This window comes from Lathamus discolor, chromosome 5 (assembly GCF_037157495.1).
Source record: "Lathamus discolor isolate bLatDis1 chromosome 5, bLatDis1.hap1, whole genome shotgun sequence".
NCBI classification, from domain to species: Eukaryota; Metazoa; Chordata; class Aves; order Psittaciformes; family Psittacidae; genus Lathamus; species Lathamus discolor.
The window spans coordinates 51763374-51901214 of record NC_088888.1 but is presented as its reverse complement, the minus strand read 5'-3'; the positions used below and the strand labels follow the sequence as shown (position 1 = coordinate 51901214).

Genomic DNA, 137841 nt, shown 5'->3' with positions numbered 1-137841 from the left:
TGCGCGCCGGTCCCACGGGAGCGTTAACTCCAGTGGATGAAGTCCGCTAGAGGAAGCCCGGAGGCAAAGGAGCGCTTTCCAGCTCTCAGCTGCACCTTCCCGTAGTGTGAGAGCACGGTGCCGCGGCAGGGCGGCCAAGCAGGAGATCCCCGTCGGGGAGAGTTATTTTTGATCCGTCCGTAAGTGGAGACTGAGGAGCTCCAGAGCGATTTACACTGAGAGGGCTCCAAAAGCACGTCCCAAACCTCCACCCCGGTCCCTGATCCCCGCACCTGTCCCCACACGGCTGACGGGGCCACGCTTCCATAAGAGGAGGTGCATCCCCTTCCCCTCCCGCGTACCCCCAACTCTACCGCCATTCGGTGGCAAGGTAAGGATAAGAAAGGTGGGTTTGGAGGAATGCTCCCCATCCCCCTGCAAATTAGGACGAAAAGAAAACGATGCATAGCGCCCACAACGGGAAAATCACGGGCCGCAAGAAGTCGTATTGGCCTTTGAAAGCTCCATGCAATGCAAAATCAGTTTTAAAATGAAGGTGTGCTGTCTGAATTGTGTTTTGCTCATGATTAAACAAAAGAGAAAGAGCCTGGCAATCAACCGAAATGAAACATTAATTCTATGAAAACCAATCAAACTAGTACATGAGGGAGATTTGTAATGCTTCCTTTTTAAGTTTTTGCATGAAAATACTTCACAAATATCACTGGGGCTTCCAGAATATCACCACCTACTGTGCTGTAAGGAATGCATCAAACTACTAAACAACCCATGTAAAAGCAAATGCTTAAAAAATGATAAGCACCAAAAATTACTTTCACCTAAATCATCATAAGAAATAAGAATATAATTATTAGGAACCGGTGACATGAAAATGGTTTTTAAATGGAACAGATTGGCGTGATCCTTCTTCCAATTACAGCAGTAACTTCAAAGGTACAAACTTAGATGACTGACAAAATAGGAAATGGTGAGATGCTGAGTGTTCAGATTCTCTTCTAGAAAAAGTGCTAACCCCTACAAGTACATGTGGATTAATATAAGGAGAAATTGCAATGTGCAGTACCTCTCAAGGCCAAAAGTGTGTCCTCAGCACCCAGCTGGGGGATCACATCCTTTGCAAAACTTTGTGTTAAAGGAGGAATGAATACTCAGAACAGTTACAAAAAGGTATGTTTATGTCTTCTGGGGGCAGGGACAAAGAAAGAAGGAAGGATGGTTCTTAAAATCAGCTTTTTTCATAATTTCCTTATCAGCTTGTATGCTTGTTTTTACATAACAGAAGCCCTGGATAAAGTTTCACTCATGGACACGACAAGCTCATACAACAGCGTCACTCTCAGAAAGAACAATTGAATTACACGTCTTGTAGGAGAATTGCTACCCTGCAACTACAGCAGTGGTCACTGAAGTCTAACTAGTGTTTCCTGTTGCATGCACTGTAGAAGCATTTGAACAAAATAAAGCAAAATACTCACTGTAAAGTACTCCATCATGTCTCAGTTTGATAAGGATGGAACTGATGACATTTTAGAAGCCTGTACACAACATGGAGTATTGTTATATAGGGAAGGATGATGGAATAACCCATACAGCACGCTGTGCTGTACAGCATGACAAGCAGAAACAGCGTTCTTTCCCCAGCCAGCCTGCATGTGGGTGCCATGAAGGAAGCAGAGCTGTAGGTAGGTGTGCACTGTTTTCAGTAAGAGCTGCGCACCTCCCCTTATGAAAGATTGGCCTCCACCCCTTGCACTTCCATCCGGATCCCTGCTCCTCTTACAGCAGACAGACACAGACAAAAGTGAAAAACAGGCTCCGATGAACTCAAACTTGGGGTCAGCTGAGATCATTCATCTCGTTCAGCCAAAAGCCAATGCAGCAGGATCAGTTAGTAACTTGGACAAACTGCGGTTTCTCAGCCAAGCCAAACCAGAGGTTTGTTATAGTGGGTCTGGTAAAAGAGGTTTCACTCACAGGAAACAGTCTGCTGTTTCTGGTGAGCTGCAGAGCCCTTGGTGGTGGACAGCCCCTGCACAGCCTGGCATGCCAGTGTCCTGTGCTGGCAAAGCCTGTGACCAGGGTGTCTCTGTTCTGTGGCTCTGGCTCTAACCCCAGATTGCTTCCAAGCTTTATTTCCTTTGTGGTGAAAAATGTCATTTTGAAGGCTGAGAGCTGGAATGGAAACAATACTCATGTTCTTGAAATCTCCTGTGGGATCGAATGATCGTCTCTTCACACAGCTCAAGGGTCAGTCTGCTGCTTCTCGGCAGCTCTTATTCCCAAAAGCCCTTATTCCCAAAGCCCTGTAACCTTCTTGCCAAAACTGGGGGGTGCTGATGAGATGTCTTCAATAGGGGAACCACACTCAGCGACACAGTTCACCCCATCATGCTGGCCATGTGCAGACTAGTAGAAGTGCAGGAATAGCAGCCCTGTTCCTTTCCAGACTCCAGCAGATATTTTTCCATTAAAGCAAACCATCCAAATAGTTTTACAGAGCTGCACACTTGACCTACAAATATTGTGACAAAACCAACCTTTTAGAACTTGCTGCTATTTATAATCCCAAGAACAATACTCATGTAATAAAACTTTCCTAGTAGAGCTAGAAGAGGCACTTTGTGGGCAGAGAAGCACAATTCCCAAAACTCACATTAAGTGACTTTCGTGACTTCACCAAAAATCTTTTGCATCATTAGGAAACCAAACATATGAAGAAAACATAGTCTAAATCTGAGCCTTGGCCTAAAAGTAATGCTGCTGGCAGGAGCACAGGGCGACATCAGATGACCACCTTCTCCTGGCTGAACTCCTTCCCACCACTTCTCTTCTTGAGTAAGGCAGTCACCTAACCAAGCTCAGCAAGTGCTTTTCTTTGTAAAATCTCTTACTACTGTTGCTGATGATGATCTTGCCAATTGCTCCCTCACATGAACAGCATGGTTCATGTACTAAATTACTGATTAAAATATGGCACCTTCTTGTTCACATCACAAGTACTTGAGGAAAAAAAGCACAAGATCTATAAAGCGTTAAAACTTACTAATAAAGTAGACATCTTTTGATATAAAACAGTGCAGTTTGCTGTAGGAGTCACTCCCCTTACCAGTTCCCAAAAGTGTAAAAGAACATGGCACAGCTGAAACAACAACCTGTGACTATCCAGAAGAGTGGCCCTCAGCTAGAGTGCTAATTCAGTTGCACAAGAAACAAATCTTGAGAATCACTTGGTGCCAGCAGTGACAGTGGGTTTCATCAGGAGCAACAACATGACTGTCTTCCCCAAACACACCGCTTACCTGAGAAACAATCCTTCACCAGACCCCCCTTGCCTGATTAGTATGGAATCATTTGAAACACCCCACTTAAGCACCTTCCAGTGCATGCAAATACTTCACTTACAAGCATGGCACCGAGTACCTGTAATGCTGTGAAGAACAGTACATAGCACCTAGTGTAAAAAAAAAAAATCTGCTATGAAACCTATGGAAACATTTAAACTGTGCATGCCTTGTGTGACAGGCAGATGGACAAACAGATAGAATTGCAATTACATGTGTATTATCTTAATAAAAATAGATATGAAGCATAAGTAACCATTTTAAAATGCTGCTTAGACTTAAAGGTACATATGTTAAAAGGTATTCCTCTTCAGGGAACACCAGTGCCAGAACAGACAGATGCAGTGAAAAGTAAAAAAAACTGAGATTGGGTTAAATTCAAATGAAAAGGAATCAATTCTTCCCCATACCTGAGGAGATACAGCCATGCAGAAATGCCACTTCTAAGGTATCTCACTTGCTGTGAATCAGCTCCCAGCACCACACTGCATGACTGACTGCAGCTAAGTGCCTCCTTTCGCAGAATTGCTCGTAAAAGAGGGGAAAAGACAACAACCACAACCAAGAGAAATGAGAGACTCTTTGCTGTAAAGCCTGTCAGCTTTCCCAACTGGTCTAATAAAACTCTTGCCCTCCAATTTTCTCTCCCAAGAGAAGCAAGAAGTTTTTATGAACTTGAGTCAAAGTATTTGGAAATTTGGCAACGTCTGCAGAAGCCAGCCTGCCAGTGAGGAAAGGAAAGGCTAAATCATTCTGCAGCGCCCCGAGCACAGGATTGGGAAAATAATTTTTCTCTAACAGTGATTTTATTTTTCTGTCCTCGGGCAAGTCATTTAAGACATCAACTGACATGAGCCCAAACTCATCATAGGGATAGCTGAAAGCACATTAGTCTTTATTTATACTAGTTTAACAGAGCGTTTAAAATGTGGGTTGTAGGTAGCATGGCCCAAAAACTATCCTAACTTGAGCCAAATCAGACTGCTTTGAGGACAGAAGGGTAGAAATTGCCCACCTCTGTGCTCACTAGTCCCAAGCATTGATCCCAGCTCCAGTGGTTAATGTATATTGTTTCATAAAATTAATTTGTATGCCAACCTGAAAGTAAACCCAACTGTGTCTTCTCTACTAGCCGCAGCAAAAGAAAAGAAAAAAGCAGAACAAGTATAAAAAATGCATAGAGAGTTAAAAAGACTTCCAAAAGCCTTCATGCAACTATGCTGTTTGCAGCAATTAAATTGGAGGCATTTTCTACTTTAAAATAGTTATTAAGAACATAATGCTATAATAAATATATATGATAAAAAATAATTTTCAAGTATTGGTGAAATAGGGTGCAAGAAGGATAAGGAGAAAAAATACAAACTTTAAAGACCAAAAGATGAAATAATAGAGCAAATTCCAGGAAAATGTATACTGAAATGATGGAGAGCTTGTATCCCCACTTTGACTGATATATGAGGCTTCCATTTCAGAAGGCTTCCATTTTCAGAAGATATAATGGGTCCATATACTACCCCTCTTAGATCTAGTCAATGCTTATGATATCTTTTCAGAAAAAACACAGGAATGCATAGGAACAGTAAATACACAACTTCTGGTGTATTCACATGTGCATGTTGCTGTTCTCCAAAGTGCAGCTTCAATAAACATGAATAAAATAAGCACGATGCTCTGTTCTCCCACCTTAATTGAGTAGGGTAAGACAAAACAGTTCTTTCCAACTTGAAGGCTTGTTTTCTGGAAGTTAAATACTTTAAACAAATGTTTAAGAGCAGCCAGATCAACGTGTGTGCCTGAGGAAATGTTTGGCACTGGCGGAGGCACAGGTGGAACATTTCCACCTTCTTCTTGAAGCAGTCTTGGCCTTGGATCAAGACAGAAGAGTTTTCCAGCTCCTCTTGTGCTGGTAGCAATGTTCCCTGGGAGCCCATCCTGCTGGGTCAGCATTTCAGAGACTATATTAGGTTCAACCCACACAGCTTCTTGCTCTCCATCCCCCATCTGCATTGAACACAGGATTGCCAGTGAAGCTGGGTTTATTCTGCGCAGGTATTATCCCACCGTAACAAGCTTCCAGCTGAATCTGCAAGCTACTTCTCTATCCTTCTTGCATCATGTTGATGTCAAACCCTGGATTTATGTAGGTCATTCCAATAGGGAACTAGAAATCATTGAATTAAAAGAATAAACAAAAAGTACTTCATGTTCACAGGTAAGAACAGATTCCCTGTTGCCCTCTTTTAGCAAGGTGGTGTTGCTATTGGCTAAGTAGTTTATAAAACATTTAGAAAAGTCTTTGCATTAATTATAAATTAATAATCAATGCTCAACATTTGTCAATTTCCTGAATGTAAGCGAAATTGCATAAGAGAAGAGCCAGAAGGCATCTAACCCATAAAAGTGCACCACAGAGAACAAAAGACATTAGAAACAGGCTTAAACAAAATGTTTGTGTGTCTCTGGGATATCCCGTTGCCTGCAAATGGCCAGAACAGGCAGCTCTTGCTAGGCTGCTTTCTCAAGAATCCCCCAGTGCCACTGCACACCAGCACAGGTAAATTAGGTGTTAGGTCACTACCCATGATCAGGTTAAGTCTTCATAATTAATTAACTCCTTAAGGCATCACCTCTCTGTCCTTTGCTCTGCAGCTCCTATCAACACCTAGGAGCATCTTCAACAGGGTAGCTAGCACCGGCAGGCAAAGTACATCTCTTATTTCCCAGAACTCACTATCATCTGATAAATGTGGGTGTTCTACACAGTACTAAAACCTGCCGTGTTTAATTTACCTGTGGGTGTTATGGTTGTAACATAACAGTTGTAACATAGGTCTGAAGATTATATATATATTTTATACATATGGATATAGATATAAAAGAGAAAATCATTATATACGAGTATGAAAACAATATATTTTTGAGAGAAATCTCTCTAAACACACACAAACCGTTGATGAAAAATGAAAACAAACAAACCAACACACCCCCCAAAATTAGAGTTGTATACATTAATTATGGTTTATGGTACACTTCTAAAATGGTTTCTTGTAGTTCCATGAAAAATTCCACCCCAAGTGTTTTGGTGATTACACAAAACATCTGGCAGGATTAAGCATATGCTTCTTTTTCAGCTATTCCTTTATCTAAAAAGTACCTCCTATAATCTTCCTCTCATACGGCAGGAAGCCAGCCATTCCCAGGAAGAACAACTCGCGCCAGGTGGACTTCCACCACGGTGACACCAGTGAAAAAAACACAGAGTCAGACTGCTTCTCTCTGTCGAGTCTTTGTAATTTCAAACATGAGTAGAAATCCAGAAAACCAAGGTTATTCAACTGACTTTTTTACTGGTCATAACAAAATTGTAGAGAGATTATCACGGATTTTATTGGTTAATTAAGTATTGTCTGTTGCTGTCTCCACATAATACTAAATTTCTGAGACAGAGTGACAGAGTAGATGCTAATGGGTTAATAATTATTTAATACTAACATCTCTTTTACTAAAAATAAAAAAAAAATAAATAACGCAGGTTATCAAATAATTGTCAGCTTGAGAATAGACTTGGTGGTTGTTGGTTTTGTGTGGTGTTTTCTTTTTCCATAAAACAGACTGGATAAAATCAAAATAAAAGTCTTTATCAAAGTAATGCACTTCCCAGGTGAGAATTACCTTCCTGAGACCACCTAAGCTAAACCCTGACTCTAAGGCAGGATCACCTTTTACCTGTGTCAGACCTATCTGTCTACTCTCCCCTTTATGTTGTCCATCAGTGCAGACTTCTTTCTTTTCTCCTCTGTCTCCCTTTGAATAGATTCGACTCCAGTCCACCTCTATTCCTCATCCGCTAGAAAGATGTTAGGTGGTTAATTTTGGAAACAGCAGTTTAAGCCCATAACCACCGTTCTGCACCTCACAAATTTATTTCACTGTGTGGAAGCCAAATAACAAAATAACAAACAGCTGCTCTTGGAGGCGAGGGACCCCTCACTGCCTTGTTCTCTGTCTTGATATAGTTCAGAAACCAACTGGTGGATATAGGTTTTCAACCTGTATGACTTCTGTAAGAAGCTGAAGATATCCCTCCTGTGCAGCCTTCACAAAGCCTCCAGGTTTCTAAATCTAAATGAATAATCTCTACTTTTATCCTAATTGGACAGATGGATTCAGAGGGCATAGCTTACTTCTGGGTTTAATATCCCTCTCTTATTTATAATGCAAAATTAGCAGAACAAATGCAAACCAGGAGAGCAGGAGGTGGGACTTGGTGCCTTTGGGGGAATGTGTTACTCTGCAGAAGTGGAGAGCATCCCTGTGCCCTGCCCTCTGTTCAAACAGCCTGCATAGCCAGTCAAAGATATAAATACACACAAGAAACAAAAACACAGCAGAAAGAGGGTGCCAAATGTACTGCATCCTTTGGACAAGAACAGTAGCATCTGTCTTCCCAACAAATTATGAAGATTAGCTTGCAGTTACTTCATCACATCAAAGTTTCCAGAATTTTTCAACACAGCAAACTATTGAACTCAATCCTGTTTCACTGAAGTCAGTGGTAAATTCCCAATGCAAACAGGAAAAGTAACCTTGCTTTTGAGAAGGAAAACATTCCTTGGTGGAAAAAAAAATACCCATCTTTAAAACTTTCAAGCACTTGGCTGACTTTTTTTGCTTCGAACTGATGCAATACACTTTGCTCCTGTATATATAACCGCCCCCCCCCGCCCCCTCCCGCAAACACTTACACAAGATGGTTTGTATTAAAGCAAAGAAGAAAGTTTTGTTGAAATGTGGAGTTTACAAATACAGTGTATGCATATAAAGAGTACACAGGTTCAAGAATGAGATTCTTGCCTGCGGATCTGAAGGTAGGCTTACTGTAAGATTTGGAAAAGATGGTGTTCAACCTGGTCATCATTAAAATATCTGGATTTTCCTCCTGGATTTGCTGAGTTGCTTGTCATGGACATAAATGCTTTTGTCAACTTTCAAACCTAAAATGACAAGCACTGTTAATATTAAAGTGAAAGGAAAATGGCAATAAGTAATGAAATTAAAATCCTTACAATTAACAAATGCTATTACATCCTGACATTAGTGGTTAGCCTGGAGCTGTGGTGCGGGAATTTCTGGGTGCAGAAATTTCAGGGCAACATTTGATGGTGATCAGACATCAGAGCCACATCACAGTAGCTGTTCTGGCTTTTACATCAGCAGTAGATAGCAGGATATAGATTTTAACTAAAAATCTTCAAAAAGAAATAAAAGCTAAAATCTGGTGCTTCATTACAAGTTATCTTTGTAAGAGATTTTCATCGATTTAATACAATCTGCAACACATTTGGGCTGCCACACATATCCTGTTCTTACTGCATCTGGGTTGGGTAAAAGTATTGCTCTTCAAACCAAATCCCAAATATTCGTCAGCAGCATTTTTCCCGCATCTCTCCCTTCCTTCCCTACATTATGTCTGCTCCTCCACCTACTCCCCCTAACTACTCCCTAATTCAATACTTTCCAAATGAGTGGATCCAAAATCATGCATTCAAAGGTTTAAACTAACCTAGCTCTTTTGACAAGAAACTGCCTTTTTTTACTTCCAGGTTTGTTATACGGCCCTGTCCCGCATTTGTATGAGGAAGTCTAGTCCCTTTGCAACATTCCCATTCACCTTCTCAGTAGCTGGCTGTGCAGAGAAGGGTCTGCACAGGTGGTTTATGATCATACGTGAATGGCATTATCTGTCAAAATATTCTCCCATGCTCAGTTTTGTCATTCAAGAGTTACTCCAATACAACTTCTTATACTTTTGCATTCCTATTGTTTTCTGACACAGCTACGTTGAGGATACAGTGTCATCAGTACATGTTTTATGAATCGCTGACATTCTTTCAAAGACCTTACGCAAGTGTTGCAGAGGAAACGATAAGGATAATGGAGAGATTTAAGTCCAGACCACAGCAGATCGCAGGTGTTTCTTCCAAACATCAGGAGACAAGCAGCTGTCAGAGGTTCCCATATGAGCACTCCTGCACAGATTTGCAGCTGTCTTAACATTCATAGGCACAAACATTTTCAAATGAGGGCTCACTTCACCAAAGTTGGAGTCTTCCAAGCAAAACTCAATAAATCAGGAACTGTTTGGAGGACACAATACCAATCCAAAGCATGAACGCGTCTTACTTCAATTTTTGGCAACAACAGGTTTATTAATGTACCCATGAGACTGAAGCCTGAAACCCATACTTATACAAGAAACCTTTCTACATGTGATTCTGCCAGCTGAGCTCAATAACCACAGACTATTTGTGGAGACTTCTGTGTGAAGCTGTATTTAGCGTTTTCTGCTGGTGATATGAATTTGGGTCCTCTGTTGTATAAGCCATCAGATGACTCCAGGTACACTAAGCTGTGTGGGTGCAGGGGGAGAACAAAGATCACACAGAATCTGCCTAGTTGCTGGCTTGTGTTTTAACTGAGGCTTTAATTCCTTTAGTCGCAGGTCATGACATTACCAAAATACATAGATAATCCCATTTTGACAAAACATTGCTGGGCTGCGGGGAAGAAGAAGCTGCCTCTTCCCGTAACTCAGTTTGCTTGGAACTTCCAGGAGCTGCAGTTCTTTAATATGAAAATCTGACAAACAAAAAGAAATATCTTAAATATTTATTTTGATTTAGGAAAACATTTTCTTTTCAGTACAAGGATCAAGACCGGTTACTTGATTCCTGAATTTACTTCAGGCCAGGTTTTGCTGTCAGCTCTTGGCTGGGGTGAAGGAGAGCAAGGAATAAATTGCATGAGAAGACAGGATCCCCAACCCCTCCCCACTCTTACTCTCCTGCAGAAGTGTCAAAGCAGGGGCTGTCCTTTCCCCACTCCCAAAGAGAAAATATTTATATGAGGAAGAGGCATAAAGACAGGAAAACAGCACTGTCCCCATTCCTGCAATCTTGGGGTTACAGCTGGCCAGTCTACAAGCTGTAAATCAACAAGCTTTGCTCCTTTCACAAAGCCAGTGCTTCAGGGACATGCTGGGGTCCAGGCAAGCAAGATTTCTGCTGCAGTTGCCGAAACAAACTATCAACAGTGCGAATACAAAAGCAGTGGCTTTTGTGCAATCTATACATGGGAATACGCGTTCACAAAACAATCTTCTCAAACCTTCCCCCCAGTGGTGGTCAGAAGCATGCCCAAACTGCACTTTTGCCTTATATGCCCCATGCTGGTGCTGAGATTTCAGGCAGCTGACTTGGGTAATGCTGTGTGATGATGCGGCCTGTGAAGCACCTTGCAAACAGAAAATTCTCACACAGTCCATGGTTTCTTTATGATACAGCATTTTGAAGACAAGGAATGTTTTCATAAACTACTCTAGCTCAGAGCACAAAAGAAGCCTTTGTTGGTTGTTTGTTTGTTCCCCCCACCACCACCCCTTTTCCTTCCTCCAGTAAAAGAAATATCCCCCCACTGAGACCAACCAGAATCAGAAATTGCTCACCAGGGAAAACTACAGGGAATTACAACCTCTTCTGGGAAGGGCAATACCATTAGAGAGGCTCTCCATTTCTCTTTTGGGAAGTGATATAGGATAAAGTAAGACAGGCCACTGAGACAGCAGTGCTGGGGAATCACTCTGGGCACAGAGAAGTTGTCCTTCTTCAGGGACCATTCCCAGCAGCTCTGCCTGGGGAACCTGCACTTCTGCTTTGCCACATCTTCCTTTCCCAGCTGACACACTACTAGCACTTATCAGCATAACTTACCAACAGCTTTTGCTTTCTGATGGCCCCTTGCCCTGTTAGTGTTTTACACACCCTCTTTAAAATACCAATATCACTGCTGCCAGCAGATAGTTATCTGTTCTGCCAGCATAATGCTCTGGAACTCACATACCCCATAATAGTTCTGCTTTTGAAGCAGAGCTCCCCAAGGAGGCAATGAATTCAGCGCTCTTCCCCAAACCCTCTGTGCAGCCTGGACAAGGCGGTCACAGTACACATCCATCTGTGATCACACCCTCAGAAGACTCATGTGATACCAATGCTATTGTTGACTGCTTCTTTCCAATCCAGTTGCACGATGTGTCATTTTCAGGAAGTAGCAGCATTTCATCGACTTTAAGTCATGTCTTTTCTTTTTAGCTTCATTCATCTCTCTCTGTTCTTACAAACCTGATTTTGCAACAGGCAAACTCTCAGGTTTCCATTAAATAGATGGTCTACAAGTAATGAACTTTTGTGGGTTGGTGATGTACTGTAATTTGACAGTGCTAAGTACAGCTTAAAGTCTGACTTGGAATTTTTCAGGAGAGACTGTATTATTCGAACACCATATTCTTGTTATCCTGTTAGGATGAGAGGTTGCCATCCAAACCCAAACCTCCCTGAAAACTGCTAGTTTACATGCTCACAGCCTCTTGTCAGAGGTTTCTCTTTGAAGTACATCACCACTAGCTCAAGAGACACCCACAGTCACTTGTTTTTCTTCTAGCAAATATTCACCTGGACTGATAACGTAAGAAACATCCTTTTTTCCAGACAGCAGCTGCAGATCTTGGGTTGCTCATCACCAAACTGTGATTTGGTGATAATCAGCTGTGCTCTTTCAGCTGGTGGAAAAATGTCACCAAGAGTTTGACTGGTGTGCAGGTTGTCCAGGTTGCTCTGATCCGATTTGAGGGAAAAGACCGACTAAGTAGAAATGCTACAACTTCTCAGTCTTCTGACTCTGCCACTGGGCTGTTGCCTGAGTTTCAAGCAGATTGTTAGGTTTTGTTGGTGGTTTTTTTTGTTTGGTTTGTTCTTTTTAATAAACGGTTTCCCTATCACTACCTTAGAAGCAGCATGGTTTTGAGGTGCAGTTGTCACCTACATGTATGTTGTCATCCAAGATGACATGCAGACACAAGCCCAGACTAGTCCCAGTCTTGTACCACTCTGTTAAATCTACTTCATCTCCTTCCCACAGCATCTTCAACAAAGTAAACACTCAAGGTACTTTGGAACCCATTAAAAGCGAATCAGTACTGTTAGCACCATAATAACTATTAGTCATTAAGCACTACTCAGCACAGTGGGAAGTATTCTGTAATGCATATCCTTGGACAATTTTACAACCCTGGCTAAGTAGAAAAGACACCAAAACAACAAACAGCTCTTAAAAATAGCTTGCATTAGAGGCTGGGTTAAACCAAGGTAAATCTGCATTCTCCTTTCTCACTTTGATTTATAAATTCCATGTTTTTTTTCATTAGTGATCAGGGTTTCCCAATAAAGCATTTGATAATGTTGTACTTTTTGCCTTTCTTAAATGCTTCTGGGCTGCTTTTGTTAAGGACCTCACCAAAAGATCCTCTCTGTATCTACGTTGCAAAGCCTAATCAGGAAAGACTGAGGACCAAGCTGAGGAAAACACGTCCCTTCTCCCTTCAGGAACAACAACTGAAGGCCAGCCCAAATTTAGGGCTCCAAAAAAAAACGGTTGATTGCCAGATGAAAATATTTAAGGTGTTCGTGGCACCAAAGAGCAGCATGTCAGATAAACAGAAGATTTTACTACATCTTCAGTACATGCCATGGTATTTTGAACACACCTTTCAGCAAATCCGTCTTGATCAGTCTTGCCCTTGCGTTCCTTTGGGGATCAGAGTTTCAACATCCAAGAGGAGAATGCAGCTTGGGGCAGGGTTCTTACTAGAAACATCCCAATAAAATAGCACAGGAGTGTTGTACATATAATTTTGGTGCAAAGGTATCGTGGTGAAAAGCACAAACATACAAACATGAATCGAGAACGGCCCATTTCCTTCACCAGCACCTTCCAAACAGAGCAGCAGAGATGAGAAGGCACAAAAGTAATTAAGAAACAAAAGTAATTAAAATACCAACACTCTTGAACTCTTTGCAACATTGGGGATGCTGTCAAGGCAAATATACTTATGCCTTCCTGAAATTTTTAATATGATTTAATGAAATATTTGTCTTGCCAATCATCCAAGGTTTTTGAGACTATTATATATTTTGTCTTATAACAACTCACGCGTAGCCAATCTGAATTATGCCTGTATATCTTGATATTACTCTGATGTCATTGCTTTGCTCTTAATCCTTTCACAAGCCTTCCTAACATATCCTGTCTCTGCTCCAGTCCTCCTTACATTTTCAATCCAACCACACTCCTCCCAGAAAACAAGAACATAACTGAATTCAAGAAAAGCTCAGGGATCTGAGCACTTCCCTAGACTCATAATAAAAATTAGTTCACCAGACTACTCAGGACACAAATGAAACACAACATGCAGAAAATCTCTTGCTTTTTCCCTCCCAAAGCTGTAGAACAACAACAGCAAATACGGATTTTCTGGCTGTAGAGAAGGCCAGCTTTAGGAGGCTATTCATAGAAGAGCAATTTCCAAAATTTGAGTCATCCATACTGCATAACAGTCAGCCACCATTTATTGCCCAGAACAATGTTGCATAGTGTTATGCAGTACAGGCTTCTGCAGTCAGGTCCAGTTTCTCAGACCTACAGTTGTTGTGTTTGTTTTTGCCCTTCTCTATAGCACAAGCTATAGAAAGATCCTTTTCTTTCTCTCCCTACCTCATCCTGTCCCTTCAGATGTTTTTCTTAATTTCATTTAGTCTTGTGGTCTTCATGTAATATTTCTGGGTTTTCAGAGCTCTTCTAGTCTATGTGCATGGTTTACAAAATATCCCTTTAGCCTTTTTATGCAGAGCTGTGTTTGCAAATGGATGAATCACAAACCTCATGCTTCTTTTTTTTTTTCCTCTTTAGAAGTAATTTCTACTGGAAATCCAGAGTTGCAGTTTAGCCACAGAGTTATGGATATCTTGTGTCTGGGGGAAATGAGAAACCTGAGGTCGAACTTCCACTGTCCTGGCAAATGCTTGGCTCACAGGGCACTTGCCTGTTTTCAGGTGCCGTTCCATCATAAAATTAGAACTGTAGGGATTAAAAATAAAAATAATCTCACTCCAGTGTCTGCCAGAAGAAACAAACTGGATTTTCCACTTTACTGGGAAAAGCCACACTGAGATCAAGGCTACAACTGGTTGAGAAGTTCATGGAAGTTACTGAATTGATGATGTCAAATTGCTCCATCACAGAATGCCTTTGACACCAAGTGAATAAAACGTTTGTTCCCAGCCTAGAACTACTGACTTGCATAGCAATCATGTAGCCAACCTAAATGACCTTATTTGCAGAATGAAAGTCGACACAATGGGGTAGGCAGAACTTAAAGCAGAGCTCGTTCTGCCTGTACGGACTGCCAGTGAAGGCTGGAGCAGGGGAAAAGGTGCCAGTAGGAAAAGCAAGACCTGAATAAATTGCGCAAAGAGCTGCTTTGAAAAACCCTGCCTCCTGTCTGGGTGAGTTCACGTGGGGAGGGCAGGGAAGATGCTGAAGGGGGCGAGCCTGAGTCCTGGAAAGGGACCTGGGTTTCTTTGCCACTCCACGGGTGGTAATGCCTGGGAGGTGGATTGTGGTGCTGGTTGCCTCCTCTGTGCTGGTTTGTGCACTTCCCATACCTGTGGATCAGATAACACACCCCCTTGCAAAAACAGCGTTTGCCCCTCCTGTTAAGTTACTGCAAAGAAAAACTGAGCAGTGCTTTCCAGGTACAGCATCAAATGGACAGGGATACTACGTGGTTAAGCAGAACCACCCAGCAGCAGCTGACAGGGACTCGGTCTGTATGGAGAGTCTGCTCCAAACAAAGCTTATGGAAATCCTATTGAAACAGCCGATCTCTCCAGGTATCTGCTCAGTTTAGCGTAATGAACAACCATGAAAATATCTTACACATCCTACAGAATCAGAATAATGTTTTTCCTGAATAAATCCCAAATAGCATATAATTCACTGCCCTTGCTTCATACAGCACTGAAAGCAAATCCATCTATTTCAAAATATATTTTATACTTCAAATATTTTTAACAAAATCCATACTCCCTAAAGCAGATTAGGAGAAGGTGTTTTCTACCCTTCATTGAAACATCCAGATACCAAAACTATAGAAGCTTCCACAAAAGGCATGCCAAAGAAATCCTTCACTCATCTCAAGGCATCAAAGAATTTAAGAAGAGCCAGTGCAACACTCATCTGCAAAACAGCTATGAAGAGATACCCAAATGTCTCTCTCCAATAATCCAGCTGCATTTTCTCAATGTAGTTTCAAATTGTTCAGGTGTTCACACACTTGACTCTATTTCCTACTTCCAACCAAATGAGCTTAAACAGCTACCACATCCCACCCCAGCACATGATGGCTGACCAGGCTGCCAGAGAGCCCTTTCGCTGGCTCTAAAACACAGGCATCAAAGAGAGAGGCATGCAACAGATTGTATTTAAGAGTATAATCTTTTAATGCTTCTGCCATAAGACTTGAAAGTTAACGATATCTTGTGCTTCTGTCTGCTCAGGTGCAGGGACTGCAGTAGGAGGAGAGTGGCTCATTGCTGCAGACCTCTTCCCCTACAGCTTCAAGGCTTCCAGTTCCCTGCTTGGGAATTTACAAACTCGTTTATAAAGTAACCTAACAATGCAGATCAGGGACAAATTCTTCATGTTGCTTCCTCATTTGAAGTCCTCTCTTTATTATATTAAATAATGATTAGCTGAAGACATCAGAACTAAGGATGACACAGGGTAAGAAGGCCTCAACTTGGTTTTGTCATCTTACAAAACCAGTTTAAAACTACTTTTTAATAAGTATTTATAATCCTCCAAGCTTCTTCAGCCTAATTCTCCTTGACAACACAGTGGCTAGTCTCCAAGATTGTATTTGTTCTTTTGTCTGGTTGAAGAAGAGCTGTCAGGAACAGCATGTCAGACAATGATGTTTCTCCTTATTCCAGTGATACTCTCTGGCAGAGAGGTACTTGAAGAGCATGAGACATGAAGGTCTAACTCCTCCCTTGTGCTGAGCCATGGGAACCCAATTTTGGGGTTTCAGTTCTCTCTACAAAGAGAGTATCTGGGCGTTATGTGAGGGAGTTGAGGGTGGGTGGGAGGGAGGAAACATGGCAAAGATGGCAGGGGATATTTTTATTTACCTTCCCTGCAAGATTCTGGCTGATGTTCTCCTTTAGAGCAGAAAAGATCCTCTCCCTGTTCCTGCTTACCTCCTCTAGATGAAGGTCCATCCAGTGGGCAGGGCTCAGAAGCAGCTGAAGCTCAGTCACTATGGAACTTGCTGTGGGTCTTCAGCATAGCTAAGCCCTCCCTCCGAAGCTGCAAGCTTGGCAGTTACTGTCATAGCTTCAGCAGCTATTTCCCTTTTTGAGTAAAGGTGAGAAAGTTTATTATCATTTATACTGGATTTCTCTGGATTATGCAGTGTGCCTGCTCCTTCCACCCTTACTACCCTCTCCAGATTTCACTATGCATTGCCAAAGACCAAATATATTCTGAATAAACAGTAAATAAAGAAAAAAACATGATCATAACTCAGTCCAGGATGAATCTTGAAGAACTTGGCAGGGGGTGGGGAGTCATGAACAACTGTGCTGGCAACTTCCAATTTTTCTATTTTTACTTCTTCCCCCCCCCCCCCCCCTTTTGCAGTTTTAAAAAGTTATACTAATAAATTAAATGCAATCTGATTAAGTTTATTGTGCAAACAAGCCTTTTAATCTAGGTAATTTTTTGTCTTATACCAGAAAATCTATTTTATCAACTGTAGCAAAGAAGTGCTGTGGTCATGGACAGAAATATGATTATTAAAGGGCAGATACTTATTGTGAATATTTCTTCTTTAGAATATTCCTGCAAATATAAAATTATAGAATAGTTTGGTTTGGAAGGGGCCTCTAAAGGTCATCCAGTCTAACCTCCCTGTAATGAGCAGGGACATCTTAACTAGACCAGGTTACTCAGAGCCCTGTCCAACCTGACCTTCAATGTTTCCAGGGGCATCTACAACCTCTCCAGGTAACCTATCCCAGCGTTTCACCACCCTCACTGTACCTAATTTCTTCCGTATATGTAGTATAAATCTATCTTCTTTTAGTTTAAAACTATTGCACCTTGTCCTACCACAACAGGCCCTGCTAAAAAGCCTGTCCCCATGTTTCCTATAGGCCTCCTTTAGGTACTAGAAGGCTGCTCTAAGGTCTCACCAGAGCCTTCTCTTCAACAACTCCAACTCTCTCAGCCTGTCCCATAGAAGAGGTGCTCCAGCCCTTTATCTTTGTGGCCCTCCTCTGGATGTGCTCCATATCAAGAAGTGTGATACATTCCCTTACCCCAAGTACCTTTTTGATATTTGGAATAGTTTCTGATACTCAGAATAGGAGCAAACCAGATCACTGCGGCTGTGTTCAAGCCTAGACTTTCAAAATAACCAACAGAAAAATGGAAAAATAAGTAGTATAAATAACAAATTATTACACGTTTGGTGTTTTTGCTAATTGAGGGAATATAGCATGCCTTTTGAAAATGAACATTTTGTTATTTTTTCTGGTTATTTCTGAGTTTGTAGAGTTCCCTATTGCTGTACAAAACACTTGGCTTCCTTTATCATTGAGTATGTTCAGGACTTACAAAGAACTAAATAAATGTCTTGTTATCTGCATGCTTAAGCTACAGAAACATCTGCAGATTCAGGGGCGCCATTGGAGACACGTACAAGGACAAAGATGTCTGAAAGCTGATTGCTTTCAGATATTTATTCTCTCAATTCTTGTTGCAACAGCATACAGGCTGCAAAAGCATAACAGCTCTGCAGGTGGGCACCTCATCAGAGAGTAATTACTCCTCACTCCACAACAACTTTGGGTGAGAGATTTGGACTTAATTGCAAATTGAAAAGGAAACCTGCATGGTATGTACTTGAGCACCACTTTGATCCGTAGGTATCATAAGGAACAGAAAGCCATCAACTCTTGATACCCAGCAGCAAAGAGATCTGTGTTGTTTCCTGTCTCACTAACCTTCTGCTCCTGAAAGCATCCAATGGGTTCAACCAAAACTAAACAAAAGCAGAGCAAGTAATCTCTTCCAAACATGATACCCAGCAACACAAACAGTCATCAAAACATCCCAAAACAGTCATCAACTATAGTGGTAACTTGATCTTTCAAACTTTGCTAACAGATTATGACATTATCTCCCTCCCCTCAGCTTTTGACCCCTTACTTCCCAAGATTAGTATTTTTTCATGGTTTCAAAATTCTTTTGATGCCCCAAATCTAGCCCATACCTCTGACATCAAACGTATTTGCCGACTACATGCACACAGTGTATGTGTATGACTCCAGGCAGCTCTTGGGTATGAGATTAGTTTGGGGATATTGTACACCCTGCTGATTATCAAGAGCAATTTCCAAAGAGGGGAGATGCAAGGAGGGGGAGGACAAGGGGAGACTTTAAAAAGCTGTCTGCCCCTGTGATTTTCAGCTCTTTGAAAAAGCAGGAAAGAATAGAAAAGCACCCCTGATGTGTGGTTAAGATAACTACAAAGGAACTATTCTTACCAGGTTCCTTCAGTAAAATGAAGGGTGCTTTGACTGCATTTTCTGGCCTTGCTAATCTGACAGACATTGATGGATAATTTGGAACAGCCAAAATCTTTGTTCCAAAAATACTGACTCATACATGTTACATCCAGATGTTTTACTTGGTTTTTAATAGATATCAAAACTGTCTTTAAATACTTCAAAATTGCATTTTATATGTTCAAGACTGCATGCATGCAGGGGAGGGAAAAGATAGAGGAACTCCATAAAAGCAGCTTAAAAAGAATAATTTATGCCCTCCAACATGGACACTTTAAATACCCCACCCACCCCCCTACCCCCGAAACAATTTGTTTTTGCCTAATCAAGTTAGAAAATTAACAGTACCATAATTCTTAATAAGCAATTAGGGCACTGAAGTCTACAGGTAAGGGAGCTTGTGTGTGTCAACACTGCTATGCTGACTGCCCCCACCCCCGCCTCATGGAGGGGACAGGAGCAGCCCAACCTGCTGTACCCGGCCAGTCCCCCACTGGTTGCCCAAGAAGGGATAGCCCCAAGACTTCTAACAGCTGGCCCATCATCTCTTCCAGGGGAAAAGGGCTCCAAAAATCCTCCCCTGGGATTCAAGAAAGGAAGAAATCTTTCATCTGAGAGCACACAGGGGAGGCACCCCTATGCCATAAGCAGTAGATCATGAATGAAAGCAAGCAATGAATGCGCCACGGCTCTTGGCAGTGCTCTTCTCCCCAACAGTGCCCAAGCCACTACCATCAGAGAGCAGTTGAACAGGTACATGACTCTGAAAATAAAGAGCCAACTCATGTGGGAAGTAAAGACAAGCAGAGAAATCAGACACACAAGAACAAGAACAGAGGCAGCAGGTTTCATCAAGATTTGGGAAATGCAGTGCTGTGCAACTTGCAGAATTTCTGAGTTATTCAAAACGGTTGCCTCAGCCTCATTCTCACCAGCCAGCTCCTGATGGAGGGAGCTTTATGTACTGGCTGTTCTGCTTTGCAGTCATTGCAGGATAAACTCCGTAAGGAGGGTATTCATCCCTTTCTAAGGTAAATAAGCAATCAGTAAATACACCATTTCATCCCAAGATGAGCAATATTCTTCAAATTGGTAAGCCTTTTAGTAGGGAACCCTCCCAGTAGAAAACCAACCAAACAGACAAATTGCAATGCATACAAAATGTGACAAGTAGTGTCTGTGCCTAGCCAGAATTTCCGATCTGCCAGGAGTCAGAGCTGAAGACCTGATGTTGAAGTGCTGCTTTTCCTTCCCCAGCAGGTCAGTGTAATCAGTCACTGACAGAAGCAGGTATGAGATAGTGCAACAGTTAAAAGTATCATCTGAGCAAATAGGATCAGGCCATTCCCTTGTGCCTGTTTACAATATTGTGAAGAGTTTGTTAAACATTAAAGCTGGGAAACTCCCAAAGACAGTTTTAGGCAGTTCACTGATGAGAAAGCTACTCAGCCAAAACAACTGACTGCTCTTCTAGATTAGACTAGCATAGTCTGGAAACACAAAAAGGCATTAGCATCAGTAGCGCTAGCCATACTGGGCTGGCAGTGGCCCAAAGCATATCTTACGGTTATTCATCAAGTAAGGGTATAGAGAGTCCCAGCCTCACTCTCAGCACAAAGGCAGACACAGGAACAGTAGTCACTGGGATCTCAACACACAGGAGTCCATACGGCAACTTCAATTCCCCTTTTAATCTCAGACACTTTTTCCACATTACATAGAACATGATCATGCAGCTTCACAGGACTTATTTTCCTCCATTGCTTTTGGAATCCAAATGCAGCACAAGCCTCCTTCCTGCACCATGAATTCCCATCCCTCAAAAGTTTCATGCTATGCTAAAGAAGAGCTAGAAACAGTCTATCTTCAGCAACCATGCAGAGCAGAGCAGTCTTTCCTCCTGACACTGGGCTCAGGTGGGAATGCAAGAACCAGGAACATTTTCATTAACCATGAGAAGTGCAGCAGAGGGACAGAGGTCCCTCTGGGCTGATCAGCCAGCAGAACTGAAGTTCTCTGGAGTTGTCTGGAGAAGTTTCAGTCATTTACATAAAGGCAAAGACAACAGCTGTGCTTGTAAAGACATCCCCAAAAAAAGAAACTACTAGAAAACATACTCTTTAAAAGACCTTTATTTTGGCTTCATGGTTACAATTCTGAAGTCCATTTATGCTTACAGTTAGATTGTTCCCAAATAATATTTCATATCTCACCATGTAAACAGTGCATTCGCTAATAGTCTGGTGTACAAGAACTTTATAAAATACAGATGAAGTAACTTTTCCTTCTGTACACTTTTCAGATTAGTTCATCAAGATCACTTAAAAAGGCAAATAGGTTAATTGGCAAAAAAGTGTTGTTACATTTTTTAATATATCAGTACAAAATGGCACAAAAGGAAAAAGGTCATTTTAAAGGCTGTACACATCAAATGTCTTAAACAGTTTGAATCAGTTCAATTGATTTCAACTTCATTTCAAATACCACTCTTGAACTTGTAATTGAACTCGTCATCTTCTTTTCTTCAGCTGTATGAAAGACTTCACATACTACTTTGGATCTGTTCACAGAAACCGAATCACAGCAGTGTCAGAGCAGTGACATTCAAGTGCAGTTAGGAAGTTGGGAACTTCTATTCTTCCCAGTAAGCCTAAAAATTCACAGAGCTTATTTTCATGTAGCCAAGCTCATCGATGCACACTTCAGATGCAAAGATACCAAATGTGTGCACATAAAACACAGTATTTCTTAATGCAAGAACTGAAACAAAAAAATCCACGTAATTACATCATCCACCCTACCTACCTTTGCAGGAGGCTTCCAGGCATAAACATGCTCAATGCCAGGTACAGAGATAAATGAAGCATCTAAAAGATTTCAGGCAAACTGAATGCTTAATTCAAAGGCTTCAGTTATAAAACTGATATCACACCAACTTCAGCAACCTACATCTTATTTTTGAATGACCCATATCAAATGGGCAGATGAGTGGGATGAAAAGTGAGCTAGAAAGACATTTCTAACTTAAAAATAAATTCTGAGATGTGAATTTGTTGCCTCAAGCAACAGTTCTGGAGTCTGTTTTGGCAGCAACATTTAGCAATATCCCAAAAGATAATTGCCTGCCCCATCAAAGCAAAGTATCAGGATTTTGATTAGCCCCCTAAACCTTAAGAGGTTTTTACATTTAAGTTAATAGAACAGTTTATGACTGGTTTTTTTTTTTTCTGGTAAGAGAGCACCCACGTCCAAGAGGGCAGGCAGTTATACTGATGGTAGTACTGAGAACGTTACTTCTCAGGTTAAAACAAAAAGTCATAAAAAAAGTAAGCATGATGAAGTACAGGACTATTATTTTATTCAGCTTCATGATGAACAAACCATGACTAGGAATTTCCTTTCATAATTTAAATACCAATTACAACACTTTCTCCAGAGGCTTATCTTGAAGCTAACCATATGATGATTCCAAGAAGCAATACTCCAACAGCAAGTACAATGATGAGGATGCACATCTTCTTTCGGGATCTTTGCTGCCAATAGAGCAAAAAAACCCAACAAATCCAAGTTGATTGAAAACTGCATCACCACATCAGAAGACTATTCAAATGCTTTTAAGGTCCTACTGCTTGTGCAACTTAACTGAATTTTGTCCTTACTAACGAGTCATATAAAGTTGCTTAAGAAAAAAAGAGCAAAGTTACCCACAAGTTACTTTTATGGCTGTATCATTCAGGAGAATGATTTCAGTGGTATTTTCTGCATACATTCTCTTTCATTAGTTTATGATGTAAGTAACATAATAAATGGATATAACTAGAACGCTGATGGAAAGAAAACATGAGAGAGCAGGTGACCACATCTAGAGGAAAACAGACAATCTGCACAGTAGAAGAGGCAGAAATGGTCTGTTAGGAAGAAAAGACTATTAATGTATATATGCAGAAAGGGACCACAGACTGCAATTTTAGACTTGTGAAGACTGGCTTTGCACCTACTGACAGGGTTATTGTAAAATTGTTTTTGTCAAGTTTAAGTGCAACATGCCCTTAAAAAAAAAACAAAACCAAAACCCAACACACACACATAAAAAAAAAAAAAAAAAAAGAGAGAGAGAAACCTGACTAGAGACTCAGAATTTTCACATTTTCCATACAGGTCTGTAAGTTGAGATACCAGAGCATCCAAGACTTGCAGCAGTATGTCATCATTTATCTAAAGGTTATGGAATCTAAAGGTTTCCTTCACAGCAGGAGAGGAAATTACAAGTGGTTTCACAAACTTGTGCTGATAGCCAAGTGGTAACAACACTCAGATCTTGGGATTCCAGGCCACAGCTGCAGAAGCAAAGCCAGGCTTTGCTCTACTTGGCCGAGGTTCTTCTGCCTGGGTATCGTGATAGGAGCCAACCACCATACTTAATGTGCCAGTTACTGCCACTTAAAATACAGTTCAAGGATGCATTCCCTCCTTTCCCTCTCTCACTTCTGAAATCAGCAGGCAATCCTTCTGACATTTTGTCATTGATTTACTGCGCTGGTGTTGCTAATACATTAGAGGATTAAAAAAAAAAAAAAAAAAGTCCCAGGACTAACTCTGACTTAAGAGGGAAGATTTATTACTAATAAGATTATTTCTAACGAGTTTCAAAAATGTTCAATAGAAATGGCATTTAAGGGTATTTAAAAGGCTTTTTAAAAAAAATTGGAGATTTTGAAATAGGTTTTTAACATCAGGGTAGCAATTAACAGAAGCTGGATATATACAGCTTTGAGAAGATTTTAGGCAGCAAAAATCAGTGCTAACTGGCAGCATCTTCAGAAGACTTCCCTGCCTATCTTCCCTAGTCTTCCAGTTATCTTTAGAGGCTTGCTCTCCATATATAGGAACTTTTTACTTCTTGAGCTGTAAAAGAAGAGGTTGGTTTGTTTGGGGGTTCTGTTTGTTTAGGTGGTTTTGATTTGTTTTTTAAACAAAACTCCAGGTGCTCTGAAACAGCCTGGCTAATTTTACAGGAAACCCACAGCTTTCAGAGGTCACCGACTTTTGTTTTCTAGTGACCCAGGAGTACCATGGTAGTCTAACATAAACCTTTAAGGAAGTCTCCAAGCCTTGAGGAAATCTAAACTGCAGAAGAAAGTGGAAGTCAAGACTACTGAGAAAGGACACGCAACTGGCAGTCGGCACTGACATTACCTGGTAGTCTGCTGCTCTTGACAGCTGCTGGTTTGCTTGCTGCACATGTACATCTGCATTCTCCACATTGGCTTCTATGCTGTCTTTATTTTAAATGGGAAGAGTAAAAAATTTTGGTCAGTCATAACCTAGCCAAAGGTTTGGAATGCTGAAATACACTTGAGAGCATATGTAATAGTTGTCCCCCAACTGTTTTGTCTTCTCTTCATCAGTACACAAAGTTTTGTACCTTGATTTATGGAAGTTTGGTCCACGCTATACTTATGAGTTAGAAACTTTCACTACTCCTACTTTTTTCTTTTTATTTTAACCCCCCTCCCCATTTTTACTAGTCCTCCAACTTCGTACTGACTACCCTCAGATTAAAAAAGTCTTAAAGTGTAAGAAATCAGAGGAAACAGACACACAGAACAGCCCAAGAGCCATGATTAATTTGGTATTCTATCATGCTGACAAAGATATTTATTTTTTTATTTTTCGCTGGAAAAATATGAACAGGTTATGGACTAAAGTGACAGAAAAAGATTTGAAAATGTATGCTGGCCAGAGACAACAGCATGACTTAGCAGCAGACTCAAAAAATACATTTTCCAATCACATTTCTTTAAAAGAATAAACCTGCTTGCATGGGGCTCAAAGCAGGAACCTTTGCTGAATCTGCACACTTATATCATCAGTTAATAGAGTAAAACTGCCGACATTGACTCCAATTTTAGGTACAAACAGTTCAAAAATCTGCTCTTAAGGACACTTTATACACATAAAAAACTACATAATTATTTAAACAACATTTTAACCACACCTCCTTAGCGTATTCCCAGTCACCTCAGTCAGTCTACTCATTACTAGCTTGCATATGAATTGCTTTAGCGTTGATATTCTCATTAGAGGAATTTTTCCAGCAAAAGGAAGTTCTACACTGCTGCTCTCCAGAGAAACAGAATAAAAAGATTTTCAGAATGTTTCAATTGGACTTACCTATCACATCACCTTGCTCATGGATCATCATTCCTAGATCTTTAAAAATTTCATTGATGTCCATAATATCTGCCTGCATGGAAACAATCATTGCATTAATTGACATAACACATTCTAATATCTCTGTACATTTAAATACAAATACAGATCCTCCTCCTCGTCAGTATACATCCATGACTTTCTACACTAAAGGATAAAAAAAAGTTTACTTAGAAGTCTTTTGGTACTAGGAGATCAAGTTTACCATAATCAAAATACCTGAGGGTAAGTACACGCACAAAGTACACTTCACATCTAAAACGGGACCTCTCATTGCTGAGGGCTTGGCTACACATATACTTGTATTAATTTAACTGAAGGGAAAGGCTCAAGACAACTTTGCTTAAAAGCTACTCACTTAAGCCAAACTAATAAACGTATGTGCAGAAAGTATTTTGTGTTAGTTTTAGTGCACCTATTGAACTAAAAACACACAAATTTCATAAGCACCACAATTTACAGAAATTATATGGCCAGGCTCTTGCACCTATATTACACTATCCTATTACCATCTGTTTATAATAAAGTGATAGATGCCATGTTACTGTCCATATGATCTCTTCTTAACTAATGACTGATAGACGTTTAGCTCAATTTACTGTAAATTAATGTATGGGTGGCAAGGAAGAGATTACTGAAAAATTTATAGATAGAATGAATTTTGCTGCATGCATGAACAAAAATTCCTGACAAACTCTAGCTCCAGCATCCTTCTTATTGATGGCAGAGATGGATTTTTCCAGAATGGCTGAAAAAATTCATTTTGCCTTCACAGAAGCCTCTTGCTGTCAGTATTTCATCACGACAGGTTTTTTGTGTAGCTTACGTCTAATTTTTAAGTGTTTTTAACTTTTTGACAAGCCCTAAATTACAGAAGTCTGAATGAAACAGAGTATCTCTGTATTTCCAGGAATGCTCAGAAAAGCTCCTTACAAAATGAAGATGTTGAACAATACGTTGGGAATGCCTGAGAGGAAAGGTATAATTTTGCTACATTTATATTCACTGTTTAAAAAGGTTATGTGATAGCACCACTATGCTGAGAAAAAAATAAATATGTGGGTTCTTTTGGGTTTGGGTTTTTTTTTCAATCACATGATCACTCCCTTATTCCATAACTGAACCACTGAAGTTAAACAGCATTGAAACATAGCTTTTATACGGAAGAGCTCTAATGCGCATTTCACATAAAGGCAATTATTTGTAGTTTTGAAGGAAAAACACACATCCTCAAACAAATACTAACTTCACAAGATTTATGTCTGTAATTAATGTTCATGCCACTTTAAAATGTTTTTTGCTTTGAAAACATTAAAAGCATATTCTGCTGTAAAAGGACTTGTACTTACCTCAAGCTGCCTAATGGAAGATTCCCTCTCCTGAATAAGACGGAGATCATCTTCTGTAATTTCTTCATCTTGTACTTGTTGTGCCTGTGGTTGACTATCAAATGAAAAAATCCCCACCCAGAACAGAACAGGCACGGTGAAAAAACACTCGGAAGAATTAAACAACAGGTAAGTACATAGCACACACTTTACATATCGGTTAACAAAATGTACATTTTTACCCCTGCCTGTCTAGCTAACTAGGGAAAAAAAATGGTCTAAGTCACCACTTTGGTATAGGAAGCTGCCGCTGTAGCAATGATGTACATAGCATTCAGGTAGCTATCTGGAAATTCCAAGGATAAATACAAAGGCAAAGTTTACATCCATCTGAGGCAAAAGGAAACTAGCCAACAAAAAAGAATCTGAGATTGAGAAGCAGTTCTCAGAGACTATGAAAGCAACATGAGTTCCCAGTTAACACTGAACCCTTACCACAACAGTTCTGCTCTGTCTGCAGGGTGGACTCTGCTTACCTAAGCTTGGGTCTCAGAAAGCCCAAAGACAGACTTAGGGCAGCTTAAGGAGATAACTAAAGTTGAAACATGGGGAAAAAAGGGGAGATGTGAACCATTCCTTTTCTTCCCACCTATCCCACAAAAGTCTCTTCTCTACACTTGCCCTATGGAGGAAAGCCCAACTGAACAACCTGTCCCAACTCCCTCTAGAAAAAGGCCATTGATCAGAAATCATTAAAAAAATAAATTGGCAGCTGGCTTGCTTCTCTGCAAACCATTTATTATTCTGAGCTAGGTTAAGACTTCTTAACAAATTCAGCCTACCTGTCCCAAGAGACAAGTGTTCGTTCCTTGTAGGTATCTTCAGGAGCACCACCCTACATGATCAGTGTTTAAAAGTATAAATAAAACATTATGGCCCTGAAAAAAGCACTATCAGCATTTCTACAATGAGTCAGTATTACAGGGTTTATAGTAAGTCAGCTTCCTGCTGAAACATGATTTAACATGTTATCCTGATTTTGCTATATAGCATATATAGCATTTGCATAAAGCTGAAATACAAGCAAAACCATTCAGCTCAGTAACTGCCTGCTAAAATTTACAAGTACAGCAATGTGTATTTGGCACAGAGTGAAAAGGCAAAATAGATATGCTAACAAGGAAAAGCTCAACATCACAAGCTCCCCAGCACTTCTTCACTATTACTGCATAGAAATCTGGCAAGTGATCCTTCCCTGCAGGAAAAACCTATTGATATTAAAAGGTCTAGCAAAAGCATTTTAAAATCTAATAAAACCTGCTTTTTCAAGATTACAGCATGAACCTGGGGGCAGTTCATGCCTTTGTGTAACAAAGGCAAGGAAAAAATAATTATTGGGGAAGCTGGGGGTGTTATTACAACTTATTTCAGCCTGTGCTGTAAAATCACATATAGCACACATTTTGCTGTATTTGTAGTCAGATATGAGCTTTTGTAAGTAGCGTTGTGGATGTCAGTTTGATGTAGAACACCAACACCACTGTAAACAGAGTACAATGGCACATTTTTTGATACTTACAGATACCCTTGAGCTGGCTCTTACTCTGGCTACAAAGTCTTTTTCTTTCTCAGCAGCTTGCCTTTGGAGTCTTTGGAAATTTGTTAGTGCTGTGGTGAACTCCCCAACAAGACGGTCTTTCTGTATTTTTCTTTGACGCTATAGGAGAGAAAGTTTTAACAAATGAGCTCAGGCTTTTCAATGCTCTGCCATTTAAAAGCTGCTCAATGCTAAGCCATATATTCTTGTTTGGTTGGTTGGTTTTCTAAATAGGTGTAAGGGAAAGCTGTCTACAAAACCATTTGTACCTGCATGGACAAACCTTTCCTCTGGGATCACAATTCGAGGCATTTAAAGAGGAAATCAGCATTTTTATTTTAACAGCTGGAAATGACGAATAGGCAGGAACAAGAAAGCTTCTACCTTCCTTATTATCTGCTGATTATAAAACCTACTGTTTAAGTGTGAAATGTTTGGAATGTGTGGATGCTAAAATATGCAAAGGTGACTGAATGGGGGGAAGGATGCAGAAAAGAAAGGACACGGCACTTCACATGTATTTTACATAAATACTGGAAATACATATTGAGCTGCATCCAGAAGTAGGTTCATATGCCCCTGAAGTGCTTAAGAACTGGTACAAAAATACCTTTTCTAGCCTTTCAGGCTTTTCTATTATTATTATTATTTTCTAAGAATGTAGGGAAGGAAAGAGAAATACTGGGCACTTAGGAAAGCCTCCGCCATACTTCCCTAAAGACAAACATTACATCAACCCTTCCTTCCACATTTCTGAGAGGCTATAATTTGCCATTCAGCAATCTGTTATTTATGCATTTCATCAGGAGGTAGCTTTGATGAAGATGCTCGTGATAAAAGAAGTAAAATTAAGCAGTAAACATCTCACCACCACTTTTCCAGCTCCAAGATAAACCATAAAAAAAAAAAAAAAAAAAGGAAAAAGAAAAATTAACGAACCCAAACATGCTTTGCCTGAACTAGAGGTTATACACCAAGACCAAGTTTTAACACCTCTATTTGAAGGTTACAGTTTGACAGGATGGGCACACATGGATCATGGCCTGCCATTTGAATTCAGCATTTCAAGACAATTCATTTTCCTAAAGGCTTCTTGCTAACCAGCCACTGACCAGGCAAGTTGTCTGAATTACAATAACCTGAACACTTTTTCAGGGATGCTGTTGCTCTTCCCTTATTTAAGAGACACATTTTGCAAGGATATGAAACCATACAGTGGCAGACAGAAGTATACTAACGACAACAGCCGTGTTAACTCCTGACAAGATTCTACACAGACCTGGGAAAGAAGCCATTTAAAGACTTTACAAGTTGTTTCAGCAACAACTCCTGCCCACCCCTCTTAAAAAATGAAAAGCCTATGCACAAGACATAGCATATATGCTGACCAGAGTGACATATATACTGTGCATAATCACATTATTCGGACAGTGGATGAACAGGATTGGCTGCCTGCCCTGATTCCTTGACCCTGGAAGCAGTAAGACTGCTTGCAGAGCCAGCATTACTGCAACAGATTAGAAAGCGCCCGATAACCTGAAATCACAGGCACAGTGACAGGCACAGGCCTTGATTCCTACCATTTCAGGTAAACTACCTCATTCCTGATACATAAAAACAACTCTGGGACAAGTACAGGCTGCAACAGTGTCCCTCTTGTGCAAATATGTCACTAACTAAGCAATGCTTTGAAAACCTGGTAAGAAGCACAAAAATAGGCATGCAGAACTGAAGTCACTCAAATACTCTACATGAGCCAACATGACAGTCAAACAAGGTTTTATACCTGTTCACTTGTTGCAGGCAAAGATCCAAATTCTTTAATGTGTTTGTCAGTTTCTTTGGCAAGCTGGTTGGTGTATTGCTGCTTCTGTTGCCTAAAACCAAATGCAAGGTTTCATTAGAGACCATTGGGTTACTTTGTTTGCATTTTACAGATTCTCAGAAACGCAGCAGTAATAAACACTTCTCTTAAAATGCAGGAAGCCATCTTTACTCTGTTCTTCACTGTAAAGGTGTGACATCAGGGATTCCAGCTGGGACAGATGCTGAAGAAGGTGTGTTCCTCAGCGTGACAGCATCATTACTCACTTTTCAAAACATGCTTTCATGGTCCTTTTGAGGCTATCAATAGTTGGAAACACCTGGTCATTTCCAAATTAGACTAACTACAGGAAACACCATGAAAGCTTAACAAGAGAGATCTATATTCTCCCATGATACAAGAGCTGTGAACTTAGCTGAAAACTTCACTATTTACTAACAGCTTTAACAGTGGTTAAAAAGAAGCCTGTCTTCAACAGCATTGCCTTTTCTGGTTTGTTTTTTTTTTTTCTTTTTGATGTTATCACACACTCCTTTATCAATCTTCATATTTATTTCCTGGAGCAACTCAAATTCTTTATCTGTTTTTGCATCCTCCTCCCCAGTGTATACAAAAAGGTTTTATCTGAAAAGCTATTAGCAAACAATCAATATAAATATTAAAATAACCAAATAACTCTTCAGGTAAGTACCAACATGAAAGGAAAGGCCAAATGTTCAGGCAAGTGAAAAACGACAGATAAAAACATCAAGAAAGCTTACTATAAATGTTACTTCCATAAAGAGACAGGAATATGTCCTTCACAATAGTTTCTGTCCTGTTCAGTTGTGAATTTATGCCTAGATTCTATCTGGTTATTGCATAAACTCTGCATGTTGATCTTCACCTATTCACAGTCTCCAGTAGGATATCCATGGTGGACTGTACCTCACTAACATTATGGGCCCTGAACTTAGGCTATTACAAAGCAATATGGCTGTTCACACAAAATGAATGGGATGCCTTTGGTCCAATACACACCTCTTACTACTATTCAATGGCCACAGTTCAGCATTAACCATGCTGAAAACTGAAGACTATCTCACCCACGGGGTTAGCACAATACGTTGCTTACGTGCATTTATGATCCTCAGATTAACATGGTAAAGGAATTTAATGGAAAACAATTGTACCAGTTCATTAGACCATGAAGAGAAGGGGAGAGCTGTCTCTGTTAGTGGCATACTAATGAATGTCCACCTTCAGGTGACTGAACTACAGCACAGCATCTGCCTCGGAGCCTTACTTCACTTCTGCTATTTTAGTATTTCTGGTACATGTTTATTTTATAGTACTATCCCTTACTGTAGCTTTCATCACTAAAAAGACATTCCCTTCTCTCCCCAGCTATTAGATCTCACAAAATCCCCCCAGTACATTAATTACCTTGTGAAACTTAGACAGATTTGAAGAGTTGACTGGAGTGAAGTGTACGGATGTTTATTTTTTAAACAGCGATATTGTCCTGCCACCTTCCCCTGGCTGACATACAGAATAGGTTTTACACATGTATTGATACTGCAGGCAATCTACACGGGCAGAACAGCTGACTCTAGTTTACAGACTATTCAAGATTAATTTTAAAAGGCCCATCTCAACATTTAAGTTTCAAGTATTTCTCTATCCTTGCCTTTCTCGGCGAGATCAAGCACTCTGCTTAACAAAAAACCCACCTCAACACCTACCAGGAGACTGTTTACAATGCAATGAAATTAAACCTTTTCATGTGAAGTACTCACAGCTGTTGCCTCAACTCAGGCGTGTCTTGTGGTGTTCCAAGCTGATGTAGTATTCTTTGTATTTCAGCAGCTGTTTGTGAAGAGGAAGAGAAATCTTACTGGGGCATGGACAATTCCCCACTTAATTTTATGCATTTTTGTTTGACAAGTCTAAAGACAAAAATGTTGACAGAAACTGATACTCAAAGAGTTTTTCAACCTACTACAAAGTCTCCACTCAAGAAGTCTCAGAACAACTAGTAAATGTTTTTCGCCCACTCAAAAGCCCAGGGCTTCTTAGAAAGGATAGGAATGTATTCAAGTGTCTAGGCAGAAACAGACAATTTAAAAATCAGTTAAAAATGTAATTATAATAAATATAAATCCAGCCTTTTAATATTAATTGTTAAAATAAGCAGAACAATTCTTACGCTGGTTTAATCATGTTTTGCACGTGTAATTTTGAAAAGCCACATTAAAGACTGCCATGAGATTATCATACGCAAATCTTTCAGAACCAGTGCACTGATGAAGAGACAATGACAAATGATTTAGGGGCTTACAGTACATTTAAAAAAATAAATAATTGGCTGCTAAGGTTTAAACTATAATGTTGAAATCCTTAGTTTTAAATGTGCGATACAAATCACCGATGATTTTTCAGTGTATTTCATAAAATATATTACTTTTGAACTGCAAGAAGCGGCACATCATCTGAGTCTTATTTCCAGCTTAATGTATTTAACTGTCACACAAGAAAGCAAGTTAAAACCCAAGACACTTCAAGGATATGCAGTTTATCACACTGCAAAACTAGTATCCTCTATGCGTTTTTCCTTTATGTAACATCTTCACATGTTCTAAAACAAAATAATACATATGCAAAACAACTTCTTTTTGCTTGACCTCAGCTAGGAGTAGACTTGTCTTCCCTGTATTTCTGTGGCCCTCTCCAGGCAGACTGGTATACCACAGTCAGTAGAAAATATGATGGTATGTTATTATATGGGATCCTCAGTTGATTTTTTTTTCCTATATACAGTTAAATTTCAGTAAAAGGCGTCTCTAAGCAATGAAGAAAACCTTAAAACAATCAAACAAAAAAAAAAAATCAGACAAAATAACTAAGTATTTTTCCATACACTGTGGAAGAGATCTGTAACAGACAATTTCAGTTATAAGGAAGTTACCTGTGACCTGTGTTAAGCATGTAGATAGAACTGGAATTCCTTAGAAAGTTTTTAGTAATACTATTAATTCTGTTTTTGTTTCATAACAAGTTTCCAGTTAATTAGATAATATTAGATTCTCTACACTGCTTTACACAACATCCCAATGTCGACAACTGTTATAGCAAATTCCTTCTGAGCACACCCAGGTAATGAAGATATCAAAAAAAGGGAAAAGTTTTTACTGAAGTTTTTCATGAGATAAAAATCAAATACGTCAAATTTCTTTGGGGGAATTGAATGACACAAGCTACTAAAAGAATTACTGAAGGGAACAGCACTGTCAGGTGGGTTTCACACAGAGTGCATTTTAATTAAGTTGAAAAGCAGCAAATCATCAGTGAAAACTTTGGAATATTGCCTACAGTTGCCCCCTTCACAAGCACTAGCCCTTCCCTGAGTGGTGGAGGCCTCCTGCCTGCTGGGACCTGGGAACTGTTCAGCCCAGCACACTTCTCCTTGGCACCTGGTGCTGGTTACAAGTACTGATAAACACAAACATTGGGCAATTCAGCCTTCTTTTTACATTCAGTGTAATGCATTGTTTTAACAAAAAAAAAAAAGAAGATAACTGGCTGGCATTATCTTTGGCAGAGATAGCTGGGTTTATTCAGCCTAGAGAAGTCTCAGGGGAGACCTTATCATCATGTTCCAGTATTTAAAGGATGGCTAAAAAGAAGATAGAGACTCCCTTTTTACAAGGAGTCACACAGAAAAAGATGAGGGGTGCTGGACACAAGTTACTCCCAAGAAGATTCCAACTGGACACAAGAGGAAAGTTTTTCACAATGAGAACATTCCACCACTGGCATAATCTCCCCAGGAAGTGTTGGATTCCCCAACACTAGACACTTTTAAGATCCAGCTGGACAGGGTGCTGGGATATCTAGTCTAGGTCATGCTTTGCCTAGAAACGTTGGGCCAGATGATCCTTGAAGTCACAGAATCACAGAATCCCAAGGGTTGGAAGGGACCTAAAAAGATCATCTAGTCCAACCCCCCCACAAGAGCAGGGTAACCTACAGTACATCACACAGGAACTTGTCCAGGCGGGCCTTGAATATCTCCAGTGTAGGAGACTCCACAATCCCCCTGGGCAACCTGTTCCAGTGCTCTGTCACTCTTACAGTAAAGAAGTTCTTCCTGATGTTAACGTGGAACTTCCTATGCTCCAGTTTACACCCATTGCCCCTTGTCCTATCACTGGATATCACTGAAAAAAGCCTAGCTCCATCATCCTGACACCTACCCTTCACATATTTGTAAACATTGATGAGGTCACCCCTCAGTCTCCTCTTTTGCAAGCTAAAGAGACCCAGCTCCCTCAGCCTCTCCTCATAAGGGAGATGTTCCACTCCCTTAATCATCTTTGTGGCTCTGCGCTGGACTCCTTCAAGCAATTCCCTGTCCTTCTTGAACAGAGGGGCCCAGAACTGGACGCAATATTCCAGATGCGGCCTCACCAAGGCTGAGTAGAGGGGGAGGAGAACCTCTCTTGACCTACTAACCACTCCCTTTCTAATGCACCCTAAGATGCCATTTGCCTTCTTGGCCACAAGAGCACATTGCTGGCTCATGGTCATCCTCCTATCCACCAGGACCCCCAGGTCCCTTTCCCCTTCACTACTTTCCAGCAGGTCAACCCCCAACCTGTACTGGTACATGGGGTTGTTCTTCCCCAGATGCAAGACTCTACACTTGCCCTTGTTAAATTTCATCAAGTTTCTCCCCGCCCAACTCTCCAGCCTGTCCAGGTCTCGCTGAATGGCAGCACAGCCTTCTGGTGTGTCAGCCACTCCTCCCAGTTTTGTGTCATCAGCAAACTTGCTGATGGTGCACTCAGTTCCCTCATCCAGGTCATTGATGAAAATATTAAACAGCACCGGTCCCAGCACCGACCCCTGAGGAACTCCACTAGTCACAGACCTCCAGCTAGATTCTGCACCATTGACCACAACTCTCTGCCTTCTTCCTTTCAACCAGTTCTCGATCCACCTCACTACTTGATCGTCAAGCCCACACTTCTTTAGCTTATCTATGAGGATGCTGTGGGAGACAGTATCAAATGCCTTACTGAAATCAAGAAAAACTACATCTACCGCTCTACCATCATCCCTCCACCTAGTCACTTCCTCATAGAAGGCTATAAGGTTGGTCATACATGACTTCCCCCTCATAAAGCCATGTTGGCTGTTCTTAATGACCCCCACATCCTTGATATGCCTAGTGATGGAGTCAAGAATAAGTTGTTCCATCACCTTTCCAGGGATGGAGGTAAGGCTGACCGGTCTATAGTTACCCGGGTCCTCCTTCTTGCCCTTCTTATAGATTGGTGTGACCTTTGCCATGCGCCAATCCTCAGGCACCTCGCCCGTTTCCCACGACTTACCAAAGATGATGGAAAGTGGCCTAGCAATGACCTCCGCCAGCTCCCTCAGCACCCGTGGGTGCATTCCATCCGGACCCATCGATTTACAGATGTCCAGATTGCATAGCTGATCCCTAACCCAATCCTCATCTACCAAAGCAAACTCCTCCTTTGTCCTGACTCCTTCTGGGGCTATAGAAATCCGGGGCCCTCGGGGAGAGTCTGCAGGAGTAAAGACAGAGGCAAAGAAGGCATTCAGCACCTCTGCCTTCTTTATATCCTCTGTCTCCAGGGCACCCACTTCGTTCAGCAGTGGGCCTATATTGCCTCTTGTGTTAGTTTTATTTGCTATGTATTTGAAGAAGCCCTTTCTATTGTCCCTGCCAACATGATGTTCTATGAATCTAATATCTGTAAAACTTAATATAAATTATCCTTTGTTTGTTCCAAGGCACTGTCCCTTCTAATTCAAGGGCCAAAGAGCTGTGATTCCGTATGTACTTTTACAGGGACAATTCAAAAGAACCAACCAAACAACACCCCAAAACCAACAACAACATCAGCAACCAAAGAACAACCTCCCCCCAGCCCCAAAAAAAAAAAAAAACACCACAAAAAAAACAATGCAAAACAAACTGCAAGCACTCTGTTAACAGCCGCTTTTCAGACAGAAAAAGTATCGGTGTGTCCTATCGCCACCTAGAGATGTATTAGTTAAGTGCAAATAAGGAAAATACAGGGTTTTGTTTTAAACAAAGGCTCTCACTCGAATAATTCTCTGAAACAAAGCCTATACTTACAATATTTGCATCCCCAGTTAGATACACATCCCTCCTCTAAAACTGAACACAAGTAGATAATTGGGGGAAACTTAAAAGCCAGCAGCACATATATGTTCAGCAACATGATTCCAGGCAGAGGGAAGTTCATCCCAGCTCAGGTCAGGATTCAAGAATGCAGCAAAAAATTCGAATACATTTTACCAAGAAGTCTATTAAGTCTGCATCAACATCACAAAATGTTAACAGGATTTCAAATCTCAAAGTGAAAAAAATCAATTAAAGGGGGGAAAAAAAAACTAAACAAGGCACGGATTTTTCTGGGCTTCCTGTAAAGTTAGCATTTTCCACCTTAACCTTTCACAATAAGGATATTATTCAGAAAAAAACAGCATTTCTCTTCTTCTCTTTTTTTTTTTTTTTTTTTTTGTTCATACAAAGTACATTGCATTGAAAAGTGAAATACTGCTTATTCAAGTAAGCAAATGAAAAAAAAAGGTGGAGCAGCATAAGTAAATTTGGGCCAACAATCTTCAGCAGCACTCCTGAGGCTGTCTTCATAAAAAGACAAAAGCAAGCTGGAAGGACCAGGATGACACAGAAAAATTAGAGAAGCTGACCTTCCCAAAATCTTGATTTACAGTACACACCTGCAGATTGATGAGTTAAAGAAATCCATCCTTTGTACTCCTTCATATTAATATAAACATGATGGAGTGTATACAGGATAGAAAAAAAGTATATCTTTATAGTCTTCCAGTTTTTTTGGTTTGGCTTGTGGTTTTTTGGTTGGTTTTTTTTTTTTAAACAAATTTCTTACAGTAGCTACTACTTTTTCAGACATTTGATACAACACTATACATAGGATCAGAAGCTTCTTAGATAAAAGTGAATTTTCCTTCCTTTCAAGGGAAAAGCAGAGTAGCTTTAGTCTCTCCTCATGAAGACTGTAGAAGCACCTCTGCTGGCTCCCTCTACAGCCCCATCTGGGAAACAAGCAGGGAGAGGATCTTGGCACTGAAGGAGAAGAGCAAAACTGCTGGAAACATTGGATTTTTTTTCATCTAGCAAAGACTCCTTATTTCCCAGCTTCACTGCTGATGGTGGCATTTATAAGGGTACTGCCTCCCTCGTTTAACCAGCTTTTTGCCCCTGCACAAGGAATTCATGTTGGCATGTCAAGGCACCTGTAGCTGCTTTGGTGCCTCTCAATCCATCAGTAATATTCAAGTTGCCCAGAGAGCCAAAGGCTTAGGCCCAACTCACAAAGTCCTAGTTCTGTGCTATAAACATACTGGTAACAATGAGGGACCAAAGATCAGAGCACAGTTTTGATGGTTTCCTAGGTTACCTCACTCTTTAGGTATTCACCCTTCCCAATTCTTCTAGCTTCTCAAGGAGTTGTAAAAGACAGGAGTAATATGACTACCAAAGGTCCCTCCTGGGCATTACCAATCCTGCAACAGCATCTGACTAGATCTTGTGCATGATTTTAATCCATTTCAGTACAAAGTCTGACAGGTTCCTTGGGTATGTACAGCTAGCTGGACTTTGTTCAGGAGCTGCAGAAGGGCACATACCGTTTGCGTGCAGACGTTCTGCATCAGTCACCAGGATATCGCAACAGCCTCCATCAGAGGCATGCACGCTCCTGCAGCCACTTCTACACTGAAGATCCGGGTAGATGTTTGCATATAAACGAAGATCCACAGCTCTTTCAGGGCTCATACTGAAAGCTACAGTAAGCTGTACCTTGCCAGCTTTGGGCTGGCTATGAGCCACCACAGAAGACAAGTCCCCACTAGGAACTGGGCAGCACAGCAATCAAGGTACAAGATACCATGCAAGCAAAGTGCATCTTCTCCAAGCAATTGCTATCTCACATGCGAAAGAAAATAATCTTTTTCTACCTGAAACTTAGTCTTACGTTATAAAGAATCAATACTGCCTTAGTAAAAAGACTTTTCACTTATCTTTGTGGCATTCCTGGTCCAGATGTCATAATACATAACTATTAGCTGATGAAAGCTATTCAGCTACACTCAGGTCTGTCACATGCCCAGGAACAGGTCAGACACGGTTAATGATGAGCCAGAGAAACAATTAAAACCTAACCTGAATTCCTACAGAGAAAACTATTTAAGACTCAGCTCATATTTGCTTTTACTTAGCCAAACAGTTGTTCCATTTCTAACCAGTGTTCCCTCTACTCAGAGAGGAAAAAAAAGGGCGGGCAGGGGGGACAGGAAAAAATACTCTCTCATATATAAGGCTGCCTTTCTCAAAATGACTTACAGGAGTAGCAAGATTCACAGTGGAAATATTCACATTTTTTAACAGGTAGGAGTATTTGAGAAACATGTTCGTCCAGATCTGCAATATGTACTTCTTTTTCCTTAGATAAAAATGTATTTCATATACTGGATCATACACTGTCCTTATTTAACAGCTGGCTTTTAGCTGGCTAGGAAGAAGAAAGTTTCATCTCCTTTCTCCTCATCTTTCCTTGTTCTTCAGCTGGCTCTGCAAGACTGTTCCATTAACAGAAGTAAATCCATGTTTACGTAACTGCTCCTTGGACATGAAAATGTTTAAGATCACACAGGAAGTTTCAAACTTAAAATAAAGAAGCAAGTAAATTAATACAATGAAGACCAAAACATAAAAAAACTTCTTGCCTCTAAGAACATAGGAGTAAACAGTCTTATCCCCAACTGAGAATCAATAATCACTGTACAGGCAGTTACACTACAGTACTGTTGCAGAATTAAAGGTGAAAAGGTCCCTTCAGTAAAATCCTATGTTTGAATGCTTGAAAGGTAAAGAACTAAAAGGAGGGAAATGAAGAAGAGATTGCAAGTCACCCACCTTCTCTGGCAGGACTGAGAAGGTCCAAGCACCGCATTCACCCCTAGCATGAGACAAGGGAAACTGAAGATGGTCTTTGAACGCTTATCAATAACTCCAGCTACAGGAAAGAAGCTTTCCCAGGTTACCTACAATCAGCTATCTTCCTATTTCAACCTCAATTCTATTTAACATTTGGAAAACCAAACTTTAAACCCCCCAGTGGGCACGACCAAGCTTGCTGCAGCTTCACGGCTGGAGAGTGACATAACACATAATCCACAGGGTTCTAAAAAGAAGGGCACAACATAGAAGCATGAAACTGGGCAGAAAAGTATGTTTAATAAATGGTACTTGTTACTCTGCAGCCTGGAAACTCACTTCTTTCTGGGATCATCAAGACTCTGTTATAACCATCCAGCTACAGTTTCCTTCAGTGCTACAGTCCAAGCCAGACCCACCACCTTGCACAGTTTCGGGAAGCTACAGTCTGATGCTTTCACAGGAAAAATGGCACCCATTGGGTGTGTATGGAAAAAGCCACCAGCACCAACATGAGTAACTAACACCAAGGCATTGTACTGCAAAGGACAAGAACCAGACAAGCAGGCAGGGCAAGTACAATGAAACCTGCCCTTCAGAACAAGATTTGGGACCTGTCACAGGAAGGAGTAGCAAAGAACTGATCAAACCAGCAGCTACAGCTGCCCCTGAATATTAATTGTAATGGTGAAGGTACCCCTCCATGTCTTTTCTTAAATATGGACAGATAGTTTTAGTCACTGCCTAAGGTTCATAGAACTAAAACAAACAATGCAGATTTAAAGTCATTGATTTCCAGTCATATTCCTAGTTCCTGAACCCAAACAGAATAAACAGAATCAGCAAAGCATTCCTTTGTGGCACCAAATGCAAAGTCTGCTCCACATGAAGCTCAGGCTCGGCTATGGCTTCATCAGGCAAATAAGCAGCAAATACACTACCAGCACAGTCACGAGAAATTCACTAGAAAGTCACTCTGTCAAAGACCTTACATGCGCTGCCACCAGTTGGGTAACTATGAAGAAACTTCCTAGTTGTTTCCAGCTGAACAAGTGAGTCAACTGCATATCCAGTTGCAGATTAAGTTGTGTGGAACCTAATAAACTTCAGAGTCACGTCAGAGCAGGTTACTGGAACAAAAGAATTATTTGTAAAAATTACATCACATCAAACTGCTCTTGCCTGGGGACAGCAGACTTCCTCCATTTATTCAAATTCAATTCAATGTGTTTTCCTTCTGCACATCAATAGAGGGCACTTGACTAAAGATGAACAGAGACTGCAGAAAACATTCCTGGATCAATTTTTTATAAAAGCTGTTGCACACAGCAACCTAAGGTAGTTGCAGTAGATTCAGCAGATTTACACTTAATGTGTAAGTTCCTCTTCAAAGCTACTAGTGTAGTTCACAGTACAATTTTAAATAAATCACAATGCCACTGTGCTAACCCTACTTTAACCAAGAGGAACAGTTTACTACAGGAATTGAATCTAGGACACCAGCTTAGTAAAAAGCTCGCCTAATTGGAATCAAGTATCCAAAAACATCAATAATTTGGTTTTAAGTTATTTGCTTTATTCTGTCTTAACTCAATATAATACTAATTATTCTAGAACAGGATAATGCATTGGCACTGAGAAACAGTGTAACTGAAGTATGTGTGGGAAGGAGAAAATAAAATTAAGATGGAGATGAAAAATGTCATCAGAGCTCTAAAGACTAAAGACTCATTAAGCATGGAAGAGTGGGAAAACACTAAGTCTTTTACCCTTTCCTGTTGGATTTTATTAGAGCTTCTAGCATTTCTGAATAGAATCATGCCCCCAAGTGACCAGGAACACCACTGACAATGCCTGGAGTTCAGGATCTGCCTTCAGTTTTTCAGTGCTGTTGTAATTACTCCATGATAGCGTTCTACCATCTGCAATCGCCTTTCAAGGACACTGTGAACTGAGACTGAAGTAGTGCCTGTTCTTCTCATGTGGGTGTAGAGCACACTGAAATACACATTGCGTAAGTGCACAATAACTGATCACGTAATCAGTTGCTACTGCTCAGCCAAGGGGAAATCATTAAATCAAGTTACAATCACTTTTTATTTAATATCTTAAAGTGTTCATGGTAACTCCGTGAAGCACTGAAGTCTGAACTTTTCTCTAAAGAATACCAGTAGCTTATTAAATTATTAAAATGACACATGATTCTGCAGTAAACAGTAACTGCACAAACATCATAAACCCAACCCACCAACATGAAGAAAGCTGTTTTTTTTAATAAGTCAGATCACTAATACAGGAAGCTAACTCAGGAGCTCTTTAGTCCCCACCTTGCCCAGACTAGTTAACTAAGGCAATGCAGAACTGTAGGATAAGGAAAAAAATCTGCCCGCACTGACATAGATAGCATGCTGAGGTGTCCATGGAAGACCCACTTTTCACTCTATTCTGCTGCTAGCATCAATAAACCCCTATCCCTCTTGTGCAGTGTCACCCGTATAAGACATTGTTCTATGTCAATTTCCACAGAAACAAACTATTTCTAATAAACAAAACACCAAAAAATATTAACAGCACTCTCTAAATTCATTTAAAAAATAATAAAAAAAAATAAATCTGTGAGGCATACTACCTTAAGAATATATGCCACTTTATGCAGTACAAAGCCCTTAGGAACAGCATGCAAATAATTTTCAGAAATAGTTTATTTCTAAAAGAACTGTGGACTTCATGACCTCACCTCATTTAGAAAGACCCAAAATACCTGAATTTCTCCTCCTATTATACTCCGTATATAAATTATGACTTGCGCATGTAGCAGACTCAAGGTCAAATCCTCAGCCTTAAAAACCTAGAAAATGGAATATAGAGGACCATAAGCGGGTGCTTAAAACACCTAATTAACCAGCCTTTTCCAGGTCTTACTGAAATTTTATCCTAAATCCAAGAAACTCTCCTGACAACAGCTACAATAATAACAAAAGATTTGTTCCAACCAGTGTGTTCCCACATTTAAATTCCAGTTAACTGCAGCTGGCAATATCATTGTTAAAAGTCTCAAACTCTATTTTAAGCCTATTTGCTTTAAAACCACACTTGTACAAAACCGCGCTTTAAATACAGACAAAACAGAATTTTGCCTTCACATTGGTTCAGATTGCAACACCTCAGTGATTCCATTTACTTTTCACTCTCCCACTTGTATCCTTCTCTAGTTAAAGAGCTATCATGTGAATCTGCTGGTCTTACAAACAGTGGCAGACAGTTTTTCACCAGTGTTTCAGCCTGTTGTAGCTGAATGTTTTAGCTATCAGGCTTAAACCACAATACAAAGGCACATATCAGAACTCTAATATTCTTCAGGGCTTACTCTATGCTTACAATTTTCTCCAGTTACATAAAGTGAAAGGGAAAGTTGTACAATTAATGTAATTCAACTCCCATTTTAACAACATCCAGTGAAAATACTGGCTTATAGAAAACTTGGGATGCAACAGAAATTGGACTAATTCACTGTTACATGGCACAGTGATCTCTGCTTGCTGAAGCTGACCTTCTGGGAATGTGCTCTACATGAACTGATGTTTGTCCTACCTCAATAAACAGAAAGCCAGCTGAAAGCATGAGTCCTTAGGAGAAAGAATCTTTCAAAGCCAGGCAGATTCCCCACAGTCATATGCGGATTGTGGCTACTGAATTATATGCATTTATTTATTTAATCTTGCAGTATGCAAAGCATATGTTTCTCCAGCTGGGCTGATTTTCAGTGTGCTTGAACAAGTCAAATCTATCACTGACCTTGCCAATAGTGAGCAAGGGTAGATTATGCCATCCTTACTGACTTCACTACTATCACTGCACAAAATCCTGCCACAACCTTTATAAACTAGAGGAGCTGGGAAGGAAGAGGTAGGAAGGGAATATGGATGCTTTTATTCAGTTAGCATAGTTTCCATAACTTGAGTACAATTAGAAAAGCAGAAATCTAAAACTGAAAGACTGCATGTACTTTATCCAAGCCAGATTTTGCTCTGTGTTTCCAAGCAAAAATCAGCATTCTAAGCTTAAGATGTCAGTGGAGGCATGATAGTTACCTTAGTTACCTGTCTAGGTTGTAGGGTTCTTACTTTCTTCAGGGACTGCACTGAATGACATATGCAGTAGCTACAAAGAAAATACTACCAGCAAAGCAAAACAAAGGTATATAAGTCTGCTTCCTCAATGACCCATGCATGGGAGAAAGACTAGAGAAGTAATATGTGGGGGGAGGAAAAACCGTGGCTAGTTACTTCTTCTTGCACTTTCTGTCAGAGGCACAAATTAAATCTTTCCAGCTAGGCAGGAAGTCCCTACTCCTCTAACCATATCCTACAACTGTGGAGTTGTCCCTGCAGATGAATGCAATTCCCATTTTGCTGCCTCTTTGGAACATCTTTTTAAACAAAATGCTTTCCCTTGTTTTGTCTCACACAGAGAATCTATTCTACAAAATGCAGAAAACTGTCAGATTTCAAAGAACTGCTCCTCTTCATCTTCACAGTTGTAAGAAGTCTGAAATTAGCATTTTAAAGCTTTTCAATTGGGCTTTTTGTTAGCTTTACTTATTCTACTTTCATCTCTTCCATTTGTTGAAAGATCAGATATCCTATTGTACAATTTGTTACATGCACTTCAAGAGGAGGAGGAACAAAAAAACATAGGAAAAAAAAATATGAACTCATACTCTTATCCTACTAGGCATATCCCTAGTATGACAAATTAACATGCCTGGTAGAAATACAGATTTGTAAGCAGGCAGGACTTGGTTTACTGAATTAAAAATATGAAAAATTATATATATATATATTGCTAGCTAATCCTGTTTCTGTGCATCACACTCATTCCCTGTCTATTCAGTCCCTGTAAACAAGTGACCAACAGGCAATTTCTCAAGGAAATACTGAAGCAAGGCTTTGAGACTTCTCTCAAGTTAATTGCAACTGCCATTAAGCTGCCACATAAGTGAAAGTGCAACATATGAAACCCAGTTCTAAAACTACTGCTCCTTCAGTAAATACTGATTAAAACACCTTGATAATAAATTCTCCATCTGAAAGCCCAGGCAGGTGGAATGAAGCGCTCCACCCTGTGTCAGTCTCTGTATTTCTGTCCTTCATATTAAGAAAGTTAGGGACAAACCTCAGCCATCTTTAAATTCATATTTCAAAAGTCCAACACAATGTGTGCGATCTTGTTTTATAATCAGATAAAAGATAAGCCTGGAATGAGAATTACATTTACTTTGGATCAGATTCCAGACTTTCAAACCTTAATCATAAGTTTTGTTCTAGTAAGACAGAAATTTAGCAGCTGCCTAAGTCTAAGAGGTGCCAAAGCTCATTATACACTTCTTTGGTTTTATTATTTAAATCTGAAGTTTCCCTAGCTGTTTGCAGATCTGCTTCTCATCACTATTAACCCAGACCTGAAACCAAACCAGTGAGACATGGCTTGCAGGCATCACTGACCTCACTAAGCTTCAGCACACAACACTGCAACTCATGTGATTCAGGCTCCCCAGGTTTTACAACACTGCTCAAAGACAGTCACATGGATTCTCTAAAAATGTTAGCAGTAAGTCTGAGAGTCTAACTGTCCTTCTCCTGCCTGAGGCCTGCTGCTCTACACTGGATGTTAAGAATTGCCTTAAGTTTTGCAATTCCAGCTGCTCAGTGGAACACTTTCAAAAAAAGTCATGGAAAAATGCTCCACAGACTAGTTCCCTAAATCTCAGCTCAGAGATGTTGCTGATAAAACATGAGTTTCAGGCTGAGGAAAATAGACTCCATTCCCTAGATGTTGCTACGTGATGTTATAAGCACGCACTTGTGCAGAAATGCTGGAAACGCAAGGGAGACCACTGATGCTTGTTTGAAGAAGAGCTGAAAGAACCTTCTTTTCACAGAATGCTCTGGAGTTTGGGATGCCAAACATACATAGGTGCTCTCCTGGCTTAAACGTCCAAGAGAACTCAGTGTGCAGACAATAGTGTATGCTGCTTCCCATTAGCTAGCAGTTACACTGTCAAAGTCCTAAGAATGCCCCGCGAACAGCTTCTCTTCCAAAGACACAGCAGCCCACTACAGCTAGCACTGTAGTAGTCCACCAGCACTTCAGGCAAGGCAGAAACAATTTACAACTCTTATCTTCAACATAACAATCAACTGCATGATTGGATCAACAAACAGATCAATAAAATCTGCTCTTGAAAGTTAAAAGGATGCTAAGCTACCCCAGCTGCTACCAGATACACATATATAGGTCCACTCCATTAACACAGACATTAACCCAAAACAAAAACACTACCTCGCAACTGATTTAATTATGGAAATGGTGTGCTAAACCAGCACAGAGATGAGCTTTGCTTGTCAATCAGTTACAGTGGGTACATAAACTAGGAAATAAAAGTACTAATACAATAGCAGTGTCAACAGTATTAAATGTGAGACATTTAATACATATATTTAATCTTGTATGTGTATGGCATATTAAAAACAGAATCAGAAAAAAAAAACCCAGATCAAATGTATTACTTGGAGGGTGTGTGTGTAGTAATTCAACCTTGAAGAAATGCTATGGTAAAGACTGTTGTTCCAACCAATGCTACTTCCTATAAAACTCTGGTGTATTATGAAACCTCAGCAGCACAGTGTTGTCTAATATAAGAAGCTGTTCTTTATTTCTCCCAAAAGTTAAAGGGCCAGCTTCTAGCTGGAAAAGCCAGCTTTCAACTAATCTGTATTTCATCTATATCTCTGTAGCGGTATTCACAGTTTGCTTGCATTTTAGAAGCATAAATTAGATTTGAGGGCCCCCCTGAAATGATTTGGTGATTGAAATGAAACTTTCTCACTCTTAATCTCTCTCTGAAAACAAGTGTATCTACACAATGCTAGATTAACCAAGAAAATTTCAAATGTGTTGAGGCATCTCACAGATCCTAAGCATTTCTGGACAGAAGCACAAAATCAAATCAAATGCTTAAAAAGAAAAACATGGATTTTGGGTCAAGACGCCTGTTTCTTTCCCTATTCCTTCCTAACCAAGATCATAAATTGCAGTCTAAGAGACGCCTGCTCAGCAGCTGACTAGAATTATAGGTCCCCTAAGCTTGTAGGTTTGTCCTCATTTGACCTGGAAGCTCTCACAGCTCACACCTTCCACCAGGAAGGTGGACAGGTACTACATATGGGAACAAAATAGCTAGAAAAGTGTACATAAGCCCTTAAAGAGCTCAGTCTAAGAAACATGTCCAGCATATTGATAGGATTCAGATCCTCATAAAATCTACCAGAGGGGAATGGACTACAAGAATAACTGAGTGGTTACAGTTCAGCAAGGTCTACAGAAAGGCAAGGGATGGAATCCAGCTGTGTACACCTACCTGTCCTAGAAAAGTGCTTGGCTGGAGCTTCTGAAGGCAAAGCTCCTGTTTCTAAAGCTATGAAGCAATGAAGCAAACAGACACTTGGACTCGGGTCTTGGAACGGCAGAAGCACCTGTCTGTTGCTCAGACTTCTCAACTTTAAAAACGAAAGGAGAGCAGGACTGCAGGCAACTCCTGTGGCGCATCTCCTCCTATCTAGGCCTGGCAGCCTGCTTTTTAGTACATCTTGTTTGTCACAAGGGGATCGAGACAGAGAAGCGGGAGATGAGATGGAAGAAGCAGGATGAGACTAAGGACTACCTGGTTAATTATGTCCAGCAACTCTCTTCACAGTGCTCCAGTTTTAACCTCTGATTTCATTTTATGTTTTCACCTGACAACTTAGGTTTCTTTTTCACACTTTGGAGTCTCAATATCTGTTATAGGTTGGCAGGTGCCCGGAACACTGAGTGAATTAACTGAGCAGATTCTATAAAATAAAGTGAAAGGGCTTTTATGGAGCCAGTTTGTTAATTTTTAGGTTGAAGAAATACAATCCTCATGTACAGAAGTGTTTCAATAAAGCAAAACTGCAATTTTGATTCCCGTCTGTTGAGATCTAAATTCTTTCTGGAAGAAAATATAAAATGTAGCTGGAAAAACAGGCAAAACCCAACTATGCCATTCGTCTATGCTACATATACAAACTCCTAGAACCCGCCTGCAAAACAAAGACTGAAGTTTTTATTAATACTGACTTAACTGATCAGAAGTTTTAATAATAAAATACCACATCCTGCACAACATTAAAAATATGCATGTCAAAACCTAGCCATGCGCTGTTCATGGCTAGCACCCTTCTGATGAACAATACACTCTGTGATTTGAGACAAAACTGTATTTCCTTTACACACACATATGAAAAACATAATGGAAAATGGAAGGAAAACAAAAAGGACTGAAAACCTTAGCAGCCTAATTTAACTCTAACTTGAGCACCCCTATAAAGTATTGAAATTTACACAATCTTATTTACATATCTAATATGTACTTCAAAGGGTAAGCTGCAAGGTCACAGTTTCTATTCCTGCTAAACAGTTCAACCTACAGCAAATATTTGATGCAATCCTTGCTCAGCAAACATCTCAACCTGCCATCTTAAGGTGCCACATAACTGGCCAGAACAAGACTGGCTTATTACCAGCAGCCATCTTACTAATTATTTATTCATTTAATAAATACAGAGTGATCTTATACTTCACCAGGATAGATCACACTTAACCATACAGACAAAAGACTAGATCTGCTGCATGGGTGACACAAAAGTATTAAATGAGCAAGTGAGGTCAAAGAGTGAATTCCCATGAATGAACCTTAGAAACTAACCTTCAACAGGGCACATCACAATTATTAACTTTCATATAAAACATGCATAAACGCGACTTACAGCACTGTGTGATCTTCTGGATGTTAGAAGTTATGCGTTGGGCTAGTTGATTAGGGTCCCCAAAACCTGCACCGTACGACATGGCTGAGTAGATTTGCTCTCAAGATCATTCACGACAGGAACAAGTCAGACAGTCTCCACCTATTAAGGACACCTAACGCCCCCCCCCCCCAGAAAACAGAATTATGTATTGGTCATTGGTTAACAAAAGTCTCCATCATCATAAGGAAGAATGAGTAAGAAAAGATTATAGAAAACTCCAGATACTAAGGTTTACCCTCTCAAAAAACACAGTACTTCAAAGGCAGAACTTAAGGGGAAACCTTCTTAAAGTATTAAATAAGAATATGATGTCCTTTTTGAATTTCATCTGCTGCCATTCCTAAAAAAGATGAATGTTTAATCTCTCAATGCCAAACCCTCTGATTAATTACATCCCAAACCAATTATATGGTTATTTCCATACCATGTATCACTTATCCCATAAATATAACCTAGCATATATAAACTGCTGGGGGGGGTGGGGGGGTGGGGGGGAACAAATAACAAAAATCAGCAAACCAGCAGGTATCACACAAGGTGTCAGAATGAAGGAGACGCCCAATTCCCTCTAAACACTAATAATTTGTATCAATTTCAGGTTTAGTTGTAATCTGGTTTCATCTGAATTCTATGAACTGCCACTTTATCCTGTTTCCGCTGCCATGTTTCTCAATATGAATTAATTTTTCAACAGCCTGAGTACAGAAATGCATTTTTAGGGCTGTTTTTTGCACCCAGAACTATCACACCTTATCCAAAATGATCAAAATCTGACCACACAAATACTCACAAATACATTTGCCCTAAAAGCACATGTATAAAATCAAGCAGCACATAACTACTAAAGATGGCCTAGCCTGGTTTTCATTCACGCAGATCAAATTTTAGCATAAACAAGATATTGTAATGACACTGTAAATCCAAATTAACAAAACAGCTTAGGATGCACTTGCAAGTCAAAAGTAGTAATTTATCTGTTCTGCAGTAAGAATGAAGACTAATTAAGCACGTGTGTATGCAACAGAATCCCAAAATTTCATCCAGGCTGTGCTTAGTCTCAAATTTATCTTTTCCACCCCCCTGCACATCACCTTCATGGGTTTAACGTTTTAACTTCACCAGTTCTCCACACTTGTACTGTTCAACCCAAACCACCTGCCTTTCAAGCAATGTCCTCTTCTCCTGGCCTGCCAGCTTCTGGTTAACAGACACTGCTACAACTCCAGTTACAGTGAGAGAGAAAGCACATCTAAATGTTTAAACAGAAAAGAAGGAAATGAAAAGGCCTACTGATTTGTCAAGTGTGATACCAGCTGTGCTACAGTTTGCAAACCCAAGCCCTTACGATTTAAAAAAAAAAAAAAAACAAAAAAACAACAAACCAAAACACACCACAATTAACAGTCATTGATGCCAAATAGTATTTTCTTTCACCTTCAGAAATGCCTGTATTAATACAGTACAGCAACATCTTGGGTTGTTTAAAACATGACTGTTTTCATCTCTCCATGATATGAGATGATCTCCAGTGGAGATGCCAAGACATTGCACTAGCTGGATATATCCCACCAGAATTTCACGAGGGGTGTCACTGCAGAGGTCAGGCTAATCCCTGCTGCCCTTCAGGTTCTGTGGTAGATGAACAAGCTACTGCTACTATAAAGACAAACCCTGAAAGACTTTGACATGGCTGCTCCCAAACCCTGCCTAGAGTCTTCAGGTGCTGAAGTGTGTTCCCTAAAAATGAAAAACCTGACTGTAGATGACTGTTTAAATATATATATATATACATATATATACACATATATACGCAGGGAGTGTATTTGCACTCTTACACATACTTGCTGCACAACTGCCTGTGAGTCATGCTATCTTTCTGCAGTATCACTTCCTGTCTTTGTACCATATGTACATTCAAGTTATTTTGCATCACAGACTGTGACTGTCTGAAGTCAGCCAGCCAGCCTAAAACCCACTTATCTGGCCCAGGGCTGGCATAACAACCCTTAATCTTTTTTGAAACTCTAGGTAATACTGAGTTGAGCTTGTATTGTAAGATCAAACCCATGCAAACTTTAACAGCAAATAAAATCGCTCTATGCCTTAGCGTATTGGCTGAGTATGGAAATTCTACCAACTTAGTAGAAAACACATTCATAGGCATAAAATAAAAATAAGAACAAACCTAAAAGAAGTTAGTTTGAAAAAGATTTCTCAGAACTGTTGACATTGTTTCTTTTAAAAGGTATGACTATCTCTTAACACCTTGGTATCATGCTATCTACAAAGTTAGCACTGGCTAAAAATACTTCTTAGCTTAATATAACATTTAATGTTAAAAGTTAAACATTAAAATGCACCTTCTGGGAGAGAAGACAGCAAAAGACCAAATTACTTTGTGCAGAATGGCTACAGAACTGAAAAGTTCCTTCACAATTGTCTTTACTCCCTTCATGTTTACATTCACTGTTCTCAGCAACAGCATTACAATCAAGGGAATTACAATCAACAGACTATTTCATCCAAGTCTTGACAAAAACGGTGATTTTTTGTTTTTCAAATTTCTACAGCTAACCATAAGAACTTTTAAGCAAGTTATACTGCACTATACTGACAAATGTAGAGTTTGTCTCAATACCAATTAGTCTCGATACCTGATACTAAGCTTTTCAACTTTCTAGCTACACAATTGGGCAGCCAAACACAACACATAAGGAGAGGATGTACACATAATAGATTGCAAAGTCCATGGAGTTATAGTTTAGCTTTTTGTCTGCACATGTAGATCCCTCTAATTGTTGACACAATTCTTTGCATCAACACACATATTTCAGTTGAGGTTTATAGCAAATTTGTAGGACAGCAGTGTAAATTCATGGCTGTTCTACTCTATACAAATTCTTCCACCAGCAATGCCCTTTCCAAGTATGTTAATAATGCAGGCTGGTGACAGGATAAGCTCCTGGTCTGGAGAACAGACAGAAAGATAGGTAAGGGGTCAGCCATCAGCTCTTGTCACTTCCCCGTCTTTACCACAAACTCCCCAAGTCAAGAAAAAACAAACTGAACAGTCCAAAGAGAAGGAAAATTTTGCATCTTTTAAAAAATTTATTTTATTTCTTTTTTAAACAGGAAGTGTGAACTTCTTCATTCTAGTTCTGAGAGCAAAATGGACGTCTGAAACAAACACCCTACGTCCACTCACACACCCTTTGCTAGTTAGTGCTGAGTTACTCAAACATCAACATGTTTTCTAGAAAGTGTTTGTCAGACTTGGAAAAAAAAAATCCACTTTTCCCTTGGCTACATTCAGTAAGATCATTGCTGAATGCAGAGACAAGAAAGTGGGACCTCTGCAACTGAGGAGCTCCCCAGTACATTTCTTGAAAACTCCATCAGGACAAAGGGATGCAACATGGCAAGCGCAGCACGTTAGACCTCAGCTGCAGTCACCTAAGTATCTTGCAGGTTCCAGTCAGATACCATTAATAACCATCCAATCTATTTTGTATTTTCTTATTTAGATATTCTAAGAGTTTTCCTTCTACAAATCCAGCCTACATACATTAGGGTAAGAATCCTTAAACTTACTGCTTAAGCAATGTTTTAGCATCAGGACTTAGAAACATGTACATGGATCCTTAACTTCACAGAAACCAAAAAGTACAAGCTGCATTCCACAGAAATGCCTGAAAATTTAAATCTGACCTGAAGTAGGATCTTATGCCTTCAAATATCCATAAACAAGTCATGGGGCTTTCTTGTGCCTCATTAATTTTTTTTTTTTTCTAAAAAAGGTCACAGAAACAAAGCTTCTCCCAAACAACTCCTGAAAGTGACTTCCTTTGTAAACTACTGCCAAAAAAAAAAAAAAAAAACTGCAAGATGTTTCAGGCAGGGTGAAACACAGACAAAAATGATAAACTGCTGAAAAGTCCTGCGGAAAAAAATTTGCAGCCAGTCACAATGTTAGCTACACAAAATTTGTATCATGGTAACAGCCATGATTAGAAAGATTTCTGCAATGCAACACTGCTCAATCTATTTCATCTCAGTGGGTTTTACCACCCAAATACTGAGATGAGACAAGGTGCATCTACAGAGTGACCTATGGCACCTACCTAAGGCAATCCAAACACATTACCACCTTCAGACAGCAGCATCTGCTCTTGATTTTAGCAGTAACTTTGCAGCAGGTAAAATTAATCTTAAAAAGAAAATTAAAACAAACAAAAAAGTCTTGTAATAAAGGGTAGACTGTATGCAGGACTCTCTGCTCCGAGAGGTAGACTCTCTGCTCCAGCACTTCAGGGATACTCAGAACCAACTCATAGCAACTGACTTAGTAATACAGAGGTGAGTATTAAATCTATGATTATTTTCTCTAATGGGGATGAGGGAGGTTAAGTTTCTTTTCTGAATTTATCTATTTTTCCCCCCTTTTATTAGGCTAAAATATTTAGAGACAGACATTGTATTTTCCACTTTGTGCTTTTACAGCTTTTAATGTGCTAGAATCCTGGTCCACTGCCCCAGAGCAGGCTGGGGCTTCCATAATACAAAACCAATTGTGTAGCATAATAGACATGAAAACAAAATAGCAGTAAAACTAAATCCTTCCTGTCTTCTTAAAAAAAGGCTCCAGATTTTCTTTTATCATCTAGTTTCACGTAGAAGGCAGACTTAAATCCATATAGGGTAGGGAAAAGCAAGCAAAGTTGATTTAAAACTTTGTTTGCTCTACTGCAGCAACACTAACATAAAAGACATCAAAAGGTATTTTGCTATTATACCCTGCCCAATTCCCACAGCCTTGCCACATTAGTAATACTGAAAAAAACAAGCTATGCTATGTAATGGCTAGAAGTACTTTTTTCTTAGAAGGTAAACAAACAAAAAAATTTGACTGTGCCACTGGTCAGTGTTTTAGTAATTTTCCCAAGAAACAATTCTGTTTAAAGCAGTGGCATTCAAGACTGACCAGTGCGGCAAACTAAAATATAGAAGCCTGAAATATATTAGGCCTAAGACATCACCACTGCATAGCATATCTGGCTAGAAGAAGAATATGCTTATCATTCTCTGATTTGCCCACACTGACACTTATAATGAACTAGGTGAAGGAAGCACATAGCTTCCACAAACCTAACAGAACATACTAGTTCTCGGGGAAGTACCTTATGTAAGGAAATTATACTTCCTAGAAGAGCACAAAGCATTTAGAAGCCTAACAGTGAAGCAGGAATAGGAAAATGAACACTGGAACTACTGGGGAGAGAAGAAATTGAAGGGCTAAAAATTGGACCCAAAATGAGTGTTTTGAAATGTCAAGTTTCTTTTACAGAATCATAGAATGGTCTGGGTTGGAAGGGACTTCAAAGATCATCTAGCTCCAACCCCCCTGCTATGGGAAGAGACACCCTCCACTAGATCAGGCTGCTCAATGCAAGCTTTTGCAGCTGGTAGACAAACAGCATCTCCTTGTTGGAGTAGAACTCCAGGGCATCTAGCATGCGATGTGTTCACACCAAAATCCCCCTAACAGCAGCTTGTTCACTTTGAACCAAATGCTCAGATCAAGTACACAGAAGAAGTTCTTTGCACAAAATCTGACTGCGCTGGATGCTTAGTCTCTCTGAGGCCTGACAGGATACTAATGACTACATATAGTTCATAGTCACTTCCCCGCCCTGCCTTCCCCCCCAGACAGTTTCACTTCAATATAAGCCACCAAGAAGAGTGCTACTTAATATTCTGATATAAGGCTACAAGAGATGCTTTCATGAATGGAACACAATTACAGTTTATAACAATGCCACCATTTAGCATCACTTTCTTCTAACTTTAACATATTTTAACTTTTTTCCCCTCCTGTTTCCTTCTTTTCTATTAATAGCACTCACACAAACTCCCAGAAGGGCTGCACTGCTAACAAAGTGCACACCTTGATGATGATGGGTAAGGAGGGCTCCGTTCACCCGTCAGCATTACTCTCTGCCTTTCCACCGCTTGCTCCTCAGTGGAGGTGGTCACAACGCAGAAGCATATCGCTTCTAGCAAAGTATCCTGGGGCTCTATCACTGAGCTGCAATTAAGGTGCAGAGTGAAACCCTTCACTTCCTTCTACAGTCTGAAGAAGCGGCCGTTCCTGATGCAGCAGCGAGTGTTTCACCAGCAAAGCAGTGACAAGGTTAGGCCAGTGGCCTAACACACCAGACCCAGGCTCGCTATTTACACTGGTGATTTTTACAATCTCCCTTCCTCCTGCTCACATGCTTTTCTCACCTCGGATCTGAAACAGCAGGGAGGGCGTTTCAACATGGCGAAGGTGACCATCCTACCCTACAACTCCATACAAAATGCCGTAAAAGACCGGCCGCAGGCCCCGAGTCCCTCCTCGGAGCATCACGGGCAGCGGCAAGCCTAAAGCCATGCTACCAGGGGCATGTCACCGGACGGGTGCCCGGGCGGTGGAGACACAAGCGGCCGCACTCCAAAGCCACGCCCGCCCCGCAGACCCGGCCCTGCCCACCCCGCTCGCCCGCAACCGCCCCGCTGTCCGCAGACCGGACGGCAGCACCGGGCCGGGAGTGAGGAGGGTGGTGGCTCCGGCCCTAGCGAGGTCCCGCGGGGCGCTTCAGCCCCGTCCACCGCCCTCCCAGAGGCTCCCCCCGGCTAGCAGCCCCTCCCCGGTGGCCGGACACCGCCCCGATCCCCCCCTTCTCCGATCCCCCCCTTCTCCTCTCCCCCCCCTCCCTCCCTCCCTCCCTCCCTCCCTCCGGGCAGGCAACAAGCACCCCCCGTAGCCGCAGCAAAGCTCTCGCTGCTCTTACCCAGCCCCAGCGAACCTGGACCCGGCGAGCACTGCTGACGGCGACAGGGCGGGGATAGGCCCCAGCCCTGCCAGCCGCGACATCGGAGGCTTGGGGAGGCGGGGCCGCGCCGCTGCCCGCCCACCGGCTTGAGCGGGCGGGCGTAGTTTGCCCACGGCAGGCCGCCGGGCGCTGCTGCTGCGGCCCGTGGCAACCGGCTCCTTCCCGACCTGCGGAAGGTGGCTCGCCGCTAACAGGGGGAGCAGCCCCAAGCTGTCAGCAGCCCTGTGGGAGTGGAAAAACTGGGGGGTGGGGGGGAAGTGTAATTTAAGGAAAAGGTGCTGTCGCAGCAGAAATTAAGGGGAAAACATGAGTACGAAACAGTATTACAGGGAAAATTCTAATGTTACTATGTTAACAGCCTGTGCTGAAACACTGGCCTTCAGTTTTGGCCACTTCATTTCTAAATGGGAACAGACACTTAGAATAAAGTGAGTGGGAAAGTACCGATATATTTAAAGGTGTCTTTTAAAGGTAGAGGTTTAGAATATTTAGCTGGGTGAAGGGGCAGGCCATGCCAGGAGCAAGAAAAAGTGTAGGGTGTATTTCACATTGCTGCCAGTCCTGGGCTAGATGTACAAGGAGAGCAGACCACGCGTGGCTGTGAGGGCAGCAGTACCACCAGGAAGCTATGGGAGCAGAGACATACGAAGCCCAGTCTCCTTCTGACCCAGGTATCTGAGAAGAAGGGGCAGGGGTGAGCCTCGAGGCCATCTGCATAGCAGCTGGGGTGCTTCTGCATTCTCCCTGGCTCTCCAAAAGGAAAATTACAGGACCTGGTGCTCCACAGTGCCCCGGGTTGGACTGCTTCATCTGCAGGATGCCCCATGTGCGTTAAATCCCACAGAGTAAACAGCACTCAGGACCTAATTGCTGGGAACACTGTCTCCTCCGCACAGACCAGCTACTCTAGAGAAGAGCTGCAAAACTTGGGAAGTGCAAGTTTATTTCGCTACATCATAGACCTTGGTCATCACTAATATTTAAAAATAAATAGAGCAGTGGAAACCTTAATAACAACCTAACCAAATAACACTAATAGTGAAGTGCATTAATATGTCCACACAATAGAGTGAAGCTAAAGGCCTGAGGTAGATGAGACTACCCTTTACGTAGGTGGCTCCTCCTGTGTCTCAAAGCTTGGTGAAAGGAGAGGCAACATAACCTCGGACACTTGTATGCCTACTTATAGTTCTTATGTTAATTGATGCTTGGAAATCTCACTTTCATAAATCAAAGTTACTAAGAAAAAAATATTCTGATATGCATATTTGCTTCAGGAATGTTGCATACATTAGCAATGATTTTTACTTTCTACATGCGCAGGTGTTTCACCCATGCTGTTTGCATGCTGAAGCTGATCCAAGATGATCCCACTACATGGTGTGCTAATGAGAGTATAATGCACATCCCTTCTGAATTAAGGCCTTGCCTTGATTTTTGTCTCCAAATATTTGTCATATAAATTTTATTGGTTGAGCCCAGTCACTCCTGATTTACAAAGCTTTAGCTGAGCCCACTGTCAGTTTTTTCTCCAGAAAACAATACATCTTTTGCTATCTGATTTAAAATATGTACTTTCCATTAATCATTAATAATTCCCTTCATCAGTGAGAATACTTTATCTGCAGAAAACTGCTCTTGGTACTTTTTTTGGAGGTAATGCACAGACATTGCTAATCAGTGTTCATTCAAAAGAGGTATCCACATGCTTTCCTAGTGATGCTGGGTATTTTATGAACAAAATGCTGGTGCTCACCTGCTGTCAGCTCACTTATCTTCAGCATTCTTTTATTGTTAAATAGCTACAGATCTTTGTGATACAATTCTTAAAAGTAACTGGTTGCAGCAAACATACTGCAGCCTGGAAGGAAAAGCTGGATTGTAAAACAAAATTTTCTTTAAAATCTTGTCTATACTATGAAAATATAATAATATTTTCATATTCTTCAATATAATAATATAATTATTAAGATATAGTTAATAGACCAGCCACAATGTCATACTTATAGATCAGATACTGCTAAGAGTACAGTACATCCTTAGAAAAATTTTGTTAACGCCTGTAGAAAAGCCATTGACTGTGAGAATGTGCTCTGTTTTACCCTTTAAATGAAACAGCAGGATTCCGTCTATTTTCTGCATGCTTTCATCTGCTAGCATTGGTGTATGGACAGGAGCTGTAAAGAAGTGGCCTTTAATTGTTATTGTCAGAGATGCTGAAATGGAGTGCTGCCCAATAATTCTGTCTCTAAACTCATTGGCTTCTTTCTAGAGGGTTACTTGGGGACTGGGGACAGACTTATGTATTCACTTATCTTTCCTGTTGCTTTTGGAGCATGATTAGATTTGAATTAATTAAATGAAATGGGGAAAGCTCTGGGGAAAGGGGAAAATATTGAAACCTGCTATGCTATTCATAGGCTCAGCATACCACAGAGGATGCTCTGAATATTCACTGACTGAAGATAAGAGTATTTGTCAATTATATTTCTGATACTGTGTTTAAAACTTAAGTGAAAGAGATGTCATTTCAAACGCATATTGTTTGAAGATCTATACTCAGTATGGTACCTGATGTTTGAAAGAATTGGAAGTTAAACGACACCAACATAGTGTGATTTTGAAAGAACACACCTTCCTCCTAGCCCAGAATCTGAATCCACTCCACCTTTCTGAATGTATTTCTGTCTACCATCTCCTGCTCTCGCCCTAGCACTGAACTGACAAGCACATCAGCCCAGCAGCATGGGTGGCACAAGCATCAGGGGCTACTGGTGACACAGAAATGAGGCACTCATTTCCGTCCAGCTCCCTGTGCCTGCACAATGCATGATGAAATGAAGTGGAAGGAGCCCAGCCCTGCCCTTGTATTCCTGCTGAGTGTCCTCTTTCCAAGGTGTGAGCGATGCCTAAGTGGTTTTGTAATTTACCTTGTGGATGAGTATCACTGTCTGCTATCACATTTTACTTGCATGCCTTTAACTTTTGATAGGAAAAGCAATGCTGCCAGTATTTGGTACCAATGGCAAACTGCCTGGCAGAGCTTCCCAGGTGGTTGTTTTACTGATGCATTCCACCATCAGGAAGAATTCCTGTTACTGTTATCATCTCCGTTTGCTAATTTAATTAAAATATCTGCTTCAGAACCTGAAATGAGGTTAGGTTTCTGTTACACCCCATGCTGTACAAAATTATGATGGATGATGGTTTCCAGCCTGGACAAGCTAATGGGTTAATTATATTGGAGAATCGCCTGTAAAACCTATTTTTTGTGGTTTTGTTTTTTGGGTTTTTTTTAAATGCATTGGCCATTTGCATGTTATTTAGTCTGGTACTTTCTAGCAGCAGTAATTAACATGGCAGAATATTTTAAATAAACAGAAAATATTTGTTTTCAATATTGATAATGTTTTAAAAACACACACACAAAAAAAAACCCAACAAAACAACAAACCAATAAAAATCCAACCAACCCAGGAAACTTCCCTTAAGTTTCAAAGACTGTATTATACTTTCATAATGAAATGAGATGACATTATTGTTTCAAATCTCAGTCTTTAATTAAGTAGTACCTACAAATACATAATATTTCTAACTTCAGCCAGACCACTTTGAAATTATAGTTATAAATTACATACAGTTAAATGGTGAAATATTGTTCAGATGAAGAAATACAGATCTACAGAAGGAAATATATTAAGAATAAGAAAATTTATGGACTTTGAGGTCAGCAGCCGGCTCTGATACAATCTGATAGGTTTTCATTTGGAAAATTAGGTCATTGTTGAGCAATTAATCATCATCTTACAGCACCTCCTTCTTTTCATTTTATAATTCATAATTACCTTCATTGCTTTTTGAAACCATGGAGAAGAAAAAAACAAACAAACATGCAAAGGGATCCTAACAGAATTTGGATAGATAAACCAAATAGACATCAAAAGCAAGGGCAGAGTGGGAGTTATAAGGATGCTGAATATATTGTTTAGTGATAGTTGTGAAATGTGATGTCAGAAAATGGGGAAAGCAATCCTGGCTACTCCCGGAGTTTTAGCAGCTTTTCCTTCTCACTTGTTTGCTCTGCCACTGTCACTGTACAAATCAGTCCTCTGGGCTCTGTTTTTAACTCTTTCCATCATTCCTGCCTGCTGTTTAGCCAAAAAGGAGACGTAGCAACAACCACATGGTGTTATGGCATAGTCCTTGTACAGCGGCATAGGTGATGGTAACCCATCAGGAGAATAAGGCTCATCCACTTCAACAGAAGAAAACTATAAAGACATGTGGTGAGGCTCAAAAAGAAGTGGCCAGTCAAGTGTGTTCATGGGCAAATACCCTCTGTGATCTGTTGAAGATCAATAGAAAATATACGAAAAAACAACTAGAAACTCGGTGGAAGTTCGCTTTCTCTATTGCTTTGGCTGCAGTGAGTTCAGAGCAAAAGGCATCTTTGAAAGATGTTGTTCAGGTGCCCCCACAACCTGACCCAGTTTGAGACTTGCAGATTTCTACATAGCTAAATGTCTAAACTTCCATTACATGCCTTGTTTAAACTCAGTGCCCCACAGCTGAATAGCTAGTGCAATTTTTTAGATGCCCAGATGTGTCCTCTCTAAATCCTGCTTCATTGGTGCTGGATGCTATCCCATGTAGATGTAGTAGGTTCCCTAAGGCATCTTAGGTAGCACTAGACAAATGATTCATATCCTGTAAGTATTCACTAACTACAGCCTGAGCTTAAAAAGAAATTCTGGCTATGCTATCATCAGTGCATAGGCTTTTACCATAATTAAAAACACCTACCCATACACATTAAGAGTCTTAATCTAAAAACTTGTCCCACAGTCTAGGTCTTTCAAGATGTACCACAGCTTCCCTATATATTTCTATGGTAATTTAACACCTGAATTTTTCTAAGAATCCGATTCTGCCTTTCACTCTTTAGCCTGGTTGCTTGGGTTTGGTACCCTTATTGTCAAAAATCTACAGCTATATGCAGTAGGGGTCAGATTTTTGCCTTCTGCTACAACATGAGTAAACAGAGGAACAGCAGAAGCAGCTGTGGCTTCTGTCCTAAGAAACAGTGAAGATTAATATAGCAAACTGGGGTGTTACCCAGTGTCTCAGACACTGAGAGAGTGAAGTGGGACTGAATGACACTCCAGCTCCAGACATAAGACTTCATAAAGGTCCCAGTTTAAAAACACCAACATTTTACAGTCACTTTCTATTCAAGACATCCCCGAAAATAGCACAAGCCCTTTTTTCGTCTCCTTCCTCCAGACATGTGCTTCAGTGTTAAATATTTTAAATACCGATATTTTTTCTGACTGGGGTCTTAAGATTATGGTTAAAACCAAAGAGTTTGAGATAAACGTATCACAACAGATTACAACATCCCAAAGCTATAGCTCATTTGTACTAGTAGAGGAAACTTTCTTGCCATGCAAAAAGCATAACGATAAGATAAAAAAAGAGGGGAAAAAGTTTTACCATTTAATCTATTGCATACATTAAAACAGGCAGCTGCTACAAGAATCACCATATTGCACTGATTTCTCACAGAATATCTGCTGCACAATTCCTCTCTTTTGTTCATACACACATGGAGCCTGATTCAACTGCCTGCAGCACCCAGTGAAAAACTGTCCACTTTTTGCAATATGCCATGGGGCATCTGCTGGTCTCTTACTGTTAGTTGCATGCTTTCTGTTGTCTGTTCTCTTTGTGTTTGTCACTCAGAAAATATGCAGCTGACTCTGAGATGGAATGACCTGTTTTAGAAGCCACTAAATATTTGAACAACCTTCAAACCTAGAATAGTTTTACATACAATTAACAGAAAAAGAAGACAAAATTATTAGAGCTGCTGTTTGGCTGCTTGTTAATTCTGTATAGAAGAGTTACTACTGCTTAGCACATTTTTTTTTTCTGATAAAATGTTAATAGTAATGAGGTAGAAAATAGCTTGCTTATGAATAGTACAGAACTTCACCATGCAGCTTGCTGTTGAACAGAGGTCTCAACTTACCAGCACCTACAGATTTAAAATTGGCCTTGTGAAAACATATAAACATAGCTGATATAAACTGAGAACCTATGCTGGCATTTTTTGCACAACCCAGATATGTAGGCATATGTTGTGTCTGTGAGCAGACCTACTCATTTCTTTGGAAGCAAGCAAACAAAAGAGCATGTGGAGTCTCAGGATTGCCAAGGAAAAGAAAACAAAAGAACAAAACATAAAACACCATGACACCTACTGGTATCTGGAGTTGGAGTATGCTGTGTGTTCCGTGTCCTCTTCCCATTTCTTCTCCCTGCCTTTATGCAGTAGGAGTAGAAAAGATACAGAGCAAGGCAAAAAGGGTTTTCATAGTTAGGGAGTGTCCTCCTTGCACACGCAGATCAAGCAGGCACATATTCTATGGGTTTCAATAAACACTACTCTAATTCAGAATAGTATCTCCCATATGTAGCCTTTGGCACAGGGGTGCATCCCTTGGGCTAGAAAAATAGTGTAAAAAATAGTGGTGTAACTGAGGACTAGTATGGAGAAGGTCTTCTTTGGAGCTGGCTACAGCTAATTTTCAAACACTTGTCGGAATCGCATAGTGCAAGACCTTAATAAGGTGTGTCCGCAATATGTGTTGTGGAAGGTGAGTCACAGAATGGCATGTGTATTTAAATTGCAGATGTGCCCAAGCCAACTGTTAAAAAGAAGTTATAAAATAAGAAAAGAAATACTAGCTAAATGGATATTGAAGAATATTCATGAGAATATATATGTATGAAATAGCCTACAATATTTTCTACAGTGCACATGAAGGCTTTGGTCATTCCTGGTGCAAGTCTACTGTAGATGTTCTGGAGCAAAAGATCCCATGAGTTAAGACTAGTTTCACAGCTTTCCTGAACCAGCGGTAGGAAAATACATAGATCAAGGGATTGCAGGCAGAATTGAAATAAGCAAACCAAATTAGGATGTCAAACAGAACTGGGGGGGTAATGAAATCCAGAAGACTGTCTACCATAGTGTCAATAGTAAAGGGAAACCAACACAGGAGGTAGACTCCTACAGCTACCACAAGAGCCTTTGCTGCCTTTCTTTCAGTCTTAGATGCTCGCATGTGTAGCTGAGACAAAGTACTTTTACTCATGTTGTTTATCAGCCTGGCTTGTTTCTTAGCAACAGTAAATATTTTTACATACAAAACTATCATTACTAGGCAAGGGAAGAAAAATACTGGGAAGTTCAACCACCCCCAGAGCTTGTTGAACAGCAGCTGACAACTGCCAATACAGGGCATGTCTTTCAGGAAATGGCCCAGTCCTTCTACGATCGCTTTAGTATAGAGAAGGATAGAGGTATAAGTCATAGGCACTGCCCACCCCACCCCAATGTAAATGAAGGCCACTTTGATGGTGAACTTGGTGGGGTAGAGCAAAGGTTCACAGATAGCACAGTACCGATCAATGGAAATGAAACACAGATGAAATATGGAGGTCAAGCAAAAGACTGTGTCCAGAAATGTGTGCAGCCTACAGAAGTCATCTCCAAAATACCAGCAACTCTCTACAGACCGAATGGTGCTGAAGGGAAGCACGGTGAGCCCCAGGAGGAGGTCAGCAAGCGCAAGGGAGAGAATCAGGAGGTTGGTGGGCGTGTGCAGGACTTTGAAATAGAAAACGATGATGACAACAAGGAGGTTCCCCAGCACCGTGATCAGTGTGCCCAAGGCACAGGCCACATAAATGGCCAGCTGGACACCAAAGGGGTATAAGGTCCTGTAGCAGGAGCCATTCATCTCGTAGCACAAGGTGACAAGCATCTCCTCCTTAGCACTGGGGCTCTGGGGTGAACTCATGCCAGCCTGCCCACGTTCCTTTGCCTCCCCCAGCTCTGCCACAAACCTGGAAAAGGATTCACCTCCCAGCAGAGGTGACAAATGACTAACCTGAAAAAAGGTGATAAAAAATCAGATTAGAAGGAGAGATGTCTTTTAACCAAATACTTTTATTAAAGCCATCAGGCAGTTTCTGTATTTCAAGTGAAAAAATGAGCCTGATTTATCTGCTTTATATCTCTACTGAAATAAAGCAGCTCCAGATCAATGTATTCAATTCTTGTGGCAACATTTTTATATTACATTTTGGTTTTCTTTCAGCCAATACCATGGGTAGTGCAGGAAATGCAGCAAATACAGAGGTGTGTGAACAAGCAGTCAATAAAGAGAAGGTCTGACTTAGAAAGAAAACCAGTGCTGAGTAACAGGCATTGCAAACCAAAGCTCCTTAAGAGGTTTGAAAGCTTATTCTAGTATAATGGTACACTAGTTCTTTTTAATTTCCCTGAAAAAGAAGTTCCAGTTTAATTATGGACCTTTTTATTTAGTAGAAACTGTGAAGTGATTATTCTAAACCAAGTAATATCTGATGGCAAAGGGAAACTCCTCAGGCTAAGTGGCTCATTTTATAGTTTTCTGGCTATGGGGATATATGTCGATATCCACTGTGCTGATGGCAGGAATAGGCAAGGCAAACAGAAATATTGTTATATGCCCTAAAGATTGCCCCTGTTTTATACTTATGAAATTGCTATTTAAGTTTTAAGGTATACAATTTTTTATTTGAACTGCAAGAAACATACAATATTAATGTATTATAATGGATTATTCCAGTAGTCTTTTAAATAAATCAGATAGATAACTGAATTATATGATTTTTGACAGTAAGCCAACTACAGTTAAACACATATTTGTCTATAGGTACTATATGTATTTTTGTTCTGGAAATTATTGCTATAATAGCTGGAAATTATTCCCACTTTTCTCATCCTTCTCAGCAGCAGCAAAAACATAATAGCAAACTTCTCAACTCTATTTCCATAAACTTTAAAATCAGGAATACTTACAGTAAGATTTCTCTTTTCATTGAATTAAAGCTGTACTGCAGTGGACAGAAATCCTTTTCTATGTACATGTCTACTGCCTGAGTGGAAAGCATGAGATGTTATATAAACCAGATATAGTCCCCATAGGTGACTAATATGCCTTAGGGGCACAGCGAGACTGTTGTGTATTTGGCAAAAAAATTGCCATTTTCTAAGAAGTTTAAATGCACGTGTGCTCTGCTGCTGTTGAAACTCTAAAGATTTACATCATTGTTTGCTGTGTTCCTGCAAGAAAGCGTAGTTAATGCCAGCTCATCCTGGGAAGCATCAGTGACTCTCACCCTGTGGAGGAGTTCCTTGCCTGTTCCTGAGCCTTGGCCTCCCTAAAACCATGCCTTTCACCCCAGAAGGAGGTACATCAGGTACCTCTGGATTTTCCTTGCTTCCCCATAGCAGTCCCCATTTCTATTCTGCAGTATAAGCTGGCAGAAGAAATGGGTTCAGCAGCTTTCATTCCTGGATGATTTTATGACATTCCTTTGACACAATGGTCCATTTTAACATTGACATTACAGAGACAAATATCACTCAGGAAAGTCTGAAATTTTTCATCTTAGGCAAGATACGGGGTTTCAAAACAAGCTTCCAGTTTCTCAGTGAATGTTTTCCTGGTGCTCAGATCCTCCACTCTCGTCTCCTGCTCAGTCCGGACAATCTCATGCAAGCTCCTTAAGGGACTCTGATGGTACATATTTCAGAACTTGTCCTCTTCTTCCCTGCTTTGCAATTAGTTATTTTACAAGGTCTCCAATATGACTGCCATCCTTCATCTTCCCTACTTTGAGTTTCTTAGGTTAAGAAGTTGCCTGCTGCCCAGCTACCCTCATATCTCTCTTGATGCTTTTCAGTCACTGTGCCAAAGGCTGATGATGCCCAGCAGAGAGACTGTTAGAATAACACTGAGGCAACTGTTTAGGCTGAATTTTTAATATGAGAAAGAGCAAAAGTCAGCATTGATTTCCCTATCATTCTGTTTTATATCAGGACATGCACAGCAGCTATTAGAATAGGAATTGAAAAACTCCTACAAGAGCAAGAGCAAGATTTTTTTTTTTTTTTTCAGTTTTGCTTCAACAACAATTTAAGGCAGCATTTCCAAGGTATTAAAAACCCCAGTGCACAAGGATATTGCTTGGGCATAGTTCTTTGAAACACTGTGCTTAGCTGGAGACTTGCTGTAAAACTTCAGTTTGTTGGGGTTTTTTTTTGTTTTTTTTTTTGTCTTTTCCTGTTTCCACATTTTAATAAGTGATCATTTATATTAAGATTGTCAGAGGCTTTTAAATAGCTCTTGATATTAACAATAGAGTTTTTGTTCTTGGTGCTCTGACATTTCATTAGTTTTAATTCTTCCTGTATTTTGTAAACAATAAAGTATAATTCTTATACAAGTACTTTGTCATTGAAATTCCAAGTACAATCATGTCTTGTCGAAATACTTAACCTGTCTAGCTAGATAGCTGTCATGAAGCTTCTGAAGTGGTTATCACCACCCCTAAACGGAACAACATGAAACAAAATGGTCTCAGCTTGCCCTTTCTGTACACATTACTTGTTGGAATTGCTTTGCATTTTTTCCCCTGCCTTCTCATCTGGTCATGGGAAAAAAGATCAGTTCATGATTAAGAGAAGGCTCAAATAGTGACAATGTAGGTCTTTATTCTTTGGAACAAGAAGAGCATTTAACGTGTACCAGTTTCAAATGTAAGGATGCTATCATATAATAAAAAATGCAATGATACTCAACATGTTTGTTCTATTTACCCTTCATTCTTCAGACAAAGCTGCTGGATAGTCTCAAACTCAACTTCTGTTGAATGTACTATGCAGCCTAGCACGCCACAGGAAAACACACACCAAAAAAAAAAAAAAAGGATAAGTGTGCTATCTGATATGGTTTGATCTGCAGTGAAGAAGACATGCATAGCCACTATCTTCTTATATTGAAGCTCCTGGAAATAATCTCTAAGATCTAAATTCATCTAAGTAACCTTTGAGTCTGACTTCCTTAATATAGAACAAGACAATTTCAAAGGATTATGGACTTTCTAAGAGGGACATCATTAGTGCCCCTTTGCTGCGAAATTGTTCTTCACAGCTTCTAAAAGAGTTAGTCTGAGATCCCTAAATAGAACATAGTAGCATGAGAAGGCTATGGGCTTACTAAGTTGACCTACACTGAGCTAACAAACATGAATCTTCAATCTTGCATCACGTCTATTACAGCCATATATCACTTATAGTGCAGCCTTTTGTTCTCCCTTCTAGTAGTGAACAGTTGTCATCTCTGGAGAAGTCGCATTCAGTATGAGTGCTTTATCATTACTGCAGAGTAGCAGAAATGTTTGTAGAGTAAATACTCACTCTGCCCTCATTCTGTCACGTGTAGTGCACCCAACCTCTGTGCAGACAGTCTCCATAGGGTGCAGTATATGTATTTTCTTCACATTTCTTACACAAATAGCAACATTTGCCCCAGTTTTGAAACTATTGAAAATTCTTGTCCACAGTACTCATAAGAAATTGTTCCACCTGTTGCATCCCATTTTTATGTGCTGTTATGTTGTCCTGCTCTTTGTTATACTGGTCTGTGTTCTGTCCATTGAAGTGCTTTATAGGACACACCTATCTGAGCAGTTTTAGAAGCAGTATCTCTGAAAGTTAACTGTGGCAGCTTAAAAGTGTTAAAAGTGGAAGTGAAGGCAGAAAGAGAACTCCTCACTGGTGTTGTCCATATTGGTCCAAATTAGTCAACTCAAGGATTAAAGTCGATGAGATTGTGGATTAAAAAAGAGTTTAAAAAAACAATATTTTAGTTCAGGAAGTTAATAAAAAGAATAACTAAATTCAAATATTTTATCTGTTATCTTTGAAATCAACAACTCACATATTTGTTTCAGTCTAAGATTGTTTCAACCAAACTTAAAATGTTTTTCTTTCAGTTTATTGATGTTATTATCAATTTATTGTCTCCTCCTTTTTTTATCATTTATCTGAAATTTGAAATTAGTAATATCATCATAAAGTGAAAAATGCCAATACTTTACCACCTTAAAAACATAATCTTTTTCTGTCCAAACTTTTTTTCCGAATATGGCTGCAAAGTGCATTTTATAGTGAAGTTGGTGTTTAGTGATGCAGCAGAGAAACTGTGAAAGATATGACAAACGCAGTCAAAATACACACAGAAAAAAGTTGAACATGACATGGTCTGATTCAAGAGTTCTCTGAAGAAGAATCCATTAATAATAGGTGTTGAAGGTAATCCCAAGGCTGCAAAAGAGGTCTGCATGTACAACCTATTTAGCCCTTCCCCAGAGATCCCAATTCTTTTTGCTGTTGTTTGCAGTGAGCAAAACACATCTCAACTGGGACTAACCTAATCAAAACAAGCCATATGTCAATAGTGTCTGTTAATTCACATTTCAGAAGAAAAATTAGAAGCTTAAGATATTTTAAGCTGGTAAAAAAGAAAAGGAGGAGGAGAAGTGTTGCACTGCACAGCACTCACAGAAAAAAATGAATGAAGATTTAATACTGAAATACAAGCCAGCAAGTAGCCCAGCCTGTGAAAAGCATCAAATGGCCTTCAACCATCTGAATGTGGTCCATGCAAAGCTGCCTTTTTACACTGGACAACTTTTTAGTGTCACAAAGTGGACAGCAGTGGCTGAACTCTTCAGGGCAAGGAGCAGGAGAGCACATGGCAGGTATTAGTTTAAATATCCTTTTGCATATTAAAATCCAAAGCTGCTTTGAGCACTGTTTTTCTCCATCCTACATTTTGGTGTAAATGTGTAATTAGAATATAAGTGAAAGTACTTCTCCTTTCTTACCAGGAAAAAAAATAATTAATTCTTGGGGTTTATATAGCTAAAAAGTCATGGGTGTCTCTTCAGGAGCTGCACATCCTTTTCTATATCAGTTTTCTCTGCAGTGCTTCATCGATGCTTTGTTGCTGCTGCAGCCATGTAGAGTGGCACACAGCTGATCCAGTAGAAAGATGGTTTGAATAGGTTACCTACATGGAAGAATAAGTAAATAATTTTAATATATTAGTTACAGCTGTATATGCCTTTTCTTCAGGAGTTTCTTGGAACAGTTACTTTTATTACTTAATTGTAACTAAAACTAATTAAAATGTGGGGGTTTTTTACAAAAAAAAACAAACTATACCTAAAAATTTGATGCTGACCAGTGAGCATTAATTTACCTGAACTTATCAGACTTCTTTAGCGCATTTTCATTTTGAATGTAAAAAGAATGTTTGTAAATTAAAACCTAAAGATCTAAATTGAAGTTTAGATCTTGAAAAATTTATTTTGGAAATGCTACTGCAGTGTTTCTAGAGAATTACATTTGGATGTTTTATGTTATTGCTTACTTAACCCCCCGATCATGCCTGCCTTCAGAACCGTAGTTATATCAAGTGACTTCATGCTAAATATTTGTTACATGCTCTGCAGTATTAAGGTATAAACTAGAAAGCAGCACAGAGATCGCAAAAATAAGTGAACCTGTTTCTCAAAAAGCTTTCAGCTGGTGTTTTTGCAACCCAAGGATTTGATATTCTTTGTTTTCCTTTTTTTTTTTTAACTCCCTCCTTAATAAAAGATGTCAACCTTCTCCAGAAAGCCAACTGTATCCTGGGCTGCGTCAAAAGAAGTGTGACCAGCAGGTCAAATGAGGTGATCCTGCCCCTCTACTCTGCTCTCGTGAGACCTCACTTGGAGTATTGTGTACAGTTTTGGTGTCCTCAACATAAAAAGAACATGGAGCTGTTGGAATAAGTCCAGAGGAGGGTCACAAGGATGGTCAGGGGACTGGAGCGCCTCCCGTATGAAGACAGGTTGAGAAAGTTGGGGCTGTTCAGCCTGGAGAAGAGAAGGCTGCATGGAAACCTCATAACAGCCTTCTGCTATCTGTAGGGGGCCTACAAGGATGCTGGGTAGAGCCTTTTTTATTAGGGACTGTAGTGATAGGACATGGGGTAATGGGTTAAAACTTAAACAGAGGAAGTTTAGATTGGATATAAGGAGGAAATTCTTTCCTGTAAGGGTGGTGAGGCACTGGAACGGGTTGCCCAGGCAAGTTGTGAATGCTCCATCCCTGGCAGTGTTCAAGTCCAGGCTGGACAGAGCCTTGGGCAACATGGTCTAGGGTGGGGTATCCCTGCCCATGGCAGCGGGGTTGGAACTAGATGATCTTAAGGTCCTTTCCAGCCCTAACCATTCCAGGGTTCTACGATTCTACGGTTCTCTTTAAAGCTGCTTTTGCTTGTAGACTCCACAAGGGGGTAGGAAAATCCTTTCTCACAGTTTATGCTGTGACAGAAAAGATCGGGGAAATAAAATAAAAATAATAAAAAAAGTGATTTAACTATTCTGACTGCAAGCAGGCACTACAGATAATACCTGCAAGTTGCTGAGCTGCAAACCATTAAAAAATAAAAATATAGCACTTGTTTGAATAAAGTTCACTGGCTTTGAAGACACCTTTGAGTATTACACTTAGAGGCATTGCAAAAGGGAGGCTGCTGGTGGATTACCTGCTGGGATGCTTTTAAGCAGGTCTTGCTATCCTGCATGTTGAAACTGGAATGTACCAGAGAGGAAAAGGATCATGGGGGTCTTCTCAGACTGAAGAGCCCACCTGGATGTGGGAACTTGAACTCCCTCCTGAATCCAGGATTGGAAATGTATTCTTCAAGGGCAACATTAGCTCTTGGTGGAATCATTTGCGATAAAAAACGTACAAGAAGTCCTAACACTTCTGACTGCTTCCCTGAGGAGAAGAACATGGTCTAGGTTTAATATAGACCAGAATTCATGCTAAAACAGTGCACCGTGCAGGGTGGAAAATAGATTAAGTGGTGAGCATGTGTTTCAGAAAAACTAAATAAACCAAAACAAACAACTTCACCTATTGATATTTAAGGAGAGGAATAAATAAAAATATCTACAGTGCTTGCATCTGAACATAAATGGTATACCTCATCGAACTGAATGTTAACAAATGTTATAGTAAAAACCACAGACACTCAACTCAGGTTCTCCTGTGCACCAGCAGAAAAAAAATCCCTGTTACTCTGCCCCAGGTTTTGTGCAAAGCAGTGTTTCGTTTAGCACTAAGTTCGGCACCAGCATCAAGCTTAACAGCAGGTGAAAAAGCATGGCATGCTAGAAAGTCCTTCAGGGACCGAATCCCACCATCTGACAGATCTGACAGTCCCCCTGGCCAGAAGAACTAGCAAAGAAGATCTAGCTGCAAGCTGCAAGTTGGGTAGCAAGACTGACTAAGTAGATACTCCTTTAACATCCAAGGGCATACACTGGACACGCACAAGGACATAACACACTGTAGCCTCACAGATAGCTCAAAAGTGTTCCTTGGAGATTTCTGGGAGAAATGTTGTCTTTGTAAGAGATGTAATGTATTGGGCTGAATCTGAATGATTTATGCTATATGTTAAAGAAGTAATTCAATTCTTACTTAAAATGTCTCTGACTGCGTCATATGTCACCAGCTAGACATGTAATATGTAGAATTTTCAGAAATTCCTTAATGTGGACTTAGAGCCTCAATTAGACACCTAACATTAACTTAACAGAATCATAGAATCATAGAATCAATTAGGTTGAATTTAAGATCATCAAGCCAACTGATACCCCAGGACTGCCAAGCCCATGTCACTAAGGGCAAACAGACGTCCCATCAAGATGTCCCCTCATGGCTGCCCCTCATGATATCCAGTCGCAGGCACCCCTTATCTGTCTTGTAGTGGCCCACACTGTAAAGCTGCTGTCCCTAACCCCCGTGCCAACCCCCACACCCAATGGCTGGTGCAGCTATCCTCTCATGACTGCCCCTCACCCCTCATGGCCATCCCTCACATCCTATGGCTGCCCTTCTTTCCACTCACAATCATCGCTCATGGCCGCCCCTCCTTTCCCCTCATGATTTCCCCGTGGGGCCGCCCCTTCATTCCCCTCATGATCTCCGCTCAAGATCATCTGCCCTCATGATCTCCCTTGATGGCTGCCTCTTCTTTGCCCTCATGATCCTCCCTCATGGCCACCCCTCTTCTCCCCTCATGTTCTCCCCTCATGGCTGCCCCTCCTCTCCCCTCATGATCTACCCTCAAACCGCCCCTCTTCTCCCCACATGATTGCCCCTCATGGCCACTCCTTCTCTCCCCTCATGATCTACCCTCATGGCTGACCCTGCTCTCCCCTCAATATCTCCCCTCATAGCTGGCCCACCTTTCCCCTCATAATCTTCCCTCATGACAGCCTCACAACCCTCATGGCTGCCGCTTCTTTTCCCTCACAGTCTTCTCTCATGGATGCCCCTCTTCTCTCCTCATGATCTCCCCTCGTGGCTACCCCTTCTCTCCCTTTATGATCTCCCTTCACGGCTGGTCCTTCTTTCACCTCACTATCTCCCCTCATGGCTACCCCTCCTTTCTCCTCACAATCTTTCTTCATGGCTGACCCTCCTTTCTCCTCACAATCTTCCCTCACTGCTGACCCTCCTTTCCCCTCACAATCTTCCCTCATGACCACTCTTCCTTTCCCCTCACAATATCCCCTCGTGACAGCCTCACACCCCTCATGGCCATCCCTCCTTTCCCCTCACGATGACCCCTCATGGCTGACCCTCCACTCCCCTCATGATCTACACTCATCGCCACCCCTCTTTTCCCCTCGCAATCGCCCCTCATAGCTGATACTCCTTTCCTCTCAAAATCTTCCCTCATGTCGGCCCTACATCCTTCATGGCCACCCCTTCTCTCTCCTCACGATTGCTCCTCATGGCTGCCCCTTCATTCCCCTCAGGATCTACCCTCATTGCCACCTGTCTTTTCCCCTCATGATCTACCCTCATTGCCAACTCTCTTTTCCCCTCATGATCTCCCCTCATGGCTGCCCCTTCTCTCCCTTCATGATGTCCCCTCAAACTATCACTCCTTTCCCCTCACAATCTCCCCTCATAGCCAAACCTTCTTTCACCTCACAATCCCCCCTCAAGACTGTCCCTCCTTTCCCCTCACAATCTCCCCTCATGGCAGCCCCTCCTCTCTCCTCATGATCTTCCCTCATGGCCACCCTTTCTTTCCCCTCACAATCTCCCCTCGTGGCTGCCCCTTCATAGAATCATAGAATAGTTAGGGTTGGAAAGGACCTTCAGATCACCTAGTTCCAGTCCCCCTGCCATGGGCAGGAACACCTCACACTAAACCATGTCACCTGAGGCTCTGTCCAACCTGGCCTTGAACACTGCCAGGGATGGAGCATTCACAACCTCCCTGGGCAACCCATTCCAGTGCCTCACCACCTTCACAGTAAAGAACTTCTTCCTTATATCGAATCTAAACTTCCCCTGTTTCAGTTTTAACCCATTACCCCTTGTTCTATTGCTACAGTCCCTAGTGAAGAGTCCCTCCCCAGCATCCTTGTAGGCCCCCTTCAGATAACCTCCCCTCATTGGCTGCCCCTCCTCTCCCCTCATGATTTCCCCTCATGGCTGCCCCTCCTTTCCTATCATGATCTACCCTCAAATGGTCCCTGTTCTCCCCTCATGGCTAAAGCTGCTCTCCCCTCACAATCTTCCCTCGTGACGGCCCCGCACCCCTCATGGCTGCCCTTTCTCTCTCCTCACGATTGCCCCTCATGGCTGCCCCTTCATTCCCCTCAAGGATCTCCCCTCATGGCAGTCCCTCCCCTCCCCACATGGCGATCCCTTCTTTTCCCTCACGGTCTTCCCTCATGGCTGCCCCTCCTTTCCCCTCATGATCTCCCCTTATGGCCACCCCTCCTCTCCCCTCACAATCTCCCCTCGTGGCTGTCCCTTCTTTCCCCTCACGATCTACCCTCATGGCTGCCCCTCCTCTCCCCTCATGATCTCCCCTCATGGCCACCCCTCCTTTCCCCTCATGATCTCCCCTCATGGCCAGTCCTTCTTTCACCTCATGATCTCCCCTCATGGCCAGTCCTTCTTTCACCTCATGATCTCCCCTCAGGGCTGGCCCTCCTCTCTCCTCATGGTCTTCAAACATATTATTTTAACATATTATTATGTGACTAACTGAAAGGATTAAAACCCACTCTGCAGAATCCTTGAGTACAGTGGCAAATACTGCTGGCAGCAAACTTTGTGAAGACAGTTAGAAAGGATCTGTAATTGCCTCCAATCTAGTGTTATATTTATATTTTCACGGCCTGTCGTCTGGCTCACTGTTTCACAGACATCTAGTGTTTGTTAGCTTTCAATGAAAACTCCTCATGGGGCAGTTTTTAACACAAACACAGAGCTGGTGGTGTGCAGCTTTCTCTGAAGAAGCCACATTGAGCTGCATGGGGACATGAGCTGTCACAGCTGGCTGCATCCACACCACCTGGCACGGACCTTCCCACTCCCTGTGAGCACCAGCACATTGCCGGCTCTCTGTATTGCCCCCAGATACAGTGTATTCGATGTGGTTCAGTGTTTATTGTATCCAGCCCTGCTCTGTTCCCTGCTCTGGCTGTTCCGCTAGTGGCAACTGTGCACAGAGAGAGTGTTTTCATCCAGTTAAAGACCTTGGGTTTATGTTTCCTATTACAAAAGGTGAGAGCCTTACACACCACCCCAAACAAGTCTGTGACCTGCCAGCTCTTTTGCTGTCTCAAGTGTTTTAGGGTTGGAGTTGAAACTGGGATTCTCCAGATCCAAAGTAGAATGAATGCCTCCATGCTATCACATATCCAGTAAAAAGTTTTCAGCAAAGGAAATGACCAGCTGTCACTGGCATGCCGTACTAATATAGATTTAATAAGCCAAGAAGAGAATAAACATGTGAGTGGCTTTTTGGTAGTCACACTTCAGTAAGGGTATACACTATATGCACACTGTGAAAGGTAAGTCAGAGGTACAACTCCAAATCAAAAGACTGCAGCAGCTGCATTCTGTAATGACAACTCAGCCAACCTGATTTTAAGCATGTTAACTCTGACAGTGACTCTTACTGTCTTCAGAGGGAGATCAGCATGGCAAGGACCTCAATTAGAGGCTCCAATTCAGTATGAAAGTATGGTGGGCTAGATAGGGTGGGCTGTCAGCAAGCAAATTTTGTAACATCTTGAGGCTGACACCTAAACAAAGAAAGGACAAGCACATACCTGAGTGTAAGCAGTACTCTCATTCCCAAGTATTCCTTCCCAGGTACAAAGCACGCAGAGGATTGGAGCTGACAACCCAGTTCTGCTGTTTTCAGGGGAAAAGATCAACTTCAAGCCAAAATTACATCCAAATTCTATTTTCTTGGGAATAACAGCAGACTCTATACATCTGCTAATGTCCCAGTCACAAAAGGGTAATGAAGAGTCTCACCATATGAGCTTAGGATGTACTCAGTTTAGGAGATTATTGATGGTGAACCTCAGGAAAGATTAGATGCATATATACAAGGTGAGGTGAAATACTGAGTTTATGGACTGCATGTAGGTACTTTCTGAAGTTAGAAAACCAAATATATTAAATATTCTAGAAAGACAAACTTCTGAAACACTATCAGGACATTAAAAAGGAAACACAACTGGTAAACAAATATATCAAATGAGTCTGCTTTTATTAAAGAAACAATAAGATGATTTTACAGGACTGAATTAAAATTCATATTGCATTTCAGGCTTTTACTAATATGGATAATTCATATTATTGAATACTGAATATTCAGCGATTTTATATGTACATATAATGAATATTTAGTAACCCACATTTCTTCATTTCTAGAGCTGCTGTCTGTAGTAGAATCTATTACTGTGACTGATCTTCAGCTAGAAGTTTTATTGTATGAAAATATGAGTTAAATATCTTGCCTTTTCAGCCATATTTAAATGTTTTACGAAACCATGGTTAGAAAAAAACATATTAATGGATTACAGAAAGAATTTAAATACCCAAACCAGTTTAGAGCATCAAACAAAGGTAAAGGAGTAGAGAAATTTAAAAATGGATCAATTAAGATAGTGGAAAAACAAGGAAATCAGCATATTAAGAAACCCAGCATAACTATACTCAAAGTCATTGCAGCTTTCCTATCTTTATTCCTAGAAAGATCATTTGTCTTATTTTTTGTTTGCTTTTGTGCCTGCCTCAACTCACATGTGTGCCTTCGGGGTACTGTAAAAATTTTAACATAAATCCCTATCATTATACAAGAAGGGGCAAGTAAACCAACTGTGAATAAAATAGTCCCCCATAGTTTGTTGAACATAATAGGACATGAGCTCGAGCATTTAACCAGCATTTCATAGCCCTCAATTCCAAAACCATAAGCTTCTGAGAAAACCACACCAAAAACAAAAGCTGCAGGCGCTGACCAGCACGCTACTAGGACTTGTTTTATGGTGATGACAGTCATGGTGCTGGTGTAATGCAGAGGACAGCAGATTGCATAAAACTGATCCACAGCAATGGAACAAAGATGGAAAATGGAAAGTAAGCAGAGCATGAGGTCGAAACTGTAATGAACTTTGCAGAACGTCATCCCAAAATACCAGCGGTTCTCCGCAGACCTCACCATGCTATAAGGCATAATGGCAAAGTCCAGCGGTAAATCAGTGTCAGCCATGGATAGGATGAGGAAATTGTTCTGAGAACAGACCTGCTTGAAATATGAGATAGAGACGACTATGGCCAGATTCCCTAAGACGGTGAGAAAGAAGGCTGCTGTTATGCATAGATACATTATCGCTAACACTCCAGGTGACCTAAAGGTCTCAGAACAGGATCTATTTCCAAAGTCAGAGCAATGTGTCTGATCACTTGAGTTATTTGAAGAAAGCATAATCAATCCTTTATTAAACTTTTCTACTGGAGATGCTGTTCCATAGGCAGATTTATTTTCACAAATTTCTGTAAGATTCCAAATCCTAACATGAGAATACAATATGAAGTAAGTCAAGAGCATGAATTCAATTACAAAGTGAAATGCGATAATTCTAATGCAATTTTTTTTCTTGGCTTAAACAGGGACCAACTGCAACCAATTATTTTTCTGAAATGGTACATAAAATCTGATAACTGAAAACTATTATAAAATTCATTGCAAATAATATTTAAACCAAAGTAGATAAACTTAAGTAAACTTAATTGCATCTTAAAATAACTAAATTGTATGGTAACATCCATTTTATATTGTGCATTCTATTGTATCTGGAACATTTTGTAAAATACTGTTCTTGTATTCTACATACATCATAACATTAGTAATTTTAAACCATTAGAAGAAAAAGATGCATAAACAAGAAAATGTCCAAGTTACTTCAGTCAGTAAATACTGTATAGGAATTATTTGCCTCTTAAATCCTAGAATACTGATTTTTTCTATAGAAGAAATGTTATACAGGCTGACATGCCTCAGCTTTCTTGGAGATTTCAGTTAATGAACTATTCAACTAAAATGCTCATCATAGGAGTCACAAATCAGTTGACAAAAACTGCCTTTCCCAAATTATCTATGATGTTAAACTCACCTACTGTGGATTATGAAGTACTAGCAATGAATGCATCTAGTGGAAATTGGTTGTAAAATTGATATGATAAAAAATAATTTGTTTTCCTACATATACACTTGTTTTCTATCATTACAATTCCACTAACTAAAAGGGAATGGAAATAGGATGAGTTTTGTCTCCTGTAATAGACTGTGGTCCAGCTGCAATAGTTATAAATGAATAAACTAATGAGTATTTTCAAGGAGCAATATATTTCCTTCATTTATCTAGGGAGAGCCAGACCCATTTCTTCCACCTCTTTTCCTGATAGATTGTTTTAGACTAAGAGCAAATTTAGAAACAGAATCAGAAAAAGATACTCTTCTCCACAGCAATTTAACCTACTTAAAAGGAACTTGGGAAGCAGCTTGGTCCATGGAATTTTTCCAATAAGTATCATCCTGGAATTAAGAAAACACAGAAACACAGCATCGAAAGATTGAAAAGAGTGCTTGGCAGTCAGTTTTATAGGATAATCCTACCTGCATCTCTTTTAATAAAACCATCAATAAATTCTTGAAGTAGATGTTTTCCTGGTTTGTTATTTTCCTGCAAAACTGCAATGTCAGTAAAAGGAAGACCATCTCCATAACTTGGCTCAGATCGATGAAAAGTGGAAATTTATTTTTCTTTTATGACATTACATTTAATTCCCAGGAAATTTTGAGTTTAAAATATGTATATAATTTAGGGGTTTACATCAACAGGAGATAAACAAAGACAAGTGTCTGATTCCCAAGACCATTATTTTTGTCTGCTCTACTAACTCATTTATCCAATGTATAGAGGAGCTATATTGATGAATTAATGTTTGAAAGGAGAGGCTAAGGGTGAAGGTGAATGAAAGATATTCTGGCTTCTATTTATCTTAGTAGCCATTACATTCTTTCACATTTTTTGGTAATTACAATTTCTAGTGAAACTTAGAAATGAAATATTTACTAACCTTGAAGATTGCCATCTTGTAATTTAACAGGCTGCAGTGGCACTTTCTCTCATGCTGACTGCATCTGTAGCTTTCATGTGATGTACAGAAAGTCTTCCCCATCCATTGCAGAAACAGATAAAATGAAATGTTAATTCAGGTCAGTCTATCATCTGTTATTGGACAATCCATTATTTATAAAGAAATAAAAAATAGTACAGGTAGTATTTATTTGTTACAAGAAAAGACAAAATTAATTCATAGTTAATGTAAGTGGAGTCCTCTGAGGTTAGAGGTGGATGTTCAGATTTAGTGCTGAGGCTTTTAGAATCATAGAACAGTTAGGGTTGGAAAGGACCTCAAGATCATCTAGTGCCAAGCCCCCGCCATGGGCAGGGACACCTCACAGTAAACCATGCCACCCAAGGCTTCATCCAGCCTGGCCTTGAACACTGCCAGAGGTGGAGCATTCACAACCTCCCTGGGCAACCCATTCCAGTGCCTCACCACACTAACAGGAAAGAACTTTCTCCTTATAGCCAATGTAAACTTCCCCTGTTTAAGTTTTAACCCATTACCCCTTGTCCTATCACTACAGTCCCTGACGAAGAGTCCCTCTCCAGCATCCCTATAGGCCCCCTTCAGATACTGGAAGGGTGCTATGAGGTCTCCACACAGCCTTCTCTTCTCCAGGCTGAACAGCCCCAACTTCCTCAGCCTATCTTCATACGGGAGGCGCTCCAGTCCCCTGATCATCCTCGTGGCCCTCCTCTGGACTTGTTCCAACAGTTCCATGTCCTTTTTATGTTGAGGACACCAGAACTGCACACAATACTCCAGGTGAGGTCTCACAAGAGCAGAGTAGAGGGGCAGGATCGCCTCCTTCCACCTGCTGGTCATGCTCCTTTTGATGCAGCCTAGGCTACAGTTGGCTTTCTGGGCTGCGAGCACACACTGAAGCTGGCTCATGTTCATTTTCTCGTTGACCAGCACCCCCAAGTCCTTCTCTGCAGGGCCGCTCTGAATCTCTTCTTTGCCCAACCTGTAGCTGTGCCTGGGATTGCTCCGACCCAGGTGTAGGACCTTGCACTTGTCATGGTTGAACTTCATAAGGTTGGTATCAGCCCACCTCACAAGCGTGTTGAGGTCCCTCTGGATGGCATCCCTTCCCTCCAGAGTATCAACCGGACCACACAGCTTGGTATCATCAGCAAACTTGGTGAGGGCGCACCCAATTCCACTGTCCATGTCAGCAACGAAGATGTTAAACAAGACCGGTCCCAACACTGATCCCTGAGGGACACCGCTTGTTACTGGTCTCCAGCTGGACATTGAGCCATTGATCACAACTCTTTGTGTGTGGCCATCCAGCCAGCTCTTTATCTTTTGCAGGTGGATTGAAAATGCATTACAAATCCAAAGGTAAATGACTGCTGTTCAGCACAGATGGGATTTTTATCTGTGATATATAGTGTGTAATGAGAACAGGACAGAAAATAAACATGTCTTTAAAAATTAATTAAGGGAATATTAAGAACGCTTAAAGGAGTCTACCTTTATGGTAGCTGCTTTGAAGACAAAAAAGGAAAATTTTTCTTGGAAATAAAATACAGATCTCTGGGATGATCTACAACAGCATTATTTGCAGACTCTTCAAATAGTAAAATTTTGTCAGCATGTACAGCAGAACTACTTTGTCTTTGAGATCTGACAGTATTTTTGAGACAGGCATGTCTAATAACTTTATTTTTAAGTAATCAAGTGGGAGATATGCAAGTTTTACACAAATGATCCTTTACTGAAAGAAGTAACTAAAACATTAATCTTTGCAGAAAAATAAGAATAAAAAAATTATCTGTGGAAAGAGGCTATAGTTGGAAAAAACATTACCTTCAGAAAGCAGTGTTCCATGTGCCTCACCATTGATCCTCATTTCCGGATGGGACAGAAGACAGTGGTGGGAGAACAATTTGACACCTCACCTTTCCGAAATGAAATGTCTAAAACCTGCTAAGAAATGTACAGGAACTGAAGCCTTTTCAAAAGAAACTGTTTAACTGGATTAAAGCAAGACTACAGAAAGGTTCTTAGAAATTGTCTTTGAAAATTAGTCATGTGAGGCACTGCTGTACTGCAAAGGCAGCATGGAGGGAAAATTTTTGTAGCCATCATTTTCTCTGGTAAAGCAGATGAGTTTTATTACAAATGAGTTAAGCCTATGAGTTTCCTACATGTTGTACCTCATAATTTCCATGCTCTTCTTAATTATTGATTGGTGAGAAATATTTGGTTAATTACTAACTGCTCTTATTCCTCTGGGCTGTCTTCAGCAAAGCAGAAATCACAGCAATAGAGAACAAAATGCAAGCTCAAATTTTCTCAATAAATATTTTCTCCTGATTGTAACTCAGAAAGTATGAAGGGTTTAGGATGCACTTTGTTTTCAGTGATCTCTCTTTAATCAACAGGTATCTTCTAGTCAATTGTGGTGAGTACGCAGTGTTAAAGGAGATTGATTTTTCCTATACCTATGGGAAATAAGAAGTTGAGACATCTAAGAGTGGGTGGTAGAGCTCCCACTGCCTAAGTTACCCATGGATCTGGTCTCTTAGGAAATTATTTGTTTTGCAAAGGCTGTTGCATAGTTATCACACAGAAATATTTTCAATTTCCCATGCAGTTGGCTGGATTTAAAATGGCAGCATGAAGGTGAAAAGATCATATTAAAAACCCCACAAAGTAGGAAATCACACTTAATTGGAAAAACCTGGTTATGCAAGACTATGTAACATTATGCAAGACTCAGCAAATATTATGGGAATTACATTTCACAGAATTGCAGAGTGGTTGAGGTTGGAAGAGTGCACTCTGCCCATCATCTAGATCATTAATGAAGATGTTGAACAGGATTGAACCTGCTCTTAACCCCTGGGGTACACCACTAGCTGCTGGCTTCCAACTAGTCTTTGTGTTGATGATCACCATACTCTGGGCCTGCCTGTTCAGCCAATTTTCAACCCCCTTCACTGTCTGCTAATGCAGCCTATACTTCATTACCTTTTTTATGAGGATCTGATGGGGGCCAGTGTGAAAAGCCCTACTGAAGTTCAGGTAGACAGTATACACTGCTCGTTTCTCATCTACAAGGCCAATCATTTCATCATAGGAGTTTATAAAATTAGGCTTAATGGAAACAGACTAGTAAAAAAAGCACTTGCATATGCTGTAGGCATAATCTTTTTCTGAATTAGATGTAGTGTGAAAGTAGTGTTATAGATAACTAAGATGATCAGAAAAACAGAAGTAAAAGACTTGTAGAACACAAAGTATCTTATGTTTGACTGTATCTAGTATTTTCTTCCTTGTTGAATGAGTATTAATGCATTGCAGATGACAGAGATGGTGCAGTGTGAACAACCAGCAGAAGTTAATGATTTAGGGAAAGCCACATACTTCGTAATATTTACAGTTTGACAGCCCATTCTTTTCTGTTTGAACACTTCACTGACGTATTTTTTTTATTGAGCAGTTTAAGTTACCCCATTTTAGAGCAAGTTTCCTTGTGAGGCTTCTAGAAGGGTCCTGCTTGGAGAGTTGGTGCTCCTTCTCTTCTCCCATGCTGCTGCACCTGAGACCATGAGAGTCTCAGCTGCAGGTTGGACCACCATGCATAAGGCCATAGCAGGTGGCAGTCTACAGACTGCAGCACTGTGTTACAATCACAAAAACACAAGCTACAGGCACTGAGGCAGAGGAACAGGAGCCAGTGCATGACTCGGAAGTTTACTGTCGGTTTTGAGCAAAGTATGAGAGGAAGGTGACATTGCAAATTATGCTCACCCGCGGCAAAATGAACAGACATAGGTTTACTGGTGAAACAGAGCCTTTCATCATGCTGGAGTAATTGCTTTACACAAGTTTTTAGGGAAGTTAAAACATATGAAATCACCCACTGGAGACTCATTTGTTTTGCAAAAGGTGGCCATCTGGGAAGTGTTTAATAAGGTCACTAATTAAATGTGTTGATAAGGAATTTAACAATACCCTTTGCACTTCATTTGCATGATGACAGTTTGAGATTGCAGTAAGGTACATTCTGATTCACCAGACCTAACTCAGAATATGATCAGACAACAGCATGAAGCATGTTTTCTTGTGCTCTCCTAATTTATCAAAGTCTTGGCTTCAAATAGAGTCCCTGCAGCCTCATTAACACATCTCATTTGTACATTCCCCTCACAGCAAAAAATAGGTTTGCCCTGCCGGTGCTTACAGCTAATGAGAGAAAGTAACCTGGGACTTCATTAAAGTTGCTCTGCTAGAGAAGGCACTCTCTAAACAGAAGGCAAGGAGGCTGTCTGGGGAAGTGCCACTTTTAGTTAATAGGACACCAGAGGAAGAAGTTCTTTCTGAAACTTTCTGAGTTGTGCCATGCACATAGCTGGCTTATAATGTAGGTTATTAAGATTAAGAAAAACTGTCTTCTGTGTGTAAATGAAGGTCACCAGCAGTCTGTGTGTGAAAGCCTCGTTATTTCTGCAGAGAATAAATGTTGGTGACATCTTGGCTAGACTTTCTTGCGGGACAGTTTTTGGTCTATAAGCTGAAAATTTCTCCTTCCACAAGAATTCATCTTGTAGAATTCTACAATTTCTTCTTTTCCTTTACACTACATTGACAAAAAAACTTTTCTGTCCTTTTGCTGTCGAGATATAATGTAAAAGCCTGACTAATCTGAAGCTTTACCTGCTGTATAAGCGTTTCTTTTCTAGCTGTGTCTAGATTATTTCAGTACTAGTAGTTTAGCATTGTTATGTGTATTTATTACTGGTTTTAGCTAAAGCACAAACATGGAGAGAAACATTTTCTGAACATTGGTTTAGACTGTATCTGAGGAAACAAATATTGCTGTCCTCTTGTGTATATAATAGCATGTCCCTTTTGCAAGTCTGTCCTCTTACAAAAGTTTTTAATGAAAGTTATTTCAGCATTTGGCAGCAATATTCATCGTTGAAAATCTGGTTTTCCTTTAATTACAGAAAAATAGTATTATTGTGAAAGATAAAGAACATTAGCATAGTAATAGTAAAATTATTGCTATGGTTTAAAATGGTTGTTTAAGTCAGAAAAATATTGACATTGCAATTCGGCCAGTACTAGTGTATCCTATCTGCTTCAGGTCTTTGCTGCCTCTGATTATTCTGGACAGAACACACCAGCATAACTGATTTTTTGCTATATTGAAACAAATGTTATTACAATCACACCATGCCATTAGAAGCTAAATAGAAGCTGAATGTAGATGATCAACTGTATCTTGCAAAACCCTGACAGCCTACCTCTTAATAGCCTGTGATATAGAGAGGAATTTTCAAGTGGTGTCAGGCAGTGAAACCTGAGTGAGGGACAGGGTTCATCTAGAGGCACTCTCAGGTGTACAGGACGCATGGAATCCGAGTATATTTACTTACTGTTTGGGTTGCCATTTGCTTACCCTTTTTTCTGTACACTAATGTTTAACACCATCTCTGCTCTTTTTTACCTCACTTTATCACTTCATATACCTTTTCCTTCACCTCTGGTTAGTCTCTTCATGTTTCTTTTCCTGGCTGTCATTCCTTCTTCCAATATGGTTAAACAGTCTATGAAGCCAACCAGAAAACAAATAAGGTGCTATCTCTAATTTTTCTTTTAGATTTAAAATATTAGTAACTTTTTCTCTATTGTTCTTTGACAGAGAAAATGTTTAGATTAAAGAAATAGTCTCCTATGGAAACTATTTATGACAAGAAATTCTTGCTTTCAGGGGATTTTTTTTTTTTTTTTTTACTGTAGAACAGAAAGAAGACTCCGACCAAAAGACTGAGCAAATTGAGATCAAGTATGCAATTTTGCTTGAAATGGAAACAAAATAAATCAAAACCCAAATGGCAAACTCTTCCAATGAGGTGAACACTGAAGAATATTTCAGCAAAAAAGAGAACACTTCCCTTCCATAACTAATTACAAAGTTTAAAACTTAATAAAATGGAAATATGAGGAAGCATATTTTTAAAAACCTGTTCTCCTACCTTTCTCCCTTCATGCTGGGTAGAAGTATGCTCTTGTCACTCAGTTGCTTTCAGCTGATTGAGTGGCATTCCTTCCTTTTAAAAACCTTCTCAAAAGACAGCTGTGCCTCTTCACCATCATAGCAATTCTGGGTAACTCAAATATTGTGAGAACAGGCACATAATCCACAGGTGGAGTGGCTTCCAGAAACCCAAGGCTTATTGCTGGAGAATGCTGGGTGCAATGAATAGTGTTCTTAGCCCCTTGTCTCAGGAGCAGCTGTTAAAGTAGCTCAAACTGTTCATTTTGCTACCTACTTCAGAACAAAATCGTGGCTGTGATGCTCCTATTTGTTTAACCGGCCTTATTTATAGGTAAATTAAACTAATTTGAAGTATGTTTACTCTCTTGATTAAATGTTGTGGTCACATTGTGAGCAGCCCAAGATTATCTAGGTGCAAAACAAAACCTGCCATGTAGTCTCCCTTTAGAAGGGAGACTTCATTTTTTCAAATGAAGTGAACACTGGAGAATTTTTCAGCAAAAACTCTAAAGGAAGACTTCTAAAGTAAGCTTCTAAAATACAGCAAAATATGTAAGTATATGTAGGTTACAGCGGTATATAATACTTCCTTGAAAAGGTATATTGTGTACAGAGTGATATGATGTGTATTTACCAGCTTAGTTCTGATTACTGAAGAAGCAGGTCTAATCCAACCGTCTAATCAGTTCACAGCTTTTTTTAACATACAACTACTAAAAATGTATTTCAGAAGCATCAATACTTTTGCTTTACAAAGGACCATGCAATCTTTTAAAACAGTGATACTACTGAACATCAAAGTCTAGACTGTTTACATGGTGACCGTCGGCTAAAGTCCAGTTATGTGGAGTATCTCAGAGGACATATGCAACAAGGTAGAGTAAGATACTACTTCTCACAAACTTACTTGTTTTTTAAACATAAAATAATTAAAATGGAAAACAGCACAGAAGGGAATGGAAATAGCACTTTTGCCAGACACCAAATTCATTTGAACTATGCTGTAAGTAATGATTCTGTCTTATGGAAAGGGACAAAATAGGGCTCAGAAATGAGAACTGTTACTATGAAAAAAAAATAAATGGCAGGACAGCACTGATTTCTACTGCTATCCTTTTAGCTTGCATTTCTAGTCTGGTCATTTGGTAGAAAATATCATTTTACAGTATCCATTAGACAGAGAAAGTTTCTCATTTTGATATGGTTAATTTTAAAAACTGGGTCTCTGTGAGTGGAACCATGGTTTCAAAACTAATGGAGGCTCTAAGGTGGCCTCATGGTTGGAGAGTAATTTTGAAAGCATATACTCCACTCAACATCTGTGCAGTCCTCAGGAAAAAAAAAAAAAGCACAGCATTACAAAAAATTAACTTCTCAAGTTTCCATTCATACCTTTGAAATCTGGGGGAAAATGCATGGATTCCAAATGAGCAACTAGGTAAAAATAAGTATCTCATTATATGGGTTAAATGAGAAGGTGAAATGAGAGATTCCAAGAAAATAGTTTTATAGCAAAGCAAAACCCATCCATCCAAAGCCAAGAAACAGTCTCTGCATGAGGGGGGGTAGTGTGTATATGGGGTGGGTTACATATGTGATAGCCCTTGTAAGTAATGCCATAGCACAGTCCATTACTTCTGCTCAATAGCAAAGGCTGCTCCAGCAGACAGCTGTGTCAGGGTTCCCTGGAGGGCAGGAGCAGCCCCTTGCCTCTTTCCCTGGCAGGGTAAGCAAATCTCCCACATAGCAGAGACACCCATTCAGTGAGGCAGGTCCCCTGGAAACTCTTCAGTGCTCCTGTGCACCCACTAATCCCACAGGAAGGAATTTAGGACTGTGGCTGGTTTGTAGATATTTGGTGCCTTCCAAACATCACCTCCAATGCAAAGGCGAACATGGAGGAGGGAGGCAGTGAGCAGTAAGCAGATATAATCTCAGCTTGTCATTCTATGTCCTCATGGCCCTGGAATAATTTCGCAGAAAATAAAGAGGCTTACTCTGAGTTCACAGCTGTGCCTGAAAAGTTTTGCTTTGTAGCTATGTTTCTCTTTCAGCTATCGGGAATGAATGGATTTTTGAGTCATCTTCTCAGTGACCACCAAGACCTCACTGCTGCTGGTGCTATTGATGTTCATTAAGGAAAGAGCACAGCGATACATGTAGAATAACAACTATTATCTTTAGCACTAACCACAGAAGATTAATGTCTGAAGCAAAATAATTTACCAGATTAGCATGGACTGCATGTCATGGAGATGGTGCCTGCTCAGGAGTTATTTCCTCATCATTGAGAGGTATTGATTGCCTATTTATATATCTTTTACCACACCAGAGGAGCTATAAGCAACTATGGCCAAACAACAAATCAGCAGTGGCTAAACTGCAACTAATTGTTTTTAAAAGCACAGCTCACTGACAAGCATCCACCCCTTCAAACAGTAAGTGGTTTAGTATTGCTGTGGGACCCAAGAAGGAGAGTCCTTCCAGGAAGAAGTAAGCCCAGGGAGGAGAACTGAACCTCTTTGGATGTTTGTGTGCATCAGCTGGTGGGCTGTGCTGGTGAGAGAACTGTGCCTCCCAGCTCCTTCTCCCATGAGGTTTCTTTGAGCCCTGAGCAAGACCTGTGGAGCTCATGTTACAACTTCTCCCTGGGAATATGGGGTTGGGGTGGGCTTTGGGAAGTAAAAGAGTATGGCCTTGGGAAGGTGGCACAAGGGACATAAGGCTGAACAAGAGGGACAGCTCTTGCAGAAATGAAGGTCTTAAAATGCTGCATTCTGGTCTGGAAGCCACTGAAACCTAAAATTATCTATAAAGGCTTATATGTCAATAACAAAACTTCAAAAGCTTCCATTCTCATGGACTACTCCTTATTGCCTTTCACAAACACTGGATTTGACTACGAAAAAGACATGCTGTTTTTCTATCAATATAGAACAAGTCTGTTTCTAATTGTCCATTTGCAAGCCCAACAGACTACAGATGCCAGTGTGGCTGCACTATGGGACATTTTAAAGAAGGTACCTGCCAGTGCCATCCTTTGCTCCCACAGTTGTTTGCTGTTGCAAGAAGCAACACTATGCATGAGAATAGCTGGTATCCTGGCACTGAAAGAACAGCAATTTAACTACTGCAGAAACTACAAGTGTTGGAGATTGTGCTAATTCATACTCACCTTCCATTGCCCAGTCTCAAGAAGGCATGCATGGGCAGCTTGATTTTTCACCAGAAGAGCTTCATTTGTCTCCGCAGTAGCTGGTGTATGTCATCTGAATATTGGGCCACTAAAGAGGTAAGGGTGTATTTCACTTACAACTTTATAGTAATGAACAGCTACAAGAAACATTTTAATACTTTCACAGATGGAGGCTACAAGTGCTTCTGCTAATTGTTATTTTCTAAACTAAAAAAAAGAAATTAACATATTGTTGCCACCATACTAAGTTCCTGTTTCACTAAGACTGGTCATTTCTAGTTGTGTCTGATACACAGCAGAAACCCCTGGTAATGCTGTTACGCTCATCCATAGCTTCACTAGGAGGTGCTGTTTGCCTGTGGTGTTGAGAGGTTAAGTTTTACAAGGTATACTGGAATTCTCTGTTGGTCTCCATGACATCTCACAAATCATCACAAGCCACTGAGAAGCATTTCAATATTAGCTGTGATAAGCCAGATAATAGTTGCTGCTGTCTTTATTGACCTTCTCTTTTTCTGCTTTCCTGCCCTGGTAGTGGATGGTGACACTGCAAACACTGTTTGGGTGAGGTGGGGTTACAATATGGCTCTTAGTTAATTAGAAATGTATGAATTCTTCAATTCAAATTCATGTCATGGTCATTCTGTCTGTCACTCACTATATTTGCGCTGATTCTGTGTATTTGTGAGCAGTATCCCATACTGCCAGTAATTCACCTATGATAAAACGAGAAACATTTAGTATTGTGTTACTGGGTCTAATAGTTGTACAATCTCTGACTGCACCTCACTGTTCCATGTTATTTAATGGATAACTTGAGGTTATGATGACTAAAACATGTGTACAAAGACATGGCTGTAGTGTTCTGCTCTCTTTAAAAAAGCCAAATAGATTATTAAGATTCTGTCGCTCTAGTTTTGCTCAAGGTCTGCTTGCTTTAATTCAACATGTATGGGAAAGTAAATTTGATTTTATGCAGAATTAAAGTTTTCCTAAAGTTGTTACCAATCTCACTTAAGTCAGCCTTAAGATTTAGATTACACTCATTTTAATGCAGTATTTTTCTACCGTCATCTGAAGCCTTTAATCAATAGAATCTATTAAGGACTTGTTTTTCTCTGTGTCATCGGAAGTACCTCAAACAGGTGGGTCTTGTTTGCTTCCACTAACATCAAGGTATAAGGAAGAAATATTGTTGTGTGAAGAGCAGGCTTTTCCAGCTCAGAAAAGTATGGAGCTCACTAGGATACAATCTGGAGCAGCTTTTGAGGTGCAGCCATTGATGTAAATAGCATAAAATTTAATTTGATTCCTCCTCTCTGGCATACCTGCCCCAGAGTCTATAAACACTCCTGTTCTTTCAAAAACTCAAATTCTGTCCCATAAGGAGCATGTAGGGAGGACCTTTATTTTTTTCCCTGAAGTTGAGCTCATGTTCTTTGTTTTCTAACTCCCACTTAGCAAGCAGGAATGTAAGGGCACAGCTGGTTAACTTCCCATGAATTCTACAGAAACTGTTCTAGATTAATGTGATTTGTGGCATCAGCCATCTATTATTTCTCTGTTTCTGTACTCTGCAATTTGCATCATTTGAAATTAACCTTTATTACAAAATCTTACATTTCCTAAAACAGAACTTCATCTAGTCATTGTGACCACCAGATTCCTCAGATGAAGAACTGGTTGGATTTTACACCCTTCCAGGGAACCCCTACCCAAAAGCAGGGTTCATGGTTCTTGTGCATAAAAATGATGGAGCTATTCTGAGACTTTTGTAAGGGTCCATATAACTTCATCCTCTGCTTGGTTAAATTCTTGCTTTATCATCAGAAATGAGAAAGGGATTAATAAACTCCTCAGCGTCCATTGTATGGTACCCTTCTTACCCTCTAAAAGGAAAGCTGTGAAGCAAATATTCAAAAACATCCAACTATTCTTCAGATTTATATTTCATGTAATTTTCAAAGAATCCTGGGCTTCTGCATCCCTAATGCATGAGGTTCAAGAGTCATTTCCTGATGTTACCTAGCAGTACCAGTTGTATTCCCCCCCATTTTCAGCTCTGACAACCTAAGACGGTCAGCTCTGGATGTGTCTGGGAAGTAACTCCATGCTTAAGAAATGCCAGCAAGCAATATGTGAGAATTTTTTATGTTCAGTTATCATAGCCTCAATAGTGACAAGGAAGAAAAATGTGGCAAAAAATCTACCCTAGAATAAAAGAAAAAATATTTCATTGAAATTTATTTATCTCCCCAAGGGCCCAATTCCATTAACTTTAATGAACTGACTCCACTGCTACAGATATTTTAGGGAAGTATTACCTGATAAGAGAAAGATAAACCTAGTAATAGTAAACTGAATGTCTACAGTTCTGCTCAATCCAGGTCTCCCAACTGTATTCCTCTTCAGTTTCAGAAAGATTTTTATAAATTCCACATCCACTTGGAGTACATTAAATACTCAGGATTTAGAGTACCAGCAACCTGCAAAGTGTTTGTTCCAAGAGTGCCACTGATGTGTCTGTAAGACATTTCTCTCTAAAATGTCTTCTTGTGGATTAACATGTAAAGCTGTTGATGCCAACCAGAGATTTTAATTAAGTGATTTGACTGCAACAGCAAAACCAGAATTATGTTCACATGCCACTCCAGTGGTGGTCTCTCTTTTTTCTTCTTTTTTTTTTTTTCTTTTCCACATGAGCAATTCTATGCCAGGTAATAAAAGCATATTTTACCTGAAGGGCAGCCAAGGGTGAGATTGGAGGCAAGTGGCAGGGGGCATGAGGAGGAGGTGCAGTGCTGGGTTCCGCACCTGATTGTGCAGCGCTTGGAGCACCTGCGAGGTGAGAGGGCTTCAGGAGGTAGAGACTTTCCCCTCCAGCGGGGCTCCCTCTTTCTTCCATCCCTACCCCACCAGCACCAAGGCCTGAGCTGTCTCAAGGAGCAACCACGACTAGAACAGAAAGGTATCAGAGGTACCTCTATCTTTAGGGCAGAGAGGGAAAATGGAGGGTTCAGGGTCCACAGAGAGAATTATGTGCTCAAGTTAAAAACCTTTTTAGGAACCTTTTCAGCACCAGATTTTACAAGTCAGGGTAGCTCTTGCCTTTCTCAAAGTGTTTGCTTGAGCTCTCCCAGGGCAGTCAAGTGGATGAGCAGCACTGAGGGTGAATGGGGAACCACTACCATGGGGAACACCCCCCAGGGCAAAGCTCCTAGGTGCTCTGCTGCAGACGATTTCCACTGTATGTGCCTGACTGTGCTGACCCCAGTGCAAACCAATGGACCTGTGTGGTCAACAGGATGACACTGCAGACCTTCATAATCAGCACAGAATCATAGAACCATGGAGTGGTTTGGGTTGGAAGAAACCTTAAAGATCACCTAGTTCCAACCCCTCTGCCATGGGCAGGGACAGTCTCAGCATGCTTAGTCTTATTTGCCCTTCCCAAACTGTTGCCTGTTATGAAGGAAACAAGGGGCTCCTGGATTGTATGCAACCGGCTTGGGGAGCAGGGTCAGCTCCCATCCCACAGTGTAGCCATCTGTACCGTGTATGCACTATGGTGACATGGGATTAGTACTGACGCAGGTCGGTCATAACTTCCCTTGACCAAAACTTCCTTGTCTGATGAAAGACTTGTCTAGGTTACAACTACAAGTCAGGTGAGAAAAGGGTGAGGTGCTAGGGCACTAGCAAGCATAACCTGGAGGCCCTATCGGTCTTGAATTATGCTCCCAAGCACTACAGTCCCTCCCCTGAGTATGATCTCAGTTGTTTTGATTCAAGGATGAAGCAAATCCTGGAAGAAACCTCTAAAGTTGTGTGCTGAGGAGCAACACATGGCAAAACAGAAATCATGTGATTTCAGCAACTTCTGGATGACATCTGTTGGTGTGTATGGGGTGGGAAGCCACAGAGTGTTTCTTACGTGACACACTTCATGCAGCTCAGTGCTAAGCATGGTGTGGGCTTTCAGGGATGTGAAGGCTAGTAGACACAAAAGACTATGGGATAAGCATTGAGTCAGGGACCACTCAAGGGTTTATGTGGTGTGAATGAGGCCTGTTTGCTGCAGAACACAATAGAAATCAGGCCCAGGATTGTCATATCATTGCTAGAAGTCCCAAATAATGCCTTTCTCTCACACAAGATGGTAAAATAAGTTTCAGGTACTAAAACACTGCCTAATTGCCTATGTTTTCACAGTTTTGAAGAATTTTTCCAAATACCCAGGACAAGGTGTTAGTATACTATGTATAAATGGTAAGCCTGATCTGAAATGCATTGGTCCCAATATGCATCTGTCATGCACAAAGCAATGCAAGCTCAGAGGGACTGAAGAACTGAGGATGCTTTACAAACCTCAGCCAGACTCAGTGCCTGTGGGAGTTATGGAGGACCACTCTCTCCCTAAGGTTGCACCTAAAACTATTCTGCACATGTTTTTCTTTTCAATGATGTGGTATCCCCTGGTGAAAAGGAGGCAAAGGCCCATTGGGTATTAAGGAAGCCCTATTGACTGGTGTGTAAGGCTGAGAAACACGGACATTTAATGCTTATACAGTGTAAAAAACCAGGAAGGGGCCAAAGGGACAGAAAGTTTTTTTAGAAAAGATTTGTTCTGCAGCAAACTGACAAACTTCACATTTCACAGATGTAAGTGTTAGTCTTCTTTCTGATGCTATCCTGGCAATCGATATGATATCATTAAAAAAAAAATCTAAATTTTTAATGTGATAGAGTATTCATACTGAAAATAATTGCAGTGGCTCAAGCGTTATTAACAGGGTGTACACAATAGAGTGATCACATCGCTTTCTCCTGAATAAACCCAACTAACAGCTGCTGAGAGGAAGTGCAAGATTGCAGAACAGGAATGATACAGGATAACTGCCATGACTCATGAGAAGGTGGATCAGCATAGGAAATTCCCCTCCTGTCTATGGTGCTGAGTTATGGGATGGAGACATTCGCAGAGGATGAGGCAGGTCCTTTTCATAAAGCCTTCCAAAAAGCGTCGCTGTTATGAGTGGTTTTGACGTGCCATGCTTACTTTTCAAACGCCCATCACGTAGCACCTAGTTGAAAATGGAAAGAATGATACTAATAGTCCACTAACAGGGTAGCAATATTGAACAGTATGGAAAGGATAGGCCTTATATGTTGAACATTTTGATGCAGCACTTTTGAAATATGCTCTCTCCAGATGCCTTCGGGTAATAGAAGATGCTCTAAGGTCTCCCCAGAGCCTCATCTTCTCCAGGCTGAATGAGCCCAATTCTCTCTATTGTTTTAAATTAGTCCATGGCCATACTTTAACATACCAATAAATGTATGCTTTTACAGAAGTCCCATTCAAAACAAATATGCAGGATGACCTACCTTGTAAAAAAATCATCCTTGTTTCCCCTAAAACTTTTCAAGTCATTTGCACTGCCTACATTGTTTCTTATAAACTATTAAATACCTCTTCCAAATCAATTAGGATTTCATCTAGCCATTTATAAAAATGTAATCTAAGGTTTATGAATGAAAACATATTTTGACGAGAACATAAGACGAAGTTTCAAATAAAAAAAAAAAAAAAACACTTTACAAAACCCTCAAAACCCCCAAAACCCCCTTTAACATTTTTAACAGCATAGTGTCTCTGCTCTTTATGCATGATACTCAGTAATTGTTCTTGCTTGGACAATTTCTCAGAGCATTTGACTTCTTTATTTCCTGAAATTTCAATTTGCAGAAACCTGTAGAAAATAGCTCCTTCAAAGCTGCTATTTATAGATTTGGGACCTAAAATGGGAAGGCATATTTGCAAAAGAATACACTGAAGAGATTCTTGACCTTAGCATTTATATGTTCTCATCAGTGAGGGTTAGCTCAATCCATCCTTTTAAATGTTCCCTTGAATTATGGTCTGCAGAACCAAAGAAAATGGTTCTTAGATGGGACTTTGCTGTCCTAATGGTTTCCAGCATTACAGCTTTGCAAACCTTGTGTCAAACAGTTCCAGGGTGTCCCATTACCTCGAACTCCCCAGGGGCCAGCTGCACCCCGCTGTACAAGACTTCTGGAAAGACATAGCTGGTGCCAAACGTGCCGCTGAGGGAGAACATCTCAAACTTGGTCTGAGCTGTCTCCACTGGCTGCCCACATGTTCCTGGATCTGTGCTCTTACACTTGAGCAGCGTGCATATCTGTGGGGAGGAAGACACAGAAAGGCAAAATACCGCTAAGCTTTAAACAATCAAAAGCTGGATTTGATATAAGAAAGGTTCTCACAATGCAGTAATGAACATGTATTTTAGGGTGGTTGTGATGTAGGCATACGCAACCTACACTCCCCCCTACAAAAATAATTACCTGCCAGTGGTATTTTATGAGAGAACCATGAAGACCATCAAATGCACCCAGGACATAAACTTCATCTTTGCTCTTGTTTGACATCTGATAGATCAAATGACAGCAGAGATCTCCTTGGCAAACTGTATAATTTCCAGCTTTGTGCCTGAGTTCACTGAAAGTGAATATATCCTTCCGAACAGCTCCCAGAAATGTGTCTTCCTCTGGAAATTTCTTGATGCTTGTGGCATACAAGCTCCAGTTGATGGCTGGGGGGTACTTGGGGGAAAGACGGGGTTGTGCACTCAGCTCTGCTACCAGGAGACGTCCCTCATCAGTCTCACTGTCATAATGGTAGGCGGCGGGTCCATCTGGCGTGAACAGCCCGCTGCCTGTCAAGGACACCCACCAGCCTTCCGTCAGTCAGCACCCCTAGCATGGCTCATCAGGGGGTACATCTTCCCCCCTTGACACACTGTCGGGCTTGCTCAGTGATGCTATTTTCAGTCAACATGTTACAGAGAATTTTGGAAGAATTTTAAAGCACAGAACAGCTAAAATATCCACCACAGTGTAAAACATGACCTAAACTTCACTGGTTTTGTGCTTTGCTGGACTTTGAAACTTAGCCTTATATGGCAATTTGACACAGGACCATTGTGGGTTTCTTTGTAAAGAACTTACGTTAATTTAAACATAAATCAGAGCTCAAAGAGTGGCATATTTGCTAAAGAAAGAAACCACAGGGGTAATTACATGGAAGGAAACCCAGGGCAGTGGCTTAAACTAAGCTCAGCCTATTTAGAGCATAAATGTTCCTTTATGCCTTTCACTTTGGCTTCAGGGAAGAGTTACAGATGCAGCTACAGCAACATTTTCTTAGCTGACAGTTTTAGTTTTAGGTTGTTAAGTTCTGCTTAAAACTTTTTGGGTTTTTTTTAATTCATTTAACTGTTTTTTGAATTTTAATCTGAAAATGCTGTTCTAAATGAAAGGCTGATAATTTAGGTAAAATTTTGTCCTATTTTTTAAATAAAATTTCACTTTTAAATAATCAAATTTTCATGCCATGGACTTTCTAATTTAAACTCTTCCAGAACAGTCAACATTTTCTTGCCTGAAGTTGTTTAATACATTCAATACAACATCAAGAAGATTTTTATTCTGATTGAAACATTATTTTTCAGAGACTTCATTATTTATAAAACATTTCTGCCTAGTTCTGAATCCACTAAGCTGAAAACAATTTCCTTTTTCCCATACGTAACTCACCTGTCATTGCAAAGCTGATGTTGTGAGTATTTGATGAAAGTAAATTGACACCCATACCCATAGCCCAGGCAGAGTGAAACTCAACTGCAGTCAGAAAGGGAAGGACGTTCATCCAAGCTGTTGGGAAGAGTACGGTGTCCACCTGCAACTCGCTCACCAGGACCACGGCAGGCTCACGGAAAAGGATGTCAAAGCAAGTGATAATGCCAAACTTCCCAAAGGGGGTCTCAAAGGTGATGGCTTCTGGCTCTTTTGGGTAATTAAACTGAGTTTCTCCTCTAAACAGGTTGTACTGCAGGTGAAGAAAATGACATATTAGAAACTGAAAATAAGGCAAAATTATGAATAGCTACTTTCATGTCTGAGATAGGCTTTAAGTCAAAGCTGGGAGTTGAGATATCTGAGCTGGCTGGTCACTGAGTTTGCATTCATCCAGTTAACACTCTCCCCCTGCAAAATAGAGTGGCTGTGCCCTGTCTGCCTCCTGGGAGCAAAGCCCAGCCAATATAAACTGCTAAACCCTGCCAAGATGTCACCTGCTAAAGCTCTATCTGACTTGTCTAAAAGCGTGCAGAGGACCAGCTAACATTTACTGAGTATGAAAAACTGTTACTGCTCTTTTCCCATTTACTATCATAAATGTAGCCTTTAGGTATTTGGTATCTGGCATACACTCTGCTACTGCAATGCTCCTAGGAATAATGCCTGATTGAGCAAGCACTTGACTGCTATTCCTTCTGTTCATGAGATTCTTGCACCAGATCATCCTGGATTGGTTGTCATTCAACAATAATGTAAAATTATTGTGTAAACCTGCTGAAATTTGTACGAGAGAGATGAAAAATACACTGATAATCAATGACAGGGTGATGCTGAAGTGCCTCTTTACCTTGTGGTAACGAGCCACCAGTTTTCCCTCTGGGTCATAGACGACATCAGTGTTGTACTGATAGCGACCATCCTTGGGGCAGCTGGGATCACTAGAGTTACAAGGCTTCTTGTCCCCAATGTTTGCCACCACATAGATAGAGTTATTCCTGGCCATGCAGCTGAGTCGTTCCTGCACTGGAGCAGGAGCAAATCTGATGAATATTAGGGGGAAAAAAAAAAAAAAAAAAAAAAGAACAAATCTTATAAGTTAAGATATGGAAGAAATGCATTCAAAATTACTATTCCACTAACTGCACATCCCCAGGTGCTGAAAAGGGATAGATCAAATCATAGCTTCTGTTTATTTCTTCTCTGTTCATAGCATCATTTTTATTTCCCAATCACTTTTATCTTTAAAAGATGTTCTCCCTGTGTTCTTCTTTCCTGTACCCTTAACAATATTGCTTTCTGTGCAGATATAATTCCCAGCTAACACACATACAAAGATTTGGACAGCTTCAGAAAACAAGTGAGAGAATAAACCAGTATGCAGGCATGAACTTAAAGAATTTTCAGGCAGCTCTAAGCCTTGATTCCAAAAGGTGAGCTTAGCCTCTTTTTTAAGACTCTTATTCTCTTTAAGATAGCCGTCCATAAGCCTCTAGCAAAAAGTGACCACAGCATTTAGAGCCAAGGGCTCCTAAAATCTGATTTCATAAAGCCTCGGAAGAGAATACAAAAGCTTAGCTTGGACACAGACTCAGTCCTCTTGATGTCCGCTGCTGACACCACTCAGAGCAGTCCTGCATAATGCAGCAGAGTGTGCAGGCAGCTGGATTTCTAAAAGGCACTTCTTTCAGCTGTAGATAAATACTTTGTACAATATCATTTAGAAATCACCCCGCCACATGTAATGAGAACTGAATCACCTTGTCTAATCTATGCATCTGGTAGGATACTTACAGAAGATTTTCACAATTGATCTGAAGAGACTACGTTTTGCATGTTTTAATAAGTGATTTTGCCTAACATTTCCTTATTTTTCTCCTTTTGCAATTTTTAAAAGTGAAACTGTCTCAATGATTTTTACCTTGCATTATCCCATTATCATCTAATTAAGAGTTCTTTTTGATGCACCTCATTTCTACAGGGTTTGGGATTTTTAATAGATTAAAAGAATTAGCAATTTGGGGGCATTTACTGGGAACAGTTCCTGACTCCATAAAACACTAGTTTAACGGCACAAAAATCGATGCAGAAGAAATCACCTTGTGGGGTCAGTGCAGGGAATCCAGTTCACCACTGGGTCAGGGATATCCTCCAGGTATGGGTAGATGGTTTCTCTTGTGAAGCGCCAGCCGTAAATGCCATCTTCAGGAGTCACAATGATGTGGGCACCCTGGCACAACAGGCTCCGTTAAGATTCACCCATCAACAGACAACCAGGAGCAGAAAACACTAATTGACAGCACTCACAATACACCTAGTACCTGCTGGGCAGCTTCCTTGATGGCCCCTTCCAAGACATCCATGTTGCTGTTCATCAGGGCCAAAGCATCATCAGGAGAAACAGGCTCATCAGCAGCATCTGGCAGGATGACGGCATGCTCATAGACGGCTGCAATGAAGGTGTTGGAGGCAAGGGCCTGAAGGACTGTGAGTGCAAACAGCGCAGCATGCAGGAGAGGCTGGGACGGGAGCATGGCTGGTGCCTCGCAGCTCCTAGATTGCGCTTTTGGAAAATGAACCAAATAGAAAGAGGAGTAGTAAAGACCGATAAGGAAATAATCTTTTATTGAGTAAGCCGGGAAGGTTCTGCCAACAATCAGAATATTTATTTACAGTAAAAAGTCTAAGAAACATTTGTAGAAATTGAATCTTGTTTCTGATTTGAAATGCTGTAAATAAAAGATGAACAAAAGGCTAAGAGAGCATGTCAGAAGCAATGCTGATCTATGAGGGGCTCCATGGAAAGAACACATGCACACTCCATTTGTACATCCCTATCCAAGCTTCCAAAGTCATCTTGGAATGAGCCTAGACTCCCTTGATTATGACACATTACTCCAGATTACCTTACAGCTATTGGTTAAAAATTCAGAAAGTGCTGAAGGCAGACCACCTGCCTGAACTACAGCCCTCATGTTTCAGAGCACAGCTGATTCATCTGCACTTATAAGACACATGGTGCTGCTATGTTTCTTGCCTTTCATCAGCCATAGAATCATCATGGAATCATCATAGAATCATAGAATAGTTTGTGTTGGAAGGGACCTTCAAAGGTCCAGCAGGCAAGAGCCCCCCCCACCCCCGCCCTCCAGGTGCTCACTCACTCTCCCCAGGTGAGATGAGGGAAAGAGAATCAGAAAATTCATGCCTGAGATAGGCAGTAAAGCAAAACAAAAACAAGGAATTAATTCACCACTGATAATCATAGAATAGCTTGGGCTAGAAGGGAATTTCAAAGGTCATCTAGTACAACACCCCTACAATGAGCAGAGCCCCGTCCAACCTGACTTTGAGCATTTACAGGGATGGGGCACCATCCACCACCTCTCTGGGAAACTGTTCCAGTGTTTTACCACCCTCATTGTAAAGAATTTCTTCCCCACGTCCAGCCTGAATCTTCCCTCTTTTAGTTTAAAACCATTATCCTTCATCCTGTTGCAACAGGCCCTGCTAAAAAGTCTTTCCCCATATTTCTTATAGGCCCCTTTTAAAAACTGAAAGTCCACAATAAAGTCTCCCTGGAGTTTTCTCTTTTCCAGGCTGAACAATCTCAGCTCTCTCAGCCTTTCCTCATAGGAGAGGTGCTCCAGCCCTCTGATCATATCTGCAGCCCGACTCTGGACCCTCTCCAACATGTCCATGTCTTTCCTGTACTAAGGACTCCAGAGGTGAATGCAGTATTCCAGGTGAGGTCTCACAAGAGCAGAGTAGAGAGCCAGAATCACCTCCCTTGACCTGCTGTCCATGCTTCTTTGGATGCAGCCCAAGATACGAGTGGCTTGTCATAAGTCAATGGCTTATTACAGTTGTAGCAGGTACCCAGAGTGCCCTCCGTCCCAGACTCAAACTGCAATATAAACTAACCCTTGAACTGTGCTCATCTCTATGCCTACAGCTAACATACTAGCTTATTTCCTGAGAACGTATTAAACAATACAGGGTTTTTTTTACTATTTTTTTGTCACAAAAGGCATTTTTTGGAAAATAAACAATTTGAATTACTCATACAAGGTGGTGTGTCTGAAACCAGGACTAATGGAAACAATTATTGCATAGTATTTTAGAAATTAAATACATATATATATATATAAGCAAATAAAAAAAAAATACCTATATATACCACTAAAATACAAATACCTAAAGGGGACCCACAAGAAATCTACACAGGGACTTTTTACAAGTGTATTTAGTGACAGGACAAGGGGGAATGGCTTTAAACTGAAAGAGGGTAGAATTAGGTTAGATGTTAGGAAGAAATTCTTCACTATGAGCATGGTGAGGCACTGGCACAGTTTGCCCAGAGAAGTTGTGGCTGCCCCATCCCTGGCAGCATTCAAGGACAGGTTGGATGGGGCTTTGAGCAACCTGGGCTTGTGGAAGGTGATCCTGCCCATGACAGGCAGTTGGAACTGGATTATTGTTATTGTCCCTTCCGATCCAAACTAGTCTATGAGTCTATGAAATAGAATATTACTATTATAGTTTCGGGTGTTTCATAAAAATACATTTGTTAGAACCTGTGGTATGCGAGGGTAAAGAAACATAACCTGGCTAAACATTTAGCAGTAAGACACAGCAGTAAAACATTTTTCACCCTGGCAGTATCTTCCTCTTCACTATGCAGACCAAGAAATCTCATTTTTTGTCCATCATCACTAAGGCCTCCTCAGGAGAAGCTGGCACTTCAGGGAGTCTATGATTCTAAGACCTGTGATGTAGCTGTCCAGGGACAGGTCTCCAGAGCAGACAGCACCAAAAGCACAGCGGAGGCATGAGCCCCATGAGAGAGCCCCATGTTGGGAGCACGGAAGTCACCCAGGAGCTCAGGGACAAGCAAAGTCAGGGGGCTTAAAAGGAAATTCTTGCAGAAAACCTGGGAATTCCCCAGAGCAGCAGAAAGTCACCAGGAGATGCCTTCCCCCTGCCTGGAAAGTCTCACACATCAAAGGCAAGAGAGCAATAGCACTGAGCAATCATGCCTTGCTCCACCGGCAGAGGAGTCACTACTGTGCTGCAGCTGAAGAAACTCATTGCCTGCCAGGTTTACAAACAATTCAGGTGTGGCATTGCTGTAGTAATGCGATGTAAGGCAAGCCCAGGTTACAATGGGAATACAAGCCAGAGTTTGGGAAATCTCAGTGAAGACCAGCATGGGCACATTCCTGGCCAAACAGGAGGGCGCGGGCGGGGAGGAAGGAATGGGCGGGCAGGGGGTGCAGGAGTCGGGCTCCTGGTCCAGAGCTCAGTGCTGCCACACAGGCACTACCTGTGCTGCCTCAGCTCACCACAGCACCGGCTGAGGGTCCTGCGGCCTCTGGGGGCAGCTCCACATTGCAGGGGGGCTGCCAGGCAGGCTGTTTGTCTAAGCAGATTCATAAGCACACTACTCTGAGCTGACTGGTGTGAGCTGACTGATGTGAGCACACCACTCTGAGCCCTGAAAAACGCTGGTCCCAAAGGTCCCTATTGGAAGAGCATCATGAATGGGAGCCAGTTTCTAAATTTTGCCTATTGCAACTCACTTTCTTATGTTTATAGATCACTCCAGCAGAAATCTGGAAGCTATAAAGCTATACATGCGCAAAAATCACTTGTGTCTGGTTGCCCATTTCTTACCTTCTTTGGTTCTTACTCAGCTGTCAGGTAGCAAAACGCTTTTCTGCTGCACTTCCCTCAAAGAAGTGTTTGTTGTTATCGGTGGTTACACGCAGCCTTGTCTTATACAGACTGAGTTGTTACGTGGATAATGGGTAGATTTCATTGGATTACTTTCTGTATGCTTGACTCACTTCACACAGTAACACATTTCACAACAATAAATGTTATGCAATCTTTCTAACAAAAAGAATTTAGTGCCAGTCTTCTATAGGAAAATACCTAACATACAAACACACCTAAACCAAACCACCATGGCCATCAACCAAATTCCAAATTCAAGATACTCACCAGAGTCAGGGTTGGGGTCATACTACCTGCACACACTTTCCTTTAGCAGAGCACTGGTATCAGCAAGAAGCTGCCTCTCATCCAAGTCTGGCCACACACCCCCACCAAATTCTTTCTGCATTGCAAAATGAGAGTTTTTTTGTGTGCCTTATCTTCCTTTAGATCCAGATCCTTTTTCTGGCAGAGAGTTGGGTATCACGCACTGGCTCCTGGGGGACAAGTACACTGAGTTTTTACTCGTGGGAAGAGGATCACATTGGGTAATCCCTTGCTGGACTGAGATCTGTGGTCACGCAGTAACTGACTCCAATGGCGAACAAGGTTTTAAGAAAGCGTGGCTCTAACGGTGGTTATTTTAAGCTTCCATGAGTCAGAGTACATTGTCTGGGGTTTTCGATAAGCATATCATTATGTTAGACATGACACTATGTTATGTCACATGGAAGCATCTATTACAATTGAAAACAGAAAAGGTCATATGGTGCACAGCAGTGATACTCAGTGCTGGATTTCAGACACTATTTGCACTCCAAATTTCTCCCCAGTTCCATAACAGAAGCATATGGGACTGAGGACCTTGAGAATGCCATGCTGAGACCAGGAACTGTGCCAGTGTAGGCAAAAAGAGGGAGAAATCAGACTAATAGGGGTCTCCGACCTCTTTTAACAGCCACCGAACATGCACATCTTTAAACACTGATATGCTGAAGGAAGGTCACTAGGGTCCAGCAACAGCAACATAGCTGGGGGAGAAGAGGAAGCAAAGATGTGAACAGTGCCTTCTCACCAGGATTAGCTGGTCTTAAATGCAAGTCTAAACCCGCTAATCCCTACAGCAAATATATCTGCAGGTCAACACCACCCAACATTATCATGAAGAAGCAAAGGACAAGGCTTATTTCACATATGTTGTTGTTATATGGCCAGAAATAGAGAAGATGGGATGGAGGAGCTGCAATATGATATCAGGTCACTCAGTGACCTCTTCACTGGGTACAGACGGTTCCAGCTCCGAATAGCATCTAGTGCAGACAGCAGGTGTTGGCAAGCTATGTTCAGAACTGCCAAGTAGAATAATTTGTGGTTTCAATTCCAAGTTTTGGTTAACAGAGATTTCAAAGAAACGAAAATTCATGCTGAGTTCTGACCAAGAACTGGTGGCAGGCTCTGTTTCAGGGTTGCTTCTTTGACTAGAGTCTTTGCTCAGGCTCCACGTTGCATTATTCTGCGCTGCCATGTGCTACTTGATGTGCACCAATGGCATAAATGCAATAAAACCAAAGAAATACAAGTGGGGTAGGAGCAGACTTGCGTAAGTCAGCATAAATGGTTGCATATCAGAGAGAGCATTGTCAAGCTTTTTTGTATAGACATGTCACAAATCACATCTTTAATTGTTTTATTTACTGGTCTTATAATAATCTGCAATTATAAAAGATGTAATGCTATTTTTAGTAAGAATGTATCCTCTGGCCCACAGTACAGGTTTTCTGAGGGCTAAAAAAAAAAAAAATAAATCCATTAAACAGAGAGAGAAGCAAAAATACTGCTGTTTTGCACTATAAAAATTGGTAATTTTATGATATAGAAATAGATACTTCTCAATAAATGGTATCAGTAAAATAATATTGCTGCATTATTACTAAACAAAGGACATAGATAAGAACTTTGTGCAACTGGAAAGAAGAAATATAATTGGGATTGTTAGAGTAGAAGATGCTGTATCTCATTTGGACATAGGGTTAACAGCACACAGCTTCAGTTTTGGTAATATCATGAGAAGGCTGGCACTTGTGGGTCTTGCTTCAGATGATCCTTTTCATACCACCGTCCAAAAAGTGTCACAGTGACGACTGGTTTTGTTGGTCTTGTCTTACTTATCAAGCGTCCATCACTCAATACCTGATTGACAAAGGTAAGAGAAGAACATGGTTAAATATGAACATACTAAGAGCTCAGAAAAATGTGACAAAACAGGAAGAGGTACGTCAGACCATATCTGTTATCCAAACTAGTGACTTCATTAAAAGCTATTTAATAGATCTGATGATTCACTATGAGCAAGTTCACTTTGGCTGCTTTGAGACAGTTTATTCCATTACTATTGCACAGAGAACCTAGCATGACACAGCTCCAGGGTGTCCCATTACCTGGAACTCCCCAGGGGCCAGCTGCACCCCGCTGTACAAGACTTCTGGAAAGACGTAGTTGGTGCCAAACGTGCCACTGAGAGAGAACATCTCAAACTTGGTCTGAGCTGTCTCCACTGGCTGCCCACATGAGTTCAGGTCTGTGCTCCTGCACTTGAGCAGCGTGCATATCTGTGGGGAGGAAGATGCAACAACATATTTAGCAAGACGGAAACACTCTGGTAGGAAAGCCTTGTGTCATTAAAACCAGTGTGTGTTGGGGCAGGTGACTGTCACAGGATCTCTTTCATAATCTTTAAGCAACTCCTTTTTACTTGTAGCATATTTTTTCACTCTTTGATCTGATTGGGGTTATTCCAGAGCTTCATTGCCTTAGCAATCAGAAATAACCCGTTTCTGATGTAAGTGCTGCCAGAGCACCTTATTTCATCCCTGAAGCCTAATCCTGCCACTTCCACTAATTCTTCCAATTGCCAGTTCTCTTGTTGGAATGATCCTTTCCTACATGTCTTTGTAAGGTGAGTTTGTGAATGGAAATTGTAGACAAATGAAACAAAGTCCTCACCATAAGTACATTTTGCAACTGTACACACAGGTCCTCCTACTGATATTTGTATATGTTGCTAATGAAAATTCATTAGATGGCCTGGCAGTCCATGGGAAATCTAAATTTGATGCTCTTCATCCAAACACTGGTCAGTATATGTCGGGGAGATACAGTTTTGTCTTAGTAGTTGCAGCATACAGAGGAAAGTAAGAATGGCAATGTTTTCCTTTTGCCCTTACAGTTAATTATCCTGCTGATAAATGTTTATGGAAATCATGAAGCAATATGAAATAGACTTTTGACTCCGTGAAGAGTCAAAAGATGTTAGCTGGTTTTGCAGACAAGCGATAGAGCTTTTCTATTTGTGTCAGATATTGGGAGACAGAAGAAACATTTGCACACATCAGAAGTATTATTCATCAGCAAATATGGTTTTGGGTTAAAATGTAAATAAGCAGAGAAAAAAAAAAGATTAAAAGTGTATCAGTATGTTTTGAGGAAATGAAAAAATACTGAGGGGAAAAAGGAAGTGTAGAAATTCCTGTTTTCTCTAGAAAATTCACTACTGGTAGAGACCATCTGGCTGCTTGCACAGTCACTGCAATAAGTTTTCTAAGTGAGCTCATTAAGAAATGAATGTATTCAAGGTACCTTCTTAAATGCTATTTGCTGGCTAAGACTTCCTCCTATATCCTGGAGTCTGTCCCAGCTGCTATGCAAAGACCATGTGGACAAATAGAAGTAATTAACTAAAAAAAGAAAAATCTGCTGGCACAGTAATTCAATTATGAAGGCAAAGAAGATTTTCTAATGCGGCTTTAAGCAAACTCAGCCAGGATGAAACTATGTCTTCCCTAATATTTGATTAAAAGAGAAGAGTTGACATTTCCAGTAAACGTCATATGCCATTTCAGTAAACTTCATTGCTGTAATTTCAGAAATGACAAAAAGTTAACATCTCTGTGACTCTAAATTATCAAATTATCTCATAAAAAGAGATATGATAAACTTATTTTTTTTTAACAGCACTCTTTGATGAAGATTACAGAGGAGATTCAGACACTTGCTGTAGACAGTCAAAAAAGAGGACCTAAATTTATCAAATACTGAACACCTAAATAACTGGTGAGTGCACTCTGGGAACCTAAAAGAGGTTTAGAGACCTCTCCACTGCATCTGTTGGATATAAAAGTAATCAGGCTTGGATGTTTTAGCAACTACTTCCTGCTGCTAACAAACAGGACTCCAGGACTCAAGAAAGTAATTGTCTTTTCCCCCACACAGAGTTGAAGGTTTCTCCCTGTAAAGATGATTCCTGAAATAAGTAACCCTCTTCCAAAGAATCATCACCTGCAAATAGTATTGTCCTTCAACAACATGAAGCCCATCAAAAGCACCCAGCACATAAACTTCATCTTCTCGTTTCTCTGCCATCTTGTAGCTCAAGTGACAGCAGAGGTCTTTCTGGCAAACGGTGCAATTCCCCTCAGGCTTAGTGAGCGCTGTGAAGGTGAACCAGTCATGGAAGACAAGTCCTCTGAAATCATTGTCATTCGATGAGAATCTTTCAACACTCAAAGCATATGAGCTCCAGTTGGTAGCCATTGGAAAGGCAGCAGAAAGGCGAGGGTGTGAGTCTAATTCAGCAATGAGGAGGCGACCATCCTCAGTTTTCATATTGTAGTAGTATGCTCTGGCTCCATCTGGTGCATAAATACCACTCCCTGAGGAAAGCACAATGGTCAGTACAAAAAGAATTAAAAAAATTCATATTGTCCTTTTAATTGTTGCTGTTGTTACTTTACCCACTATTTTATAAATAGCACAGAAATTTTAGTCTCACCAAAGGTGACCACTAGCAACTCAGTACACACAATTCATGCTTTAGCAAAGGATAGCATTTATTTCCCTAGGTGCAGACTTCTTAGCAGTGTTACTGCAATAGGTCTGAAAATTTAACACTTTTCCACCTAACTGTGTTAAATACAACTATAAATAAGTCTTTCATTTGGCCATAGTAAATGAAGCCATGTATGCTGTTTACAAATATATTTGTAATTTGACATGCAATCACAGACTTAGAGGTGGAGTGGAAAAGAGCCTAAGTTTCAGTAGTTTCTACTCGTATGGAAAGGGTAGTAACTAACTACTTGTTTAGAGGCATTAAAAGAAAGAAAGGAAAATCCTAAGAACCTAAGGCGAAGAAAAGAGAATACACAAGTTTGGTTGTGCATTGTATGGCACCAGGATTTTAAACAAAACAGGATTTATCAGGTTTAAAATTTGGTGAGTAAACTGTTCACCTTCAGATAAATACTCTACATTCTCTGCAAATCACCTTGCAGCACAGGGAATACAGATTTATGGTTATAAAGATTTTTCAGACAGAGTGAGAATTAATTACCTGTCATAGATATGCTGGTATGGTGTGTATTGGCAGCTAGGAAGTTGACACCCATGCCCATAGCCCAGGCAGAGTGAAACTCAACTGCAGTCAGAAAGGGAAGGACGTTCATCCAAGCTGTTGGGAAGAGTACGGTGTCCACCTGCAACTTGCTTACTAGGACCACGGCAGGTTCATGGAATAGGATGTCAAAGCAAGTGAAAATGCCAAATTTCCCAAAGGGGGTCTCAAAGGTGATGGCTTCTGGCTCTTTTGGGTAATTAAACTGAGTTTCTGGAATAAAGAGATTGTACTGTAGGGGAAGGAAAAAAAAAAAAAAGAGGAATTGGTTAAAGACACTTACTGCAATCCTGGAATCATCCCCTAAATGACCAGAGAAGTTTTTTGAAACAGAAGAGCTTCTGTTTGAAGCCTTCACATGTAGGAAGTCAGGGTAAAGTTACATGATCACCGTAGTGCCCGAAAGGTGGATATGTGGAGACACACGTTGCCCTGGCATCTAGCTAGGAAAGCAACTGCAGGTCTGTTGGTGTCAGCCACCTGCAACTCCCATAAAAGTAATCTTTCCACCCTCCCCAGCTAGTTTGCAATTCTGGTGACCCAAAAGACACACAGAAGAGAGAGAATAATGGAAGAGGAGCATGCGAGATCTGGTGCCAAGAGACACAATTGGTGACCTTGGTGTGGAGACACAAGAAGGCCTGGGAGCACACAGCACCAGCAGGAAGCATGACAGTACTGGAAGACTGCAGAGCAGAGAAGAAAACAAAGGCTGTGGTGATGGGGGAGAGGCAGATGATCTCCGCCAACAGAAAAATGCAAGTTTTGACATTCTCAGCTTTCCAACATTTTCCTTCTTCCTTCACATTCACGTGTACTAAAACAGTCCTTTAATCTCGAGGTGGCCTGGACAATAAACATGTTCACCCAGCTAGAAGAGAGGTCCAAGTTTAAAGAACTTCTAATTCAGTGGCACACGGGTGATCAGACTTGCATTATCAGTGTCCCCTTCACCCAGCTTGCTCACAGAGAAATATCTTGGAATCGTCTCTGAAGAACCAGGTGAAATACTGTGCCTGAAGTGCATTAAATAAATAACTGACTTCAGTTTAGCCGCGTCGGCAGGCTATCTGGCACACAGCCTCCAAACAACCTTGATGAACCTTGCAGGTAGGCACATAAAACTGAAAGAAGATACTTTCATTGGGTGCAATATTTTAATGCCATCATCTCTTTTTGCACCTAGCTTTGGTCTACAGTTTTGTCCAGATAGTTCTGTGCTAGAACTGTGCTGAAACATCATCAGAAATATATATATATATATATATATATATATATATATATATATATATATATATATATAGCAAAGGGCCTCTCTTCTTTAAATCAGACTACTCGTGTAAGACAAGATGCAGATGAACATTTTAAAACCCGGAACATGAAGGGGTAGGCCAGTGGAAACTTGGCACTAAAAACTAAAGCTGCTTAAGGAGCAGGTTTTCCAGTAATAGGGAGTTAATGAACCAGGAAGTTGACCAAAACCATATGCCACTAAACGGGACCTCAGCAATCATTTTTCGTTTGAGTATATTTTGAGAAACATGACAGTAAATGCAAATTCGGAGTCAACAATTCACAGCAAGAGAGATACTCTTTACAATTACTATTATCAGAAGCAAAAATCTGCCACAGAAAATGACTGTCATTTAATTCTCCTGCTAAACTGGGACATTTCGGAAGTAGTTGAAAAACAGCTCCTGATTTTCCAGAGCCACTTTACCTTGTGGTAACGAGCCACCAGTTTTCCCTCTGGGTCAAAGACGACATCAGTGTTGTACTGATAGCGACCATCCTTGGGGCAGCTGGGATCACTGGAGTTGCACGGCTTCTTGTCCCCAATGTTTGCAACCACATAGATGGAGTTATTCCTGGCCATGCAGCTGAGTCGTTCCTGAACTGGAGCAGGAGCAAATCTGATGTATTTTAGGGAACAGAAATAAAAAACCAAAAAGGCTGACAAAATCTGTGCTATCAGTGGTGTCCACCGCTGGAATGCTGAGGGCTCACAGACAGCTCCTCCAATCCAGCAGTCATGGCAGGTCAGGCAGATACTTAGGGTTGCTGCCGCACTTCCTCATGTTGTTTCCTGCACCCTGGTGTAGGTTCTGGAGCTCTCCCAGTGGCACCCAGAGGAACATGCCACCCTGGTGCAGCCTGCCAGAACCCCTCAGAAACCAGAATGTGCTCTGCAGCAAGCAGATAATTCTAGGGCTGGGAACGGGCAGGAGAGGAATCATTGAGCAGAGGAAGAGAATAAGTTGGTGTCACACAAGAGAGTATCTTAGGGCCTGGCAAGGTGGCATCTGAGGACAGTAACTCCTCTGGGCCCTCAACACATAGAGCAGAGTCAAGCTGCAGAATGAAGTGCCCATAACAAGCCAGAAAGAAAGTAGTCATCCCCCCCTGTAAGGTGGCAATGCATATCGCTTTGCAAGGTGTGCATGGGCCACACAGGAGGGCCAGCATGGAAGATACATATACAGCACCAAGGAATAGGACATGCCAGACTGTAATGGCAGGCGTTACCTTCCCATAAGCCGCTAATGAAAACCATGATTTAGAACAGTGAAGAGACATACAGACCACCCTCACAAAAAATAGCTGTGTAAAGAACAGAGTGGCACAGATTGCCTAAAGAAGTCATGGATGCCCCATCCCTGGCAGTGTTCAAGGTTGGACAGGGCTTTGAGCAACCTGGTCTAGTGGAAGGTGTGCCTGCCCATGGCAGGGGGGTTGGAACTGGATGTGTTTTAAGGTCTCTTCCAATCCAAAACATTCCATGATTCTACAAATAACTAGAATAACACCTGGTTAGACATGCTGCCACCCCACACCCTACATTCACTGAAGGCTACGCATATTTTAGCTACATATGTCTCAGTGAAATGTTGCACATCCTGCATTTCTCCCCAGTGTGAATCCTCCTCCTGGGCCACTGAGGAACTACATCCTCACAGATGTAATAACATGCTTGCAGTAGCTCATCATCGAGCAGGTGCCGGAAGCCATGGTTAAAAGGCAGACCACAGCTCTAGTTCCACGGCTGCGCAACTATTGTGTGCTGTATGGATCTGAAGTCCAGCGCTCAACTATAAGTTAGCTTGTCCCTGCTGAAACTTGATGCTTAAATGACAGATCATATTCTGCAGTACTGAGACTCTAGCAATTCAGACTGTATCTTATCTTAATTATGAAAAAGTAACATTGAAAGTTTATGGGTTAGTATCAATCAGAGGTTTGGACTTTGACTACTAACCTCACTAACCTCACCACCTCTGCTATTAGCTGCTCAGAAACTAGTTCTTGGCTGTCCACAAAAATGGTATGTGTGCTTCTGTCTTAATATGGCATTTGTAAAAAAATCACACAAACTAACAAAACAAAGTAGTGCTAAGAATTTACAATCATTGGTTGTATTCAAAATAGTGTGAAAAAAATGAAAGCAAATGAGAAGCAGAATATTTTGGCATCAAAACTTTTCAAAATGCAAAAAAAAAAAAAAAAAAAGACATTTCCTCTACATCCAGTAACCCAAATTCTCTATATTGTTTGAATTTCTCTTTAAAGTTTCTAATTAAAATAATAAATTAATGGGGTTCTTTCATCAATTAGTCATGGGCATGCTATATATTTTATCATGTAACTTACCTTCATATGCAACTTTAACTGAAACATAATATCACATCAGAAGTGCTAGTTCTTAGGCACTTCCTAGGAGCAGCTCATGTGTGACTCCATAAAACACTAGCTTAACAGCACATAAATCGATGCAGAAGAAATCACCTTGTGGGGTCAGTGCAGGGAATCCAGTTCACCACTGGGTCAGGGATATCCTCCAGGTATGGGTAGATGGTTTCTCTTGTGAAGCGCCAGCCGTAAATGCCATCTTCAGGAGTCACAATGATGTGGGCACCCTGGCACAACAGGCTCCGTTAAGAATTCACCCATCAACAGACAACCAGGAGCAGAAAACACTAATTGACAGCACTCACAATACACCTAGTACCTGCTGGGCAGCTTCCTTGATGGCCCCTTCCAAGACATCCATGTTGCTGTTCATCAGGGCCAAAGCATCATCAGGAGAAACAGGCTTAATAACAGCATCTGGCAGGATGACGGCATGCTCATAGACGGCTGCAATGAAGGTGTTGGAGGCAAGGGCCTGAAGGACTGTGAGTGCAAACAGCGCAGCATGCAGGAGAGGCTGGGACGGGAGCATGGCTGGTGCCTCGCAGCTCCTAGAATGCTTTGAGTTGTGGACAAACAGTGCAAAAGAGCACGCATAGAAAAGACAAGAGGGATAAAGTTTAACTTTGAAGGAGGGAGGAAGTACTGTCCTTTCAAAGCATTACTTTGGAATCAAGTGTCACTGGTGACATGTGGGAAAATAGAACAGTACACAGTAAGGATGTTGCAACTGAACAAGACTGAAAAACTGGGCTATGCCATGACTAATTGTGTCAATATAAAAATAAATCATTAAACATGTGGCTAGAAAGAACGGTCCTGTTTTTGTTACACTTTTCTCTGTCATTGATTGCAATAGACTTCTGCTATCTATGTTGGCTCAACTCTGATATCCAGGTGAAAGGTGGATGTGTCACCCCTGGAGCTAGGCTTCTGTGAAGTTTAAGACACAAAAGTGAGGGTCTTAAAAAATGCTTTAAAGAAGATGTCTTCATATTCCCCAGTTCCTGTGCTATGTGTCAGCATGTGCAGCTTGTTTCCCTGAGTTTCTTTAGACCAAAATCTGCATTAGCATCTCACTGTATTTAGATGTAATACACTTAAGCCAGCAACAGAACGGGCCCTTGCATGCATTCCAGTCGCTCTCACAGTTGCTTCTGTTTAGCTGTACATCACCTTCAACTGCTTTCCACCAGAAAATATGCATCTGGAGAGAATGTTTTCCTCTGAAATCAGTCAGGGAAGTACCCATTGCCTGGCTGCCACTAGACTGAAGCAGAAAAGCAGGCTAGTTCATCAGATCCAGTGGCATGCCTTCTCCTCTGCTCACCTTTCCTGTCCTCAGAAACATGCTATGTATTGAGAAGCCTTCAGTTTTAATCTTCAGTTCAAATGCATTTTTCACTTATGATATTTTCAATTTTTTTACTTTCTAGTAGTTGCATGTTCTGATTTGGAAAAGGTTTCCTGAATACTGGGAAGCAGAACAGGCTGTCTGCCTTCAGCTACAGCAAACTGTCGTCGTAGAGCTTCATACTGTACAGCTCTTTTTCTACAGAGCATTGTAGAAAAGAAAGATGTGTGGGTGAATGCAAGCACCAGACAGTTCCCTGCAGGAGTAGCACTGACTGAGGATTTTAACCATTAGGCACATTGATTCGCATCTGGTAATGTTCACCTCTAAGTACTTCTCTACATACATTACTAGGCACAGCATACTCATTCAGTGACTTTAAATATGAGCCTTTAAAAGGCTGCAACAGAAATTTCAGTGATAATTGAAATAATGTAGCTTGAAAGCCTTTCCTCCCATCCCCGTTTTCCTTACCAATTGAGGTATGGATTAAGTCACATTCCTGACAATCAGAAGTCTGAAGGAGGAAGCAGTAAATGCTCCCTCATTTTGCAACAGCAAGGACAGCAGTCAGTCCAGAAAGGTGACTACTCTGGCAGGGCTGAGCAGGAAAGGTTACAAGTGCAGGGCCAGTGTACTGCCCTGCAAAGTCCAAGTTACATTGCCAGGACGTGGTGCGGTGTCTGTCATACAATGGGAAGGAGGCATTCCTGTCTGCCTCTGTTCCAGCAGGCACCACCACCTCCTGCCTGCACAGCAGGGAGCTCACCCAGGAACAAGGAACTGCTGCTAGTTAAAAAAACCCACCAAACCCACAGAATAAAAATGAATGAAACTACAACAGTCCTGGCTACACATGGCTGTGGGCAATGTAAGAGGAAACTTACTGTCTTGGTTTAAACCCAGGTGGCAACCAAGTACCACACAGGCCCTCACTCATTCCCCCCTCCCTGTCCCAGGTAGGGTGGGGAAGAGAAGCAAAAGAATGTAAAACCCATGGGTTGAGGTAAGAACAGTTTAATAACTGAAATACAATATACTACTACTATTAATAACAATAATGATAAGAGAAATAACAAAGGGAGAGAAAATATAAAACTAGAAGAGTAAATAAGCACAAGTGCTACACAATATAATTGCTCACCACACGCCAACAGATATGTAGCCTGACCAGACCAGCGACCAGTCCCTCCCAGGTAACTCCACCCAATTTATATACTGGGTGTGATGTGCTGTGGTATGGAGTAGCCCTTTGGCTACCTTGGGTCAGGTGTCCTGTCTCTGCTTCCTCCCGGCTTCCCGTGCCCCTCCTCCCTGGCAGAGTGTGAGAGACTGAAAAGTCCTTGATTGGAGTAAACATTACTTAGCAACAACTAGAAACATCAGTGTGTTATCAGCAGTCTTCTCAGGCTAAAACTGAAAGAGAGCACTGCACCAGCTGCTGGTAAGAAAATTAACTCTATCCCAGACAAAACCAGGATGCTTATCTAGAGCTCCCTTTACTTTTCACACCTCCACCCTCCCAATCCACTCTCCCCACCCCTGTACTGTATTCTTCCCCCAGCCTCTGTAACTGCCTGAGGATGGAGGTTATCTGAGGACTTACTTTTGTGAAATAGGATGCAATTTGTCGCTAAATCAGCTTAGCTGTAGAGGTAGTCTGTCTTCAGATTGTGGTCCTGCCCCTTTTCTTGTGCTAAGAGAGACTGCATGGAAGACAACTCCTTATTCAAAGGGTTAATCTTGCTGTGGACAAGTCTGTGTGAAGGGTCACACTTTCAACCATTCAATCATTACAAATAAGTGAGGACACACGCAGCAGGGCTGAGGAAAACAAAAGCTACTAATTTTTAGCCAGAGCACACAGCTATGTTGCTTAGCTGTAAGAGGGCGCCATGTCCTAGGGTGTGGATACTAATGTAATGCTACAGTATTTTTTTCTCCACAAACAAGCAGTGTTTTCCATTACTTCTATTATATGAATTGTAGAAAGTTACAATTTAATACATTTACAGACTAAAATCTTGTGTTTACAATGTTGACTTTGTTCAGAAACACTGTATCTTGGATCCTACAAGTCTGTTTTTCTATGACACTGGTGAAATTGAGTGTGAACAATGTTTTTATTTCTGAATAGAACTACAGAATAGACAACTGAATTAATTGCACAAAACAACTTTATTTGTGCCGCAGAAAGTAATCCAGTCCACTTGCTTAGGAAGTAGAGTCTGCAGGACAAGCACCCGCACATATGTGAGTGAGTTCAACCTATGCAAGCTGTTCTTCGGCCCTTCCCGACACCTGCCTGCAAAGCCTTGACTCTCCCTGGCACCATCATGAGCAAACATTTCATGGGAAGACAGATGTGCACCTGCGAAATTTCTCATTTTGAGAATTTCTGACAAGGACCCACCTGGCTACTTGAAAAAGGTGACACAGTTATCAATAGTTTCATGGAAAGGAAATTTTCCACACGCTGAAACTACGGCCAGAAAGATCCAAGAAGACTCCTCCAACCATAAGCTGGGGCATGGCATGATGACACATTACACTGTGTGATGGGTTGAGTAGCTGCTTTTTGAAAAACAGGGTTTTCTGTTTTCAAAGCGTGTTTTATTTTTCAGAGTAAATTACAAAAGTTCAACCATCAGCCTTCCAAGGTTCCATCAACCTCTGGTTTAGGAAAGCATCTGTTCAGATGCTCAGAGCTGGGGTAGGACAGTGATGTGAAAATGACCTCTAATACTCCACCAAAAAGTTCAAAGAATAAAATGTTGGGTGCCACTGGGCCACATCCCACTCTCACATACCTGAACCCTACAGCAGTAAAGTCAGAGGAATTTACTTTCTATTGTCCCCAGTGTCAAGGTGAAGCCTACAACAACCTAAACTATTATATAAAAACACATGCAGAACTGTCCGGCAGTAATTAATTTTTGCTGCAAAATCAAGTCAGCAAATCAATGTGCAGTGACTACGCTGTTAGATAAGGCAACTCGATAAACAAAATGTCATTATAATTATGAGTATTAACATTAATTAACATCAATTGACATGATTTATTATGATTAATTAGTGGTACAGAAACAAGCAGATGAGATCTTAAAGGATCTGCAGTGAAATCATGAAGAAGCTTGCTCTGTGTGTGGAGGGTACTTTTCATACCACCTCCCAAGGAGTGTTACACTCAAAACTGGCTTTGATGTACTAGTCTGACTTACCAGATGTCCATCAGTTAGCACCTAGTTGTGGAAAAGTGAAATAAACAGGAACCTCAGCAAACCAGCACTTGCGTGCAACAAACACAAAATAATATATTCATAAATGTTGACCTAGGTGAGAGATGTGATAGCTCACCTGGAGCTACTATGAAGTCTGAGTAAAACGAGTTCTGTCTGGAGCAATATTTTGTTCTAGGGGATTTGAGGGGACAGGGAAGAAGGGACTCGGCAAAATGAACCTCCTGTATTGATACAACCAAGAAAATCAGGCAGGAGTAAAGCTGCCTTGAACTCTAGCCAGTTACTGAAATACAGAATACTGGTAACTACCAAGTTGCTCCTGTGTTTTATAGTGGCCTTTTGACCATTTGTGTTACAAGTCCGACAACTCACAAGGGTGTCCCATTACCTCAAACTCCCCAGGGGCCAGCTGCACCCCGCTGTACAAGACTTCTGGAAAGACATAGTTGGTGCCAAACATGCCGCTGAGGGAGAGCATCTCAAACTTGGTCTGAGCTGTCTCCACTGGCTGCCCACGTTTCTGGATCTGTGCTCTTGCACTTGAGCAGCGTGCATATCTGTGGGGAGGAAGACACAGAAAGGCAAAATACTGCTAAGCTTTAAACAATCAAGAGGTGGATTTGATGATAAGAAAATCTGCCATGATGAACAAATAATCCAATACCGTTACCCATTTATTTAGAGCAAGAGGTGGGGGGCACTTTGAACTTTGTAAAAAGACAGTTCTTTGCCAGCACTTACTTTGCCAGTTATTTATATGGACACTGCAGCAGAGCAGTGTCTGTGTGCACTCATGCATAATGCATAATGCATTTAGTCATAGATGTGGAATAGTTTGTGACCTAGGGAAGTTACTTCAGCGCTGCCTGAGTCTCCTAAGAAACTGAAGGCATACTTTTTTGCCTACTCTAATGGGAATACTCCAAAGATACAGAGAAAAGACAAAGATAGAGCACTTCAAAAAAAGCCTAAGAGCAAAATTGAAGAGAATCAATACATTGACAAGCCATATGATTACAAATGTTATGTCTGTATTTAGTTTCTTAATCTTGTTAGACAGCTACATGTTAGAGAATCACATCGGGACAATAGTAAAAATCACTGAGCAGAAAACAGCTTTTTTGTGACAAGAGCATCCCTATGAAGACAAGGAGAACTCTACAATCTCATCTCCCTTTTGTACACATATATGGAAACCTCCTTAGGATCACAGAACCATTGAGTTCTTTAAGTTGGAAAACATCTTTAAGACTATTGAGTACAACTGTTAACCTGCACTGCCAAGTCCACCACTAAACCATGTCCCTAAGCACCACATCTATACATCTTTTAAATACCTCCAGGGGTGGTGACTCCACCACTTCCCTGGGCAGCCTGTTCCAGTGCCTGACAACACTTTCAGTGAAGAAATTTTTTAATACCCAATCTAAACTTCCCCTGGTGCAACTTGAGGCCATTTTCTCTTGTCCTATCACTTGTTACTTGGGAGAAGAAACCAACCCCCACCTCACTACAACCTCCTTTCAAGTACTTGTAGAGAGTGATAAGGTCTCCCCTCAGCAATAGGTCCTGCCAAACCTACAACCTGCAAAACCTGAAGACCAACTTATGCAAGACATGTTCTAGAAATTACAATCAGCACAGAGAAGCATATGCATCTGTCTTGGTCTGTGCTTGCCAAAACTGCTGGGTGACCTGTCATCCTTGAAGTGTTATAGCATAGGATCAGCTCAGGGCCTTCACTTTCATCATTCATAACACAGACAGAAAAGCAGGGTCAACACCCTTAATGAAGACAAAATGCATCATGAAAAAAACAAATGGTTTCAGAGAGACCTAAAAAATGCCTCCTCTTAACTCCCCTCAATCAAAACTAAGACAAATGCAAATTGTGCGCAAAGAGAATACTGCAGCCTCCCCACTGTCAAAAGAACAAAAACCCCTTTACCTGCAAATAATACTCTCCTTCAACAACATGTAGCCCATCAAAGGCACCCAGAACATAAATGTCATCTTTCTGCTTCTCTACCATCTTGTAACTCAGATGGCAACAGAGATCCTGATGGCAAACAGCACACTTTCCCTCAGGTTCAGTGAGTTCCATGAAGGAGAAGAGATTACGGTAAATGACTCCACTGAAACAGTGCTTGTTTGATGGAAGCTGTTCGTTCCTGCTGGCATACAGTTTCCAGTTAACAGAAGTGGGATAATCAGGCAAGAGACGTGGGAGTGAGGTCAGGTCTGTCACCAAAAGGTGACCATTTTCCATTTCTGTGTTGTAAAAAAATGTTTTTGGACCATCTGGGGCATAAATACCACCCCCTGCAAACACAGAACACCCGAAAGCTTTTAATCTGGAGGGAAGTGCATGGTACAGGTAGAGCATTCCTCCCTAATTATACATGTGCCAAATTTTATTCTAATGCTTACCAACTGTTTTGAAACTAAATTAAGCTTCACAGACCACAATCCTAACCCAATGCTTTTTCCAATCAGTGAAAAGCAGGCCAAACTTTGATGTTTCATATATTGTAAGAGACAAGATTAATGTGCTAATATTATATGCCATTGCATATGATTTAAGTGGCTGAATTTATACATTCCTTATTGAGTTTAGCTGCATTAGAAATCAGTATTTCTGATTAAAATGAATGGTAACACCATCAAGTAGAAAAAGAAAAAATCAGTAAGGAAAAGATATTACTAAAAGTCACATCTTTATGCAACCTCTTTACAAAAATACGTACATCTTTACTCCTGAGTAAAACCTATCCATAAAGGATGTGAGTTGTGTCATACAGCGTCACCAAACACTGAGAACTAAAGGAACAGCCCACATCTGCTCTTATTTGGAAAGCAAAGTTTAGGGCTACAGCTTAACACCACCAGTAAGTTTCACTTCTGCAAGCACATTCAGACAACACACAACTTGTGCTTGACTTTTTTGCATCTGCTCAGGAAAAACACACAATGAAAACCGAGCCTGCAAAGAAAACTTGCGACAAGGAATCCAGCCCTGAAGTGCTTTTCGGGACTCACAAGAACATTTCAGAGCTAGGTTTCCACCTAGTGGAGAAAAAAAGTTTGGGCCTTCACATGACCAAAACATCGATAAAACCAGGGACAGAAGATGAAGAATCACATGCATAAACTCGTTTAACAAATAACTAAAGGTGTTCTAATCAACTTAAGCATTTATGAGTTCTTATAAATCACATTTTGATTTCCTTTTTATATGTACAGGTTCTTTCGTCCTAATCCTGTTGATATGTACGCATGCCTAAAGCTGATGGGAACTTCTGCTCAGGCAGACTCAATACATGGATATAAATGTTGCCCACATCAACAAGATCAATTAGAGCAATATCACACTACCTGTCACATCTAAAGTGGAGTTGTGCAAATTTGCTGAAAGAAAATTGATGCCCATTCTCATGGCCCAGACTGAGTGAAACTGGACTGTTGACAGCAGTGGAAGAGTGTTAACCCAAGCAGTTGGGAACAAAATGGTGTCTACCTGAAATCTGCTTGCCAAGACCACAGCAGGGTCGTGTTAGAGTATGTCTGCACAAGTGAAAATGCCAAAATAGCCAAAGAGATGTATTAAAAGTCGCAAATCCTGGATCCTTAGGGTAATTAAGCTGTTTCTCTGTCACAAAAAGGTTGCACTGTTCATAGAAAGGAAGGAATGGAGACAAAAAAAATATGTTAGAAAAGAAATCAAACCACTTAAATCAGACTAATATTGAATACAATATTCATTTAAATTCAAGCAATGGAGAATATGTTTGCGAACATGCTATATTTTAATTTCTAAAAGGACACTTCATACCACTGCAAGAGAAGTCAAGCACAAATATCCGTGGTTCTGATCCATACCAGTGAAGGGGATTTGTATTTAGTTTGCAAGAGTTTAGGACATTAATGTTTGAATATCTCATGTGTCACTCCCTACTGAGAAGCAGTAAAAATAGATTTAATTAATTTAATTTAATTATTTGCTATTAAATTTAGAAGAGCAGGAATTAAAATATCTTAATGCAGTGGCTTTACCTGCCCTCTGACACCTGCTCTATAATGGCTCCATGTACAAATACATTTAAGCCTGGAAAGGAGCTTCTGTTTCACACCTTTAATCACTGGAGGATGATGCACTTCCTGAACATTGTAAAATCATCTTACCTGGTGATAACAAGCCACCAGTTTTCCTTCTAGTCAAAGACAACGTTGGTATTGTACTGATAGTGACCATCGCTTGGGCACCTTGCATCACAGGAATTACACGGCTTCTTGTCTCCCATATTCGCAACCACATAGACATAGTTCTTTCTCGCCAGACAGCTCAGTCTTTCCAGCAGAAGTGAGGGAGCAAACCTAAACAGCAGGGAAGGAAGAACGGATATAAAACATCAAAATTGGTTAATCCATAAAAATACCAACACTGAAACTACAGATCACATGAATTATAGATTTAAGTTAGTCATATCTAATAAGACACTCATTTTCTGCTATTCAACAGAAGACATTGGTATTGTGCTTCCAAGCTCAGTGTATTGAAACTCCAGCTTTACCTAACATTAACTCAGGCATGCAGGAGCTTCCTTGCACCTTCAAGCCTCCCTTCTGCTGCTGGTGTGTGGCACAGCACTGATGTTACATCAACACGGGGCTAATCTCACTCATTCTACTTCAGCTCCCAATATGGCTGCTGTGCAGAGGTGGCACAGGATTTGTTTCTTCTATGGTGCATTTTGTTCTCTTTTACCAAACACTGAAGCTTCAAAAAATGGTGCCATTTATTTAGGAAAATGACAGGATAAAAAGCCTACCAAATCATGATTAAAAACCATGTTTCAAACTGTGCAGTACATCTTTGTAGTAATAGCTGCTATTTTATTCATAAATAGTTCCTAATATTCCCGTATCTTAAACATTTTCTAAAACGTGCATGGAATACATTACTGAAATGTAGATTCTATAAGTTTTTGGGTTTTGTTTTAAATCAATCTCAACCTTTCTGAGTAACTAAAATGAAAAGAAATACAGTGAGAAAAAAAAAAAAAAGACAGATAAAAATGAGGAAGGAAGCTGTCTAAAGTTCTTTATGGCAACTACAGGATGCCCAACCTGAATTCATTTCATAGTAGCTCTTCCAAGATACATAAAACTATCAACAACCGCTCTAACAGTAGCCGTCTTTCTCATTGGACCATTCGCCATACACAGCAGGAACAATACCTTCCAGGATCAGCACAGGGCATTCAGCCCACCTGTGCTTCTGGGATATCCTCAGTATAAGGGTAGATTGTTTCCCTTGTGAAGACCCAGCCATAAATGCCATCTTCAGGTGTCACAACGATGTGGGCACCCTGATACCAATATAGAAGCCCAAAAAACACCATTAAGAAAATTAGTAAATGGTCAGTGTTTAACGAAAAGAATGTCTGCAATGAGTCATAATTACCTCTCTGGTGGCTTCTTTTATGGCCACTTCCAAAATTGCCAGATTTTTGTCCATCAGCATCGAGGCCTCCTCAGGAGAAACTGGCACTTCAGTGTCCTCTGACAGCACCACACTGCGCTCATAGACAGCTGCGTGTAGCCGTCCAGGGTACAGGCCTCCAGAGCAAACAGCACCAAAAGCACAGCAGAGGCATGAGCTTTAGGGAGCCCAATGTCTGAAGCCTGGACGCCACCCAGGAGGAGAATGGGGACACGCAAAGTTGGGGACTTTGAATGAAATTCTCGCAGAAAACCTGGGAATTCCCCAGAGCAGCAGAAAGTCAGCACCAGGAGATGCCTTCCCCCTGCCCGGAAAGTCTCACACATCACAGGAAAGAGAGCCACAAGACTGCTCCACTGGAGAAGTTACCACTGTGCTGCAGCCAAAGAAATGCATTGCCTGCCAGACCTGCGAATGATGCAGGTATGGCATTGCTGTAGTAATGCAGCCCAAAGCAAGCCCAGGTCACAGCCGGATAACGAGCCAGAGTTTGGGAAATCTCAGTGAAGGGCAGCATTGCCAAATTCCTAGCCAGCGGGAGAGCACAGGAGGCAGGCAGCTGGCCCTGAGCTCACTGCTGCTGCACAGGCACTACCTGTGCTGCCCCAGCTCAGGGCTGCTCTGATCTAGCCAAGCGCAGTCTGTTCCTGGCACAGTCACTACTTATTACAGCTTCACATGTGGTAAAACTGTGTTAGTAACAGCAGATGGGTATTTAGACCTGCCACTGCATGAGACAAGCACAGCACTAGCCAGGGGGTTGCTGAGTTTCCCACAGGAGAGCCCACTGCTCTGCTTTAACTATAGTTGCAGGACCCCTGGATAATCATGGCAGAACATGCTCGTGAGTTGGTCTGAGCAACTGGAAACCAGGATTCCTTTTCAATTTTGCATCCATTGTGTTCATGAAAGAAAGAAGAGGGGAAAAGATGTGTTGCCAGAAAGCTAGAGGGGTTAGTTAGGTCTGTCTAGTTTCTACTAGGGGTCTGCTCCAGTTCATGCATTGCACGACAGGTCTAATTTCAATGGCATTTGTGTTCTTTCTGGTAATCCCAGCCAGTTCAAGTCCTAACAGCACAAGTCAGGTAAGTGAACATTTCATAAAGAGAGCTAATTAAGTCTCCTGTCTACAGGTCTGCATCTTGTGCACCTTGCACCTACCTCCAGCCCTCTCAGCTCCTTCTCAGCTGCCTCACCACTGGAACTGGCAGGGTCAGCACTTCATCATAAGTTGAGGTTTTATAGTGAAGTCTAACACCTAACACAAAAAGAAAGGGATCTATTGCCAGGGTGCTCGCAGGGGAAGCCTGCCCTTTGGTACCCTGATGCTTCACAGTTCAGCTGGCTACCAGAGCAGTTCTTGCTTGCCCCAGGAAGGGCTCTGGCAGACAAAGAAGTATTTATCATGTAATGCCAGCAGCTACTCAGAAAAGAAGCCAATTGTAAGTTGCTAAGGCAAGACCATTTTGTACTATTTATAGAAAAACGGGTAGCACAGAGAACCCTTTCTCATGCTGAGCTGTGGGCTCAAGAACAAATTAAATGATGTTTCCCACAACTGAGGTCAAGTGGTCTACTGTGAATATGCCCGGCATGACCTTGTCTCAGCTCCCCTTGACCTGTTTTGCTGAACACCTGGACAAAGTGAGAAGATACTTTTTTTTCCCCACTGTTAGAAATTAATAGCTCTAGACTTTTGATAGACCTACTGTTGCAGAGGCAATTAGTACAAACATTCCAGCTGGCATTTATTAGTAAAATAGATCTCACAAACATCAAGTGTAGTCTTCATACATAACACAAACATATCTATTCCTATATGTATACACACGATGCCAAGTTTCCTCTAGGACTGAAGATCAGTTAGTTCTAACTCTTCATTACTTTTGCCTCCAATTTTCAGGCACTTTCAGGATAATACAAATGTTGATAGACACAAAGTCTTTTAGACTTGGTTTGTGAAAATTTGCAAAACTTAGGAAAAAAGTTGCTTTATTGAAAAAAAAAATATTGTGCTTAATGCTTTGTCATTTCAAATTCTGTTTCAACGTTATCAAAGTACTACAAGATAATGAACATTCTTTAAAAAAATACAGAAAATCATAGTAGCAAAATAGTAGCTTTACCCAAGAATAAAGCACAGCAGGCCCAAGTGTAGAAACCAGACATTTGAAAACACACTTCTTTCACATACAGTGCTGCACTGTACATGGAACACAATAAACATGCTGACATCTGAGTGTTACTCATCACTTCAGCCAACCCACATGAAGACTTTCAAAAGAAAGACAGTCAGTGTTCGGTGTTTCAAAACAGTAATAAAGCTATAACTAAACCACAACTGGTTGTTCACTAAGGGATCATGTATCCCAGCTCCAGAATAATGAAACACTTTTAAGTCCACTCATCTCAATAACTGGTTAAACCACAATAGTAAACTGAGAACTGAAAGTATGTCTGGCTATGATTCACTGCTCATCAGATGAGTTCTTTCTTCATTAGTACCAGGAGGATTTTGCAGGCTGGAACTGGAACTGTTTGCACAAGCGAAAAAACAGAAGCAAAGAAACAAGTTTAATATTCTCTGAATACTTCAGTGCAATACCAACATTATAGCAAAGAGCCACACATTACATGGAAAGAGCTATGTGGATCACTGGATTTGGCTCCCTACTATTGCACAGAAGTACATACTATTGCTCTCACACCTGTCACTTCACAGAATCGCAGAATGGTTTGGGTTGGAAGGGGATGTTTAAAGGTCAACTAGTCCTAATGAGCAGGTACGTCATCAACTAGATCAGGTTTCTCAGAGCCCTGTCCAACCTGACCTTGAACATTTCCAGGAATGGGGCATCCACAAATCTGGGAAACCTTGCCAGTGCCTCACCACCCTCATTGTAAAGATTTTTTTACTCACATCCAGCCTGAATCTTCCCTCTTTTAGATTAAAACCATTATCCATTGTCCTGTCACAAAAGGCTCTGTTGAAAAGTCTGTCCCCATCTTCCCTGTAAGCTCCCTTTAAGTATTGAAAAGCTGCTATAAGGTCCCCCTTATAGCAGCTAGACAATCTAAACTCTAGGCTGGACAATCCAAACTCTCTCAGCCTGTCTTCATATGGGAGGTACTCCAGCCATCTGATCATCCTCATGGCCCTCCTCTGGACTTGTTCCAGCAGTTCCACCTGTAAATTTTTTGAGGGCACACTCAATCCTACAGACTAGGTCATTGGTGAAGATGTTAAACAGCACTGGTCCCAATATGGACCCCTGTGGGACACTACCCATCACTGACCTCCATCCAGATGCTGAGCCATTGGCCACTACTCCCTGAATCATAGAATCATAGAATAGTTAGGGTTGGAAAGGACCTCAAGATCATCTAGTTCCAACCCCCCTGCCATGGACAGGGACACCTCACACTAAACCATCCTACCCCAGGCTTCATACAACCTGCCCTTGAACACCGCCAGGGATGGAGCATTCACAACCTCCCTGGGCAACCCATTCCAGTGCCTCACCACCCTAACAGGAAAGAACTTCCTCCTTATATCCAATCTAAACTTACGCTGTTTAAGTTTTAACCCGTTACCCCTTGTCCTGTCACTACAGTATGAATGCAACTATCCAGCCAATTCCAGCTCACAGACACCCTCGTGGAGGAACCATCAGTAAGGTTTTCTTGTTAATTCCACAGTCCTGTTGCTTGTACAGAACAAGCATTGCCTAGTTCAGGTCTCTGTTTAAGTCAATATGAATTTAAGAAAGCATAGAGACAAAGTATTTAAGTGATATTTTTACTGCTTGTCTTGTCATTCATTATCAGGTTGGTAGTGAGGAAAAAATGGAAGCACACCTTTCAAAGGTTTGCTTTATTTGGCTGCAAGTAAAATGAAGAACAAATATCTCAGCATACCTTCTCTTTGTTGCCTCAGTGATATAGAATATTCCAGTTGCAAGACCCTTTGAGGAAACACTCAGTTACAATTGTAATAATAACAACAACCTTATGCAATAGCTCATAAATGCAACAGATACAAAAAAAGCAACAAATGTGTAATTACTTACACTTAACAGTGCCCATCCTCCTTGGATGGCTGAGGCCCATTCAAAACCCAGCTTTTCATTTAGAAATCCTCCCAGAGTGGGACCTGCAAATGCCCTACAGCAAATCATAGAATCATAGAATAGTTAGGGTTGGAAAGGACCTCAAGATCATCTAGTTCCAACCCCCCTGCCATGGACAGGGACACCTCACACTAAACCATCCCACACAAGGCTTCATCCAACCTGGCCTTGAACACTGCCAGGGAAATCAAAATGACGTATTAGCATCCCAAATAGAAAAGATAACATATTGCATTCTCAGAGAACTTCTTTATTGCATTTTGTGGCCTCCCTCCATTGACTCTTTTTCCTCTGTCAATAAAGAGATTGTCTTCCACAGACCTAACTTTCCTGTAATCCACAGTAACTATTAACACTCTGTTTCCTATGTCTCCAATAGACCTGTCTAGTTACCTTCTCACCTGGAAGTAAGATCCACATCAGAAAGCTGAATGCACTCTTTCCTGTATCTAGACTGGTTTAGAGATCCCATTAAGGACTATGCACTACCAGGCATCTAACCAATCAATTTTATCAGAAAAGAGTTTTAAATTCCCATCCCTCAAAATGTAAACCTTCCAAACTGATGGATATAGGCAGGTAGGGAGGCATACTGTGACAGATGCAGTTACGGTAAGGTTGAGCTGTGTGTAACTGTCCTGCACCTTTATGCCTAAGAATGTCATGAAAGGTTATGCATCTGCTGTCACTTTACGAAAGGCCTTATGATATGGTCTCTTGCTACAGAAAGGGACAAAACTTCCTGGCACCAAGTCATGTAATAAAACCAGGTTTGATAACAGCATAAAACTGGGGTTTGGTAAATTTATTCAACCTATATCTGTACCATACTCTATGCCAAATAAACAGGACAGCTAGAACTTCAGTTAGCCTGGAAAAAATGGTGCAAATTTCACCTGCAGCCACAAGGACAAGTAAAGAGGACAGGTAAAAAAATCCTGGGCGTGGCTATCAAAAGGGGAGAATCTTCCCACTGAGTGACAGCTCTGAAGGGTCACTCAGCCAGTAGTGCCTTTCACTCATTTCGGTAACAGCCACTGAGTAATAAACACAGACACACTCTGCCAAGCTACACAAACACAGTCCTTAAATAATGGCTGTGGCTGAAAGAGAAGATTCTACCCTAAGCTATTGCAGACAAAAGGAGGAAACATGGAAAATGAAAAAGCAAGAACTGAGTCAGAAGCAGATACCTTCTAGGTCAGTCCATGTGCATGGACTTAGCTTTGTAAAAAATTAGGGTCCACCCCTCTTTGTATGATTAAACATTAAATATTTCAGTGACAAGAAAAATGACCACACAGAAGCAAAAACTAACATCCACTTAATCACTGCAGGTTTTTGATATGAAGAACAATACATTTCAAAGGAAGGCAAGTTCAGAGTCCATTCCTTTTACTGCATAAAAAGCTGTTTTAACATGCCCACCAGGCACCTGTTTAGCAAGAACATTTTGAATCAAGGTCAACACAATGACTGCAGTGCAAGACTTCTGGTGGTAATGCAGCAGGCTCTTGTGTGGCAATAGTGAAGAACAAGCAAATGCTCACAGCTTACAAAAAGGTGACAGTATAGTTACCCAAGGGACCACATGGCGTTGAAGAGCCCAGACACCAGTCCCAGCAAACTCAGACCTTCTTCAAATCCATTCTCACTGCAGAAAGACAGACCAGTTACAGCAATACAATACATTATTGTGTCTCAGTCTATAGCCTTCCCCTATAGATTTCTCCCTCCTTTTAATTTATATACAATATAAATAGTTAACAAGCAGAAGCGTACAGTGGAATCATGTCTGTTTACCCAGAACCTTCTTCTTTGCTGCCTCTCTGGAGGATTGCGTGCTGCTCCTCATCTCTGATGTCTGCCGAGTAAGATTCCTAACATCCCACCACCACTTATTCCCCGTGTTTCATGTGCCAAATGAAAAACAGTGACAGGTAGCTTTTACAAAGGAAAGACCTTGTTCCAAGAGAAACGTAGTAGTAAGAGTAAATCAAGACCCTTCTACAGGTCATTACTGCCAAGCCACATCACAGACCTTGTACTTTCACCAAGTATGATTCCGGTAGGTGCAGCTGTTAAAGCCAATGCAGTCTGAAAATCCAGTGAAAACTGCTTGCTACTAATTGTCCTCAGAAGCTGAAATAATTCCTTTGTATATGAAACCACGCACAGGTCACATCATGCTATGAGATCCAAAGTCTGATGGACTTCAATGTGTTCACAGTACTCAGGTGCACATTTACAAATTTAAATTTGGATATTTGGAGTATAATGACTGGGGTGTTCAGTCAGAAAATGTTAAGACAAAAGAGTAGTGGAAGCATTTAATTATTATTCACTGCCTTTGTCTCAAAATGGAGGAAAAACACCACACCAAAACACTACTTCATATTCACCCCTGAAAACTAGTTGCAGTTTCCTACTGTCAGTAACATGAAAGATGTGTTGGACTGAGTTACTTACTATGCACACTGCAGTATCTCTGGAAAAACTGGGATAGCACTCATGCCAAGGGAAAACCCAACCAAAACCAGCACCAGCACAAACATCCACAGCTGACTGAAAAAGAGGCATTTAAAAGAAGTTAGCTGCTGAAATAAGGACCCCATCTGTCTGAAGGCTGTTACATCAGCTCTCCACGACTGACCAGAAAATAGTTTTCCTGAAGACAAAAAGAACTCTAATTGAACACTAAGACTTGAAAAATACAGTTTTATGCTTAAAAAAAGACTGTAAAAGAATTTTAATATCTTGTGCTCAAATTAAGTATTTCCTTATCAAATGCAGCTCATTTTAAGAGAAGCACACAGAGAAGAGGTAGACAGATGAGCTTAACTCAATCATATACTCAAGTGCCAGGCTTAGTTTGTTGCACAGACTAAGTGAAGAATTTGCAGCTAAAATTTTATAGCCTAATACATTATAACCAAATAGACTTAACTAAACAAAAGAACCTCAAAGATTTTACTGATTTCTTCTTCTCACCAGCTCAAATGTATTATCCCACCCATTTCAAATGCGTGACCTTTTTTAAAAATTAGAAATCTAGGAGGAAGGAGTTGACTGATTCTGCACATTTTGCAAGCCTATCAGCATCTTTAACAGAGTATATAACCTAGGACAAAAGGACTGTACAGTTGCTTTGTAAATGTAGCAGAATGTTTTGCTGTGAATTAACTTGAGAGATACAGTAATCCAGTGTTCAAGTGCAACAGACACTGTCTCTACTTAGCTAGCTGAAAACAAAGCTATAATCTGGTGTTTTCCCTCAGTAAGCTATATACAGAGAGAACAAAAATTACTGCTGCAGAACCATGCAAATAAAACCCCTAGTTAAGAAACACTAATGAAACAGAGAAAACTGAAAAATAAGACAGAAAATGTAACTTTGTTTTGCTGCAGTGGAAATGCATAGAATTGGAAGCAAAAAAAAAAATAAGTAGCTGCATTCTTCCCCCCATACACCAGCAAATAGTAACAGTAAAAGCAAAGAAAAAGTATCTATTTTATGAAGCTGTAAAATCTTCATTTTCAGATGCTTTCCCTGCTTTATATTCGTAGTTTCATGTTAGTAGTTCAACAAAAACCCTGCTTCATGATCAGAGGTACTAATTATACACTGTGGACATTCATGACTATGGTTACGACATCTATCAGAAAAACATCACAAAAGGGGATAGGCTGAAGAAGTGGCAGTTCCATACCTTTCAATGTGTAGTACAGGAGCAGGTCCTAACATGAAAAAACACAGTGCTGTCATTAAGCCTCCAGATACCAGCAACCACTTCCTGAGGTACTGTGAAAGGAAGAGGTATGTATTCTAAAGATGTGAATTTGTAATGTAACTATTTTGTTTCTCCTAATACCCCCTCTTCTAAATCTCCATCTCCTGAAAAGTACGGATCCTGTAGAGACCATTACACACAAACTGGGAATTCAGTTTCTCTGCCAGTTCTGAATACCACCAAGAAACAAAGAATTCATGTTTCCTCATCAGTGTTGTCACTGGCAGCAGCTGCCTAACACCAAGATTTCTTCAGGATACTGAGGAACAGTGCTTCTCTGTTAGCAAAGTATTTTAGGCCTTACTCTTCCTTAGTATAAGAAATATCATGCAGCACTGCATGTAATTCTCATATACAAAGGCCACTATTGAAACAATAAGTGTCAGAAAACTGATGCCGTCCTTCATGCACAGCATTCAAATTGTAAGTTTCCTTGATCAGTGAGCAGTGGCTGTCAACCAGGCACTTTAACGTATATCACTGTCAAAAGTGTCTTTCTATGGTGCAGTTAAGAACCAGAAAACCATAGCCAATTGGTGTGCTGATCTAATTAGGATATTACACTTTTTAAGAGGTAAAGTCAATACACCTAAGCAAAACATCTTTACTCCTCTTCTCTAAAGCTGATAAAATTAGATCTGGTCAAAAGCATGGATAAGTGAGATATAATCTCCTACTCTCTGTTTCACACTGGCTGGAAATAGATTGTGCTTAGTCCACTGGAAAAGCTCAACACATTTCAACTACAGAATTACTGTCCAGCATTTTCTACTATTTTGTATGTTCTTTTATTATGTGGACCTTGCAAAAGAGACCTTCAAGTGAGCAGTATTCAGTGCTCATGCAAGGTCCTAAGACATCCCTTTATAGGACCAGCTGCTCATCCATTGCTCCAAAATGGGAAATGATCCAGTTTTAATTAAATGCACAGAGTGCTTTACTACCCCTCCACAAACAGCAGGGTAAGTACTCACTGGCAGTTTGTCACTTAGAAGTCCGAGGAGGGGAGAAGACAGGGAGTACGAGAGTGCCAAACCTAGGAACACCAAGCCTACATAACCAGCTGGGAGTTTGAACTATGGAAAGGAAAACAAATAAAACAAACCCCAAAACATCAAACCATATATGCTACATTCCTTAAAAGACAATCTAAGACTTACGTTTTTAGGTCAAAATACTGAAATGCATGATTGTAAGTATTTTACTGATACTGCACAGAGGTTTTTCAAGTAATTGAAGTAATCAGCAGAAGTCATTTCCTTCCACTTCTAACCATGGAGTGAAAAATACCTGACACACATAAAACCTAAATAAACTCAGGAGGAAACACTATGCTATGTCCCTACACCAGCACACTGGATTCTAGCATTATCTGGCATGTTTGAAACAGACGCTTCAGACAGTGAAATTTAGATGGATTTAGTCTTTACCCCTACAATCTTCAGTTTTATTTCCACTTAGAAAAGCATAATTGTAATCATCGAACATTGACCAGTGCATCTTAAAAGCAAGCAGTGCTGTAAGACACAACTGTGGCTTTTCAATCAAAGGAGGATTTTTACGAGAATAAGTAACAGGTTTTTTGCACACACCCTGAGGTCTACATTTTCCTAATGCAGAACCACATTTCTGTATTAAACAAAATGTGTCATGAAACAAAAGCATACTCATCTTTCAAATGAGTTCTTTAACTACCGTTTAGAAGGTATTTGAAGGTGTTTCATGTGGCATGGACTACATAAATATTCACTATTTCCTTGCCATATGCAAGCACATAATAATAACTCTAATTTAGTGGTTAGAACACCTGCCAAGAAGGCTACAGCCCTTTCACAGCAAGTATCTGTTAGCACAGAGCATAGGGAAAGCAGAAGAGCCACACAATTGCACAATATTCTACAGTGGCAAAATTACAGATCTCTCTTGGGTGATGGAAGACGTACATTCACATATCCACTGATGGAAGAGGCTAGCACCAAGTCTCCTCCACCCTGGATGAGTGCTCTAAGTGCTGGACTAGACAGACAAAAAGAAGGATCACAACCACCTGTGAAATGCTATACCCTGGAAAAACAAATAACAAATAAACCACTTAAAAAGCATTGGTTAGTTTCCCATAGGAATAGAATCTTAAACTGTTTACTTCAAATTCAGTATCTCAAACACTACTGGGAAAATAAATAAATAAAATCAAGTAGGAAACGAGTAAATAAATAGTAAAATATATTAAAAATAAATAAATAAAATGGCATTTGCCTTTTCAATAAGTGAGTGAAGTCAGCTGGCAGGCTACACAGTTGCAATCGATTTAATTTTAGCATACCTGCCAGACAAGGCAGAGCTGCAACATCACATGCCCAAAGGAAAATGTCCATATCAAGAGAAAGAACACTGCCAGCGACTGTTGCAGTTTTACAGAATTTGATTTCAGAAAGGAGGAGAAAAGTCCCTCATTTGCAAAACCAGCTGCTATTCCCCATTCAGAGAAGGTTCTCTGCACTCGAAAGCCAATTAAGTGGAAAAAGCACATTTTTGAAGGCCTTACATTCCCTCATTCTCACAGTTACCAAGACCCAGTGGCAACAGATGGTGTCAATGGAATTGTGATCTGCCAGTACTGTGGAAATCACATTATTTAGAAATCATATTCTTAGCAGTTAATTAAAGAAGTGTAATTGGATATGGCTTAATTTTGTTTAGGATATTTAAACCATATTTATAACCAGTTATTTACTATTTAGCAAGATTTCCCTGCATATTAACAGGACTTACCTTCTTCAGGATAAATAGAGACATTGTGGGATCCAAAAACCCCAAGCATGCACTTAGAGAAAATATAGTAAGACAGAGTAATAAGACTTTTGGCAGAAGAATGAGCTTCCAAAAGGAGTCCTTGCTAGGGACTGAATCTGTTTCAAGAGAAAGAGGAAACTGTATTATTTTAAGCAGCATAAGCTTATGATTTATCTTCTTGCTTTAGAAAATAAATCAGTATCTCTCTTTTTCTATTACTCATTACCTAATAAATAAAAGTTAAGAGTAGACTATTATGCATTATATTATTTTTTATATTGAAACCCCAAATTTGATAGGTAATTAAAATAAGTACATTTTAGATTCCAAGACTGAAAATCCCCAAAGAACAAAAAAGCATGTACTATTTCAACTACGTGAAAATACAACTACTCCTCCGCTAGTCCTTATATAATGAAAATCTCATGGATACATCTCAACACAACGTGCACACATGCATGAACCATTCATGTCCAATCAGAAACATGCTTTGAAAGGAAAACAAAAAGATTGCTATTTATCAGTTGAAATCTGTCTAGTCATTTGGGTCTCTTACATGTTCAATTTGTGCTACAGACAGGAAGGTTCTTTCAGATGGCATGGTTCCCTTCCTGATGTGGTTGGTGCTTTAATAGTTGAATGTGGTCTCAAAGTATAGATAGAATTAAAAGTTCACTCATTAGCATCCACCACCTCAGAGCTAACATTTATTTAACATAGTTTCAAACTGGACAGTAATATCATATGATTGATACGATACATCATACCATATTTAGCATACGATTTATATGACCTCCAGCACTTCAGTTAAACCCCTCATGTATTAACATTCTTTCATGTTACTGAGATCCTGCATCAGTGAGTACAAATAAACCCCTTTTCATCTTCCAGTAATTCTGTTTTTCCCCTACTCTTAACCGTTCAAACACGTTGAGTTCTCTTTTTAAGCAAAACCAACCTCCAGCTTTTCTTCAACTATCTGCAACGATCAGCTGATACTAAGCAGACAGAACTGATCCTTTACAAGCTCTGAAGCTAAGGAGATGAAAGAAAACAAACGTATCTCTCAGTTGACTTCCACACAGATTCCTTAGTGTTTCCAGAGATGGGCATGAGGTCTTGGATTCATTCCAGGCCATCTGCACACATTAATTTAGCTTAGCATTAAAACATGGGCCTGATCAAGATCACAAATTAATTCAGCTGGAGCTTTGCCCTCTGAGTTGGATCAGACTTCAGAAGTGAGTTTTTTTAAAGGACTGTTAAGAACATGAGAAATTAAGGTGAGTGAAGGAGGCAGGAAGAAGGATGCTCACCGTATTTTGATAATACGCACATATTCACAGGCACCAAGACCAACACTACGCATCCCACCGTAATGAAAGGGACTTCATAACCAAATGATTGATACAAAAAGCCACCTAAAGGTGGGCCCAGTACCAGTCCAAGTCCTGTAAAAATTTCAAGGCTGCCCTAAAGGATGACAAAGAAAGCAAGAAAAACTCGGTATGTTGAGAAACAGGTAACAGTGAAAAGCAAGCCATTTTTCTGAGGAGCAGCACAACATAATCAGGCTAGAGAAAAGAAAAAAGCACTCCATGGCTGAGGAGGATAACAGCTAATACTGACCTTCACAAAGTGAGATAGACAACATTGTGTCCCAACAAAGTGGGACAGCCAGTCAGTCCCTCTTTGCCTCACTACAGGGAACCACCTGTACTGCAGCATTACCCACTCTGCCGCCACCTAACAGACCCCATTCCTGAGGCAAGAAAAATGCTCTAGTGACAGAAAGCATCTGTAGGACAACTCAGGCTGAAGTGATCATCTCTCCAACCTGCTGTTACACTCCAGCCTGAGGGGGAGGACCCAAACAAGCCTATCTGGATGGGTCATTATCTCATGGAATAATGAGATACACAGGGGTACATGTGGCAAGTTAAAGCTTTATGTCCATAACCAACTGTTTGGATTCACTGACTAGGAGTAGGAAATAACAGTGAAATTGCAATAGGGTAACTCGGGTTATTTTGGCCACAATTTAATAATCTGGCATCTTTTATAAGATACTGAGTTTTAAAAGTCCAATAATACAGTTACACTTAAATCTTGTGCTACACCATCATAGTCACCACTGTCAGCATCTGCCTCAACATTTAATTAATGAATGCTTAAACCACCAGCAAGAACTGGTGGTAGAAACTGGTTACAATTAAAGCTTTGCTAACTTTTGGGACCCAGAAACATAGTATAGGGATTAACCCTCATCTTTAATTTTACTGATACAAGTCAGAGTGCTGAAATGGCCTGACAGCAAGCACAGTCAGCAACAGCCAAGTTCTTTACCCTAGGTCAGCCTCAGGTAGCAGCCTTTTCCTTTCCTAGCAAAGGAAATAACTAGTAACATATGACTAGCAAGTCTTTAAAATTTCTAGATTTTGAGACATTTCGGTAAACGTCAACACATGTAATGCCCATGACTTAACATAACTGCATCCAAACAATGCTTTTATTTCTGTGGTTCGCCAACCATAAAAAATACTTACTCTTAGTGAGACAGCAGTTCAAAACAGGCTGCACATCATTCAGCCCTTTTATGTTAATGAATTATTGGGATGGAGGGGAACTGACGCATTGCATTATTACAGACCAGGGAGAGGTAAACCTGATATTGTAAGAAAAGTGATATTGTTTATGTTCTGTAGATCATACCTCCTGCAACAGAGTGATCATGTTGACACATGCTGAACTTCCCACTTCAGGACTGACATATCTACATTTAGTAACTTCCCTATACATTCTCTAGGGTACCCAATGGGTAAAAGATGGGCTGAAAACTGGTACCAAAAGAAGAGGAAAAGTGCTTCTTAGTATCTAGCACTATCAAGAAAGGCAATGGAAAGCAAGGCTAAAAACCCCTCATCCATTCCTTTAGGCTTTATGATTTTACCCTATGATGCACTTTGCTTGATCTTATCTAACAACTAAGAAAATTGGGGCTGTTCAGCCCGGAGAAGAGAAGGCTGTGTGGACACCTCATAGTAGCCTTTCAGTATCTGAAGAGGGCTAACTAGGATACCAGAAAGGGACTCCTCATCAGGGACTGTAGCAACAGGACAAGGCGTAATGGGTTTAAACTTAAACAGGGGAAGTTTAGGTTAGATATAAGGAAGACATTCTTTACTGTGAAAGTGGGGAGGCACTGGAACAGGTTGCCCAAAGAAGTTGTGGATGCCCCATCCTGGATTTTCGATTAAAAACAAACATTATGTTACGATTTCAAATACGCCCGCACATAAGACAGCAGATTTTCTCCTCCTGGTTTTAAGCTTCCTACTGGCAAGTTATCATATTGTGGGTACTTGGCTCTAGCACTGTTTTTTCCACTTACCAAGACAGTAGCTATATTATTGGGAAATGCCTTTGCAAGGATTGAAAATGATGCTGTCATTGCTGCTGCAAAACCTACTGCATCCATTGCTCTTACTAAAAAGCATAAACCAATGAACATTGGTCCACTTGGCACCTTGTCCAGCATTCTGAAAAAAAGAAAAAAACCCCCAAACAATAAATGCAGATCTCTCAGTGTGCAACAAGCCATCTCCTAAAGGCCCTGAAGCATCATTTCTTACTCATTAAAGGACACATCTATTTCCACATCTTTTCAAATCACATCAGTGAAGTAATTCAAACTCTACCAAATTATTTCTGGCAACTTTGTTCTTCCCCCTTTCTTTGGTGGTGAAAATACCACAAAAAACCTAACCTGTGAAAAACTCAAATGACATCTTCTGCTGTACATCACAGCTTTTCCAAGCAACTGTGCAAGGAGTCTGAAGTAATGACATTCAAATACCTAGAAAGAGCTTCTTCATTGTTAATAAAACTTTAATTTTGCTAAAATGTGTGGCTTAGCCTCTGTGCCTGCCAGGTAAAGCTTCTCATTTGCACTCAATATTTTTAAGAAAAGAGTAATTACAACATTATGCATAAGTAGTTCCCTTATTGCTGCACTTTGACAGACTTCTTACTGTTTATGAACTATATTAGTTACTTAAACACATAGAACCTTCCTCCTTTTCTTTCAAATTAGTAAACAGGCTTTGAAACCTACTGAAATTTTGCTTGGTAAGTGGTAGGGAAAAAGTAAAGATGCAAAAAGTTAGGTGACCTAACCAACACCCAAAAGATGCACAAGAGTTTCCAGTTTTGTTCTGTGTCCATCTTTTCATATGGATGAAAATTATTAGAAGACAAACACAACAAAAACAACCAACAAAAAATACTCACCCAAACAGAATAGTCACACATCCTGAGACAAACATCCCTGCCAAAAACATGAATTTTGCTCCAATATGTGTAATCTGTAAATTAAATGCCATTTTTACATGTTATTATTTCAAGCCTAGATCAACATTCTTTCAAAGTAAGTTACTGTTAAGAAATCAAAACATTATGGGCACATTATAGCATGTGCAACTAAAAGATCTAGAGATACTGTTCCTGCCACCGTGCCTTCATGCAATACTGAACCAAAAAACACTCTGAAGGGTTAGGTGACTTAACCCAGTTTTCAGAATAGTAAGACAATGGTGCAGTTAACTGTTTCACAGTATGGTGCTGCAGCTTCTGCAGAGCAGAAGGTTACAGCAGCATTACTCATCGTAAATAAAAAGAAAGTAATACATCCTTTCTCCAGCACCATCTGTAATGCCAAGTTAGCAATACCTTTCACGTATATAGCTTAGGAGAGTCAATGGAAGCCAATTTTAAAGCAAATTTATCATAACCTTTAATGGCATAAAGCTTGGACAGAGGCAGGCCAGCAGCTTCAGGCTTTCCTATTCATTACCATGGAAAGGACCTCACACTTTCCTTCATTTCAGACTCCATTGCCAGAGTGAAGGGTAACAAAAGGCATGCTGCAAAGCTAACTCAATCCCAAAACAAAGTATATCTGAGCGTCTAATTCCCTGCTGCAACTTCCCCTAAGGACAGTAGGCATTTCAGACTCTTCTTGTTCAGGCCTGGACAAAGTCCCCATGTTTCAGCCATTATTACTAAAGCCCATATTTTGCCAAGTTTCACTGAAACCCTCAGGGTTTCTGATTGCTGGACTGTCCACCTCTGTTGTTGCTCATTTCACCTGTCTGCAATAAGGATGGCATGCTCGCTTTATCTCTCCCCTGCAAAGCACTTGGTGAGAGCTGTGCCACAGTTGAATGCCATTAGAGGCACGGAGGCTGGACTTACCAATGGCACCTGTGTGACACCTTGATAAGCCATCTCACCATCAAAGAAAAACATTCACCATTGGATTAGCAAAGAAAGAGACGACTGTGACACCACAGCAGCCACAACTTAGGGTATGATCCTAGCCAAAAATGCACAGAAAGCAGTGCCCCAGCATATAAACAAACAAGCTGTTACATAATTTAGTTGTAATTTCTCCATCATGAGAAATATTCTGAATCTGTGGGAAAACTAAAGTTGCAAGAACTGGAGACATTTAGCTCATATGGCTGTATAATGGAGTGGAAAGGAAAACTCAGTTAAGCAGCAGAGTCATAATAGGAGGAAATGTTAAGAAAAAGACAACATACCCGAAGAAAAAGAAGAAAACCAAAAAAAAAAAAAACAAACTAAAACCAAACCCCAACAATATAATAACAGAAAAGTAGAACTGATCAGCAGATTACTCTGAAGCAAACAGAACAGTTAAGCAGAAGAAACAGAAGCGCTACATGTCCACCACCCCATGTCTCGCTACCCTTGAGAACTGTAGAAGAGTAATTTTTAAGTTGTACTGACAAGGCTTAGCTCAGATTCAGACTGACTGGCCAGGCTTCAGCCACTGCAGGCATAAGCCTGCAGGACTGCTACTGAAGAGACATCTCTTTTCTCAGCCTTAGAGAAGTGTCTTCATGTACCAACCTGTGCCATCACAGAAATAAGTGATGTGCCTGCCTCACAGAAATAAGTTACAGCCTCAATTATACTTACATAATTTCCTAAGATTAAAGAAGACAAGAAATTGACCAAAGCAAAACATCCAAAAATCAGGCCAACAACGGTGTTACTGGCACCTTTTTTTTCTGCCTGGAAAAAAGATCACAACGGTGTAAAGACGGAGGCAAGCTCTTGAGGTGAATAACACTCATGCCTTGTACATGCATTTTTTTTAATTCTCTGTTAGGAAATTACTTTGTAACTGCACTTTCTCAAAAGCAGCAGGAACTCACAACATAACAACACAACAATTTAAAGACATCTTGCACTTCTATTTAAGCTGTATGTAATCAAGGGAAAAGCAACGCTCATTCCTCAAAGAAGTGGAACACTGTGCTGTTTGCTGAACTACTGAACAGATAACCAGATATTTTACAGGTGGCTTCAGTGGGTGCAAGGGAGCTAGCTGCAAAGCCTTGATCCTTCGCATGGCGAGAGGGCAGTGAACAGAGGTCCCCTGTTCTCTTCAATGTGCCATGCCTACTCATAACAAGCACCAGGCAAATTTTTTACTTATCCAACTGGCAAAATACACTTACTTGGATACAAGCAGTATATAGGAGGATTTGAAGCAAAAATAAATTTACTATTTCTTTGCTAACACTTGGGAACAACTTGATCATGACAGAAATGGCCTTCTGCTGTGAAGGCACTGTGACCATTTGTTTTCATCCTACATTTAAATATAGTATTCACTCAACGTAAGCAGAAATTATTCCCCCTCCTGTCCCCCACCCCCCCATCTGCTAGGTGAGGAATTTAACAGTGAATGATGGCCCATCATGAGTTAATAGAGAGGTAGCTATAAATAAAAGGTCACTGAGTGGCTAGAGCACTGAAATGCAAGTCAGGGCACGGGCAGAGTTTTAATCTTAGCTCCACCACCAAACTGCTATCCAGCACTGGGCAAAAAAAACTATTTCACTTATCCAAGCATCCATTTCAACTTCTATTTCTTATCATCAGTTTGCTGCCTCCTTTGCAGCCACAGGAAGGTGAAATTAGTCCATGGACAAGATCCAGGTCACTGTTATATACACTCAAATATATTTTGGCCAGCATTGGGCCAGGTTAAAAATTCTCACAACCAAAAAGCCTAACCTGAACTCACAGACTGCCATCAAGGTCCTAAGGTGCTAAGGAAACTTTCAAAAGCCCCAGTATGCAGCAAAAATGCATATATATATATATATATATATATATATATATATAAAGAGCAGCTGGCTAAATAATTTACCTCCGAAGGGAAGAAGGGTCCCAGGATTGAATAGCATATCATTGAGCTGAAGTTTATAGAAGCTGTTGCAGCCATTGTAAATAGCTGCTCCCTGGTAAGCCCTCTCGATTCCCCACGAAGTGCTCCTGGTGTGCCATCTTCTACCAAGGAAAAGGAAAACGAAAACGGAAAGGCGTTACAAGGTGACAGAGGGAAACGCAATTTGCGAATCAGGTTGGAAAGCTAATACCCGCGCCGAAGCTCTGCCCCGCGGCCCGGGGTCGAGCCGTACATGCCGCTCTCCGCACGCAGGAGCGCAGCCCCAGCCGCACCGGCGGACCCTACCCCACGCGGTGACAGCGGCACTGCGGAGCTCCCCGGCACTCATTCCCTCCAGCAGCCCCTCTCCGCCCCACACCTGCGGCCTGCTCGCTGTCCGCGCCCTCCGCCTCCCGGCTGCCCATGGGGAAGAAGCGCCGTGCCCGCAATGGCCGGCGCGGAGCGGCACCTCCTTGCCGCCCCGTCCGACAGCGCACAGAGACCGCGGCCAGCACCAAGCCCCGGCGCTCCGGCCGCCGGCACTGAGCATGCCCGGGCCGCCCCACGCACCGGCGGCCCCGCCGGGAGCCGCCGGGGGTGTGCCGTGGGGGGGCTGCGGCCAGCGCGGGTTGCCGGCTCAGGAGGGGCGTGCACCGGGGGCTGTAGCATGCGATGGACTCTAGGCGGTAGTGACCTGCTGGCTCGCAGCTACACTGCACGTCTGGTGGGGGGAATTCATGGTGGCTTCTTCCACAACGTAACGAGAACGTGGACCTGTGCGAGCAAGTCCAGAGGAGGCCAAGAAGATGATAAGGGCTGGAGCACCTCTCCTGTGAAGACAGGCTGAGAGAACAGGGCTTGTTCAGCCTGGAGAAGGCTCGGGGAGACCTTAAGAGCAGCTTCCAGTGCCTAAAGGGGGCCTAAA

The 137841-nt window shown here is 40.9% G+C and overlaps 6 protein-coding genes and 1 pseudogene across 12 annotated transcripts; all 7 read right to left on the bottom strand.

Annotated features, from left to right (window-relative positions):
* Positions 1–20982: 20982 nt before the first annotated feature.
* STX7 (syntaxin 7) lies at positions 20983–54666 on the bottom strand. Of its 2 annotated transcripts, none has more exons than XM_065680856.1 (10): positions 54578–54666; positions 47703–47856; positions 31610–31679; positions 29793–29883; positions 27989–28126; positions 27252–27304; positions 26431–26524; positions 25043–25115; positions 24065–24147; positions 20983–22401 (listed from the first exon to the last, which is right to left on the bottom strand). In XM_065680856.1, the coding sequence occupies exons 2-10, from the start codon at positions 47782–47784 to the stop codon at positions 22309–22311; spliced, it is 777 nt and encodes a 258-aa protein (XP_065536928.1). In that variant the 5' UTR covers positions 47785–47856; positions 54578–54666; the 3' UTR covers positions 20983–22308. The 2 variants fall into 2 exon arrangements, with proteins under 2 accessions (XP_065536928.1, XP_065536929.1); XM_065680857.1 differs by lacking the exon at positions 54578–54666 and adding an exon at positions 48904–48993.
* Positions 54667–61455: 6789 nt separating this feature from the next.
* Positions 61456–71131, bottom strand: LOC136015946 (trace amine-associated receptor 5-like). The gene is made up of 2 exons (XM_065682598.1): positions 70871–71131; positions 61456–62577 (listed from the first exon to the last, which is right to left on the bottom strand). Exons 1-2 carry the CDS (start codon positions 71129–71131, stop codon positions 61456–61458), a joined length of 1383 nt encoding a protein of 460 aa, XP_065538670.1.
* A 3088-nt stretch (positions 71132–74219) lies between these two features.
* On the bottom strand, positions 74220–83149 carry LOC136014325 (trace amine-associated receptor 2-like). Its single transcript, XM_065679108.1, has 5 exons — positions 83108–83149; positions 78927–79043; positions 77058–77150; positions 76457–76512; positions 74220–75487 (listed from the first exon to the last, which is right to left on the bottom strand). Exons 2-5 carry the CDS (start codon positions 78957–78959, stop codon positions 74599–74601), a joined length of 1071 nt encoding a protein of 356 aa, XP_065535180.1. The 5' UTR covers positions 78960–79043; positions 83108–83149; the 3' UTR covers positions 74220–74598.
* A 7890-nt stretch (positions 83150–91039) lies between these two features.
* Positions 91040–100142, bottom strand: LOC136015211 (pantetheine hydrolase VNN2-like). Of its 2 annotated transcripts, none has more exons than XM_065680854.1 (8): positions 99992–100142; positions 96307–96548; positions 96085–96215; positions 94836–95028; positions 93947–94238; positions 92696–93066; positions 92359–92529; positions 91040–91410 (listed from the first exon to the last, which is right to left on the bottom strand). In XM_065680854.1, the coding sequence occupies exons 2-8, from the start codon at positions 96517–96519 to the stop codon at positions 91273–91275; spliced, it is 1509 nt and encodes a 502-aa protein (XP_065536926.1). In that variant the 5' UTR covers positions 96520–96548; positions 99992–100142; the 3' UTR covers positions 91040–91272. The 2 variants fall into 2 exon arrangements, with proteins under 2 accessions (XP_065536926.1, XP_065536925.1); XM_065680853.1 differs by lacking the exon at positions 99992–100142 and adding an exon at positions 99662–99788.
* Positions 100143–101373: 1231 nt separating this feature from the next.
* Positions 101374–111428, bottom strand: LOC136015208 (pantetheinase-like). 2 transcript variants are annotated; one of them, XM_065680848.1, is made up of 8 exons: positions 111338–111428; positions 109159–109390; positions 108936–109066; positions 106873–107065; positions 105093–105384; positions 104039–104412; positions 102142–102312; positions 101374–101893 (listed from the first exon to the last, which is right to left on the bottom strand). In XM_065680848.1, the coding sequence occupies exons 2-8, from the start codon at positions 109369–109371 to the stop codon at positions 101765–101767; spliced, it is 1503 nt and encodes a 500-aa protein (XP_065536920.1). In that variant the 5' UTR covers positions 109372–109390; positions 111338–111428; the 3' UTR covers positions 101374–101764. The 2 variants fall into 2 exon arrangements, with proteins under 2 accessions (XP_065536920.1, XP_065536918.1); XM_065680846.1 differs by having other exon boundaries at positions 109159–109398; positions 111338–111421.
* A 372-nt stretch (positions 111429–111800) lies between these two features.
* LOC136015210 (pantetheinase-like) lies at positions 111801–119046 on the bottom strand (annotated as a pseudogene).
* A 1615-nt stretch (positions 119047–120661) lies between these two features.
* SLC18B1 (solute carrier family 18 member B1) lies at positions 120662–137515 on the bottom strand. 4 transcript variants are annotated; one of them, XM_065680849.1, is made up of 14 exons: positions 137296–137515; positions 136899–137038; positions 135656–135751; positions 133943–134016; positions 133044–133191; positions 130969–131125; positions 129632–129768; positions 127834–127935; positions 126779–126870; positions 125538–125633; positions 124648–124722; positions 123009–123102; positions 122857–122903; positions 120662–121472 (listed from the first exon to the last, which is right to left on the bottom strand). In XM_065680849.1, the coding sequence occupies exons 1-14, from the start codon at positions 137339–137341 to the stop codon at positions 121400–121402; spliced, it is 1377 nt and encodes a 458-aa protein (XP_065536921.1). In that variant the 5' UTR covers positions 137342–137515; the 3' UTR covers positions 120662–121399. The 4 variants fall into 4 exon arrangements, with proteins under 4 accessions (XP_065536921.1, XP_065536922.1, XP_065536923.1 ...); XM_065680850.1 differs by having other exon boundaries at positions 136899–137035; XM_065680851.1 differs by lacking the exon at positions 137296–137515 and adding an exon at positions 137223–137288.
* Between the last annotated feature and the right edge of the window lie 326 nt (positions 137516–137841).

What these genes read in the sequence shown, in the direction of transcription:
- STX7 (XM_065680856.1), bottom strand. Translation starts at nt 47,784, where the DNA reads ATGTCGTACGGTGCAGGTTTTGGGGACCCTAATCAACTAGCCCAACGC. An exon ending in GAGCCAGCTCAAGGGTATCT is followed by an intron (nt 27,305 to 27,988) that starts GTAAGTATCAAA and finishes CTGATCATGTAG; the next exon opens with GGTGGTGCTCCTGAAGATAC. An exon ending in TGAGCAAGGTGATGTGATAG is followed by an intron (nt 24,148 to 25,042) that starts GTAAGTCCAATT and finishes TTTAAAATAAAG; the next exon opens with ACAGCATAGAAGCCAATGTG.
- LOC136015946 (XM_065682598.1), bottom strand. Translation starts at nt 71,131, where the DNA reads ATGAGGGAAGATTGTGAGGGGAAAGGAGGGTCAGCAGTGAGGGAAGAT. An exon ending in AAGCGGCAGCCATGAGGGTT is followed by an intron (nt 62,578 to 70,870) that starts GTGAGGCTGTCA and finishes ACCTTTTTTCAG; the next exon opens with GTTAGTCATTTGTCACCTCT.
- LOC136014325 (XM_065679108.1), bottom strand. Translation starts at nt 78,959, where the DNA reads ATGGTGAGGCACATGGAACACTGCTTTCTGAAG. An exon ending in TGGAACACTGCTTTCTGAAG is followed by an intron (nt 77,151 to 78,926) that starts GTAATGTTTTTT and finishes TGGATGGGGAAG; the next exon opens with ACTTTCTGTACATCACATGA. An exon ending in ACAAGATGGCAATCTTCAAG is followed by an intron (nt 76,513 to 77,057) that starts GTTAGTAAATAT and finishes TCTTAATTCCAG; the next exon opens with GATGATACTTATTGGAAAAA.
- LOC136015211 (XM_065680854.1), bottom strand. Translation starts at nt 96,519, where the DNA reads ATGCTCCCGTCCCAGCCTCTCCTGCATGCTGCGCTGTTTGCACTCACA. An exon ending in TGGTGGCTCGTTACCACAAG is followed by an intron (nt 94,239 to 94,835) that starts GTAAAGAGGCAC and finishes CTTCACCTGCAG; the next exon opens with TACAACCTGTTTAGAGGAGA. An exon ending in TGGCCCCTGGGGAGTTCGAG is followed by an intron (nt 91,411 to 92,358) that starts GTAATGGGACAC and finishes ATTTTCAACTAG; the next exon opens with GTGCTACGTGATGGGCGTTT.
- LOC136015208 (XM_065680848.1), bottom strand. Translation starts at nt 109,371, where the DNA reads ATGCTCCCGTCCCAGCCTCTCCTGCATGCTGCGCTGTTTGCACTCACA. An exon ending in TGGTGGCTCGTTACCACAAG is followed by an intron (nt 105,385 to 106,872) that starts GTAAAGTGGCTC and finishes CTTCCCCTACAG; the next exon opens with TACAATCTCTTTATTCCAGA. An exon ending in TGGCCCCTGGGGAGTTCCAG is followed by an intron (nt 101,894 to 102,141) that starts GTAATGGGACAC and finishes TTTGTCAATCAG; the next exon opens with GTATTGAGTGATGGACGCTT.
- SLC18B1 (XM_065680849.1), bottom strand. Translation starts at nt 137,341, where the DNA reads ATGGGCAGCCGGGAGGCGGAGGGCGCGGACAGCGAGCAGGCCGCAG. An exon ending in GACCCTTCTTCCCTTCGGAG is followed by an intron (nt 135,752 to 136,898) that starts GTAAATTATTTA and finishes TCTTTTTTCCAG; the next exon opens with GCAGAAAAAAAAGGTGCCAG. An exon ending in GAGGATGGGCACTGTTAAGT is followed by an intron (nt 122,904 to 123,008) that starts GTAAGTAATTAC and finishes GTTTCCTCAAAG; the next exon opens with GGTCTTGCAACTGGAATATT.